At 42.1% G+C, this 144179-nt stretch overlaps 1 protein-coding gene across 1 annotated transcript; it reads right to left on the minus strand.

Moving 5' to 3' along the window:
- Positions 1 to 16971: 16971 nt before the first annotated feature.
- Positions 16972 to 118155, minus strand: LOC126162246 (succinate--CoA ligase [ADP-forming] subunit beta, mitochondrial). The gene is made up of 9 exons (XM_049918623.1): positions 117998 to 118155; positions 117495 to 117757; positions 117238 to 117400; positions 117060 to 117162; positions 97506 to 97667; positions 66744 to 66887; positions 49324 to 49484; positions 33274 to 33393; positions 16972 to 21150 (listed from the first exon to the last, which is right to left on the minus strand). Exons 1-9 carry the CDS (start codon positions 118061 to 118063, stop codon positions 20986 to 20988), a joined length of 1347 nt encoding a protein of 448 aa, XP_049774580.1. The 5' UTR covers positions 118064 to 118155; the 3' UTR covers positions 16972 to 20985.
- Positions 118156 to 144179: the final 26024 nt, after the last annotated feature.

Raw genomic sequence — 144179 nt, forward strand, 5'->3', positions numbered from 1 at the left:
AATGTCGCCGATGGCTGCCACAATACGTTGTTTCGTATCCTCTGGGGTTGTAGGCCTGACATGTCGGGACACACTCTATTCCACTCCGTAATTGAAAACGGAAACCACGTGTGTACTTGTACCTCACCCCTCATGGTAATGTACATGTGCGTTAGTGGAAAAGACCAGTGAAAAGGCATTAGCATGTGGACGTAATGTGCTGTTCCAGTCTCTTCTGTACCTAAGGTCCATCACCGTTCCCTTTGGATCCCTACGTAATTCGGTGCTCTCCGATACACACGATCGAACAGCGGAGGAGTGGTACTCAAGCGTCAACTTTAGGTTACAATATCTCCGGATGTAATTAACATTTTACAATGCAACAAACGGCACTGATTACGTATTCGCTTATATGTTCAGATGTGCTAACAAAACTAACGGGGTTCCATTTAAAAAAACGTAGGTTTGTGTTAAAAAACATACTTCCGTGCATTTTTTATGGTTTGTATTAACCAATTACATTAGCCCCTCTCCTTACGTTCGGTTTGTGGAATCGGTTCGTCAGTATTTGATGTCGTTTACGAAATATGTCCAGCGGTAACGTTAGGTGACTCACCCTGTATATCCAAGTTCACATGCCAAGAGTAAACCATGGGATGAGTTCGGTAATTACACTCCTGGAAATGGAAAAAAGAACACATTGACACCGGTGTGTCAGACCCACCATACTTGCTCCGGACACTGCGAGAGGGCTGTACAAGCAATGATCACACGCACGGCACAGCGGACACACCAGGAACCGCGGTGTTGGCCGTCGAATGGCGCTAGCTGCGCAGCATTTGTGCACCGCCGCCGTCAGTGTCAGCCAGTTTGCCGTGGCATACGGAGCTCCATCGCAGTCTTTAACACTGGTAGCATGCCGCGACAGCGTGGACGTGAACCGTATGTGCAGTTGACGGACTTTGAGCGAGGGCGTATAGTGGGCATGCGGGAGGCCGGGTGGACGTACCGCCGAATTGCTCAACACGTGGGGCGTGAGGTCTCCACAGTACATCGATGTTGTCGCCAGTGGTCGGCGGAAGGTGCACGTGCCCGTCGACCTGGGACCGGACCGCAGCGACGCACGGATGCACGCCAAGACCGTAGGATCCTACGCAGTGCCGTAGGGGACCGCACCGCCACTTCCCAGCAAATTAGGGACACTGTTTCTCCTGGGGTATCGGCGAGGACCATTCGCAACCGTCTCCATGAAGCTGGGCTACGGTCCCGCACACCGTTAGGCCGTCTTCCGCTCACGCCCCAACATCGTGCAGCCCGCCTCCAGTGGTGTCGCGACAGGCGTGAATGGAGGGACGAATGGAGACGTGTCGTCTTCAGCGATGAGAGTCGCTTCTGCCTTGGTGCCAATGATGGTCGTATGCGTGTTTGGCGCCGTGCAGGTGAGCGCCACAATCAGGACTGCATACGACCGAGGCACACAGGGCCAACACCCGGCATCATGGTGTGGGGAGCGATCTCCTACACTGGCCGTACACCACTGGTGATCGTCGAGGGGACACTGAATAGTGCACGGTACATCCAAACCGTCATCGAACCCATCGTTCTACCATTCCTAGACCGGCAAGGGAACTTGCTGTTCCAACAGGACAATGCACGTCCGCATGTATCCCGTGCCACCCAACGTGCTCTAGAAAGTGTGAGTCAACTACCCTGGCCAGCAAGATCTCCGGATCTGTCCCCCATTGAGCATGTTTGTGACTGGATAAAGCGTCGTCTCACGCGGTCTGCACGTCCAGCACGAACGCTGGTCCAACTGAGGCGCCAGGTGGAAATGGCATGGCAAGCCGTTCCACAGGACTACATCCAGCATCTCTACGATCGTCTCCATGGGAGAATAGCAGCCTGCATTGCTGCGAAAGGTGGATATACACTGTACTAGTGCCGACATTGTGCATGCTCTGTTGCCTGTGTCTATGTGCCTGTGGTTCTGTCAGTGTGATCATGTGATGTATCTGACCCCAGGAATGTGTCAATAAAGTTTCCCCTTCCTGGGACAATGAATTCACGGTGTTCTTATTTCAATTTCCAGGAGTGTATTTGCGCAGCCACTTCATGGTATTCCGTAGGCCCCATGGCTGTTCTGAAAGGTCGCACTACAGCCAAGGACTATGTGACTATTTGGGGTGATCACGTATAACGTGTGGTACAACATTTGTTTCTCGCTGGAGATGTTGTCTCCCAAGACGTGTCGCCCCTTGGTCACACAGCTTGCATTGCCCATGGCTGTTTTTTTGAGAATGAGGATGAACTGTCGTATCTATCCTGGTTACCATACTTACGATATCTCACTGTTATTGGGCCTTTGTGGTCCTGTTTGGAGAGAAGGGTGCATGAGAGTTTCCACTCCATAATCGCAACCTGAACTTGTAACTATTTTGCAGGAAGTATTGTATGAGGTAACCCTGAGGACCATACAGTATCTGTACTTATCCATTCTGCGACAACATGAAGCGGGTTTGAATGACAACGGTTTTCCTGAACCGTGTTAAACACAGTAATGCGTTGTCTTTCTAGTTTTTTTGGTGTTTGCACCCCATGCATGTTTCCATGATCCTCAAAAGTAGAAAATGTTGAACAAACGAAGTTAAACTATATGTGATAAATCGGTTGCGATACATATGTCATTCTTTCAAGTTTATTTTTTTCCTAATGTCTCTGCACCTGCGAAGTCCTTCCATAACTCTGTTACAAAATTTTGGTAGTATTAACAAAATTCTTTTCTTCGTGAACACGGACGCTTTGATAACTTATAAGCACTGTGCTTCGTTTAAATTAAAATGGCAGCTAATCTCTTTCCCTGTTAATCATTCAACATCAGACTTCGGTGAACTTCAACTGCAACGCAATACGTCCTTCACAGTAAGATCTGAAAGACTGTATAGAACTAGCAGTTTCCGGTGACGCACACCGTTCACTCTATGCACCGATATACATCGTAATCTAGTGTTCCTTTAAAAGATTAAGTACTTTGCGGCGATAAGCACGACTGCTATATAAAGACAGGCACACATAATTACTCTGCAAAATGGCTCTGAGCACTATGGGACTCAACATCTTAGGTCATAAGTCCCCTAGAACTTAGAACTACTTAAACCTAACTAACCTAAAGACATCACACACACCCATGCCCGAGGCAGGATTCGAACCTGCGACCGTAGCAGTCCCGCGGTTCCGGACTGCAGCGCCAGAACCGCTAGACCACCGCGGCCGGCCTAATTACTCTGCAGCGCCAGCATTTCAGAAGCTACATGAACTGCATCACAGTGCTTTTTGTGAGCATGATAGTGCTTTCTTGTTTTTCACCATGCTTCATAAACGTAAGTTTCTTTGTTACACATAGTATTATCATTTTGGGAACTCATTTAATGCTACTATATAATATGTTGACTGTACTAGTGTAGTACCAACTAAATGATAATTGTCATATTGACGCCTCAATAGCGAATTGTTTGCACATGTGGAACGTGAGGTAAAAATAGAATGTAACAGCGTTTGAAGACGGTAGCCGGACTGAAACAATTCAGAGACAATATGTGGTACCTAAACTGACAAATATTATGCTTAACTTCCTCAGTCGCGGGACTTCCTAAAATTAACATTAAGCAGTCGAATGCTTCATTGTGTTTACGTTTGAAATCACCAATTCCACTTCCGCTTCAGTGATTAGTGTCGTGTTGATGACGACAGTAACCACAGGAGGCCCGTACATCCTACCGAGAACTATAGGGAACTGAATAATTCTTAGAAATATGACCAGAAGTATACCGCTGAAATGACGCCCTTAAACCATTGGTTGGTTCAGGTGTAAGCCTTGGTGTCCTGTTACCAGAGCAACGTAAGCACTATCATTCATTCATCGTGATCCGCGTGTAGTATGTGGATACCCATAAACTTGCTAGGTAACAGTATTTATCATAAGCCATGCAATTCCATCTCATAATATTATTTCATAGGCATTTTACATACTTCATGTGGAAATCTAGCTGTTAAATGTTTTTCGACCATATACAATAGTCCTGCCGTGGCGTTGTTAGTACTTTATTCAGTTAGTTATTGGTTTCGATAAGCTTCTTCTGCTTAATGTCTACTTCAGCACCATGTATACTGCATGGTATGGTTTTTGTTCCGGACCGTAATTAAATATTGGTGAAGCGTCTTGCTTCCTTGCTCAGCACAAAGAATCACGTTCTTGGGCGGTACTTCTGTATTTTTACGAACGCTGATAGGAACGACAGGAGAGTAAAAGGAGAATCTAGCACCCACAAAACAGCCACAAGATGACGGGGGGCATGGCGTCGTCATGCAACTGACGAATCATCATCAACAGTGTCACTCAAAAAAAAAAAAAAAAACAGTTCACTATTTACGTACGCAAACTGGTCATCAGGAATTGTGTGCCCCTATCTGTCTCTCTTCGACAGTACGTTCTCACACCGAAAGTTTCATGTACCACGTTGATTCATACTAGGTTGTTCCCGACCGAAAGAAACAGCTACACTCACTTGTTGGGTTTAATATACGTACAGAAGAAGCGAAGCAAGGGTAGAGCCAGTAAATTAAAACTGGTTGCAAACCAATCGACTGAATATTATCCTCAAATGGAAAACTGACAAAGCCAATGACTGTAGTGACACCATTTACCATTAGCACTGGACCTCGTACTTTAGATTAGATTAGATTAGATTTACTTTCATTCCAATTGATCCGTAGTGAGGAGGTCCTCCAGGATGTAGAACATGTCAGAAAAACAACAATACATGACAAATATTTACAGCTCAAACAAATAAACTAATGTACCATTCCACAGGTCTCAAGTGGAATGATCGTCATTTTTTAATGAACACTATATGAAAGAATCATTTTACAAATACTAGTACACTGAATTTAAAATAAAAAAAGGTTTTTAATTTATTTATAAGGTAATAAACGTGTAATACAACTACTACAATACGTATTTACAATGAACACATTACTGCACTGAAACTGTGCAGAAGTTATATTGTACTTTATATATATATATATATATATATATATATAATCAGTTGCTTCTATTGAGAAATTCGTCAGTGGAGTAGGAGTTGGCCACCAATAAATCCTTAAATCCTTTAGGCTTCTCTTAAACTGAATTTCATTGGTTGTTAAGCTTTTTATGGCTGCTGGCAAGTTATTGAAAATATGTGTTCCTGAATAATGCACACCTTTTTGTACAAGACTAAGTTACTTTAAATTGTGAAGATTATTCTTATTTCTAGTATTGATTCCATGAATTGAGCTGTTGTTTTGAAAAAGTGATATATTTTTAATGCTGTGGTTGAACCACTTGACCCTCATGCCTGAGGAGTTCTGTTCAGATCATTGTCTAAGCATTTCCACTGGCGTTTCACGAGGTCATTTTAAATAATTTCGAGTGTTTTCCGGCATGGAATCTTATCCAGTTTGGCTTGAGGTCTTTTTCCAGAAATCATACAATGTACGAGGCGTTAAATCATATCCTTCGTCTCTGTACAGCCGTTAGATATTCAAACGGGACATATATGAGTTTGAAAAGTCAACGCGAAAGTTGCGGCGTAACTCATTGTGAAATATGTACAGATGATTTAACATCCTAGCAATAGATGATGAACCAAAGAAAATTAGTACATGTAAATTATTATCAGTAGTTTCTTGGCAGTGTCCATAATTTCAGATTACACATCGTACTGTACATCAACAGTCAAACAGTGTCATTTCACTAAACTGCTTATGTTGCATCACGGCACAGGAGCTATTCATTCTGAGAAAAACAGTACCAACTGAAAGGGAAAACGATTTATCTTGAAAACACGTCAACCACTTTTGCTGTACCTGTGTATTGCTTTACTCTTTATACAGGATGCAAATTTAAACAGTAACTGTTTACACCGTACACAGTGGTGTAGGGGAACTCGAGGTGAACAGTTAAATATAAGACACTTGTCGTCTACTAAGCCCGAAAACAACCTCAAACTAGCGTAAAACAGCCACCTAATGTATAGCGCTTGCGCGTCGCGAGACATTTTTAATATTCTCTGGCCCTCTTACGTTATAGCTTAGTCGTGCACCTACAAAATATAAAACTGACGTTCATGTAAATGTTATCTGACAATTTTGTGAACGTTAACAGCGTAATCGTTTTATCTCTCTGGTCTTACTATTACGAGGCTACTGTTGCTGTAGGAGTTAAATATAGTTCGAATTCAAACAAAATTAGTTTTTGCATAAGGTGTTCAAAAATCTTATTCTTTCACTTCCCTCACAGAAAATGTTATCTTACCAATGATAAAGAAAGTCGGTGACGTAAGAGGGGGAGGGGCGTGACATAGGTGACTTACGTAGGCCAATTTCAGTTTGTTCTACAGCTCGTTACACAATAAGTGTGCTATATCAAATTGTTCGTCTCGATTTTCTCTACATTCCTGTGGTACATTGTAAACAACTATCGCTTGCAACATTTATAGATTAGGGTTGAATATAATGTCGAGGATGAAGTTTTAAGAGAAGGTTGACAATCTCGGATGGGGAAGGATGGGAAACGAACTTCGCCGGGATATCTCCTAGTGATCCTTCATTGCATTTCCCCCTAGGCGATTTAGGGAAAAATCTAGACTGACTGACATACGAGTCTCTTGTCTCATCACAAGATGACCTCACTCGGTTAAATAACAGTGCTCAGACTCTTTACACTACAAGACATTCACATTTAATCATCTGCTAAAAAGCACTTCATTTTAAAACATTTAGAACGCTAGTTAAGAGTATAATTTCTTTTGAAAACTTCTAAATGCTAACAAATGAAGTGTCTAACGCAGAAAGTTTTCTTGCAGGCACAGGAATACGTGACAGTGAGTATACAACAAGGAGACGTCAGAGGTCAAGTGGAGAGCACCCGCACAAATAAGACCATGTACAGCTTCAGAGGCATTCCGTACGCAGAACCTCCAGTCGGTGACCTCAGATTCCAGGCAAGTCACTCAGCTGCTATGCATGTTATGCTATCTTCTTGTCTCATATAGTGGTGTTAACTGATGTTTCTCGATACCTGAATCAGAATACAAGACATATAATATGTTTTAGTGGTGCTTTTAGAGACCAACTATTTATTTTCGTTGTATTTGTTACTAATTGTTCGCGACGCGTGTCACTGTGGCTCGGTCTGGATAAATGGAAAAAAAGGAAAAGAGAAAGTACTCGTTTCTAACATGCGTGGGGGATTGGAAACACGTCCTAATCTCCTTGTCTCCCATGTCTGCGTCCATCTCCTCCTTCCCATTTCTTTGTCTATCTCTTCCTCCTTCGCTCTCTCTGTATTCATCACCTCCTCCCCTCTCTCTGTCCAACTTCTGCCCATCTCCTCCTACCCTAACTCTATCCCTCTCTCTCTGTCCATAAACTCCTCTCCCTTTTATATGTTCATTTTCTCCTCCCAACCGTTTCTTTATATATTATATACACATTTATGTATTACACATATATTAAAAATATATAGCATATGTCCATCCGAATGTTCATTGGGTAAAATTTGAAGTAAATCGGTCAAAAACTTTTACATTTTTTTGGTTAAAGCGTTTCCCCTTTACATAGTACTTTTTTATTTATATATTAGATTTATTAAAAATAGGTGTATGGAAACACGCACATGTTTTCACGTGTCAAAATTTGGAAGCAACTGGTGTAGAAACTTTTGGAGATTTAAGGTGCTGAATAAACGAGCATGAGGATTTCGCTAACAACGTACCCCAATGATATATATATGGCGCTTCATCAGATACATCAAAACACGCTCGTTTTAGAATGCGACATTGTGTCAAAATTTCAAAGCAGTCGATGAAGAACTTTCGGAGATATACGATTTTCAACAAATGAGCATTTACATTTTTATGTACATAGACATGAGAACCAGGGAGAAATGGTCATTCCTGTCTACAGGTAAAAGCGTTTGCTGCAGGTGATGCAAGAGTGTCAAGCTGATGGCTGTTAGATATCCCAGTCTGAGTTTACATGAATATTTGCAAATCGTGTAACAGTAGAGAATAAACACGGAAGTAGGACATTTTCACAAACTCTGCCATCCTGAAATTTTATCACGAAGATCTTACGAGACATACAGTATTTGCGTGCCTCCCAGCTATGATAGAATTTAGGTGACACTCCGTCACGAGGCGTAGAAGCTTGTAACTGTTTTCTCTGCCGTTCTTTACACGGGCTCACATTCCCCATTAGTTTTCTCACTAGTTTAAACTGGTTGTAAGGAATATCCACTTATAGGTTCTCCTCTCCATTCACACACACACACACAAAATCTCTTAGCAGACTGAGATGCAGCAACAACTCCCAAATCTCACGATAGCTGTCGCTACTGTACATCCCGTTAACATCAGTTACACAGTTAATCATTCATGTAATACAAGAGATACTCAAGACAGCTTCTGTAAGAGACAATAACACTTTATGCAGATGCGCTTACCAGAACGTAAGCATAGTATGATATAATATAAAATTACAAAGAGGTGGGAGCGTTATTAAACACAAGTGACAATATTACAAATCCAACAGATTTTGGAAAGGTAACATCGCGTTATTTGAAACATTTAGTGAATTAAAACTGGATTCAAGGAATAATTACAGTACTATGTGATATAAACTTCAAAGAATCATTCTTTTCCCGTCAGTTACCATAAATCTGACAAAAGGAAGTGAATCCAGGGTAGTTCTACAAGCATATGTAGAGGGATACGCTCAAAAATATGTATAAAGATATAACTGAAATATTGCAATTATAAGCATATGGCGAGAATAACTTGCATATCACGTCATAATGAAGAGATATGGCAACACAAAACAAAAATGTGATAGGCAGTTGTGGATCAGGGTTTCACATGCGGCGAGCGAAACATGTTGGTCTACAGTTGCTCAAAAAGTTACAGGTAGACAATTTTATTAAATTCACGATGACGCAGGAAGGATGACGGCCGGGTTACATAAGAAAGAGGGTCTGCTAAAAGTGGACGGATTGAGTCAGAGGAGTCAAATTATAAAAGAATGAACATTAAACACACACAGTAAAAGCATGAAAGGTTAGACCAAATCACCAAATCTAAAAACTGGAAAAAGGGGGGGGGGGGGGCATCATGGTGTCAGAGACCATGAAGACTGCAAAAGGAGTCCCAACCACAACCAACCCGTCCCTGCTCCAAGACTAAAGGAGAATCTTATATCTGGAAACAAAAACCACTTTCACGGAGGAAACCAAGGACCAGGTCAACCATCCATGGATCGTCTGCTAACACTAAATTTAAGGAAGCAGGAAGACTATATTTAGCATGAAGGGTCGAAAGAAGAGGACATGCCACCAATATGTGAGATATTGTCAGTCTGGCACCACAACCACATTGTGGGGCCGGGTCATTACATAAGAGGAAACAATGGGTGAGCCGGGTATGGCCAATGCATACACAGCATAAAACAGTGGACTCCTTCCCAGAGGGGCAGAAAGAAGTGCCCCAAACCTGCAGTAGACTCCTTGATCGTGCGGAGTTTATTACTGTGAGCAGTAGTGCTCCAGATGGCATTCCACTGTTGGGCAAAGAGAGATTTGATGTAGATCTGCATATCCACAGTTGGAATCTTGAAAGGAAAAGGGGGTAAGTATTTGCTTCTCTAGCCAAATGGCTGGCCAATTCATTTCCTGGGATTCCCACATGACTTGGGACTCAGAGAAAGACGAGTGAACAGGCAGCACGCTCAAGAGCAGAGTGAATGTCATGGATGGCAGAGACCAAGGGGTGACGAGAGTAGCATTGATCGATAGTCTGCAGGCTGCTCATGAAGTCGGAACAAATTAAAACATGGAGGGAGGCCTGAGAAACAAAAAGGAGGGCCCTGTGAATGGCTAGAAACTCTGCTGTAAGTACACTACATGATCCTGGCAATAAATGGTGGTCAAAGCTGGTAGGAGAAATGAAAGCATATCTCACCTCATCAGTAGTCTTCGAACCATCAGTGTAAAAGATGGTGGCACCCTGGAACTCAGCAAGAAAGACACGTACAAGATGCCGGTAAACAATACAAGCAACAGAGACCTTAGGACCCTGGAAGAGATCAGTCCTAATCCGTGGTCTAGGTGCTGTCCAACAGGGGGTATGGGAGGAAAGACACGGGGTGCAGTCCAGTGAGTGCAGATGGAGATCCTGGCAGAGGGTAGTGAGACGCATGCCAACCAGCAATCCCATCTCTGGTCAGGTGTTAGGAGGGAGACATCCCTCATTGGCGAAGAGCATAGGGTACACAAGATGGTCAGGGAATTAGCGAATGGCGACTGCGTAAGAAACAAGGAGTTTGCTCCATCAGATGTGTAGAGGGTGAATTCCTGCTTCTGTGAGGAGACTATCAACCGGACTAGTGCGAAAGGCACCAATAGCCAGACGTACCTCACAATGATTGACGAGGTCAAGGAGTTTCAAAGAGGAAAGAGCTGCTGAGCCATAAACCTGATTACCAAAACTGAGTCTGGACAAGACCAGAGCACGGTAAAGATGGAGACGAGTGGAACAGTCTGCACCCCAAGATGTGTGGGCCAGGAGGCGGAGAGCATTAAGTTTCTGCATGTATGTAGTCTTTAGGTGACGAATGTGAGGCAACCATGTCAGCTTATTATCAAAAATAATGCCCAAGAAACGGGACTTTGCTACTACATCAAAGAACTAGTTGCCTAAATAATGTTCTGTATCAGGGTGTACTGTGGCTCGATGACAAAAATGCATAACCCACGTTTTGGAGGGGGAAAACTGGAAGCCATGGGCGGTGGTTCATGCAGAGGCCCGTTGCATGACGCCTTGGAGCTGGCGCTCAGCAGACGTCATTGAACGGGAGCTGCACCAGATGCAAAAAACATCAACGTACAATGCCAGGGTAACCAGAGGCTCAACAGAGGTCACAAGCCCATTTATGGCAATGAGGAAGAGTGTGACACTTGGCACAAAACCCTGTGAGATACCATTCTCCTGAATCTGAGGGATGCTGAGTGAAGTGTCAACTCGAACCCGGAAGAGCTGGTAAGATGAAAACTCGCAGATAAAAATCTGAAGGGGACCACGGAAGCCCCAATCATGGAGGATAACTAAAATGTGATGGCCCCAAGCCATGTCATATGCCTTATGTAGGTCAAAGAAAACTGCGACAAGGTGCCGGCGGTATGTAAAAGCCTGTCGGATGGTGGATTCCAACTGGAGTAAATGGTCAGTTGGAGATCGCCCTGTCCGGAAGCCACACTGATCTGGTGACAAAAGGCCCCGAGATTTGAGTACCCAACCTAATCTGGAGTTGACCATCCTTTCGAGCAGTTTACAAAGAACATTCATAAGGCTAATGGGGCAAGAACTGTCTAGTGCCTTTTATTTATTTATTTATTTTTTTCAGGCTTAAGGACAAGGATAACTATACCGTCTCACCACTGTAAAGGAAAAGCACCCATGAGGCAGATGTAATTGAAGACCCTGAGAAGCTGTTGCCTCTGAGAATGTCCAAGTGTTGAATCATCTGATTGTGATTGGAGTCTGGCCCTGTGGCTGTGTCTCGTGAAGAGCTAAGAGCCTGCACCAATGCCCATTCAGCGAAAGGTGCATTATAGGGATCAATGTGGTGTGGGATGAAATGAAGGGGCGGTCTGTTCAACTCTGGCATTTCTAATGGAGAAAGGTAGGAGAGTAGGATGCGGATGACGATGTCATCACCAAGTGTGCCGCAAGGTGTTCCGCAAGGACCAATGGATCAGTGCACAGAGCTCCTTAGAGGTTCAGACCATAGACAGTTGGCTTTGCTGGTGGCCCAGAACGCTACGGAGCTTTGACCAAACCTGTGAGAAAGAGGCATGCATCCCCAGGGAGGAAGCATAGCACTCCCAGCATTCCTTTTTACTCCGCTTAATAAGGTAATGTGCCTTAGCTCAGAGATGCTTAAAAGTGAGGAGGTTGGTCTGGGAGGGGTGTCACTTAAATCGCTGCAGCGCACGTTGGCAGTCCTGGACAGCGACTGCAAAGTCCTTGTCCACCACGGCAACGGCCGATGACGAGGATGCCCTGTGGATAGGGGGACAGCAGTGTCAGCAGCATGCAGAAGAGCGGCAGAGATGTCTTGCACAACTACATCAATGTAATTCGAGAAGGAGGTGTCAAAGCAGACAGCAGACATGGATAAAGGCCAACTGGCTCTGTGGAACACCCAATGTGGGGGCCTGTCTGTCTGGTGGCGGCAGGGGAATGCAAGTGTCATTGGAAAGTGGTCACTGTCACAAAGGTCACCATGGGATGGCCAACGTAGGGAAGCCACGAGGGCAGGGGAAGAGATCATGAGATCGATAGCAGAGAAGGTGCCATGAGCGGCACTGAAGTGAGTAGGGGAACCATCATTGAGGAGAGACAAATCGAAGTCCGTGATAAGTTGATTGATTAAGATACCCCACCCATTGAAATGACACTCCCCCACAGTGGATGGTGGGCACTGAAACCTCGAGGAGAAGCAGGGGCGGGAGTTGCTGTATTAAGGTAGATAGTGCAACGTAAGCAAGTGGCCAACCTGGACGGAGGTAAACATTGCAAAGGGCGATTGCCAGAGTCGTTTGCACTAACTGCTATCACTTCTAAGGTGGTACGTAGGGGGAACCAATCACTAAGGACATCGGAGCAAACCAAAGTGCAGACCTCACCAGATGCTATCCCAGGGCCAGGATGGTTCTGACAGAATGCCCGATAACAACGGAAAGTTGGAGAGTGGTCATCACGGAAAGGAGTTTGTTGGAAAACAAGACATATTGCAGAATAAGAGGAGACAAGACATTGCAGTTCCAGTAGGTGACGATAGTATCCGCTGCAGTTCCACTGGATGATCGTGTGGTGTGAGTCCAAGGTAGGCATGGAGGAGACAAGGAGGATGTCAGGTCACTTTGTCAGTAGCTGTCACTCACAAGGATGGAGTGACATCCATAAATAACATGTCAGACTCAGGTTGCGAGAGGGGAGTTGGCATCTCCGGGGGCGCCTTGTCGTGAGATTTATGTTTCTTCCTCTTCTCTTTCTGAGGTGGGGTAGGGCAGGACACGGGCAGTACAGGCGTCTAAGATCAGGGACCGAAAGAGAGCAGGCGCCCTTGAGGTGCACAGATGGTGCGCCTCATGGTGGTGAGAGTCTTCTGGCCTGAGAGACGCCGGGGAGTCGGTTCCTAGGAGGAAGCCCAATGCCTGGCAGATGCCGAAGAAGGGGGGGGGGAGCAGCTCCCTGACAGGAGTCTATCGGCAAATTACCAAACCATGCTGTGGCAGTATACATGGAGAGAGAGAGAGAGAGAGAGAGAGAGAGAGAGAGAGAGAGAGAGAGGGGGAGGGAGGGGGGGGGGAAGAAAGCCTTTCAGGGTTTCTTTTCAAAATGACAAATATGATGTCTGTACAATGTTTGGTCTTCTTTTGTGTAAAATTATGCCAACACTTATATTTCTATACTTTTGACATAATAAATAAATAAATGTATGTTTGGTTCTTGTGCAATAAATAATTGGAAGTGTTCCCGAACTTTATGTACACCCTGCATCTAAATTATTTTAATAATAAATTATCACAGAGTAAAAGTAGACTGTTGGCTCCACATATACGATAGAGAAACAAATCATTATTCCGTATTTTGATCATAAAGTCGGGGCAGGACCAGCAACTTTGATAAAGAATTTATCATTTCATTAAACAGTTTCGAACTATCAAGTTCATTTTCAAGCCTTGCCTACCGAAGCTACACTAACAGTGCTTGGTTAGGCAGTAGCTCACACACAGGTAATATACACAACAAGCAGTCAAATGGAAGCCAGACCAATTTCACAATATAGGCATATTCATGAAGTGCAATTCAACTAGATTGTGACAGAATTACAATAAATAATTCTTCATTATTATTAAGATTTACAACAAACTTGCAAAACAATCTATGAAGTTGTTATTCAAACCAAATATTAAAACATGTTGCTATTGAGAATATAAGTTGAAAAAATATTATAGCTTAGATTCTGAAGGAAGCTAATACTCTGAGCATGGTCATAGCAAAATAAAAATACATCTTCAGAGAACAAGATGACGTGTTGCTTCTGACAATGTAATACCCCTGGAGTGCAAAAGACAGCTACATTAAGGGGGTCCACCTGAGCTCAGCGACAGAGGGTCCTGAGATATATTTTATGCTGTGTATTTCCTTTGGACGTACTTCAGAGCAGGGTTTGTCCACCCGTGTCAAAGTGAGTAGCTGAAGATTATGACAAACCCCAGCCAGATGCAACACAACTTGATAGCAGCAGCCCTGGTTGTAGCTGTTGTCTGGTCCTGGTTCTATGCCACATTTTCTGACACAGAGTTAATCATAATGGATAAATGTTACCAGGAAGATGAGTACTTAAGTTTTAAGTTTAAAAAACATGCCTAAAACTTTTGTGCAATCCGTAAAAGACAACAATAAAAATTTACAAAAATCCTTAGGAGACAATAATAAAATTTTACATCAAAAAGTGGACAGTGTGTTCACACTGACGCAGTAATAAGAATTTGCAACTGAACAATCCGAATGTGCGGTCCACCAATATGAATTCACCTTTAGAGCTTCATATTTTTTGGAACAGTGACAAAGCCTAAATGAAAAGGGACATACAGACAATTAGAAAGCAGGTAGGAATTCTTAAGATTCATATGAATGATGAAATTCCTAAGAGTAATTACATAATTCAAAAAGAGATATGACCAAAATGAACTAGTAAACCAGGAATTTATGAAATCAATTAAAAAAAAGTACTGTCATATGCAATCTGAACAACAGCAAAATTAATAATCAAAATATTTAATGGTGTACTTTTGGGTGTACAAACAAGTTGTGCATTCCATTATAAGAACATTTTGTCAAGTGACCTAATCACCTTCTTCATGCACAGGAAGCTGAATTTACTTGCTGCCTGCACTTCAACCACATTGTATTAGTGTTGCTCTGTTATTTATAGTACAGAATGACTATCAACACCAACTACACTTTGATGCTCAACTATTTCTCAGAATCCACACTATTATTCTGTGAAATGCACATATTTTCAGTATTTTCCAGCTGTGGAGGATGAGAGGGCAGATGGGATCTTGGTAACTGAATGCTGGATCCAAGCATTGTTTTAAGCTGAATTTCTGTCATGGTTTACTATGTTTTACTGACATCTTTATTTTGACAGATACTTTAATTACACTATTGCAAATACTTTGTATTTGCACCACATTACTGCTCTCATCACATTTTATTTCATGATTATATTCCAAGTCGGACTTAATAATAGCTAATTTGTTTGGTTGTTTCAATAGAGTGTGTTGATGTTTCTTGCGTATCTACTAAACTGTCACAATAGTCTGCCCCATACGACATGCCACATTTTGTGTGTAGTGCAGTACACGTCCAGCTTTCAAAAACCTAGATCAACAGACATTACAAAGGAGACATTTTACCTTTTTTAATGAGAGCAAAATAACCAGGACAGTGTCTTTCTGTATGAATCACCCGGTATTTCAGCTGACACGGCCTACATAAAGCGGATGAGTGATTCGCTACTTCCTTTTATCTGTCTCTGTCTCAAGATTATCTTCATTAGTTGTCGATTCTGACTAAAAGATCCACTCAATTTATTAGCCCAAATGCTCCCATTCCTTCATAACATTCTCCGTAAGTGTAATTCTTCTGTCACATCTCAGTTTGATTGTCCCTTGGCAAGCTTAATCTCTGAATCTCACTCTGGATTTTCCGAAGAGCGTTCCAAGAAATCGGTGAATGAAAACCTATTAGGGACTGAAAAGGAACTAGTTAGGGTCCCAGTTGCCTTTGTTATTGTTAGAAAAACAATGGATATTTGTGGGACGACAAAAAAAAATTTATGCACTGTCAGGTGTTCAGTGAGTCTGGCTAATGTCACCTTCAATGGTTATCATGAGCTTAAGTTGTTGCTACAGGTTGTGTCAAAATTCTAAATACCCATTTCTGATTGTTAATTCCAAATCTCAAGTATCTAGTTTGCTGTCAACTGCGACCCGTGTAATCTTGTCCCTAAGGATTTGGGACTCCCAATACTGAATTCAACCAAACACACGATTTTCAAAACAGGTTTGGTGTGCCTACTTCTTCTCTTTTTTTACACTTCATGCTTCTTCCACAGCTACCTAATTTATTAGATACAATATGCTATGTTAGTATTACAAGTCACACCTGGTATTAATGTAGAGAGAACATTGCTGCATACAAAACGAAATTCAGCTCCTATGATGGATTTCAGTATCATGAGAACAATATGTACCAACTATAGTTAAGTCTGCAAACTGATGAAAGATAAGGCAAGTCTCCACTCCATCTACTGAACTATGTCAGAAGGAGCAACTAAAGTCTTTCTTTAACATTATACCAACTTTTCCCCAGAGTTTCTTATGAATCACAAAGGAATGCAGCACACACTCGCATGGAGAATGTTTCTTTTGCAATAAATATATGTTAATATTATACAAAATACAGAAGTTATTAACTAACACAAAACAAACACACACACACACACACACACACACACACACACACACACACACACACACACACACACACACAAACAAACAAACAAACAAACAAAAAGAATCTAAGGTTACCACAGCATGCTGCACTGTACTGTACCACTAAAAGGAAAATTGTTTTTCAGTCACCCTGAATGGCAGTTTTAACATTCCTTTGGAAAAGACCCTTTTCTCCACCACAAAAGTTGCTTGCCCTTAAATTCAGAGACAGATCGTATACACGTAAATAGGTAATGCAATCTGTACTATTTATATCCAAGTGCGGAGTCATCTACTACATCACAATGTTTTAATACCAAAAAAATAAATCTTTTAAACAGTAACAAAATGGTTGTCTTTTATTTAACATTTACATGGGAAAATTTTCATTTTTTAACATATGATAATGGCATCAAACAATAATATTCATTCACACAACAGTCATAATAATTACACAGATTTAACAAATTATGGTCTTCACAAAGGAAATATTTCAAGGAAGGAAAAAGGATAAAATTGATCACAGTCTCTTTCACAACAATATTGAATGAATGAATTCGTGAATTAAACTGTCTTCTTAACCAATTTTTCATTTGTCACAATACGGTAGCCCATTGCTGGAAGAAGTCAAGAAAATAATGACACAAAACAATTATTAAATTCTTGAAAATAATATTAGTGCTACATAGCTGATACTACTTACTGGGGAATGTCTTACACAATATTATCCGTGTTGTTACTTCCATCAAGTTAACTAAGGGTGGTTCACCACTATATGTTAGCAAACATCAATCATGGTGCAAAATATGAGAAAGGGAAAAATACAAAACAAATAATACAAATGAAATATAATGAAGAAAACTTATAGTTACTAAGCACTGCTCATCATAATCAGATCTATAATGTGGGCACCATGAGAAGAGTTATGCACTGTTATTAGAGCTGTAAGAAATGTTGCTAGACCAGACATTCCCAAAATTTTCCTCTGACTGGACACTTTGAGAATCCTAGTACTTGGATGGAACATCCAGTTCCTCTCCCCCCCCCCCCCCCCCCCCAAATGTAATGTTGGGAAAAATGTCATTATTAATAGTTTTCCCATGGTACACTGTTTGGGAAACCATGTGCTAGACTAAGATGTATTTTTTGCACGGTTATAGTCTAATAATAAAAGATTGCTCTTCTCATGAGAGTCTCAGTAACCAACTACACATTTATGTTATAAAAATGAACAGTCCTTTTGAAGACAAACAACATGGTGATAAGAAAACAATGAACAGCTTACCAAAGTGTAAAACAGAGTTGCACAAACACCACAAAAACCTGTGACCACTTGTTATCAAAATCCTGAACTACATATAATCATCTGTAAGACAACACTGGCAGTACAGAAAAGATGTTTGGGATGCACAGTATATTATAAAAATGTGAAAATTGATGCTCCGTTAAGTTCTTTCACAATACAGATTGACTACCTTTTGCATAGTGAGAGTGAGTCTCCCTCACTCCTGCAGCTTACACAACGGATTTTCAGATATTGCAACTACTGATGTATGGGGTATGAAGACACTGAAAGTAACACTGTATATAAAGCTATTTATACAATCTAATGCAAAAAGTTTGAAAGCTTTTTTCTTTGGTATGAGGATCCATAATAACAAGCAACTTGTCACATGGCAATATTTCTGGGGAGGGGAGGGAGTGAGGAAAAGAGTAATCTGGGAGCACAAACATCAAAAACCAAGTGTTACAACAGACAACAAACTTTTATGGTGATTTATAATCAGGCTGATTTGACGAATGAGGTTCATTTTAGCCAGCCATTAATACTGCAGAATCAGTAAGATACATTGGATTTGGCAGCTAATGACTAAGTCCATATCATGTCACAATCATTGTAGATTAAGAATAAACTTTATCGGACAAGGAAAGTTTTATTGAATCAACTCAGTATTCACCTGAAGCAATTAGTAAACAAACACAACTTAAAACAAAATATCCTGACAGTGAACTGAGCACCTCTTCCTGAAGCTGTAGTGCTATACCCACTGTGTCAGTGCTACCCACTTCCATTATGTCAACCTCACATATCTGGAGACATAAGTAAAATACTTCTATCACCAACATAAAGAGAAGCTTGTACACAAACTTGCTTACAACTTTTACAAATATCAAAGGATATATGAGAAATCATTAACATTTCCAGAATCAACGATATAAACCAATCATGCTTCTGAAATGTAATTAAAAAACATTTCTATTAAGTTTTAAGTTTCCACCCATGAATACTCTCTCCTTTTTATACAAACTCCTCCCTCTTAAACAAGAGAATCAATACATTTCAGAGAAGAAAAAAGGAGAATGAACAAAAATTTTAAACTTACATGATTATGAATAGCCACTTACAGAAACTTAAAGATTATTTAACTTCAGTGATAGCCTGATGGCAACATCATTTTGCCAAATTTCCATTGTTACAATGGTGAACGAAACTAATCAAAATTATATTTTGGAAATTATTTAAAATGTCATTACTCAAATCCATTTCATCAAACATGAACATTTAAGGTGTTACCAGAAAATTGTTACATTTATTAAAACACAAGAATATAAATTCCATACAGTTCATTTTTCAAATTTAATTGGCCTAGTAAAATGTTGCAACTGAAAAAGATATAATATCAAATAACAATCTTTCCGTAAGTTATTTTTGTTAACCGCAGGGAGCTCTCAATTTTGTAGCTGTCATGAAACACATTTAGAAGCATTACTGCTTTCTTAGGAAGTTTAGAATCCTGTCCCTGAAGAGCATGTGATTAACACAGTTTCTAAACTTAAAGCATTCATTCACTGACTTCTCAGTAACTGATCGGATGACTTATAATAAGCATTACCCGAACCATAGGAACTATGTTTGACCATAAAATCTTTCCTGTTATACATCTGTGCCACTAATTCACAAAAACTCCTGGAAAATATGTTCATGTTTCAGGCTCTTCTGAAAGTAAGATTCATCAACTGTTTATGTTAGTAAGTGTATCTGACATCTAGTACACAATACTAAACCACTCACGAAGTCTTTAGATGTAGTCACTGTAATTCCAGCGAGATGCAGGAAAGTGTATTCTGTGAGTGGATGATGGTAATTTCTTTTGAAGTGCAAACTTGGCTTATTCGGGACCTAATACATTTGCCACTTATTGCATATATGCCCATTTTCATATTACGCACCAGCTAAAATTTATCTCTGTTCTGTTTTACCATAAATTATTGTTGTAATTAAACAGCTCAAAGTGTTTGGTAAGTCACAATTTTTGAATTGTCACTATCGCTTCATATAAATATAGCAAACACTAAACACAGTTTTTTTTTTTCAGTCATTTATGCTGCAATGGTCTCTCCACTGAAGAACAAACCAGAGAAAAGCACAGCATCTAGCACATTTCTGCTGAAATTTTCTCTGCTAAAAGATTTCAAGCTCAAAACTTTGATATATAATTGTCATTCAAATACATAAAATTAAGTAAAATTAATGAAACATAAAAACTAAATACCTCTGATACGGCAAAATCAGATATAGCAAACACGTCAATGAGTGTCTGTAATGTTCAATATCTCAACACTATTTACATTAAATAAATAAATATTTACAAACAAATAAATTAAAAGCACAAGATCATCAAAATAAAGATACACTAACTTACAAAGCAAACAAAGTTCCGACCAAAAGCATTTCATATACAATTTATTGTGTTGAACCCTCCATGGCAAAAGTGTACTGTCCACGACATCTACTAAGGGAAAATGTGATTTACTAGTAGTTGAATGTTACAATTATCCTGTTTTCTCATACTTTTCTGAAAATGGAACCTTAATTCTGAATATCAGAGTTGAGATTCCATTTTGGTGTGCCATCAGTCAAAACAATAGACAAATAAAAATCTCTGCACTAAAAACTGCACCAGCTTCCCTAGTTCTTGCCTGCTGTGAATGACATATTATCCTGGGTACATCAGTTTATAAGCAATTCAAATACTATTTCAAGACACACAGCTGCTTACTTCTTAAAAGTCCAGTCATAATCTGAAGCGAAGCAAAGCAAAGCTTAAACCAAGCATGCACAGTATTTACTATGATCTGTAAGCTCAGATAAAATACTTTTAAATAAGTAACAAAGTACAATACATAAAATAACAAATCAATTCTACAAATGTTACTACAGCCTTCTATCAGCTATAAAAGCCACACTGCATATATTAAGAGCTACCTAAATTAAATGTGGTCTACATTTATTCATAAAGTAAAAACAAAATAAAAAAGAAAAACTTAAATAGCTAAACTTATTACAGGGGAATCTCAAAATTGACATCTAGTTTTGCCGATCTCGCAAGGCTGACAATGTTGGACAGTTTCACAGCAAGTCTTGCAGCTTCCTCTAAATTATCACAAGCCAAGATCTTCAATCCCGATGCTGCTATCAGAACTTTTGCATCATCCACATTTGTACCCTGAAAAAATTACGCAGCATAAAATACCGATACTGGAATACCAACAAATGTAAGAACATGTTCTTAAGTTAACTGCTACCATTTATGGACTCAGCCAAAATTATCTTCAATGGTTAGAGTACTTTTACTCTTGCAGTGATACTAACAACTTAATCAGAACATTGCTACACAGCAAACAAATATTAAGAAGGCTGTGATGAAAATATTCATATTATTAACTGGATGCTATGGTAACATGCATGCTAGTTTTTTAAAATTTCTTGACAATGCCAAGACATCACATAGATGTATGCATTACTGTACTCCAAACTGGCTTTTATCTTCTCGAGTTGAAAGTGTTCCAGCTATTTTGTTTATGTTTAATGTGTTACAAAATCCACTGTGTCTTGTAATAGGAAAACAGTTTCTTGTTATGTTCCCGGAGGATTCCACCTGCTGAGTATATCTCTCCAATAGTGATTTAGAGCTGCAAAGAGCAAGTCCATTGTACTTCACATGCAAGTATGTACAAAAATAAGTATGATTTGCAGCACGTTGGCAGAGTTAAAGATAAATGATAGTTTATATGCAGATGATCAAAAACAGAAGAAAATATGACTGATAAGTGAGGTGTGTGCTGTATTCAGTTGTCTGTCAAGCTAGTACACTCATGTTTATAAATTAAGGATAGTGCTGATACATGGCGAAACAAGTGGAACAATGCTCTGGTGGGCAGTTTGCGGGTTTAAATCACCTCGGGGTATGACCACGCAGTGCATTTCATCTGCGGCCATCACACGGTGGCTCTGGCAGCAGTCCACATACACAGAGGTGTGTCGGTGCATGTCAGAGTACGGTGTAGTGAGTAAATGTGCAGACATTTTCAAACATGCTAATGGTGACTGTTTGTTGAAAATGGCCCAGAGAACACACATGGATAACATTATGAGGCGCAGAATACTAGGGCAACTGGAGGCTGGTCAAACATAGCAGGTCATAGCACGGGCACTCTGTGTACCACAATCTCAAGATTATGGCAACGATTCCAGCACAGCGCTACAGAATGGGACGTCCACAGTGTACAACATCACAAGAAGACCGATATCTCACCATCAATGCCCACAGACAGCCACGGAGTACTACAGGTAGCCTTGCTCGGGACCTTACCACAGCCTCTGGAACAGTTGTCTCCAGACACACAATCTACAGATGATTGAACAGACATGGTTTATTCGCCCGGAGACCTGCATGGTGCATTCCTCTGACTCCTGGTCACAGGAGAGCGCATAAGGCATGGTGTCAGGAACACAGTACATCGTCATTGGAATAGTAGTCCCAGGTTATGTTCACGGACATGTCTGACAGAGGAACTGAAACAGGTCAGGTGTACTGGGACATCATTTTGCACCAGTATGTCCACCTTTCCAAGGGTACAGTGAGTCCCACCTTCCTACTGACGGATGATAATGCACACGGCCCCACCAAGCTGCCATCGTGGAGGAGTACCTTAAACAGAAGTTATCAGGCGAATGGAGTGGCCTGCCTGTTCTCCAGACCTAAACCCCATCGAGCACATCTGGGATGCTCTCGGTCGACATATCGCTGCATGTCTTCAAACCCCTAGGACACTTCAGGAGCTCCGACAGGCACTGGTGCAAGAATGGGAGGCTATACCCCAGCAGCTGCTCAACCACCTGATCCAGAGTAAGCCAACTCATTGTGCGGCCTGTGTACATGTGCTTGGTGATCATATGCCATATTGATGTCGGGGCACATGCGCAGAAAACAGTGGCGTTTTGTAGCGTGTGTTTCGGGACGGTTTTCTCAACTTATCACCAATACCGTGGACTTGCAGATCCGTGTCATGAGTGTTCCCTATATGCCTTTGCCATTAGCGCCAGTTTTGGGTAGTGCCACGTTGTGTGGCATCACGTTCTGCAGTTATCCTTAATTTATGAGCATGAGTGTAATTTAGTGCCACATCGTATATTGTGAACAATGTTCACCACAGTGTATCCGTTTTTGTCTTCCAACTAGTGACACAAGCAAACCTTCTCTATGCAGATGATGGTACAGACCTTTAGTCAGTATCTGCAGTACCTAATAATCCTACTACTTCTAACAGAAGTGAGATAATCAAGAGTAAGATCAGTCACACATGCCAATGTTCCAGGAACAAATGGGCATATTCTCAAATTTCCCCAATGGCAGAGAGCAGTTTGTTATTTTACTCATTTCTTTGATGACTGTACAATCCAAGACATTAAAAGTGAAAGTCACTGGTACACTTGTAATACAAATGCATTAACTAAATATTAAGACACACTACAATGAGCTCTGTCAAATAAGTGGTCTGCAGAGAAGTTTCAAAAAATTGACTTCTTTTTCAATTTTTTTTTTTTTCATGTGTATGTCCTCCAACTGTGAAAACTGTGTTTATTTATCAAGAGGTCTGTTTTTACATGCAAGGTTTTTCTGTGAATTTTTGAGTCATGACCGATTTTGTGCCACATTGTCCATGTTACATTTTGATGACACTGTTACATCTGAACGACTGTTACAAATGTTGTCAAAAAGAAAAGCATGACCTGATTCATAAAATGCTGCCATTACCTGATTTTTTTGCCAATACATGTCAAAGCAGTTTTCATTGAGAGATTAACATTACAACATATAAGGAATGTGTCTTTTATGTGGTAGGGTTTGGTTTAGTGTGTGTATGAGAAACAAATTTAATGAATATTACAGCAAGTGTTATCCTATTGGCAATTCAGCAACAACAAGCATGCTAAAATGTGGAGTGTACACAGTTCTGCAGGGGATGTTGAAATATAGTGTTCAGTACCTTGTACAGAAAAATTTTGCAAAGCGTTTTATTTATGTAAGTACTAACTTCAACCCAACTCTTTTGGACATGTTGAGGCATTTAAGCTACATGTGAAGTGGGAACAGTAACGAGGAAACAAGAAAGGTTCGCAGTCTCCATTCAAGAAATGTATCTCTGGTAGATTACACAGTTGAGAAGAAACTGGCTGAAAAGGGAGAAGGTTTTTTTTCTACAACAAGCTTCTTCATCCATACAAATTGACAAGGCATTTCTACATCACTCTCCAGAGAGAGTTCCACCTACTGTAAACAATATCAACACAACCTGCTTTTGCAAAGTTTCTTCAGACGGGGCGGGGGAGGGGGGGGGGGGGGGGATAAATGGTAAGTCCATCAGGAGGGAGAACAGATGATGGTGCAAGGACTGCAATGTTGATCTCTGGTACACAGAGTGTTCTGAGGTTAATTATATCAAAATTAATTAGAATCAAATCATAGAAAACATTCTAAATTTCATGTGCCTTCTTTTTTCATCATTCCCTTACTGTTTCTGTGAATGCGGACGACAAGTAACTATACAACTCAACTGCTAGGGCACTTAAAATTCTTTTCTTTACCATTTTCATGTCCTTTTATGATATTATGGTACATATTTGAACCGTATCTACTTATATGAAGGTATATTCTTTTAATGCATTACTTTTCCCTTATCAATGATGCAATTTCTACATTTTGCAATGCCATTTAACAGCAACCCATAATTAAAGAAGTCCAGAGGCAAGTACTTAGTGTAAATAGGGCAGTGTTAATCAAAAAAGATTACTAAAAACGCAAAGCAGAGCTTTCTCTACTCCATTTATTGAAGCAGTTTTCCTGTTACTGATAGTTAACTTCTCTTGTGGTTTCATTTACAATGATTTTAACAAACAGTTACAGAGCTCTTGGAATAATTAAAAATTCCTGATGTAACAATATCAGAGAATACTAACAACAATTTAATTTTGTATTCCATTTTAAAATTAATCACTGATCAAATAATAATACATTTTCACAATTCACCATGTGGCAATAGCCATCCCAGTACAAAAGGTGATCATCACTGCCTTTCTTCCTGCAAATAAGTGCCACTATGGGAACACTGAGCTACTCAGTGATTTGTCACCCAATATGAAACTTCATGGCAGATCAAAACTGCATGCTGGACCAGAACTCAATCCTGGGACCTTTGTGTTTCGCAGGCAAGTGCTCCTCCAACTGAGCTACCTGAGGATGACTCATGACCTGTCCTCACAGCTTTACTTCCACCAGTATCTCTATCCTATCTTCCAAACTTCACGAGATTTTCACTCTGTAGCAGAGTGTGCACTGACAGGAAACTTCCTGGCAGATTAAAACTGTGTGCCAAATCGAGACTCGGGCAAGTGCTCTACGGCCTGAGCTACCCAAGCACGACTCACGCCCCGTCCTTGCAGGAGAGCTTCTGTGAAGTTTGGAAGCTAGGAGACAAGGTTCTGGCAGAACTAAAGCTGTGAGGACGGGGCGTGAGTTGGGCTTGGGTAGCTCAGGCCGTAGAGCACTTGCCCGCGAAAGGAAAAGGTCCTGAGTTCGAGTCTCGATTCGGCACACAGCCAGGAAGTTTCTCCTGTGCTATTTGTGGGACTAGCACTCCCGGAAGAAAGGATGTTGTTGGGACATGGCTTAGCCATAACCTGGAATATGTTTCCAGAATGACGCACTTGCTTGTGAAAGGCAAAATCCAGGGTTCAAGTTACAGTCTGGGACACAGTTTTAAACAGCCAGGACATTTCATATTGGCACTCACTCCACTGCAGAGTGAAAATTCATTCTGTATTTGACGCATACTTCCAAAACACTGTGCTCAGTACCTTTAACAATAATGGTAACACATGCCTGCATGGATGTTCATTCAAGATTTTAAAACTTAACTCTTCAGAAATCAAGATCACATTCCATTAAACTCTACATCTAACAATATTAGTGTGTGCGTATCTTGTAGATATTAATTTTGAGTTAACAAATGTTCATTAAAATTCACTTTCATATTAAAAAGTGTGTATCATTGCTTTTGCTTCTTAGGTGCTTACTGGCAAATTTATTTTGTCTTAAAAGTGTAATACCCAGTGTCTTAAACGAAATGTTGAAGATCAGCAATTTGTCTCAAGTTAACACTGCTAATGTTGAATTTACTATTACAACTGTTGGAGAGTGATATAAAAGAAACCATAAAGGAATTACCCAAACAGGACAGAAATTGGTACATGTGATGTATATGTAAAAAAATAATTTTTTTTTTACAATTTCTGAAAAACTGGACAACTTATTTAAGAGAAAGAGCTTCACAGACTAAACAAGTCAATAAAGCACTGGTCCACTTAACACCCTTATGTAAGCTGTTATTCGGTTTAACACTGATAAGCTTTGTTGGATGTACTACTGAGGGATATTGTGTTAAATTCTGTCAAACTGACACATTAGATCGTCAAAATCGTGAGTTGGTTGGAGGGCCCTGCTCATAATGCTCCAAACGTTCTCATTTGGGGAGAAATCCGGCAATCTTGTTGGCCAAGGCAGTGTTTGGCAAGCATGAAGACTAGCAGTAGGTACTCTCCTCATGTGGGTGTGGACATTACTTTGCTGAAATGTAAGCCCACCATAGCTTGCCATAAAGGGCTACAAAACAGGTTAGAATATCATCAACATACTGCTGTGCTGTAAGGGTGCTGCAGGTGACAAAGAGGTCAAGTTATGAAAAGCAACCCAAGACCATCCATCACTCCTGGTTGTCGGGCAGTATGGCGGGCAACAATCAGATTGGTATCCTACCACTGTCCGGAGTGCTGCTGTTGCATGTGATCTGCACCCTAGAAGATGTTGCTGTCTGTATTTCACTGCTGCTCTAGCATAGCACTACGGAACATTGTAGGGGGAACAGTGACATGAGCTTTGCTGGAAGAGAGAACTATGATGATTTTGTGTGTATGTGTGTGTGGGGGGGGGGGTTGTTTGAGCAAGCAGCAAATTGCAAATTGCAAATTTCATCATGCCGTCAACCCTGGGAATCTGCCCTGTGTACTTTGGCTTTTTATGAACATCTCACAAATTTCAACTACAGTTTGCCTGCAGCCATTTGTACTCAGAGTCAAACTGACTTGACTCTGACTTTAAAATTGGACAAATACTCAAAATATCCCACATTTCTGCAGGAGATGGTGAAAGTCTGAATTGGAGCTAGTGACATACTTGTGTGTTTTGTGCAGCGATGTCGTCGATGCTTACTGTGAGGTTTGATAGGAAAAATAGGGGTGTGTGTCAGCTGCTGGTTCTACACGGCCAATGACAGAGCGGCAGGCAGACAATAAGTTTGGAAGCAAGATACATAATAACATTCTCATGTCAGTATAGAAACAAAATCCGCTACTTAATCAGAAGGTGTGTGTGTGGGGGGGGGGGGGGGGAGTTGTGTTCCCAGGTCCCACCGTAACCACAACCTCACAAATCACAACATATTCAAATGAATCAGCCACATAATTGTAACAATGAAGATATAAGTTTCACAGCCCCCACGTTAGGATGATGATGATGATGATTATAAATAGTGGTACCACAGTTAACAGGCTAACCTAACAAAGAAAGGGAATGAAGATAAAAATTATTGTAAACAGTTTCTTTTTGTTTATTTCTCCTTGTATTATCAAAATACAATCAATAAAAGGCATAAGTTTAGAATACATGTAAATTTAGTTTTTAGACACATCCCTTATGTCAATAAAAGTGTAATTTTATTACTCAGAATATGTTAAAAAAATAAATTTTACTCGAGGGACTTAAAAAAAATGTTTTCTTATACTTGGGTGAACACTGTATTAAATGTAAACATGAGTGTTCAAACGCATCATTATTTCTCTCCTCATGATAATCAAGGCAATGGAAAGTCCTTGATGGAATATACATAATGAAGCACTAACAGTAAAAACTCACTTGAATAATCAGCAGGCACAACGAGACAGAGAATGTTGCTAGCTTTTGGATGAATACTCCCACAGAGGTATAGTGGGCGCTAGCATGCAGATGACACAGGTTGAGAAGCAGCCACTGGCATTACACATTTTGTGCTGAGGAGAGTGTTCTGGCAACATTGTTCACCATAGTTTGTCAGTGGCCGTACATTTAGATGGACAGAAGGTTTTAGATCATGCACACACAAAATGCTGTGCAAAGTTAAAGCACTGCTGGTATATCATATGTCCACTTTCACTAGGTGGCCATGCCTGTAATAAGGTAACTCTGTGATGGGACTGGAGGATTTGTTGGACAGGTGCATGGGGAAGTTCTTATACCCAGGTCTCCCACAAAGCTAAGATCCACTGGCAAAATTTTGGAAGTAAATGTGGTGTAAGGATGTACTTGGGTGTTTCATAGCTTTGGTTGGGCAATAGAATATCTCTTTGGGAAGGGTGAGAAGATTGTGGGTAAAATGTTGCTCATAATCTGACATGAAAATACACTATGTGATCAAAAGTATCTGGACACCCCCAAAAACGTAAGTTTTTCATATTAGATGCATTGTGCTGCCACCTTCTGCCAGGTACTCCATATCAGCGACCTTAGTGGTCATTAGACATCTTGAGAGAGCAGAATGGGGCTGTCTGTGGAACTTCAAATGTGGTCAGATGATTGGGTGTCACTTATGTCATACATCTGTATGTGATATTTCCACACTTGTAAACATCCCAAGGTCCACTGTTTTTTTATGTGATAGTGAAGCAGAAACATGAAGGGACGCGTACAGCGCAAAAGCGTACAGGCCAACCTCACCTGTTGACTGACAAGGACCGCTGACAGTTGAAGAGGGTATAATGTGTAATAGGCAGACATCTACCCAGACTATCACACAAGAATTCCAAACTGCATCAGGATCCACTGCAAGTACTATGACAGACAGGTGGGAGGTGAGAAAACTTGGACTTCCTGGTCGAGCGGCTGCTTATAAGCCACATATCATGCCGGTAAATGCCAAATGACGCCTCAGTTCGTGTAAGGAGCACAAACATTGGACGACTGAAAAGTGGGAAAACGTTGTGTGGAGTGATGAATCACGGTACACAATGTGGTGGTACAATGGTAGGGTGTGGGTATGGCGAATGCCCAGTGAATTTCATCTGTCAGCACATGTAGTGCTAACAGTAAAATACAGAGGCAGTGATGTTATATTGTGGTCATGTTTTTCATGGAGGGGGCTTGCACCCCTTGCTGTTTTGCGTGGCACTGTCACAGCACAGGTCTACACTGATGTTTTATACACCTTCTTGCTTCCCACTGTTGAAGAGCAATTTGGGGATGATGACTGTATCTTTCAGCACAATCTAGCACCTGTTCATAATGCACGGCCTGTGGCGGAGTGGTTACATGACAATAACATTTCTGTAATGGACTGGCCTGCACAGAATCTTATAGAACATCTTTGGGATGTTTTGGAACGCTGACTTCATGCCAGCCCTCACCGACTTACATTGATACCTCTCCTCAGTGCAGCACTCTGTGAAGAATGGGCTGCCATTCCCCAAGAAACCTTCCTGCACCTGCTTGAACATATGCCTGTGAGAGTGGAAGCTGTTATCAAGGCTAAGGGTAGGCCAACACCATATTGAATTCCAGCATTACCAATGGAGGGCGCCACAGACTTTTAAGTCATTTTCAGCCAGGTGATGAGGACGACCGGTTTGTGGGGCACTCAATTGTGTGGTCTTCAGCACCCGTACAAAGCCCTGCACCCGTACAAAGCCCTGCACCCGCACAAAGCCCTGCACCCGCACAAAGCCCTGCACCCGCACAAAGCCCTGCACCCGCACAAAGCCCTGCACCCGCACAAAGCCCTGCACCCGCACAAAGCCCTGCACCCGCACAAAGCCCTGCACCCGCACAAAGCCCTGCACCCGCACAAAGCCCTGCACCCGCACAAAGCCCTGCACCCGCACAAAGCCCTGCACCCGCACAAAGCCCTGCACCCGCACAAAGCCCTGCACCCGCACAAAGCCCTGCACCCGCACAAAGCCCTGCACCCGCACAAAGCCCTGCACCCGCACAAAGCCCTGCACCCGCACAAAGCCCTGCACCCGCACAAAGCCCTGCACCCGCACAAAGCCCTGCACCCGCACAAAGCCCTGCACCCGCACAAAGCCCTGCACCCGCACAAAGCCCTGCACCCGCACAAAGCCCTGCACCCGCACAAAGCCCTGCACCCGCACAAAGCCCTGCACCCGCACAAAGCCCTGCACCCGTACAAAGCCCTGCACCCGTACAAAGCCCTGCACCCGTACAAAGCCCTGCACCCGTACAAAGCCCTGCACCCGTACAAAGCCCTGCACCCGTACAAAGCCCTGCACCCGTACAAAGCCCTGCACCCGTACAAAGCCCTGCACCCGTACAAAGTCCCAATTTTTACACAGTCCAATTCTTTACACAGTCCAATAGAGCCACTGTCATGAATGATGATGGTGATGATGATGAAATGATAAGGACAATACAAACACCAAGTCCCTGGGCAGAGATAATCCCCAACCCAGCTGAGTTCAGCCAGGTATCTGGCTACTTTTGATCACATAGTGTAGCAGTTAATAACCGGGTGAAGAATATGGTCAAGTTGCTCCATTCTGGGTTGATACTGGTTGATAAGAGGGTGCTCCTCTGTAAGTGGTTCATGGGTGTGATCAGACAATTAGGGATGTGTTCATATGGCATGGGTAATTGTTTGCAGATTATATATACAGTGAAGGAAATTTCTCTTGTTGTTTAATAGAAAAAAATAAACACTGATGATACTGTAACTTCAGTGAAATGTGTCTGGGTAAAAGAAGACAAAATTCTGTACACTCAAGGTGGATCCCATATGGAAACAAATTTATTGTAAGGAAATAGTTTGTCAGGCTTATAAGGAATGAGAACGTGGTTCTGGAGTCAGCAGGACACTGGGAGAGGTAATATTTGTTAGCGGCAAATCCACAAACCCGGAGAATTTGGTATACAGAGAACTGGCATGAACAGTGGTAAGTCAGGATTCAGGTGGTAGCAGGGTGGAGACGAGAGACTGAAAACAAATTACCTGTGTATATAATTTGGGAAAATGGGCTGCAGTGAATGGGTGGCAGGTGACTGTCAAAAAGAGCTGAAATTCTTTGTGGGAGTCAAAATGGGTAGCCATCACAGTGGTGGATGCAAATGGTCAGGAAGGAGGGAACTGGAAGCCCTTGATCTTAACGAGGGGAGTGATTGGGGATAGGATATGTACTGGTGGGCAGTGGTACTCCAAGGCAGGGGCAGGATGTCAGAAAGTTGATGAAATTTTGTGGGGTGTGCATGGAGTGCTCTTCCAAATGATGGAGGGCAAGTGTTTCAATTTGGGAAATAGGGTATAGGCAATATCATGCAGAGGGGTGGTGGTGGTGGTGGTGGAGGAGGAGGAGGAGGAGGAGGAATGGAGATTTGTTTCTCTAGTATTAAGTTACTGAGGGACATGAATGGGTGGAATGCTGACAATTTAAAGTTCATTGTGAAAGGAATGTTGACATCAACAGATGAGGAATTATTATGGTTCAGGTCTTGGGGGTGGATAGTAGGAGAGAAATTCAATGGGTTATACAGTGTTTAAGGAACAAACAGGATGTGGGACTGGGATTCAACCAGGGATAGAAGAATAATATTCTAGACTGATAAGACAGATGGAGCAGGGATCAATTTCGGATGATATATCAATACAGGGAGAGAAAGTGGAATGTAAATTACACTGGGGAGAGATAAGTATTGATATACATTGTAGTGAAATACTGGAGGTAAAACAAGGTGGTGAACGCTAGAGGGAGCAGTAATATTAAGGGAAAGAAAACTTAAGGAAAGATCCAGATGTATAATAAGGGAAATGATGTGCAACATGATGAATGGATATCACCAGGATACAATAGAAAGAAGCCATTTCGGTAAATAAATAAGGCAACAAAAAGTTGGTGGTGCAATATAAATGGAGGAAGACGTAGAAGTAACAATTCATCATACAGTTGAAGTGTTGAGCCATAGATAGCCCATAAACAAGTCTGAAAATGTAGCTCTACATTTTCAACACATCCTTTTTCTGAGCCCCCCCCCCCCCCACACACACACGAGAACTCCCCCCCCCCCCCCAGTTATAACACTACATATCCATCGACTAAATGCTTCCCTATATATAGAAACTTAATGATCCTGGACACCCCACTGAAGCTGATTCTTGTATTCCCACAGAAAGCTCTTGGTTCTTGTTGACCAATACCTTCAAGCCCATGGCCTAGCTTTGCATATCAAAGACTTGAGCACCACTTCTTTCACTGCCTCACAACCATCCTCATCACATTACTGCATAGAAAAACTTACACCTCACATGCTACATCTTTTTGCACAATTATTTTTGCTTTAGAGGTGAAGATACTCAACACAAACCCATGGTTTGGCCATAGACACACTCATATGACCCATCCAGGTCAACTTGCTTTTGGACCATCTACAAGAAACCATTCTAACCATACAAAATGCCCAACTTTTTTCAGTTCAAGTTCACTGATTATATCTTCATGATATGGAAGCAGAGCCAAGATACCATACCCTCATTTCTCCAGAACACAAATACTTGCTCTCTCATCCACTTCAGCTTCTTCTCCTCAGCCTCTTTTATGCAAACCTCTGTCCATGTCATGTTCACCAATGATCCACAGTACTTGCATTTGGATAGCTGCCATCCTCTTTGCCCTCTGAAGTCTCTCCCACAGTCTGGCCATCCCATGGGCAATGCACATGCAGCAATGAACAATCACTTGCCTAGTATGCTGAAGGTTTTACTACGGCCTCCTCAGACAGGAATTACCCCCCCCCCCCCCCCACACACACACACACACACACACACACACACACAGAGTAAGAGAGAGAGGGGGGGAGGGAGGGAGGGAGGGAGGGAGGGAGGGAGGGAGGGGGAGAGAGAGAGAGAGAGAGAGAGAGAGAGAGAGAGAGAGAGAGAGAGAGAGTGTTAGTTGCAATTCTCTCCCCTTCTCTTAGAGGGGGAGGGAGGGAGGGAGAGAGAGAGAGAGAGAGAGAGAGAGAGAGAGAGAGAGAGAGAGAGTGTTAGTTGCAATTCTCTCCCCTTCTCTTAGCATTTCTTTGTTAATTTGTATCTCTATTAGTCTCTCACATTTTGTAACCTCTCTTTTTTCCCTTCTTTGCTCTCTTGTTTCAGTGTAACCTTGACAAATAGTGTGTGTAGATCAACTTGTTCCATACCTGTAGCCTGCAGATGATGGGAAGTCGAAGATTAAGCTCTTTAGCAGCAGCTATAATACCTTCTGCTATGACATCGCACCTCATTATTCCACCGAAGATGTTGACCAAGATGGCATGAACCTAGAATTAAAATTTTAATCAATCACACCTCACATAATTTTGCACTAACAGAATACATAAAAAGTAAAAAGATCTATCATACTTCTCGAGTTAAAGAAAGGGGGGGGGGGGGGGGGGGGGCATCTTCTTACCAATCGCTGAGACAATGATTGGTTCAATGATGACAAGTAGGAATCAAATTACAATTGTTTGATCTTAAGTTTTCATAAATTTAAATCATTGCAATTTCAAGGGAAAGAGAAATATAGGAAACTTCAAGGAACTGCAAATCCACACAATAGACAGGCGATAAACCATGTACAGGAAAGAAACCTCAAGTAGCACTATCTAAAAGTTTTTGAAGCTAGAGATGAAATAAACATTTAAATTTTTGTCACACCTGCAGTTTACTTGAACTTTGTCAATATCAAGACTTTAAAAGTGGAACACATGCTCAGTTGGAAGATACTGGGTTAAATAAAAGAAACCAACTAGAGAGTTACCAGGAGAGACACATGAAACCAAAAGATAACATTAAAACATCTTTGCTAGGTATGGATATGAAACCTATTCTTCCAATAAACAATACTCTTTTACAGTTTGGTTAGAACAGGCATCGCCTGTAGGGGAACAACAATCTTAAGCACATAGCACATAATTTCCATTTCTTGCCAGTTTCAATAGTTGGGTGCAAGAATGATCAGAACTGTGGGAAATAACAATGTTACAGCAACATCAAATGAAATAAAAGCACAGATTCAATTTACAACACAGTAAGTCACACTTTTGATGGCCACTGGACACATGTTACATATGTACAGCACCAACATCCAATATAAAATGGAGCAAGTTGGCTGTGTGACAGTTAGCATAACCTCTATGGTCAAGTGCATTCAAAGATAAACCAGGAAGACATCATTTCTTATTGGATGAGCATAAGAGCCCTAATAAATACACATATTGGTGGGAAGCTACCTCACAGATTGTTGCAATGAAAAACAACCATTTCAGCATAGAAAGGTGGGGAACAAACAGTACTTTTACGAACATTAACACATCTGAAATACCCAACCAGTTATTTAATAAACCAATGAGGAAGAAAGATGTTTATGATACTGTCAGTGCCATTATGACTGTTCTTAGTACTTGCACTCTTGCTTAAATATGAATAATTTGGTGCATTTTTATACCCATAATATGGAAGTCAGCAGACGCATTGCAACTAGATGACCCACAAACACAGTACCATACAATGTTGTCACTTGAAGTCATTCCAGTTTTATCCAATTTCTGTTTTAATACAGCCATGAGTACGCAATAATACTCTTCCATCAAAACAGTCATTGTGTAAGTTATTTAAAATCATTTTACAGTATGTTCAAATTTAAAACCTAAGCACAATCGTTACCAAATATATGTGTAGCTACCTACATTTCTATATATTATACCCTAATGAGCCATAAAATCAAGAGGAATCAAGTCACTACCTATGACTGGCACATTTAACTATGATTAGTGGATTAATTATACATTAAGTCAAATGGTATTAACAATATAAGTCAAATGGGATTAATAATATGTTATTAACACAACATATGTAAATTAATGTCTGTAAAAGTAGCAGGTGAGTAATTTTTCACAACAGGAGCAGGCACGTGGCACACTTCGTAAACATGTAAAGAATAGCTGTCTATATATTACCAAGGTAAACAGGTACATGCAAAATCACAGTTCAATTTAACTTTAACTAAACAACGATAAAATAAACTTTCATTACACCACTCTGTTGCCATAGACAGGTGTTACTCCACAGCAGTGACCCGGTCAAAGCATTGAACAGTGCAGTTGCATCAGATCCAAGCCAACCAATCATTCAATTACTAATTACCTCTTAGGCAACTGCCTCATTATGGGACTGTGGTGCTAGCTCGTAATCTAGGTCATTTTCTTGCACGGATCATAAAATTTTACTCACCTACGTTACTGTTTATTTTATATTACTGCTGCTCACTTGGATGTATGACAACACAATTTATCAATGTTTTAGCTAAAGCAAAGCAATAATGAAGAATAGGTATGGGCTCGCAATTGTGAAACAACAATGGAACAGTACCAAAATTATTTGCACTGCCGCACTTTACACACATAGGTGCACCTGCTCAAGGGTTAAACATATTTTAGTACCTAGTTAAGAATTTCAGCCATACAGTATGTGTATTAACATGCATAAAAGTGGCAGTTGTTTCCCACAGTTTAATTACGCAACTTTTTTGTATTGCATCAATCTCAATTCTGTAGTTTCCAAACAATGTGTGCATCAATAATGCTCTTGCCGTCCTGGTTTATCTTTGAATGTACTTGGCCATTGATTTAACTGTAACTTTTAACACAGCCAGCTTACTCCATTTGATGTGTGACTTTGGAGCTGTACATACACATTTACATTTAATGTGAGGGCAATGGCTATTAAGAGTGAGGGTTAATGTATTGTAAGTTAAATCTTTATTGTATTTTATGCTGTTTTAACACACTGTCATTTGCCACAGTTCTGAATACATTCTTATCTGATGAGGGTCTCTGGTCATAAATGGAAAGTGTATGCGACCTGTGGCTGCTCCACAATTTTATTTGAACAGCACACTATCAGCCAATTAGTCATCTCACTCAGCCAGTTGTTTTTATGACACTAATTTTAAATATAAGTGACTCTTAAGGTATGCTGCACTATTAATTATACCAATGTATTCAGAATGGTATCTATGTGCAATGACCTGAGGATGTCTGTAAGGAGAGCTATTGCCATCTCATATGCAGAAAGCTTGGCAAGGAAACTAGGTTTTTGTTTTGTTTTGCTTCAGGCCACAAAAAACAACTGGGGTCATACACGCCCAAGTCAAAACTAGAGAACACGAAGAGAGAGCGGAGTTAAAAACGACCCTACATTAGTCCCAATCGACATAATAGAAGACAGCTACGAACAGGCATGTGGAAAAAGGGCTAAAAAAAAAAAAAAAAAAAAGACACCAAACAGGAACGGAGGTCCAAAACTAAAAATTAAATGGCCTTTGCCATATTGTTTTGGTGGATAAAAAAGTAAAAAACAGTCGATGGCTTGCGCGTCATTTGCTAAAACGGCGATAAATAAAGACAGCAAACCCAAGTGGGAACGTAAACGGTTAGAAAATGGGAATTCCATCATGAAGTGGCAGACAGTTAAACCTTGAGTGCAATGTGTACAAAGTGGTGGGGGAGCACCACTTATCAAAGGTGACAATGGCTAAAAATGCCCAATATGCAGCCTAATTAAAATGACCTCCTCCTGGCGGCAAGGCCGAGAGGAGGTCATCCAAGCCGCTGGGAGAGGCTTAATAAGCCGGAGCTTATTCCAGTGAAGGGAGGACCATTGACAATGCCAAAGGGACACCATCTCCTGACAGACGGCAACACAGAGATCATCGGAGGGAATATAGGTACTCGTGGTCTCAGGTAAGAGGACAGCAGCCTTGACAGTAGTGTCAGCAGTCTTGTTTTCTGGCAGACAGACATGACCAGGAACTCATAGAAGCATCACACTGGCTCCACCAAGAGTGAGCAAGTGACAGTTTTCCTGGACCTGTTGCACTAAGGGATAGGTGGTGTACAGCACACACAGACTTTGAAGGGTGCTGAGTGAGTCTGAGCAGAGGACGCAATTGAAAAGGCTGTGTCGCCGGATCTGCTCCATGGCCTGTTACAAGGTGAAGAGCTCGGCTGTAAATACCGAGTATTGTACCAGAAGCTGATAGCAAACGACATGGGTGCCAATGATGAAGGCACACCAGATCTCACGGTCTGTCCGAGAGCCATCAGTGTATAAGAAGGCAACACTGCAAAGTTCCATGCGAAGGTCGTGAAACTGAAGGCAATTGAGCTAGGCTGGAGGAGTGTCCTTAGGAAGTGAATGAAGGCCAAGGTTAACATGGGCCGGCTCATGAAGCCAAGGTGGTGAAGGGTTCACACCCATCGGGACAGTTGACGAGTGGGAAAGTTGCAGGTAGTGTGAAGTTAAGCCACTGTATCAAGTGCCGAAGGCAGACTCCAGGAGGTAACAGAGAACAGGGACGTGCCCCATACTGATGATCAAAGGAATCATCAAAGGAGGTGGCATAGGATAGGTGGCCACGCACAGCAGACAAACGGCATGCATACCAGCTGAGGAGAAAGTCACGGCAATAGGACAGTGGTATTTCAGCGGCTTCAGCATACAGGCTCTCAACCAGGCTAGTGTAAAAGGCGTCTGTGGCCAAACAATGCCATGATGGCGGATAGTGTTGACATGGTGTAAGAGGGATGGATGTGCAGACGCATAAACAAAGCACCCATAGTAGAGAAACTTCCTGGCAGATTAAAACTGTGTGCCAGACCGAGACTTGAACTCGGGACCTTTCCCTTTCACGGGCAAGTGCTCTACCGACTGAGCTACCCAAGCAAGACTCACGCCCCGTCCTCACAGCTTTACTTCTGCCAGTACCTCGTCTCCTACTTTACAGAAGCTCTCCTGCAAACCTTGCAGAACTAGCACTCCTGAAAGAAAGGATATTGCGGAGACATGGCTTGGCCACAACCTGAGGGATGATTCCAGAATGAGATTTTCACTCTGCAGCGGAGTGTGCGGTGATATGAAACTTCCTGGAAGATTAAAACTGTGTGCCGGACCGAGACTCGAACTCGGGACCTTTACCTTTCGCGGGCAAGTGCTCTACCGACTGAGCTACCCAAGCACGACTCACGACTCAGCTTTACTTCTGCCAGTACCTCGTCTCCTACTTTACAGAAGCTCTCCTGCGAACCTTGCTGAACTAGCGCTCCTGAAAGAAAGGATTAGCCACAGCCTGAGGGACAATTCCAGAATTCTGGCACCCATAGTAGAGTTTTGAATGGACGAGGGACCAGTACAAACGGAGCAGTGTTGTTCAATTGGAACCCCAGGAAGTACCATTGAGGACATGTAGGATACTGAGGAACTGTGTACAGCTCACTGACAGGTAAGAGACATGGGAGGACAAAGAGTATTTCCCATTGAGCATCAGCCCCAGGAATTTTGTAGTTTCAATGACCGGAAGGACAACAGGCCCAAGATGTCAAGATGGTGGGAGAAACCATTTTCTCCACCAGAAATTCATACAGGCAGTTTTGTCAGTGGAAAAACAAAAGCCATTGTCGATGCTCCACGAGTAAAGACAAACAAGGCATCGCTGAAGACGCTGCTCAGTGAGACAGGTCCGTGGAGAGAACTGCAATAGATGGCAACATTGTCAACAAAACAGGAGCTGGCAATGCCCAGTGGGAGACAGGCCATTGTAGGGTTAATGGTGATAGCAAAGAGGACGACACTCACGACAGAACCCTGAGGCACACTGTTTTCCTAGATAAAGGTGTCCAACAAAGCAAAACCCACATGCACCTTGAAAACTCAATTCCTGAAGGAAACAGGACAGGAGGCCACAGAAGACCCACATGTAAAGAGTACGGAGGATACCAGTTCTCCAGCAGGTGTCTTAGGCCTTCTCCAAATCGAAAAACATGGCCACAGTCTGGGATTTTCACAGAAAACCATTCACGACATGGGTGGACAAAACGACGAGATGGTCAACTGCTGAATGCCAAGCTCCAAATTCACATTGTGCATTCGTCAGTAAATTGTGAAACTCAAGCCACCATACCAACAAGACATGAATGAAAAATTCCATCACCTTGCAAATTTAGCTGGTACGAGATGGGGCGGTAGCTGGAAGGATGGCTTTTTTCCTTACCGGGCTTAGGTATGGGGATGACTGTGGCTTATGCCAGCACTCGGGAAATGTGCCCTCTGCCCAGACGTGGCTGTACGTGTTAAGCACAAAGTGCTTGCCTGCAAGAGAAAGGTGCTGCAACATCTGAATGTGGATGGCGTCTGGCCCTGGGGTGGAGGATCAGGATGAACTGAGAGCATGATCTAGCTCACTCACAGTAATGGCAGCATTGTAGCACTCACGATTTGGAGAAGAGAAGGGTATCACCCGAGCCTCCTCCGCTCGTTTCCAATGGAGGAATGCAGGGTGATAGTGGGAAGAGCTTGAAACTTCCGTAAAATGGTGGCCCAAGGTGTTGGAGATAGCAATAGGGCCCACAATGACACCATCTGCTACTGTCAGGCCAGAGATTGGGAAATGGATCTTGGTGCTAGAGAGCCATCTGAGGTTGACCCACACAACAGAGGAAGGGGTGTAACTGTTAAAAGGACCAGTGAATGAAATCCAGCTAACTCTTTTGCTATCAAGAAGAACGTGATGACACTCTGCACACATCTGTTTATAATGAATGCAGTTCACCACCACTACAGGATGACATTAAAAACGCGGAGAGCACGTTTCTGTGCGCGAATTGCTTTGCGGCATGCCCCAGTCCACCAAGGGACTGGGACATGATGTGGTAAAGAGGCAAGTGCAAAGAATGGAACGCTCTGCAGCAGTAAGGATAATGTTTTTGAGATATTCCACCTGGGCATCACAACTGGGGAAATCTTGTTCTTCGAAGGTCACCAGGGAGGAGTAAAGCTGCCAGTCAGCCTCAGTAAGCTGCCATTTTGGCGTTCATGTGGATGGGGTAGGAGTCAGCAAATGGATAAAACACGGGAAATGGTTGCTTGAGTAGGTGTCAGAAAGAATGGACCACTCAAGACAATGGGAAAGCTGGGCAGTGCAGAAGGATAGGTCCAAATGGGAATAGGTGTGCGAGGAGTCAGAAAGGAAAGTGGGTGCTCCAGTGTTGGTTAAGGTTAGCCAAGAGGGCTCCTCTCTGACAGGGAGAACCCCAAAAGGCAATGATGCGCATTAACATCACCGAGTAGCAAAAATGGGGGAGATAGCAGCCCAATAAGCTGAAGGAAGTCTGCCCTGGTGACACTGAATGACAGAGGGACATAAATGGTACAGAGGAAAAAAGTGAGGTGGGGAAGGAAAAGGCGAACTGCAACAGCTCGAAGATGGGTAGTCAAGGAGATGGGTTGACTATGAATGTCATCTCACATGAGCAGCATCACACCCCCAAGAGATGTAATGCCGACCTCAGGGGAAAGGGGGAGGGGAAGGGGAAGGGGGGAAAATTGATAAGTAATGTGGAAGCTCAAAGCGGTTGTGAGGGTGCAATTTCATTTCCTGAAGGCAGAGTAGAAGGGGATGCTGTGATGCTAAAAGCAGCCATAAATCCTCTTTGTGGGACCGAAGGCCACGAACATTACATTAGAGGACAGTCATGATGAAGAAGAGATGTAGGGATGTTAACTCAGCAGCTGCTGAGTGACAGCTGGTGGAAAGTTGCAACTGCTGGGCACAGAAGCAGGAGGATCCTGCTCCATTGGGTCCACAGAAGCATCAGCTTGCTTGTGCAGTCTGTCCGTGGAGTCCAAAGCTCAAAAACAGTGGGTGGTGCACATCAGCTATACAGAGGCCGGATGGGCTAAAGTACCACGTGGCAACACTGTCGAAGAGGATCTTTGAGTTGGCGAAGGAGACGACCGTTTGCCTTTGGTGGACTACTTTGAGCCTTTCTGGTTAGAGGAAGACTCTGGTGTTGTTTGGCTGGAAGAATGGTGGAAGTCTGCATGGGAGTACTACTCCTGTCCCTTCGGGCCCACCGGTAGTGTAGCTGGTGGCTTTGCCCCTTGAGGCGAGAGTTTGACAGTCTGTTGCATAGCTGGACAGGGGGCGGGGGCGGGGTGGGGTGGGGTGAGGTGAGGTAGGGGTATGGTATGGCGATGCTATCTTGACAGTAGGTGATTTCACAACCTCAGAACTTAATTTGAGGTCGTGTGTCTGCATGGCAGTGTCCTTTAATTGAGCGAAGGGAAACAAGAACAGAACTATAGGTGCCAGATGGGAGAACACAGGGTTTGCGACTAGCCGTTAACTTGAGAGCTACTGGGTAAAGCACATTTTCCTTTATCCAGATCTCTTCGACAGCCCGCTCATCTCGATACATGGGACAATGTCGAAAGGAGCTGGCATGGCCGCCATTGCAGTTGATACAACGGGGAGAAGGAGGTAAACAATCACCTTCATGTGCTTCCCTACCACAGGTTACACATTTGGTTGGTTGGCTGATTGGGGTTGAAGGGACCAAACAGCAAGATCATTAGTCCCTTGTTTTAAAGGTGGTCCATACGGACAGATGTATATCTCACAAGAGTCATAATGATAAAAGGTAAAAGGCTAAAAATCCTAAAAGTGCACTCGTGTTGTCAATGGTAAAAACAAAAGGAGGGACGTCAGTAAGTGGGCAACCCCAAGGTGGGAAATATCCCACCTCCGATGCAGTACAGGCAAGACCACCAGCTATTCAAAAGCGTTCAGCCGCTAGAGTGTAAAAAGGCGTATTGTGAAAGGAGACTAATCAAATCTAAAAAGTGATAAAAACAGAGTACAAGGGAGAACAAGAGGATCTTGGCCAGGGAGGGGAGTCAGGAATCTCCAAACACAGCTTACAGTATGAGACACCCCAAACCTGCCCCTACTCCAGATGGAGATCAAAAACTTTACAACTGAAAATAAAAACCACTTTCATGGAGGAAACTGAGAACCAGTTCCACCATCCGGGAATCATCCGCCAATATTGAAGGTAAAGTGCAGGGAATTCTGCACTTAGAAAGTACAGCCAAAAGAAGGGGGCATTCCACCAAAATTGACTGTGCAAAGTAGGATTTGATAAGAAGCCGTAAATCCGACGCAGGAGGGTTTACAGGGAAGGAGGGTGGGGGTGGGGGGTAAGTGACTGCTCCCCCAACCAAATGATCAGCACACTCATTACCTGGGACACCCACATGGCCAGGGACCCAAAGGAAGTCAACAGAACAAGCAGCACGAAGATCAGCAAGATGGTCATGGATGGCCGAGAACAAGGGATGGCGGGAAAAACACCAGTCAAGAGCCTGAAGGCCGCTCACTGAGTCCGTACATGACAAAACGCGGTTGAGTTGGGACTGTTTAATAAAGGTAAGGGCCTGGGAAATTGCCACCAATTCCACAGTAAACACCCCACACGCAGTTGGCAGGAGACGATTTTCCATGTCAACAGAGGATGTGAAGGCATACCCCACGCGATCAGCAGATTTAGAGCCTTCGGTGTAAAACACAATAGCATCCCAAAACTGCCATAAAATGCGGCGGAAAAAACAACGGAACACCATCGGGGGGACGGAATCTTTCGGACTTCGGTGGAGATCCAGAAAGGAAGCTAAAAATCACTGCGAAGAGACACAAGGCGCGAAGAGACACAAGGCGGAGCCCAGCCGCCCGAGGGCGGGAATCAGGTGGGCGACGTCCTTGGTCTGGGAACAGGATAGAATAGGAAGGATGAGTGGGAGAGGAATGGACAGCGATTGCATAAGAAACCAGAAGCTGGGACCGCCGAACAGAAAGGGGGGTGGGGGGGTTCCCAGCCTCAATCAGGAGACTATCAACAGGGTTAGTAGGGGAGGCACCGGTGGCCAAACAGATACCACGAATGTGGACCGGATCCAGGAGGTGCAGTGTAAAAGGAGCAGCCATAAAGTTGACAACCATAGTCCAAGCGAGACAGCACTAAAGCCCGATAAAGGCGGAGAAGAGTGAAATGATCCACACCCCAGGAGGTGTGGGCAAAGAAGCAAAGGGCATTGAGTTTACGAGAACATCCTATCCTCACAAGTCTGATATGAGGCAGCCAAGTGAGCTTGTTGTCAAAAAGACCTAGGACACGAAACTGTGGGACAACAGGTAAATGTTATGCATTGAGACAGAGCTCCGGATCAGGGTGGACCATAGTACAGCAACAGAAGAGGACCACCCACGATTTGAAAGGAGAGAACTGAAATCCGTGTGAGACGGTCCACACAGAGGAATGTCGTATAGCACCCTGGAGCTACCGCCATTGAAGAGAGAATAACCCAAATGCAGAAATCATCCACATACAGAGCAGGGTTGACCAAAGGACCAATGGAGGCCACAAGTCCATTTATAGCAATGAGGAAAAGAAGCACACTCAAAACAGAACCCTGTGGGATTCCATTCTCCTGGGTCCATGGGGAACTAAAAAGCGTACCAACCTGAACCCTGAACAAACGATGAAACAAGAACTGGCGAATAAAAACTGGGAGTGGGCCCCGAAGACCCCACTCATTAAGTTTAAGTAAGATATGATGGTACCAAGCTGTGTCCTAGGCCTTGCGAAGGTCGAAAAATACTGCAACCAAATGGCAGCGCTGGGAAAAAGCCTGCCAAACTGCAGATTCCAAGCGAAGTAAGCGATCGATCGGAGACAGACCCTCTCGGAAGCCACACTGGGAAGGGGACAATAGATCACGAGATCCGAGGACCCAACTGAGCCAACAGGCTACCATTCGTTCAAGTAATTTGCAAATGTTTGTCAGACTTATTGGCCAATAGCCTTCGACAAACAGGGGGTTCTTACCAGGCTTAAGGACAGGAACCACAACGCTATCCCTCCATTGAGAAGGGAAGTCACCATGGAGCCAAATACAGTTAAACAGCCCGAAAAGATGTTGCTCTTGTGGAGCACTGAGATGTTGAAGCAGTTGGTTATGAATGGAGTCTGGGCCAGGGGCTGTATCATGAGAAGAAGATAGTGCGGAAAGAAGTTCCCATTCAGTAAAAGGTTTTTTATAAGATTCTGACTGACAAGGGGTAAAACATAAGGTGGAAGCTTCGGCCCGCTGTTTTTGGTGAAGGAAAGCAGTCGGATAGGAGGCTGATGCTGTTGCAAAATGGGTTGCAAGATTTTCTGCAAGAATCAATGAGTCTGCAAAGGCCATCCGGGAGGTGAAGGCCCAGAAGGGTAGACTCCTGATAGCAACCTTGGAGAGAACGAAGTGTAGCTCATACCCGTGACATAGGGACAGTATAACCAAGGGTAGAAACAAAGCATTCCCAACACATCTGTTTGCTCCAGTTGATTAAGTAAAGGGCTTTAGCGCGAAGGCGTTTAAAGGTAATAAAGTTGGCAACGGATGGGTGCCTCTTAAGGTGTTGCAAAGCTCAACGGCGATCATGGAGGGCAATGGCAATGGCGGTACTCCACCACGGGACTTGCCAGCAGCAAAATGGTCCAGATGAGCACGGGGTAGCAAGGCTAGCAGCATGAACAATCTCATCAGACACGCCACATAGGACATCATCAATACAACCCGACAAAAAGGGAGAAAAACCGACCTGTGCAGTATACGGAGGCCAATCAATGCATTGGAAAGACCAATGAGGTAACCTGTCCATCAGGAAGCGAGAGAATCAATGGGAAATGGTCAATATCACAAAGATCGTCGTGTGGCGACCAGTGTAATGAAGGGAAGGAGAAGAAAGAAAAAGATCAATGGCAGAAAAGGTACCATGACCAGCAATGACATGAGTGGGGGAGCCATCATTAAGAAGGGACAAGTCATGGTCTGCAAGAAACTAGTCTATGAGAAGACCCGACTAGATCGAATTGCACTGCCCCACAAGGGAAGTTGAGCATTAAAAACCCCGAGGAGGAGGAAGGGAGGGGGAAGTTGCTGAAGAAGGGCAGTTAAGGCAGCAGGTGTAAGAGTCCTGTCAGGAGGGAGATAAATATTGCAAATTGTGACCCCCAGAGTCCAGGTGGACCCTAACATCAACCGCTTCCAATGTAGTTTGAAGAGGAATCCACGTACTAGCAACGTCTGTATGGACCAATGTACAAACTCCACCAGAGGCCCACAGGGGGCCAATCCGATTTCAACAGAAAGCACGGAACCCACGTAGGGTCGGTGAGTGATCATCAGTAAAATGTGATTCCTGCAGAACCACACAAGCTGCAGAGTAAAACAAAATAAGGGATGTCAAATCTGGAAGGTGACAGTAATATCCATTACAATTCCATTGTATAACCACAGAACTGATTCAAATTGGGGGTGAACAAGCTAAAGCCAGTCATGCCACTGGGTCACCATCTGTCACTGACAAGGAGAGGGCGACATCCATGAACAGCAGGTCAGAGTCAGGTTGCAAAGGTGGGGACGCGACCTCTGGTGACACCAGAGGCTCCTTGTCCTGGGACTTATGTTTCTTCTTCTTTTCTGTTTGAGATCGAGGAGGGCTGTGCTGCAAAAAGGAGCCAGCTGCAGATCTGGAATGGAAAGAGAGCGGGCGACCTGGGGGCCCACAGACCGGGGTTCTCATGGTCGCCTTGTGGCAGCAGACCTTTGGCCTGAAAGGTGCTGGGAAGGGGGGGTCCCGGCACCTGGAGGGGAGGGTGTGGGAACCACAGGGGAGGGAAGAGGGGAGGGGTTCCGGACTGGGGTAAGGAAGCGGGAGGAAGGGGTGAAGATGTAACTAAAACATAGCTAGACATCATTGACACAGGATGAAGATGTGCATACTTCTTACAAGCCTCAGTGTAGGTTAGACGATCGAGGGACTTATACTCCTGTATCATCTTTTCCTTCTTATAAGCCGGGCAATCCGGTGAACGTGGAGAATGATTGCCATGAGAATTAACACACACAACACGGGGAACACAGGAACTCCCCTCATGGAGGGGACGTCCAAAGTCACCACAGAGAGGGGTCTGCGAACAACGGGAAGACATATATCCGAAACGCAGGCACTTAAACCATCTCATAGGTGGTGGGCTGTACGGCTTCGCATCACATCGATAAACCATAATCTTGACCTCCTCAGGGAGGGTATCCCCTTCAAAGACCACGATAAAGGCAGCAGTATCAATGCGATTGTCCTCTGGGCCCTTCTGAACACGCTGAACAAAGTGAATACCCCGCCGTCCTAGATTGTTCCTTTGTCCCTTAGTTCCTCATCAGTTTGAAGGATGAGGTCCCTGTGAAAAATTACACCTTGAACCATATTCAAAAACTGGTGGGGGGTAATGGACACAGGAAATGTGCTAAGATGGTCACAGCCATGAAGGGCCGCAGACTGGGCAGCTGAAACACTTTCCATCAACAACAAACCCGACCACATCTTGCTCAGAGAGTCCACTTCGCCAAACTTGTCCTAAATGTGTTCCACAAAAAATAAAGGTTTCGTATTGGTGAAAATATCTCCCATCAGTCCTGGTGCAAACCAGATAGCGGGGGAAAGGTTTCGCTCCTAGCCAACGAGCCTGACCCTCCTCCCAAGGGGGTAGCCATGGAAGGGAACACCGAAGGGGCAGAAGCAGCAGCAGGAAAAGAATCCTTTTCATTCAAAGAGATGGCTGTAGGAGAACAGCCACAGTTCTGGACCGGTGTGAGTCATTTGCATAGCGTCCGCCCTGATACCACCCCCTCCTATCTGGGGCTCTCCTCACGGATGCCACCCAGCCACAGCAAGGGCCATTTGGCACGGCAGCCAGTGCTGAGAGTTCCGATGCTCCAGGATGACAAGTAACCACTCCTAGCCTTACATGAGGTGGTCACAGCTCAGGTATCAGAAGTGTGATCCCTGTGTGTTCAGGGAGCTCAACCAAAAGGGTACATAGCGACCCCACCACATGGGCTGGCTGCCGTGCTGGCTATGGACCCTAGCATCAGACAACGACATGAAGGAAAAGATGGAAGGAAAGAGGAGGGCACACGCCGGAGACACTACGTAAGGTGCTCTTCCCCAAATGGCTCACACTATGGAATAGAAATTTAGTAAAGTATGTCAAACCTCAGAGGGGGACCAGATAATGCTAAAAGGATGAGGTGATTATGCAACAAAACCAAATTGCACAGCCAACATAAACAAGGACACCAAGAGAGGAGAGGGTGGAGGGGAAGGAGCAAGGAAAGGACAGGAAAGGAAAGGACAGGAAAGGAAAGGAAAGGAAAAGAAAGGAAAGGAGGGGAAGGGACAGGAAATGCAGCCTGAGAAAGAAGGAAGGCTGCAATAGCTCAGGGCCCCATCCTGACCACGCACGGACTCACAAAAGGACCGTGAGCCCCCCTGAGGGGGGATACACATTTGGGTGGGTGCCGACAAGATGTTCTAGTGTGATTGAAACAATGACACTGGTAGCAGCGCATCGGGTTCGGAATGTACGGCCGGACGGTGATAATTTCATAGCCTGCTTTGATCTTGGATGGAAGCACCTCTCTATCAAAGGTGAGGAAAAGAGTCAGTGGGCACTAAGAAGAAATCTACCTTTTTCATTACATGATGGATGGAAATGACACCCTGTTCAGAGAGGTAAGACTGGATTTTGGCCTCAGTTAGACCATCTAGCAGCCTGGTGTAAATTACGCCACAGGAAGAATTCAAAGTTCTATGGGCCTTGACACGAATAGGGTAGCCATGGATTAGTGAGACAGCAAGCAGTCTCCAAAAGAAAAGTGCCATTCCATAAACAAGAGCATGATTTCCCAGGGCCGGCAATTGCATCAATACCATTTTGAATAATAAATGGATTGAGTGTGGCAAAGCACTGCCAGTCTTCAGTACATGAGACCATGAGGAACCATGGTGTAGCGGGAAGGGTCTTTGAATCATTAGCCTCATTACATTTACAGGTCACAGACATGGATTGAGAAAATGAGTGACTCATTGCGAGAAAATCCCACACGATTGCAAGCGTCTCTGATGGCACGATCCTTCCAACTGGGGGCTCCCTTCACAAGGAGGCACATCCACCTTAGGTGATTGTTCACACCTCCCGAACACCTGACGGAGGGACCTATCGGCAATTTGGGAAGGTTACAGCTCAAGCAATCACCCCTCCCTAGGCCTGGCCTGTACCAGGGGGTATGTGTGAATCCTACCTGTCGACCTGGAGCTGGGAATTGAGCATTACCAAGTCACCTGTTATGCATCATACGCGTGGGTCAGCCTTCAGGAGTGCATAGGGAGAAAGAAGAAAAAGAGGAACCTCAAACACTGAAGCAGAGGAATGTGAGGAGACGGGACACAAAGAAAGGAAAAAGAGAGCAAAAAACAAAGGTGGGACTGTTCTTACATCAGCAACAGACAATGCGAACATTCCCAATAACATCCTAGGCATGTTCCCCAAGGGAGGGGAAAAAAGAGGATAGACATGCAGCATGGAAGTGAAAAAAATGCTGCAAAGGCTGGGGCCCCGTGGTAGCCAAGCACGAACCCGCCAGAGTTGCGTGCCCCGGGGGAGGGGGAGGTCACAGGAGCTAGAATACTGTAAGTTTGTATTCAAACAGAATAGCTAAAATGAGAAATGAATCCATTGTGCCTTGTAGTGTGGACCTTTGCTAAAATAAGAAGAAGATGTGAGAAGATCAGCTTCTTTCCTACCACATGCTGGGAACCAAATATAGAAAGTATTTTAAAAAGGTAAGATATCATATTTGGAACACATCTAGTTTCACAAGGTGCTTTATGTGAAACCAATATGAAACTGTTTGTTATGAGAGTACTTGAATGCCTTTATAGGATGAGAAACATCAATGGGTGCCTGTGACAGAGAGGTGCCCAATATCTTGGACATCACGAGAAGCTGCTGTGCCCTCTCAGTGAACAGTGGCCACAAGCCATTACTTGCTTATAACCTTAGAAACCTCATGTTTGATATATCTACATCGGCCACAACTTTCAGTTTCCTGTGCTGCTTACCTTCATGCACAACCCAAGAGGCTTGTGTTAACTTATGGAACTATACAGCTATGATGAGCATAGTCCCCCCGAATGCAGACTTTTATTTTACACCATGCTGAATGTTGCTATAAAGTGAGGCTACCTAGAGAATGTAGAATAGCTTATCTCTCAGTAGCAAAATTTGTGTTACACAATAAATCAGTATAAACAAGAAAAGTTAAGAAAAAATTAACTATGTGTCTGAAATTGTCAATGGATGTAGTTTGACCAGTGAACATAAGATTTTTTGAACTGTGTAAAAATTTCCATTAGATATTCTTACGTCTAGAAGAGTTATTGCCATTTGAAGAGGACTTTCATATCCAAACAGAAGATAACTACCAACCTTTGGATCTGCAGTGATGATTTTGAATGCTTCCTTGACTTGCTGTGATGTTGCCCCCCCTCCAACATCTAGAAAATTTGCTGGTTCACCACCATGTAGTTTAATGATATCCATTGTAGCCATAGCTAATCCAGCACCATTCACCAAACAACCAATATCCCCTGTAAAATAAGATTAAAATTATATATGTCTTACATCGTACAATTTATCAAATTGTTTTTGAACTTACAATACTGCTCTTACAAAATCAACACCAAATTTTTCTACCTCTGATTCACTGTGAAATGTTAATTTACATTATTTTAATACACAGCTTCTTGCAGAGGTGTACTTTAGTTATATGATACCGCTTTACTCATTTTGAAACAAGCTAGTATGTAACAAAAAGTGACTAGAAACATAATTTGACAAGTAATTTGCAAAATGAACTACACACTTTATTACTGGTAACTTTTGTGGATTTAATTTTATTTACAAGACAACAAGGTTGTGAATAGTATCTGGTCCCTTCAGAGAGCTAGTTGACTGAATATTATGCTTGATGTTAAATTACAAAATGAAGTGATAAAAATAAAATAGTCTTTAATTCAAAGATCAAAATCTGCTGGTTAAAAGAACCTAGAGTAATTTGAAGATGCAGATATCACAGAAGAAAACATAATAAATTGTCTAGCCTTTACAATACTACAAACTAAACAGAGATGCACGGGGAAGCCTAAATAGAAAACTGACAAGAGATATTCTAAACCACATATGAAAAGGCAGCAATTTCAAAGAGATTTTGTGAGGATAAGAAGAAAGCTATCATAAAACTTACTACCAAGTTTATCCTCACTCCATAAGTGGGTAAGAAAAAGAAGAAGAAGAAGAAGAAAATAAACCTTGTTATATTGTCAGCAAGTGGAAACTGACGCAAAGAAATGCCAAGAATCTACTTTGATAACAAAATCTAAGCAACTCTGACAGAACAGCGGCATTTCATGTCTCCTGTATAATCATGAGCAAAGAGTATCATGATTTGTATCATCCTTAAACAACCTCAGCACCATATTTTTTCAAGCCTTACTTATTGCAATAACATTTCTTCTCGTTAGTTAATTTGGTATATAACTAATTTTTATTGCTCTTTCTTTCTATTGCTCTGAAATTTCTATTTTTACTGACTGAAAACAAAATTACCTTAGTTATGTAATGGAAAACAGCATCTTTGACTTTCTCCCTACTTATTTGGAGCCTGTTTAATTTTACTTTTATTTAGATAGCTTATTTTATCATACTGTGTATGGCAACAACTCTGTCCCAAACTTTGCCCTTTATTTGAAAGGGTCAACAGAAGAAAGTGCTAACCCAGAAGACCATGTTTTGAGCTACTTTTTGTAATATGCGTGGCTAAATTCAAGAAATAACAAACACAATAAGATGTATGCAATATACAGGATGATCATATTGGTCCTTACTAAATTAAGCATTAACATTTTCTTCCACTTCATATGGAATGTTACTCTGTATGTACTGTACTGCATACAGATTAGACTCCAAACTATCTGGCCTCCTTAAGATCATAATACTTCTCTGTGAAAATTCATTTATTGTACGTACCGTACCTTACCAAAGCTTTAGCAACATGGCACTGGCTACAATGCTGTGTGGCATGTTTTTTGCATCTTTTGTCATCCTGGCAGTCACATTTATAAGGTCATACTGAACTGTTAATATTGAAATTCTGAGAAACATTCTTCAACAAATGATACTCAGGTGCCCTCTTCCAGCATTCACAAACAACAATGAACACATGTAGATAGCAGCTCTGTTGGCAGCCCTGTGTTCTTTCTTTCTTCAGTTGCAATGCCAGACATCCAAAGTGGGTACATAGTTCAACTGTTGTCTTGTGTGATCCTTTGTGTTTTAATTAAATAGTCCAAAATGAATAATAAAAGAAAGAAAAAAATACCTATTCTGACTATGGATCCAGAAACTATGTGCATCTGGATACAGTGGTAGCAGTCAAAATACTGTGCTTGATTAATAGGGTAGGAAAAGTACTGTAGGAGACTGGAAGAAAAACCAAGCAGAAATTGAAAAGTGGAGTGCCACCCAAGCTAGTGGAAATGGAATGAAAGGAAGGAAGATGATGCTGAAAGGTTAGCATAAACACGTCGTTGAAGCTTTATATGTATATAATCACGAACATTTTAAGAGAAAAAGGTTTGCCCATTACTAGGCTGATACTGCAGGAAAAGTATTGCAATTTCAGTGGCAAATGGATAGAGAAAATTAATAATTTACTGGAGTGATTTATGGTGGAAAAAACTATTTAATATTTGCCAGATTATCAATAGTGGAGAGGCTTCATTTGTTGACAAACAGTCTGTGCTATTGTTTGAACACTACCTTTCAAAGTTAATTGATGAGAACAGAATTTCTGGTGAACAGTTACACAACTGCATTGAGAGTGGTTTAAATTACAACATGCTCCCTATGAAAATGTTTGCTTAAAAAAAGGGGGGGGGGGGGAGGGGGAGCTGCTGCACACAGGCACAAGAAAAGCAAGGAATGAGTTACCATATTGCCTTGCAACAATGCAACTGGCAATCACAAGTTTAGGCCTCCCATACACTACACTCACCAAAAGAAAACACAGAAATTCAGAAATCTTTAATGTGTGGTTCCAAAATGAATTCGTATCAGCTGTAGAGAAACATTTGAAAGACAATTTACTGAGGAAAGCTCAGCCACTTCTTGACAATGTGTCTTCACATCCTGCCAGTGGCAACCTCACAGATAAAAAATCATTATTTTTACCATCAAACTGACTGTTCTCTCAGCTGATAGACCAGGGCGTCCTTGAAAAGCTAAAGAAGTATTATCACTGCCATCTTCTCAGTGTGTTGATATCGCCAGTTCATAATAATGGAGACTGCCTAACCATTCCGAAGCATCTGAAGAGATTCTGAACATACACTCCTGGAAATGGAAAAAAGAACACATTGACACCGGTGTGTCAGACCCACCATACTTGCTCCGGACACTGCGAGAGGGCTGTACAAGCAATGATCACACGCACGGCACAGCGGACACACCAGGAACCGCGGTGTTGGCCATCGAATGGCGCTAGCTGCGCAGCATTTGTGCACCGCCGCCGTCAGTGTCAGCCAGTTTGCCGTGGCATACGGAGCTCCATCGCAGTCTTTAACACTGGTAGCATGCCGCGACAGCGTGGACGTGAACCGTATGTGCAGTTGACGGACTTTGAGCGAGGGCGTATAGTGGGCATGCGGGAGGCCGGGTGGAAGTACCGCCGAATTGCTCAACACGTGGGGCGTGAGGTCTCCACAGTACATCGATGTTGTCGCCAGTGGTCGGCGGAAGGTGCACGTGCCCGTCGACCTGGGACCGGACCGCAGCGACGCATGGATGCACGCCAAGACCGTAGGATCCTACGCAGTGCCGTAGGGGACCGCACCGCCACTTCCCAGCAAATTAGGGACACTGTTGCTCCTGGGGTATCGGCGAGGACCATTCGCAACCGTCTCCATGAAGCTGGGCTACGGTCCCGCACACCGTTAGGCCGTCTTCCGCTCACACCCCAACATCGTGCAGCACGCCTCCAGTGGTGTCGCGACAGGCGTGAATGGAGGGACGAATGGAGACGTGTCATCTTCAGCAATGAGAGTCGCTTCTGCCTTGGTGCCAATGATGGTCGTATGCGTGTTTGGCGCCGTGCAGGTGAGCGCCACAATCAGGACTGCATACGACCGAGGTACACAGGGCCAACACCCGGCATCATGGTGTGGGGAGCGATCTCCTACACTGGCCGTACACCACTGGTGATCGTCGAGGGGACACTGAATAGTGCACGGTACATCCAAACCGTCATCGAACCCATCGTTCTACCATTCCTAGACCGGCAAGGGAACTTGCTGTTCCAACAGGACAATGCACGTCCGCATGTATCCCGTGCCACCCAACGTGCTCTAGAAGGTGTAAGTCAACTACCCTGGCCAGCAAGATCTCCGGATCTGTCCCCCATTGAGCATGTTTGGGACTGGATGAAGCGTCGTCTCACGCGGTCTGCACGTCCAGCACGAACGCTGGTCCAACTGAGGCGCCAGGTGGAAATGGCATGGCAAGCCGTTCCACAGGACTACATCCAGCATCTCTACGATCGTCTCCATGGGAGAATGCAGCCTGCATTGCTGCGAAAGGTGGATATACACTGTACTAGTGCCGACATTGTGCATGCTCTGTTGCCTGTGTCTATGTGCCTGTGGTTCTGTCAGTGTGATCATGTGATGTATCTGACCCCAGGAATGGGTCAATAAAGTTTCCCCTTCCTGGGACAATGAATTCACGGTGTTCTTATTTCAATTTCCAGGAGCGTATTTGCATAAGTGGGGGAATATTGCAGCATGGTAGGGGGCTAAGGGAGGGAAACAGTTATCTATCAGAGACTTTTTAAAAGCCTCACAGCTGTATGTTTCATCTTCTTTGTTGAGTCTGGCTTTTCACATGTGAAAAGCCAGACTTTACACTTTACACACACTTTACACTGCACATCATTTTATATTTCCTGTAATAATTTTATGAAGAATGTAGTATTTACTTAAACACTTATAACTAGGATATATTGTTTAACAAGTCAGAAAATGTTAACAAAACTGCATTCGGTATAAAAAAAAGGTGTTTCAAATGGTAGAGCTGAGGCCAGAAGAGAATTTATAGAACTCCTGTCAATCTGGCTCTTGCTATCCAATTTCAACTTCCACAACATTAGTCTGGAGTCTACACTTTTACCATACACCTAAATCCTTCAGTGTGCCTTCAAAACTCTAATCATAGCTGAATAACACATTTAAATAAGACCCGTGACGGCTGTAAATATGCAGTACTTTTAAGCTGTAATTGAAGACACTTCATTCTTGATCAATATTGCTAAGGGATATAAAAGCCAGTTTAACATTCCTCTTTTTCCCTTTTACCACTGCATAGTAAGTCTAGAACAAGCAGTTCACCAAACCCGCCTGCATTAGTTATCCAAACATGCACACAATCTTTTCCAGAGTATTAGATCAACTGGATGTTGAACTTTTAACACTACGATCACACTGAAATAAACAATCAATATCACTATTATGCAAAGTGCTGTAAGCGCCGAGTTTCTCGTAAAAAGATGTAGAACAATATCTCCTGAGCCAAGAGCCATAATTCTTCCAATTAGATCAGCACCTATTCAAGTTCCACTACAACAAAAAAGTCCCTGTGGGAGCCCTTGATTAGCGAAGGTTGTCCTTGTCAAAATCCCTTCACGGTGGTTTAGCTGAGAGGTCAATGGAAATATTAGATGGTGCACATATAGCTGGTTCCTCCATGGTGGGTGATATCCTCGACAGTAAAATCACCATCAGCAAAGATTTAACTGCCACTTTCTTTGATTTCAAACAATGTTCAGGTCACACTTTCCTAACTTATGGGAGGAGTTGCTTGCAAAGGTAAAGAGGGCAGCTTTGTGGGCTTCTGATGGTGTGCACTGGTATGTGACTGAGGTTCCAAGACTTTTGCTGATGGCTTCCAAATGATTTTGGGTTCAAGTATAGCTTTACCCCCCACTGGTACATCGACTAGTGTACATACTCGTGCTTTAATCTGCGGCCTGGGGTTGTGGTAAGACATCACAATTAGTGACTGGCTTCTTAAGGGCCAACACAAAGAAGTAGCGAACACTGGAAATTGCCAAAGCTTTTTTAGCTTCATCACAGGGTATGTGTCTTGTGACTTCCAACACCTTATAATTTTCTGTCCCATTACAAACCATAGTGGTACGACCAAACCTGACACCTGAAGCATCACATTCTGTGGGGAACAAACAGTCTAACCTTATGATGGATACAGGCTGCAACAATAGGTTCAGGTAATTCTGGAGTGTTGAACATTATAACTAATGGTGTAATTTTTTCAAATGTGCCACGGATTCTCCTCCCACATTTCTACACTTCCATGACACCCATACTTTTCCATTCTTCAGGCAAATCCTCAGGTTTCACCCCCATTATATCAGGGCAGGTAAACATGCCTCTACAGAAGTTAAGGGTATTCTGCAACTCAGCCACAACAGGGTAGTCGTCTAAGGTCTAGCATTCCAGAAGCTTAGATCCACAATTTGATGAGGGAGGTTCAACTAGAAACGTTGCACTATGAAGTCATTTAAATCTTTTTAAGGACCCAGCAATAAGCTCTAATGCCTTGTGAATATAAAAAGGTAAAACCTTCCCAAAGTTACCATCTGCCCTCTTAATTATGAAGGAAGTACTATAATTCTGAGACTACTTCTCAGGCAGACTGGCCAACTGAGCTCACTCTGTTGGGTGGTTATAGGTACTACCTGACAGTACACTCATCCCATCAGGAGTAGACATGAATTTAAGTAATTCCATAGGGATCCCACAAGCCATTATGGAAACAAATGTCAACCCAGACAAAGCTCTGTGCACCTGAGCAAGCCTTATACAACAGGAGGGCAGCTGGTGCCCCAGAGGTTGCCTGCTAGAGACCGTTTCACTTCTAACAACCATTCCCCTCATCAGCACATAGCACATCTCAAAGGTTGAGGAAGCTGCCCCCCCTCCTTTTTCTTTTTTTTTTTTTTTTTCCTAGGAGTGTACCTTCTTCGCAGTACAGGTTGTGAAATAAAAGGCCCCATCTCCAAAACACAGATAATTCCACTGCCACATCCAACAATGGTACTTGAAGAATGCCCAGAGTTTACTGTAACAGACGTCTTGTGGCACTGGCCAGCCCCAGCAGAGAAACCCAGGTCGCAATATCTGTACGCAACCACTGCTGGCGGAGCTCCCTGCAGATGGGAGGTGGGATTGGGGGTGGGGTGGGGGGGACGACGACCCAACCACAGATCCTCCTTCCCTGGATACTCTTTGTCAGACCCCTCCGCTGAAGCCTGTCAGGCCTGGTTGACCATGCCAGCAGCTATACTATCACGACCATAGCCCTCAGCATCACTGAGGTAATGAAAACCCTCCTGCCCTGCATTAAAGGTGTCAGTCAAGTTGGCTTGTGTAACATGAAGGGCATCAGTCTGGCACGGATCGCAGGGCCCCAATGTACTCTGGCAAGCCTGCTAGGCTCTGCTCCCACCATCCTGGCACAGCTCGCATACTTCAGTGCAGGCTGAACTCGCAAAGCAAGTGGATAAGCTACAGAGCCCCTCAACATGTCATCCCTGGCTAGCAGTGTCACTGACTCTGAAAGCAATGAGAAGGAATACAAATCGTTAATCATTGGAAATCAAGTGTTTTCTGAGGTTTTCTTATAATAAACTGTTGTCATATACTTTTCTGCAGTTCTGTATCAGAAAGAATTTGTTGTGATCCAAAGAGTAAATCATTTTCTCTCTGAAGTCTAGCATTTGCACCTTGCACAATGTGTGATTATCTGGCACATATGGTTGTTAACAATATGTAATTGTTTGAAAAATAAAGTAATAATTGTTGTTAACATTTTTGCTTAGCAAGCGACCAATTTTGGGTGGCACACAAGACAAGGAGAGCACCTTGGGTTTCTGATATGAAACTACTACATGGTCGAGGATGGCAGTAAAGTCCTTCAATGATCAGCCAGGAAGTTGTGAAAATAGTTTGCTTTGAGGTACAGTACATCCGCAGAGGTTTTACCTGTCTCAGATGAAGAATCTAGCTGACAAACAATATGACAACTATCATTACAATTTTATGAAGTGCCACTGAACAAGGGGAACCGATGTCCACTGCACTATTTTAATTTTTACAATTTAAGCACGTGTGGTTTAATGTGGATGTAATCTGGCAAGAGCTACTGCAATCACCAACTGGTAATGAGCAAACTTTGAAAATGCTTCTATCTCAGAATAATAGAAAGCTACTGCATCTATCTTAATAAGTCAACATGTGAACGTCTCTAATCTGGAAAGGGAGAAGGACTCTGAGGAAACACACAAAAGAAAAGATTTTCGAATGAAATGTTTGTCCTTTGTTAAATTTGGGCGTCTGAGAATGAAACACTTGAAAATATTTGCGTGTGTTTTGAAAATAAGATGATACTATCTAACAACAGGACAGAACGACAACAATGACCCAAATAACTTGCCTTACTACTGGAAATTGTGGTATAACTACTTCCAAACTTTTGTATGCTGGCATGTAAAATTTATGCCATTCCTGCTGCACGTTTATTTTGAGAAATTAGTTAAGTAGCCCACACCAAGTGTAAATGATGACGAAAACATACTATACCTCTTAGTGACAAACAATCCTGAGCAAATGGAGAGCATCTTGACGGATATAGGAATCGGTAACCAAAAGATGCTTGTAGCGAGACTGATATATACCATCCAAATTCACAAAAAACAAATGGAAAACATATTTAAAACAGCAGACAAAATTGTCTTGGAGCATCCTAAGACAAAGTCTCCATTCCTCCTGTATTAATTATGCAAGTGTCAACTAGTTAATTCAAAGAAGTACTGGTGGTAACAGTGTTTTATACGAAGTAAATACACATACGCATCAAATCCCCCATGGTACACAAAATACTCACATAAAAAAAAATTTTTTTACATCACCCCGGTTCCCAGAAGTCCTGAAGACAGATGATGACAGTGGATGTTGTATCACACACACAGTCCCTTTGACTGGTCAGAGACGTCACTAAACCCGCCTAAAGATGTGAACAACCATGCATAAGCAGCACCTATTAGACAAACGGGGTCTGACAGCCGATCAGTTCCAGTCATTCCATCACGATGGAGGTACAAAGCTCGTGTTGTCTATATTTCAACCATGCCTAGATGGTCAATACTGCAGTTCGATAGCGTCCGCATTGTTACTTTGTGGCAGGAAGACCTCTCAACAAGAGAAGTGTCCATGCGTCTCCGAGTGAATCAAAGTGATGATGTTCGAATATGCCTCGCTCAGGCTGCCAAAGGGCTACTACTGCAGTGGATGAACGCTACCTAACGCTTATGGCTCAGAAGAACCCTGACAACACCACCACAACGTTGAATAATGCTTTTTGTGTAGCCACAGGATGTCGTGTTACAACTGAAAATGTGCGCAATAAGCTGCATGATGTGCAACTTCACTCCCGATGTCCATCTCTGCAACCACGACACCATGCAGCGCGGTACAGATGGGCCCACCAACATCCCGAATGGACCGCTCAGGATTGGCATCATGTTCTCTTCACTGATGAGTGTCACATATGCCTTCAACCAGGCAATCGTCGGAGACGTGTTTGGAGGCAACCTGGTCAGGCTGAACGCTGTAGACACACTGTCCAGCTAGTGCAGCAAGGTGGAGGTTCCCTGCCGTTATTGGGTGGCATTATGTGGGGCCGACGTACGCTGCTGGTGGTCATGTAAAGTGCCATAACGGCTTTAAGAAACGTGAATGCCATCCTCTGACTGATAGTGCAACAATATTGGCAGCATTTTGGCGAGGCTTTTGTCTTCATGGATGACAGTTCGTGCCCCCATCATGCACATCGTATGAATGACTTCCTTCAGGATAACAACATCGCTCGATTCGAGGGGCTATTATGTTCTCCAGACATGAACCCTATCGAATATGTCTGGGATAGATTGAAAAGAGCTGCTTACGGACAATGTGACCCACCAACCACTCTGAGGGATCTATGCGCCGAATCCCCATTGAGGAGTGGGACAATCTGGACCAACAGTGCCTTGCTGAACTTGTGAATAGTGTGCCATGATGAATACAGGCATGCATCAATGCAAGAGGACATGCTACTGGGAATTAGAGGTACCGGTGTGTACAGCAATCTAGACCACCACCTCTGAAGGTCTCACTGTATGGTGGTACAACATGCAATGTGTGGTTTTCATGAGCAATAAAAAGGGCAGAAATGATGTTTATGTTGACCTCTTTTCCAATTTTCTGTACAGGTTCCGAAACTCTCGGAACCAAGTTGATGCAAAACTCTTTTTGATGTGTGTATATCAGAACACTGTTGCAGAAGCAGCAAAAAAGCATGTTAGATTTGGAAGAATGTAAAATCTGGAAGATAGGCAACAGTTTCTGGATGCTCTAAACTTTGTGCGGACCTCAATGGGAGATGTTTTTAATAGGTTCCACAACAAAACTGTCTTGAAATCTGGCAGAAAATCCACAAAGATTCTGGTTGTACGCTAAGTGTAGCAGTGGCAAGGCACAATCAATGCCTTCACTGTGTGATAGTAGAAGTGCTGTAACTGACAAAAGTGCAAGTAAAGCAGGGTTATTAAACACAGTTTTCCAAAATGCAATCACAAAATATGATGCACAAGTACCTCAAAATTCCAACAACGACAGCTGCCAACATGAGTAATTTAGAAGTAGATACCCTTTATGTAATGAAGCAACTTCAGTCACTCAAACACAAGTCTCTTGCAACAGATTATAAAGCAGTTCGGTTACGTTCAGAGTCTACAGATGAAATACCTGCATTTTTAGCACTTACACACAACCCGCCACTCTATGAAAAAGCCACATTTAAGGACTGGAATGTTACAGGGATGCTACCAATACACAAGAAAGGAAATAGAAGTAATCCATTGAATTACAGACCCCTCTCATTGACGCTGATTTGTAGCAGGATTCTGGAACACATACTCTGTTCCAACTTAATGAAACATCTTTCAGAAAATGTAATGCTGACACACAACCAGCATGTCTCTTCACTCATGCGAAGTAATGATACTATGGATAAGAGATCTCAAGGTGATTCCACATTTCTAGATTTCCAGAAGGCATTTCTTCACAAGTGGCTTCAATCAAACTTCGTGTCTCAATCATCATCTCAGTAATACATTTGGATTTGTGTTTTCCTGTCACAATAGTCACATTACACAGCAACTGATAGGCTGTAGATTCACTGAACACTAATGGATTACAGCCACTAATGCCATAAATTGTAATCATTGCAAAAAAAAATATCGTGGGGAAAGTGAACCAAAGACTTATTGGCAGAACACTGATAAGGTGTAAGAAAATTACTAGAGAGACCACCAACACTATGCTTGACCATCCTCTTCTGGAGTAATACTGTGCAGTATGGGATCCTGTGCAGTATGGGATCCTTACCCAGTTTGATAAGACAGAGGGGATCAAAATGGGGCAGCTCATTTTGTGTGATCATGAAGTAAGGAAGAAACTACCACGGATATGATAAGGTAGGTGGGGTGGCAATCATTAAAACAAAGTCTTTTCTTGTTGTGACTTAATCTTTTCACAAAATTCCAATCCTCCCCTTATTCTTCACAATGGCAAAATGTTTTGTTGACTCCCAACCACACAGGAAGAAATGACCACTGCAGTAAGAGATGTCAGAGGTCTCAGAGAAAGATTTAGGTGTTCTGTTTTCCCATGTGCTGGTAAAGAGTAGAGAAGGTCAAGAAATAGTGTTGTTCTATGAACCTTCTGTAAAACATGTAAGTGGTAACTGCAGAGTAATAGTGTAGGTGCAGATTTAACACCTTGGCAGAATGTAATTTCAGCCACACAGGACTTATCATATCAGGCAAAAGCAGTAAAATAAATTCTCAAAATGTGAAAGGCATTCTATTTTTCTACAATTACTTGTTGAGGCTATCACCAAAATTTTTACTGTAAAATTTATTTTAACATTAATTTTTATTTTCAAGTTTTATGTGTTGCAGAAAGTTTACAAGAAAAAAACGCTGTCTGCTTATTGAGTTGTTGCCTAGATGAAGTTTTTATGGCAGCTAAATTTATAGTGGGAATATTTTTTAATTATATTTTGTTAAATCTCTTGTGTGGAAATATAGAAGTACATGTGACTGCTTATTCTGTGGCGAAACACCTCTAAGCTTTAGCTCATGCTACACACTTTGGTAGATTAACTGAAACTTTATGAGCCTTCAACATATGGATGAGATGCAACTAATAGAGTGAGTGTTGTACCCTTGGCCTGGCCGGGGCTCATTACCTGTGGGGTGGACAGTCCACTCTGTTGTGACAGGCCAGCCCTCCGTGACACGATAGCAGTCTGCAGTCATCACTCTGGTCACTATCCATCTCCTTATGCAGATAACAGCATTGGGATTTTAAGCCTCACAACTGCTGAGCAGTGTGAAAGGTGCCCTCTGACTATCCTTCTGGAGACAATCACACTCCAACTGAATGTTGAAAATCTTACATTGGACAAACACAGTGCTCTGTTTGCCTATGTTTTACAGAACATATTGAGAATGTAAGGCTAAGACAGAAAAATAAATCTGCAGTGGCCGAGCATAGCTTAATGAAAAAGTACGTGCTTGATTTTGAAGAGACAACTGTCATCTCCTCAGCTAATGGTTTCTGGGCCAGCATTATGAAGAAATCAACTGAGATACAAGTGATGATGAATCTCACTCATCGAGACGAAGGCTTTGCCCTCAGTACAGCTCAGCAAACAACCTTTGAACCAAGATGATGGAACGGGCTGCTGTCGGCATTATGTAGGGTAATGCTGGATGGTAGACATCACATGCCAACTACATAATCTATTGGGTCATTATTAAAATGCTGTGAAGTCGTGTTTGCAAATGTTAAATGCTTGTCATTGGTACCTATTCAAGGAGACAGTCTGTGACAGGTCAATACCTCTCCAGAAGATGGAAAGGGAGAGTAGCCTTTCCAGAAAGTTGCACTCATACTATGAACTTATTTGGCAAGAAATCCATGATGATTTTATTGCTTAACAATTTTATTACTATCTAAAGATGTGAGAATTTGTGTATTGATGTACTTTTACTCTCTATCATCCATTTACAAACATCTTAAACAACAACGTGGCAAAGTGAACAGCCCTTAACAGTTTGTCCCACATCACAAAAGCAAATACTAGGATCTGAGCACTATCCACCAAACATTTAAACAAATTAAAGAACTTTTCAATGCAGAGCTTTTGGATACTTAGCAATGAAACTACATCATTTGCAAAATATAGAGTGAGTCCACTTTTCCTGAAAGAAGTTTCCATGGCCAGCCGTAAGAACTTTTACTTTAACTCATATTGCAATGACTGTCCTCTATCATAAATGTCATTTAAGTACAGAGAGCACATTTGGAAATCAAGATAAGCAGTTCATTCAACATTCTGATCATGTGTATGATATGGTTGACTGGCAGGGGTGGTCAACTCTTTCTCTATTAAAATACCAGTTATGGGTCAATCCATACAAAGTGGTCCGAGAAAAAAAATAATTGGTTGCTTAACCATCTCAAAAAAATTTGCTGGGTAAATTCATCAATGTTTAGCAGTCACAAAAATATTTTTTAAAAAATTTATTGTTTATAATTTTGAAATGGCGAGCATATTTGTTCCAGGCCACATGCGTTTTTTCGTATTTGCAAGCATCTACATTTTTTACAATTACTCAGTAGTGGATTGTCCTAATCCTTTCAGACAAAATGTATTTAGTTCAACACACTCTGGGCTACAATTTAACATCATTATCACTTAGCTGAATGTATTCTTTAATATATTTTTAATAGTTCAAAGTTATCAGCCACAAATTAAAAACTCAATTTTTTAACAATAGTTTTCCAAAGAAAGATTAATTTCTCAGCTTTAATATTTTTTCTGTTATTACACTGTATAGTATAGTTACTTTTTATAAAGTATCAATGGTGAGCAGCCTACACATAAAAAATACACTATTTTTAAAAATGGATTTTTTTTAATTTTTCCATTTTGTGGCCAGCAATTATCTTTGTTAGGGGACCAGATAAAACTCTGAAAATTTCACAATTAATAGACCTTTATGATATCAAACTTATGCATAAATTTCAACTTTGTGATTCAATTGGAAGTTATGGGAAAAGAATTACAAACACGAGTCAAAAATACATTTTTTAACATATGTGATATCTAGGCTTATGGAATAAAATATATTAGCAACAGTATATAATTTAATCATATCTATGATTACTTACTATTTTTTATTGAAAATAAGCCTACTAATTACATTATATTGTTCTCTTTTTATTTGTTTATAGTAAATCGCTCATTGGACATTTGACAAATTTGTTCACTCAGTTTGGGTGTTAGATTATAAGTTTGCCCAGTCACAGTTGTAAATTCCATGGGAGACAGCTTCCTTAGTACATTTTTAAGTAACATTCAAACTTGATCCTTCTCTATTTTTTTGAAAGATGTCCTTGGTCCTGGAGGGTGATAAAATACAACATGAACATCTTGGTTTTGACAGTCAATATTATCAACTTCGCCAATCCACCACCGATCATTGTAAACCCAAGCCACTATGTCTTCATTTTGAAGAACCAGTTGTACAAGTATTCCACACTGATGAAGTTCACTATCAGGCGAAGTTGATGTGATCTTACACTTCAGTAAGTTGTGTGAATGCGGTACAAAACAATGAAAAGATCGAGTGCCTTTAATCTTCTGACAAGTGTTGTATATTTCCTTCAAGACACTGTCGTAGACTTCTTGTATTTCCTCACATTGTACAAAAACGTAGGTAATTCCTTTGATTTTTTTTTTACAGGATTCAAACAGTTCTTGAGACGTTATGATATGATTGTCATCAGTCCGCTGCAGACTTGCTTTTGCGACAGCTCATTTTGTTGTACCCCCAAAAGCATTCTTCCCCTGTCACGAAGTGAAAAAGTGCCATTCTACATCAAACCGAAAATCTTCTTTATGAAATATGTTAATAATTGTTTTTGTTTTTATATTGACTTGCTGCCCCATCTAAAAAGTAAATTAGATTTTTTATGGAAGGGTGGTGCTGTTAAATGTACTTTGTTAATTTTAGTTGAAAAATGTGCACTGCTGTAGTGTTGTGTTCAAGGTAGTCACTTACGACAGAAAAGCTGTGGCTCATTAGTTTATCTTCATCTTCGTAATAGAATACAAATGAATGAACTGTGGCCTGTTTGTTTACCCAGTGGTGCCCTTGTGCTTCATCTTTAACAACAAAGGAATAATTTTCCAAAAAGTCAGCAAGAACTAAGCATTCATCAGCTGCCAAGGTTTGCTTTTTGTCTTTCAAAAATTTACTTTGAGCTTTTGCAATAAAATGATGCATTTTAAGATTTTCAAGGTTAGCCACCAACACTTGCATACCATAACTTCCAAAAGGTCTTTATAATCAACTGTAAGACTGGCCCCATCTATCATCAACTTTACATTCTGATGATACAAACAAACAAAAACATTTTGGGTGACAGATGCCCCTGCAACAATACACCATCTTGGTCTCAACTCTCAAAACTTTTGATCTTCCAATTTTAATGTCAGGATTTTCTTTTTGAAATTCAGTGAATAGTTCTTTTAAATTACAATAGTTCTTTTAAATTACACAATATTAACCCTTGTTGTCTTTGAATCTTAGAAACATTTTCTTTCACAGAAACACAGTCTTTTTTGCCAGAGATCAAACGGCTGTTATTGTTATCATGATAATACTTAATAACTTTACTGACTGTGTTTTCATCTACCAAATTAGATGCACTTTTCTTTTGTAATATAGGTAAAATTACCTGTTTTTTTGGTAATTGCCTTGTTAACTTAAAAAGACATTCTGGCACATTAAATTCATCACTAACTTCTGCTCGACTCCAAGAATTTGGCAGTAAACTGATAATTTTATCCTCTTTGTTTGAAGTACTGCATTTAGTTTTTCTATCAAATCATCATATTCGGTTGGTGAAGTTTTAGAACTTCCATTTGTTTTAGCACAAATTGTATTTTGAAATGAAACTTTTAAATTATTTTTGACTGTAGCTGTCACTTTCTCAATTTTTGTATTCAAGGCACTTAGTCTTTTATCTTGACTTAGTTTTCTAATTTTACTAGCAGGCGATATACCCAGGATTTCACGAGCTGTATCTACTTTTTTAATGGTTACTGATAAGTCACAAAATTCTGTATCTGAGGTTTCACTATTCTTTCTGTTTTGAATTAGAAGTATCTTAGACTAACATGTTGGACACAATGATTTTCCTGGTATGAGATTGACAAAACGGCTTTTATTTTTAGAATAATAATCAAATGTTATTTCTCACAGATCTTTTGTTATAGGTTTCTTAAGTTTCGCAAAAGGGTCCACGCAAGACCAACCAAAAAGGTGATGAAATTTTTTTTTTAAGTATTTCATTTCATGGTACTTGCATGTTGATTTTGACCTCTGTGCGGACTCTTAAGTAAAACAACACTTTTCCTTCTTCACTGTAATCGTCGATTAAAGTAATATCTTTAGAATACACTCCATACACAGTTTTATGACATGCTTCATTAATAATAACACCAATGGAACACTGAGACACCATTTTTCAACTGACACTTCAAGAACTTCTAACTAAATAAGTGTGAGTAGACAATTGTTGGTGTAAGGGGGAAGACAACAATCAGACTTTTATATGCTTGCAGATGCAATTGTTAGCCTGCTGAAAGAATTACCACAGCATTGTTTCGACAAATAATCATTAGCTAGTGTAATGTGGTGTGTTACATTATGCAATTGGTATACTTTATTTGATTAGCCTACCAGATATCGCATATGTTAAAAAATGTATTTTTGACTAGTGTTCGTAATTTTTTTCCCATAACTTCCAATTGAATCTCAAAGTTGAAATTTATACTCAAGTTTGATATCTACAGGTCTATTAACTGTGAAATTTTCAGATTTTTATTTGGTCCCACAACAAAGATATTGCAGGCCACAAAATGGAAAAATTAAAACATCCATTTTTTTTAAATAGTGTATTTTTTAAGTGTAAGCTGCCCACCATTGATACTCTATAAAAAGTAACTATACTATACAGTGTAATAGCAGAAAAACTATTAAAGCTGAGAAATTAATCTTTCTTTGGAAAACTACTGTTCAAAAATTGAGTTTTCTTAATTTGTGGCTGATAACCAAACTATTAAAAATATATTAAAGAATACATTCAGCTAAGTGATAATGATGTTAATTTGTAGCCCAGAGTGTGCTGAACTAAATGCATTTTATCTAAATGGCTTAGGACAATCCACTACTGAATAACTGTGAAAAATGAAGATGCTTGCAAATACGAAAAACACAAGTGACCTGGAACAAATATGGCCACCATTTCAAAATAATAAATAATAATTTTTTTTAACACTACTAAACATTGGGGACTTCACCAAGCAAATATAAAATTTTTCTGAGATTGTAAGCAACCAGTGCTGGACCACTTGGTACGGATTGACCCTTATGCGATAACAGGAAACTACAATGAATAAGCAAATTGTAACAATGCAGAATGACTACACTAAACAATAAAACTATCAAATCTGTGAATTCAAACAGAAATCATGTGTTCATGACACTGAATACAAAAATTTTGTAGGGTTGAGTTTTAAGGGAAGTCGGTTTTTACCATCAAGTGCTATGTAGTTTAAGGAATGCTTTGCAGCTTCTACTTCCTTTTCATCCTCTTGTGTCCAGTCTCTAAGAGCGAACAATTCTTTCTGCCTGAAATCGGCATTGTCATCAAACCTCATTTTTGCATCCAGGCAATAAACTGAAACAAACAGGTGTTTCAAGGTGTATCAGTGTCCTGTAGACAATGGTGGAACAAATAACATTAAGCAACATGAATACTTTAATATACCACAGAAACACTTTCTTCCAGGTTGTGTTGCATTACACAATTTCAATTAGTTTTAAGTAAGAAACAACAACGATAAAATAGAAATCAAAGAGCATGAAAGGTCAACAGTGTCTAACCTTCTTTCTGACTTTAACACAGTATTAATAGTGTGTTTAGTTTCTACTAAAGCACATTACTTTCATTAAATAAGTGAGACTTATTTTATTGCAGAGATAAAGCAATTCTTTTTTTTTTAAATAATTTAGTTACTACTGTCATGATGACATCAAATCAATGACACAAATTTCGGCAGTAAAGATATATAAATGGATTGTGACAAAATATGAAGTTCTTACTGATTAATAAAATTTGGCTAAACTAACCACAAAATACTGAGATCAATGGTATAGGGAGTCCAGTGTGTAGCCTAGTGATTAAGTGTGGAAGAGACTTACAACAAATTGTGAAGATTTAATGAATGCTTGTTTACATTTATCATTACTAAGCAAAGTATTTGCACACAGCATAAAATGAGTTAGTCTAATAAGCACAATAGTTATGGAAATAAAAGTTTACTATATGTAACATGAACTAACAATCATTACAAATTGATTTTCATCTTGTCAGAGCAATTTCGTGCAACAGATACAACAAGGAAGGAAATCCAGAGCATGTGAAATGAAACTGCTCCTCAGTTCACGATAAGAGCAAACTCTAAAATCTTAGGCAAAGGACAGATTACTACTCATTCTAAAGATGACATGTTTAGTTGTGGACAGGCACAATTAAAAGACTGTTACATGTACATAACTTTTGGCCAAAGACCTTTTCAGAAAAGGAAATATAGAAACATTCACACACACAACCACCATCTCTGGAGGGGGTGGGGGGTGGGGGGGGGGTACGGAGAGGGGAATGGGAAGTGGAAAAGGAAAGGACAAGGGAAGGTGAAAGACAGGTGGGTGCATTGGCAGAGGGCGGCACATAATGAGGGTGAGGGGATGTGGATATGGAGGAGGTGATACGACAGAGGGGTGGTTACTGTTAAGTCGATGGTAGGCTGCCATAGGCTGAGGCAGAGACAATTTCACGAGTGGAGAATGTGTTATAAGGATAGCTCCCATCTCCGCAGTTCAGATAAGATGGTGGTGGAGGATCCAGATGGCCTGGGCTGGAGAACAGTGACTGAAATCATGCAGGTTGTGTTCTACTGTAATTCATGCCACAGGATGGTCTACATCGTTCTTGGTGACAGTTGTGGTCACCATTAATCATGGTTGACAGCTGGTTGGTAGTCTTATCAATATAAAATGCTATGCAGTGGTTGCAGCAAAGCTGGTATATGACAAGGCTGCTTTCACAGGGAGCCTGGCCTGTGATGACGAATAGGAAGTGCTGGGTGGATGGACTGGGCATGTCTTGCATCTGGGTCTTCCAGAAGGATATGATTCCTGGGGCACAGGGACAGATTAGAATGTTGCTGCGGTTGGGTGGGCGATGGAACACCACTTTAGGAGGTTTTGTTGCATCTGTTTGCAGACTATGCCTGGGGGATAGTGACCATCCATGAAGGCCTTGGTGAGGCCTTCAGCTTACTGGGTAATGGAGTTCTTGTCACTGTAGATACTCGTATGCCATCCCCAGGTAGCCAGGCTGAATGGGAAGAATGTTTTAGTATTGAAGAGATGGCAGCTGACAAAATGCAGGTTCTGTTGGTGATTGGTGGGTTTAATGTGGAGAGAGACTGTAATGATAAAAAGGGGACCTGATTGTAGATTAATGTTGCCCCCTCAGTAGATGCACCACTGATACATTAGCTGGAAATGTTCATGTAGAATTGTACCTCTCAAAAAAAAAAAAAAAATAAAAAATAAAATAAAATTAAAAAAAGGGGGGGAGAGGGGGGAGGGGGGGGGAGAGAGAGAGAGAGAGAGAGAGAGAGAGAGAGAGAGAGAGAGAGGTCTTCAAATGTGCACACAAAATCATGTAACATATATATGTACAAAATCTGATTCACATCACTAAAGACCAGGCCTCATTACAGACCAAAAATGTTTACCCAGGTCACCTTGTACTCACATTTGATGGATAAATTTAAATTACACTTTGTCAAAAGGATGTGAATAATGAATTAACTGGCATGCAAAGAAATTTTCCTATAGCAGATCAACAAACTGTCTACAAGGTATGTGAAATATGATAGTTCATTAAGGTATAGTGGCATAATAATAAATGAAAAGCACCAGTTTGCTTTTGTTCTACACTATTATTTTTATTGCTAACCTGTTTTCGGCTTACAAGGCCATCTTCAGACATTTACTGAGTATTATCACCAAAGAAGTTAAATGTTAGCAGACAACATTGGAAGAGAAGTAACACATCTAGAGTGAAGTAGAAACATACAGTGAATAACATCTTTGCAATGAAATAGTAAAAACTGAACAGTACATAAATAACAATGGAGTTGACAGGAAAACCTTTAGCACAAAATAGGAATAGCATGCCTACATAACAGTTTCTATTAATAAACAAAACTAATGAAATAAGATAAAATTAGTACTAGACAAGGCTGCATCAAGAGGTATGAAACATGGGAAGTGATACACAACCAATTAAAAAAAAGAGACAGTTGTCAATGTAAATACGGAATACACGAGGAACTTAAGCAATATCAATAAGATAAACAGAAATTAGTAAATGCAGGAAAATTGAGGTGCTTGAGGGAACCTACAGTTTGAGAGTGCGGTGGTACTGCATTTTAACATTAACATTATAATCAAAGCAGTGGCTGTATACCAGTTTACATTAAATAAATGAGCAAAGTAAAATATGAACAGTACTTGATGAGACAACTACAAGGGGAGTTAAACATGGACAGTAATAGAAGTTCAAGTTAAAAGCAAACCCTTAACTATTGAAACTACAGCTTATGTGGAATACAAAGACAACTGCAACAAATAAAACAACTTAATGACTACAGGAAAATGGGAATATGTAGGAAGAGAGAGTGTGGGAAGTAATGAACAACAAAGATGATTATATGAAGTTTAGGAGAGGGGAAGTGTTGAGTTGTGTCTGGTCATTTAGGATGAGATCTGGACTGTGATCAAGATGTTTGTTAATTTCCAGGGCTTCCAGCAGGTTGAGTTTATGGCCTTTGTTTGCTAAGTGAAGTACATGGGACACTGGCTGGTAGTTGTGACCCTCACTCAGTACATGCTCAGCAAATGCAGAGTCTAAATTCTGCAACCTCCAGCTGCGCTCATGTTCAGCCAGCCTAGTTGATATGTCTCTGCCTGACTGACCAATGTAAAATTTGTCACAATCAGAACATGTGATTTTGTATACCCCACTGTTGGCTAATAACTGGATCTTGTCTTTGCTATTAAAAACACACTGGGCTGTGGTGTTCCTGACATAGTAGGAAACCCTATACCTGCAGGATTTCAGTGCTTTGGCTACAGTCTGTGATACCTGACCTAGAAATGGTAGAGTACACCATTTCTTGCAGACAGTGGATGGGTAAGCAGGTGGGGCATAGAGGAGGGGTATAATTTTCCGTTTTTGTTTCCTGTGCAAGATGTGTTCAATAAGAACTGGATTGTAGCCATTGGCTGAGGCAATAAATTTTATTGTATCTAATTCTGCTTTAAAATCATCTCTGGACGTGGGGATAGATATGAGACGGTGTACCATTGAGTGGAAAGCTGCATGTTTGTGAGCTATGCGGTGTTGTGAGCAAGAAGGTATTACTGTGTCTGTAGTAGTTGTTTTTCTGTAAATTTTGAAACAATGTGTGTGTGTGTGTGTGTGTGTGTGTGTGTGTGTGTGTGTGTGTACTGATGTCAATGGTGAGATCTAAGAAGTTTATGGATTTGTTGCCAATTTCCATAGTGAACTGGATATTTTTATGTTGACTGTTTAGGTTTTTCAAGAAAGTGTTGAGTTGTCTTATAGTACCAGTCCACATACACAGGACATCATCTACGTATCTGAACCAGTATTTTATGTTTGCACTCAAAGGTTCTGTTTTTAGAAAATTTTGTTCAAAATGGTCCATAAATATTTCAGCCAACAGTGGACTAAGAGGGGAACCCATAGCTAAGCCATCTAATTGTTTATAAAGAGTGCCTTGGAACTGGAAATAGTTCTGTGCAAGGCAGGTCTGTGTGGCCAGTCTCAAGTCATTCAATTCTACAGGATTGACATTAGACTTGTGCATCAGCTGTCAGAATGTCAATACTACTGGTACGTTAGAAAACAAACTGCTGACATCAAAGGATACTGGTTTATCACTGTGTGAGACAGATATACCTGTTAACTTGTTTACTAGGTCCACAAAGTTTGAAATACCATGCTTTGGTTTGAATTTAGTCTTGCTCTTAATTAGGACATCAAGTTTACTGGCTAGTTTGTAAGATGGAGCAGTGAATGATGATACAACTGGACGAATAGGAACATCTTGTTTATGCAGTTTAGGAAGCCCGTACATTCTAGGAGGCACTGGGTTCATATTAGTTAACAGTTTTACTTCAAATTCAGAGAATATGCTTTTGTATGAAATGATTGCATATTTAACATCCTCTTTGAACAATTTAGTAGGATCTTTAGGAAGGACTTGGAAGCCTGTCGTATTCAGAAAATCATTAACTTTATCCACATAATAATTTTTGTTCAAAAGCACAATACTGTTGCCTTTATCAGATTTTGTGGCAACGATACCTTGGTGTTGTAATTTCAGTTTTAAGGACTTAAGGGTGTGAAAGTCAATAGACCGTGGGATGTTACACACGAATTTGGTTTCGTTCTTTAGTGCATTGGCAACTATATATTTTGCAGTGGTGTCTTTCGTTAAGGCATATTCAATATCAACTTTCATAACATCCAGTTGTTTTTCTGATGGAGGGGTGGGGAGGAGCATATTTAAAACCTTTTTCAAGCACTTTTTGTTCCTTTGGGGACAGAACCAAGTTCGGTAAGTTAATTACACGTTGCGAAAAATTTTGTTTACAGTTTGAGGTTAGAGGTTCACTCACCTTCCTAATCATAAATAATTTCTTGTTCTGACACAAAAATACGTTGCTAACATTTAACGTCTTTGGTGATAATACTCAGTAAATGTCTGAAGATGGACTTTTAAGCCGAAAACCGGTTAGCAATAAAAATAATATTTTAGAACAAAAGCAAACTGGTGCTCTTCATTTATTATTATAATGTTGTTCTATCAAGAACCGACGGAAGATTCTGTTAATATGTATAGTGGCATGTTTATGAATGTTACTTGTTAAGTCTCTCACTGACTGTAATGGTCACTGTTCATATTCTCAAATAATCCCGAGGATAGTTCAAACAACGACACGAGTACACACTGTACAGAATACAGAAATTGCAGGGAAAGTTACATATTGACTACAACTTAACTCCAAGAAAAACTGGAAGCTTAATGACAGAATTGAGCAAATTTCATGATTTTGGTTATTTGATTATTATTAGAAATTTCCCTAGGTCAAATTATACATTTTTAAGTAGATGTAGTAATTATAGTCAGACTTTGTTCATCTAATTACCAATTTGAGCAATAGCTATTAAAACATACAGAACCAAGTTATGCTTACACTATGGGAATTCTGGACTTTTAGGTATGGCATCCATATTGATTATCAAAATTTGGTTAAAAAATTACACAACTCTTAATTATGGCAATTACATATTTGTTATTGGTGTCACTGGGTTCAGAAAATTTAGCCCATCAGTAGTATGTTAACGTATTCTGGAAATTCATGCAGTTTTATCACAATATGAGCTGAAAGTTTGGGCTGGTTGAAATCTTTAATTAATTATATCTCCTGAGTTAATTATGTCTGAGCCAAAATAAAAATGTCTTTGAAACGAGAAAAAATTGGCCTACAGTTTAGAGATAATCTACTTTTCTGAATCTATTTATTAGTCACGAGATTTTTATGACTGTCTTCTAGATCAAAAACTTTGAAATACAACTACTTTTGAAATACATCATTTCCAGGAAAAGTAATTAACACAAAACATTCAGAATAGTGAATTGTATAATCTGAATAAATAGATTTCAGAGGGTAAATTAATTTACGTTACTTTGTAAATTCATGTAATGTGTGGTCAGATAACTGATTCTATCATTAAAATTTTTAAGAAAAATAACAGCAAGAAGAGGGAAAAACTAGTATATATCATAGCTATTGTAATCAGCAGTATAAAGGACAAAATAGGATGGTGGAGGCCAAACCTGCTTCATCACAAGGTGTGTATAGATCCATAACAGATGAGGTGACATCCAGGAAGGTGCCATACTGCATTGAGGAGGACCAGTTGAAGCGGATGGGTGAGAAGGTGTTGAAGTTGAGAAGGAATGAGGATAGGGTGTCTTGGCTACGAGTCCAAATTGTGAAGATGTCATCAATGAATCTGAACTAGACCAGGGGTTTGAGAGGCTAGGTAGGTTTCCTCCAGATGGCCCGCATACAGGTTGTTGTAGGAGGGTGCCATGCAGGACTCTGTGACTGTGCCAAGGATTTGTTCGAATGCCTTCCCTTCAAAAGAGAGGAGGGAGGATCATAGTGGGATTGTGGTACGAGCTGGAACAGGCAGGGAATTCAGATTAGGTTGACTTTGGCTGGAGGGATTGGTAGCAAAGAAGTGTTTCCGTTGAAAGGATCAGAAGAAGAAGAACAATAATATAGGTCTTTGACAAGTCTGGCATGGTTAAATGTGGGTGTAGAACTAAAAATGAGACCATTTTGATAGGACTGAAATTTACCTAGGGCTGGGGGTATTGGTGGAAAGGTTAACAACAGTGTTTTGTGTATACCTCAGTTCGGGATTTTGCGGAGTGTTGGTAGGGAGTTTTGGGGGGTGTGGGAAGTTGAAAAGGTTAACTAGGCAGGGTTCAGGTGCTATGAGGGGTTGACAAGCAGGAATCCTGTTGGTAGAATATGGGTTGGATAGTGGTAACCCAAGAGGGCAGTAAGACATCAGCGGATTGGATAACTTACGGAGGTGGTGCCTGGAATGCTCCTTTAGGTACTGAAGAGCAAGGATTCAATCTCAGTGATGTGCTGCATGTAGTAGGGATTGCACAGTAGCAATAGCTTGCTGAGGGAGCAAACGTTGTTCTGGGAAGCCTTTGCCATGAAGTAGTGTTTCTGCAGTATTAGGTTTGTGAGGGCCAGGGACTGGTAAAATATGAAAAATTGAAGGTCATTGTGAAAGGAGGAGTGGGATACAGGGAAAAGAATTTTTATGGATAGGCTGTTGTGGGGGGGGATTACATAGTTTAAAGCAGCATTTAAGAAACAGGATGTGAGATTGGGTTTTAGGCAGGGGCAGGAATACTTTTCTGAATTGGTGCAGAAAGATGTAATATGGATGCATTGTGTCAGGGATGGTGTTGGGGAAACAGAAATGCATGGAAATGGGCAAATGGAGGTGTTAGGTGGCTGTGAGAGGAGCTGGATAACAGAAAATGCATGTAAAAATACATACAGACACATCTCCCAATGTTGCACCTAGCAGTCTCATCGTGTCTCCATCTAAACCCTGCACACTCCACCACACAGCACAACCCCCCCCCCCCCCCCACACACACACACACACACGCTGCTCTCTCTTTCTTGCCCTTCCCCACCCTCCTGCAGATGGGCTGCTTTCATTCAATGCGACAGCAGTACTCCGGTCCAAGATGCTGGAGGAGATTGGGGTCGTGTGTGTGTGTGTGTGTGTGTGTGTGTGTGTGTGTGTGTGTGTGAGGTGTTATTTTTGTGCGAATGTGTGTACATTTTCTTTTTTCATGAAGCTCTAGCCAAAAGCTAAATGTTTAACAGTTATTGTTGTGCCTGTCTGCATCTCAACATGTCATCTTTATAGTGAGAAGCAATCTATCCTTTTCTTAACATGGTTGATACTGATACACATATAATAGGAGTCAGTGAAGTGAAAAGGAAGGAAAAGGATTTCTGATGAGACAAATATAGGATAGTATCAAAAGCATAAAGTGGTATAACAGGTGAAGGATTCATTATGAATATGAAGGAAGGGCAAAGAATGAGCTACTATGAACAGTTCAGTTTTAGGGTTATTCTCATTAGAATCAACAGCAAAACAACAGTAGCCAACTACAATAGTTCAGGTCCACATGTCAATGACATAGAAAGTACAAGAGCCAGAGAAACTATGAGGGGGCACTGAGTAGGTAACTCAGTACATGAAGGCAGATGAAAATCTAATAATCATGGGGGTTGGAACTACTACAGAGATGGAGAAAGGTGATTGCTTGCTATTTTTACAAACATTTGTACAACATACAAGTGATGAACACTTGAGCATTCAGTGTTTCAACAGTCCAATCATATAGACCATCATTTATAATCTACTGGTTGCCACCATCTGGCACAAATTGTGCACATTGTAAAGAACTTAATGCAGTGAGCCCATTTCATCTCAGATGCCGATAACCTGCAAATGGAAATGGAACACCTACAACCTGTGTTCCTAACAACGGATATTTGTCGCAGCAAGTACCAGAGAGCACTAGACATACAAATGACAGAATAAGGAAGAGGATGAAGCCTACAAAACAACTGACTATCTACCTTATATCCAAAATTTTCAGCAAAAATAGGGGGAATATTACAAAGCCATAAAGTTAAAGTAAGCTTTCGTTGCCCTTTAAAAATCTCAGAACTGGAATCAGTTAACGACGACAAAGTTGCACAGGGCAAGTGTTACCAGGATTCCATACAACTGTGGCAAATCTTGTATAAGGCATATGATGAACACTGCAGAACAGCAGCAGCATAATTGTTTTGTCCAAGCCCGTAAGTCCACTATTGCCAAATACTGGACTTCCAGTGACCAATTAATGAAATACAACAAACAAAAATTATGGCAAATCAGACTGTCAAACTCCCATTACTAAGAAGACAGTGTCCAATTAAATTCCGCGTGGCATCCTGTCTTAGAAAAATTTCGTACTTTGTGAAGCCAGTGTCATCCTGCAATTTTGCCATATGACGACAATCACTTTGTTATCTATGAGGTGAGCTTTCACTATGGAAGGCACAGGGCACAGCACTCAGGCTTGCAGCAGAAGCATGTGGTCATGGGTTTTAAAGTCCGTTAGCTTAGTGCATTTTTGTCAGTATTCACTTGTAGATGGCTACAACACTGTGCTGAAATACTGTGGCAGCAAGTTGCAGGCATCCAGGAGTTCGTCCGAAATTTTATGGAACAATACTTAATTTGACTGACAATGAAAGAAATACAAAAACGTTAAGAAAAATAAAGGAATATAACAAAAGAAGTCACTTGGGAATGAAATCAATAAGAAGTGCAAAGAAGCTAAAGCGAAATGGGTGCACAAAAAATGTCGAGAAATTGAAAAGGAAATGCTTGTCTAAAGGACAGATTCAGAATACAGAAAAAAGTCCAAACAACTTCAATTAAATTACAAACATGGGCAGCAATAATAGAAATGAAAAAGGAGTTCCATTGTTAAATGCACAGGAGAGAGTGGATATGTGAAAATAGTATAGAAAGTGCGTAAGGCAGAAGTGCAGTCTTTTTGCCCTACTGTTCAATCTGTACATCAAAGAAACAATGACGGAAACAAAAGGAAGGTTCAAGATCGGAATTAAAATTCAAAGTGAAGTGATATGAATCTACAACACAAATTGCTGCTGACATTGCTATCCTCAGTGAAAGTGAGAAATAATTACACGACCTGTTGAATGGAGTGGACAGCTTAATGAGCACAGAATATGGATCAAGAGCAAGACAAGAGAAAGTAATGAAGACTATTACAAATAAGGGTAGTGATAAAGTCACCATCATAACTGGGGACCATGAAGCAGATGAAGCAAAGGAATTTTGATACCTTGGAAACAAAACAATACATGACAGATGGAGCAAAGAGTATATAAAGAGCACATCTGCAAAGGCAAAGAGAGCATTCCTCATTGAAAGAAATCTACTGCTATGAAAAAAAGGCCTTGATTAGGGGGAAAAAAATTTCCAAGAACATACATTTGGAGCACAGTATGGCTTGAAAATAAATAATGGAGTAAGAGGAAACCAGAAAAGAAGAGAATCAAATTACTGAGATGTGGTGTGACTGAAGGAAAGATGAAAATTAAGTGTACCAATAAGAAATGAGGTAGTGCCACACAGAATCTGGGTAGAAAAGGTCCGCAGCTCATGGTCGTGCGCTAGCGTTCTCGCTTCCCACGCACGGGTTCCCGGCGGGGTCAGGGATTTTCTCTGCCTCGTGATGACTGGGTGTTGTGTGATGTCCTTAGGTTAGTTAGGTTTAAGTAGTTCTAAGTTCTAGGGGACTGATGACCATAGATGTTAAGTCCCATAGTGCTCAGAGCCATTTGAACCATTTTTTTGTGAGGAAAGGAATAAATGGAAAACCCCAACTAGAAGGAAGAATAAGATGACAGGAAGTAATCTGCAAGGTATAAGTTGGCCACAATATCATTGTACCTGGGCGTGAGGGCATTTGTGGTTAGAATAATGTGAGTCAGCGCATAATTGAAGTTGATAGTATATGCAGGAGAAAGAAAACTGGCATTCTATGGATCGGAGTGCGGAATGTCAGATCCCTTAATCGGGCAGATAGGTTAGAAAATTTAAAAAGGGAAATGGATAGGTTAAAGTTAGATATAGTGGGAATTAGTGAAGTTCAGTGGCAGGAGGAACAAGACTTTTGGTCAGGAGAATACAGGGTTGTAAATACAAAATCAAATAGGGGTAATGAAGGAGTAGGTTTAATAATGAATAAAAAAATAGGAGTGCGGGTAAGCTACTACAAACAGTATACTGAACGCATTATTGTGGCCAAGATAGACACGAAGCCCACGCCTGCTACAGTAGTACAAGTTTATATGCCAACTAGCTCTGCAGATGAAGAAATTGATGAAATGTATGCTGAGATAAAAGAAATTATTCAGGTAGTGAAGGGAGACAAAAATTTAACAGTCATGGGTGACAAGAATTCGAGAGTAGGAAAAGGGAGAGAAGGAAACATAGTAGGTGAACATGGATTTGGGGTAAGAAATGAAAGAAGAAGCCACCTGGTAGAATTTTGCACAGAGCGTAACTTAATCATAGCTAACACTTGGTTCAAGAATCATGAAAGAAGGTTGCATACATGGAAGAATCCTGGAGATATTAGAAGGTATCAGATAGGTTATATAATGGTGAGACAGAGATTTAGGAACCAGGTTTTAAATTGTAAGACATTTCCAGGGGCAGATGTGGACTCTGACCACAATCTATTGGTTATTAACTGTAGATTAAAACTGAAGAAACTGCAAAAGGTGGGAATTTAAGGAGATGGAACCTGGATAAACTGACTAAACCAGGGGTTGTACAGAGTTTCAGGGAGACCCTAAGGGAGCAATTGACAGGAATGGGGGAAAGAAATACAATAGCAGAAGAAAGGATAGCTCTGAGGGATGAAGCAGTGAAGGCAGCAGAGTATCAAGTAGGTAAAAAGACGAGGGCTAGTAGAAATCTTGGGTAACAGAATAAATATTGAATTTAATTGATGACAGGAGAAAATATAAAAATGCAGTAAATGAAGTAGGCAAAAAGGAATACAAACGACTAAAAAATGAGATCAACAGAAAGTGCAAAATGGCTAAGCAGGGATGGCTAGAGGACAAATGTAAGGATGTAGAGGCTTATCTCACTAGGGGTAAGATAGATACAGCCTGCAGGAAAATTAGAGAGATCTTCGGAGAAAAGAGAACCACTTGTATGAATATCAATAGCTCAGATGAAAACCCAGTTCTAAGCAAAGAAGGGAAAGCAGAAAGGTGGAGGGAGTATATAGAGGGTCTATACAAGGGCGGTGTACTTAAGGACAATATTATGGAAATGGAAGAGGATGTAAATGAAGATGAAATGGGAGATATGATACTGCATGAAGAGTTTGACAGAGCACTGAAAGGCCTGAGTCGAAACAAGGCCCCGGGAGTAGACAAAATTCCATTAGAACTACTGACAGCCTTGGGAGAGCCAGTCCTGACAAAACTCTACCACCTGGTGAGCAAGATGTATGAGACAGGCGAAATACCCTCAGACTTAAGAAGAATATAATAATTCCGATCCCAAAGAAAGCAGGTGTTGACAGATGTGAAAATTACCGAACTATTAATAAGTCACAGCTGCAAAATACTAACGCGAATTCTTTACAGACGAATGGAAAAACTAGTAGAAGCCGACCTCGGGGAAGATCAGTTTCGATTCCATAGAAATTTTGGAACACGAAAGGCAATACTGATCTTCAACTTATCTTAGAAGTTAGATTAAGGAAAGGCTACGTTTCTAGCATTTGTAGAGTTACAGAAAGCTTTTGACAATGTTGACTGGAATACTCTCTTTCAAATTCTGAAGGTGGCAGGGGTAAAATACAGGGAGCGAAAGGCTATTTACAATTTTTACAGAAACCAGATGGCAGTTATAAGAGTCGAGGGGCATGAAAGGGAAGCAGTGGTTGGGAAGGGGGTGAGACAGGGTTGTAGCCTCTCCCCGATGTTATTCAATCTCTATATTGAGCAAGCAATAAAGGAAACAAAAGAAAAGTTCGAAGTAGGTATTAAAATCCATGGAGAAGAAATAAAAACTTTGAGGTTCGCCAATGACATTGTAATTCTGTCAGAGACAGCAAAGGACTTGGAAGAGCTGTTGAACGGAATGGACAGTGTCTTGAAAGGAGGGTATAAGATGAACATCAACAATAGCAAAACGAGAATAATGGAATGTAGTCGAAGTCGGGTGATGCTGAGGGAATTAGATTAGGAAATGAGACACTTAAAGTAGTAAAGGAGTTTTGCTATTTGGGGAGCAAAATAACTGATGATGGTCAAAGTAGAGAGGATATTAAATGTAGACTGGCAATGGCAAGGAAAGCGTTTCTGAAGAAGAGAAATTTGTTAACATCGAGTATAGATTTAAGTGTCAGGAAGTCATTTCTGAAAGTATTTGTATGGAGTGTAGCCATGTATGGAAGTGAAACATGGACGGTAAATAGTTTGGACAAGAAGAGAATAGAAGCTTTTGAAATGTGGTGCTACAGAAGAATGCTGAAGATTAGATGGGTAGATCACGTAACTAATGAGGAAGTATTGAATAGGATTGGGGAGAAAATAAGTTTGTGGCAGAACTTGACCAGAAGAAGGGATCGGTTGGTAGGACATGTTCTGAGGCACCAAGGGATCACCAATTTAGTATTGGAGGGCAGCGTGGAGGGTAAAAATCGTAGAGGGAGACCAAGAGATGAATACACTAAGCAGATTCAGAAGGATTTAGGTTGCAGTAAGTACTGGGAGATGATGAAGCTTGCACAGGATAGAGTAGCATGGAGAGCTGCATCAAGCCAGTCTCAGGACTGAAGACCACAACAACAACAACAACAACAACAGTATATGCATAACCGATGTGAAAGCACTGACAGTGTGATGCGTTTTCCTTAGTCAGACTTGTTTACTGTTGATGTCTTTTTTTTTTTATATATATATATATATATATATATATATATATATATATATATATATATATATATATAAAACAGCCACGTGCAATAATATCATGACTGATTTTTACTAGGACAGGCTCTTCCACTACTGCACCATCAGGGAAGGGCACCCCTCAGGTTGTTTGGGGCAGATGCAACTAGTATAGGCAATGCACCAGGCGGACTTACTGCATGCATTCTACACGTGTGCAAACCACTTGGCTACCGCTGCCCAGAGACGCTTGGCCTGGGTGGTACGATCGTAAGACTTTAGCCCTGACATTTGAATTCCCAAAACTTAGCTGTTAGAACACCTTTGTCCATTTGTGCCTGTGGGCACAGCTGCATCCCACCCGGCACTCGAGCTGGGATAATGTGTACTAGGAGCCACCGAGTGCAGAAACTGCAGGAAAAGACAGGTATATACTCAACAAAGAATCAAGGAAACTAGGTGCATGTGCTACTCCGAGACTCAGATGAAGATGTTGGCACAGGAGAGGAAGTCATGGCAGACTGTATCAACCCGCTCAGAAGAATGATGGGAAAAGGGGAGGGGGGGGGGGGGAACTGAGGGAGGAAACATGGGAGGGGGCAAAAGGAAAGAAAGGCGAAGATGAAGAGCGAGAAAGGGAAGGGGGAGAGAAGAGCAAGGGGCTGAGGAGGAGGAAGAGGATGAGCGATAGGAGAATGTCTGCATGGGGAGGGGTGGGGGAGGAAGTGTGTTGGGAGAAGACAGTACGATCTAAACTGAGGAATGATATGGACAGAAGAGAGAAGGGAGAAGACAAGGCAAGGCAGTGGGAACAGGTGAGTGGAGGTTATGGCTTGCATAGTGTAGTAGCTATTTCAGTCGATTGTGTTGTGGTGTGGTGTGGTGTGTAGCATGTTTAGCAACTTGATGGTCAAGTTTGCCGTCAGCCACAGTTTGGTGGTGGCCATTTGACAAGTGGACAGTTAGTTACTTGTCATGCCCACACAGAATGCTGCAAAGTAATTGAAGCATAGCTGACATATAACATGGCTGCTTTCACACATGGCCCTGCCTTTTATACAGTAGGACACGCAGTAGGAGGTGGTGGATGGGTGGGTGGGAGGGTGGGTGGGACAGTTTTACAACTGGGCCAACCACAAGGAACGACCCATGGAATGCAGGATTGGGTGTAGGATTGAAATAAGGATGAAGTAGGATCTTCTGTAGGTTGAGTGGGCAGCAGAACACTACTATGTGGGAAGTCAGTAGGTTGTCACTGATCTCAGGACAAGACAAGAGGTAATTGAAGCCCTGTTAGTGGATATGGTTGAGCTTTTCAAGAGCATGGTGATACTGGGTGATCAGAGGAGTGCTGGTTGGTGACTGTTTAACAGATTTACTAGTGTCAGAGGAGCAGATGGCACAGGAGACTTGTCTAAGTGGGAGTAGGATAGGACATATCTATCAGTAAATGCACTGGTAAAATTATCATTTTTCGACAACTCCCACTTTCCACAACAGATACTGCATCCACGAATGGTGAGGCTGTAGGGAAGAGACTTTCTGACATGGGGTGGTTTTTCTTGTGGTTTTAGGGTGCACAACTACAATGGTCATTAGTGCCCAGATTAAATTAGGAATGCACCACGAGGCACAAGGTTAAAACAGCAACTAAAAGGGACAATACTATAAAAGACATAGACAGGCATAGGATTAAAAAAAAAACAGCATAATCAAATGTCCTTAGACAGGTTTGTCAAGTTGATCAAACGAAGAACGCAAGCAGCTGCTCCTGGGTCATCCACTAAAATGGCATCCAGAGTACATGGCAGGCCAAGATCAGTGCGCAGTGTATTAAAATTCGGACAGGACGTTAAAATATGGCGTACCGTCAGCAATTGCCCACATGGGCAGAACGGCACCGGTGCAGCCGTCAGCAGATGGCGATGGCTGAACCGGCAGTGTCCAATCAATTCGTAACCGGGCCAGAATGACCTACTCCGGCCGAGAAGGGCGTGAAGAGGTCGTCTAAGCCGCGGGAAGAGGTTTCAAGGCCCGAAGCTTGTTGTCCGTAAGTGCAGCCCAATCGGCATGCCACAGCGATAAAATGCGCTGACAAATGACCCTGCTACAATCTGATGAAGGGACACAACAAAAAGCTGTCGAGGCTGGAGGACCACAGCCTTGGCCGCAGCATCTGCAGCTTCGTTCCCAGGGATACCGACATGGCCAGGAACCCACATAAAGGTAACTGGAGAACCATCATCCACCAGATGCTGAAGAGAGCGTTGGATCCGGTGCACGAAAGGGTGAACCGGATACGGATCACTGAGGCTCTGGATGGCGCTCAGGGAATCGGAGCGGATGACATATGCAGAATGTCGGTGGCGGCAGATGTAAAGAAGAGCCTGATAGAGGGCAAACAGCTCAGCTGTGAAGACCGAACAATGGCCTTGGAGCCGGTATTTGAAACTGTGTGCCCCGACAATAAAAGAACACCCGACACCGTCATTAGTCTTAGAGCCATCTGTATAAATGAAGATCATATTAATGAACTTCGAACGAAGTTCGAAAAAACGGGAGCGGTATACCGAACCGGGGGTAACCTCCTTTGGGAGCGAGCTGAGGTCAAGGTGAATGCGAACCTGGTCCTGGAGCCAAGGTGGCATTTGGCTCTCGCCCACTCTAAAGGTTGCAGGGAGTGAAAAATCAAGGTGCTGAAGGAGGCAACGAAAGCGAACTCCAGGGGGTAGCAGGGCAGAGACATACAACCCGTATTGACGCTCGAGAGAGTCGTCAAAAAAGGAATGATAAGACAGGTGGTCAGGCATTGACAATAGCAGAAAGGCATACCGACAAAGCAGTATATCGCGCCGGTAGGTTAGTGGCAATTCACCGGCTTCAGCATGAAGAACGCTCCGATCGCAAGACATAAACCCTGATGTTCTATGGAGTTGAGGCGGCGTAAGATGGACGGCCGTGCAGAGGAGTATACCGAAGCTCCCATAATCCAGCTTGGAGCCGACGATCGACCGATATAGGCGAAGTAGGAGGGTTCGATCTGCTCCCCACGACATACCACTGAGAACATGGAGGACATTTAGAGAACGGGTACAACCGGCAGCCAAATGTGACACATGTGGAGACCAGCTAAGTTTCCTGTCAAATGTAAGACCTAAAAATTTTGTTGTTTCAACGAATGGGAGAGCAACGGGACTGAGTCGTAAGGACGGTGAAAGAAACTCTTTGTAGCGCCAGAAGTTAATACAGACCATCTTCTCGGCAGAAAAATGGAGGCCACTGGCGACACTCTAGGAGTAAAGACGGTCAAGACAACGCTGAAGATAGGGCTCCAGGAAACATGTACGCTGCGCACTGCAATAGATGCTAAAATCGTCCATGAAAAGGGAGCCTGATACATCAGCTCGGAGGCAATCCATTCTGGGATTGATCGCTATGACGAAAAGAGCGATGCTCAAAACTGAGCCCTATGGCACCCCATTCTCCTGGCGAAAGGCGTCGGACAGGACAGAACCCACACGTACCCTGAACTGTCGATCCATTAAAAAGGCACGAATAAAAAGAGGGAGGCGACCGCGAAGGCCCCATGTATGCATGGTGCGGAGAATGCCCGCCCTCCAACAGGTGTCGTAAGCCTTCTCCAAATCAAAGAACACAGCCGCAGTCGGGCGCTTCTCCAAGAAGTTATTCATAAAGAATGTCGACAAGGTAACCAGATGGTCAACAGCAGAGCGGCACCTACGAAATCCACATTGTACATTGGTAAGTAGGCGTCGAGATTCGAGCAGCCAAACCAAACTAGAGTTAACCATTCACTCCATCACCTTACAGACACAGCTGGTAAGCGAGATGGGTCGATAACTGGAAGGCAAGTGCTTGTCCTTCCCCGGCTTAGGAATCGGGACAACAATAGACTCGCACCAGCATGTGGGAACGTGACCCTCAATCCAGATGCGATTATAAGTACGAAGAAGAAAACCTTTACTCGCAGGAGAAAGGTTCTTCAGCATCTGAATATGAATAGAATCAGGCCCTGGAGCGGAGGACCGTGACCGAGAAAGTGCATTTTCGAGTTCCCGCATGGTGAATGGAGCATTATAACTTTCACGATTCAAGGAGTGGAAGTTAGGTGGCCTAGCCTCCTCTGCCTGTTTTCGGGGGAGGAAGGCAGGGTGGAGCGGAGCTCGAAACCTCTGCGAAAAAGCGGCCGAAGGCATTGGAGACATCCTCAGGGGCCACAAGGACGTCATTCGTGACCGTCAAGTCAGAAATTGGTGAGTGGACCTTAATGCCAGATAGCCGGCGCAGGCTACCCTAGACAACAGAAGAAGGAGTAAAACTGTTAAGGTGCTTGTGAAAGCAGCCCAGCTGGCTTTCTTGCTTTCATTAATAACACGACGACACTGTGCACGTAACTGTTTATAATTGATACAATTCGCCACCGTAGGGTGGCGTTTAAAGGTGCGTAAAGCATGCCGACGAGCACGTAAAGCGTCTCTACATGCTGCGGTCCACCAGGGGACCGGTACGCGACGTGGAGAAGAAGTAGTGTGAGGGATGGAATATTCAGCAGCAGTGAGAATGACTTCCGTGAGGTGTGCGACCTGACTATCGCAGCTTGCGAAGGTTTGATTCTGGAAGGTCACCCTGGAAGAGAAGAGCCCCCAGTCTACTTTGGTGACATGGGGTGGGTGACAGCTGTCAACATAGCAAAGTACTGTTGGTGGTGGGTGCACTTGACAAGGATAGACATATTTATGGAGCTATCTATGGAGGTGGACAATGACATCCAGGAAAGTAGCTTGATGAGTTGGGGAGGACAAGGTGAAGCTGACTTGGGAACAGTTGTTTAGGTTATGGAGGGAAGAGCAAAGGTTGTCCTTGCTGTGAGTCCATATCATAAACATGTCATCAATTAATCTGAATGTGACTACAGATTTTTTGGTGTGGACCAAATAGGAAGGATTTCTCCAAATTGGCCATAAATAAGTTGACACAGAATGGTGCCACGTAAGTATTCTTGGCAGTACCACAGATCTGTCTGTAGATTTGCCCTTCAAAAGTGAAATAATTGTGGATCAGAATGTGGCTGGCTCAGGGGATTAGGAAACAGGTTTGGTATCAGGATGATGTTGGGATAGGTACTGGTCCTCAGCTAAAAGGGTATGGGCATGGGGAACACTGTTGCAGGTGGATGTCACATCCACAATGGCCTATACGAAGTCTGGTGGTAAAAGGATAGAAACTGTGGAGAGGTGCTGAAATCATTGAGCAGCTTCTTGAAATTAGGATAGGAGGTTACCGACAATAGTCTGGACGTGCTAGTCAATAGTTTGGATGTGTTGGTCAATAAAGGCAGATATTTGTTCTGTGGGAGCATTGTACCCAGCCACAGTAGGACAACTAGTAGGGAGACCTGTGGGGTTGGGTTTGTGGAAGTTGGGGAAGAAGTAAAAGTGTGTGTGGGGGGATTGCTGGTATGAGGAGTGAGATCGAGTCAAAGATCAGGTTTTTGGATGGACCTAAAGCCTTTAAAAGCTGCCAGAGGTCATGCTGGACTGCCGGGATGGGCTCATGGTCGTAAGGTTTGTACATTCAGGTGTTGCAAGGTTGATGGAGACCCTCAGCCACAGATTCACTACAATTCATAACCACTGTGGCAGAGCCCTTGCCTGCAGGAAGAATGATAAAATCTGGATTGTTTTTCAGGTTATCGATAGCAGTAAGTTCCACAGAAGTGATGATGTACTCACCAGAGACGGACATATAAACGGGAGGTGAAGGCATGTTAGAAGTGAGAAATTCCTGAAAGATTACCAGGGCATGACCCTGTGGAAGGGGAGGAGGATCACGGTTAGAGGGAAGCTGGAACTGCTGTGAACGAGGTTCTATATGGGGTTTAGGCTGGCTGTTGCCATTGGAGTGAGTGGCAAAGTAAAGTTTCCATAGCCACGAAAGAGTAAAGGAAACAAGTTCCTTTAAAAGTCCAGAAAGATTGAAATTATGTTTGAGGTTAAAGGTGAGGCCTTCAGAAAGTACTGAGACTTCTGCAGGGGTCTTACTTAGGCAGAAAGATTGATAACAGTGTTATAGGATGGGTCTTCAGGAGAAGTGTGTTTCAAGGATGGTGGAGGAAGTTTTTGGGCATGTGGAAGGCAGAGTAGTCAGCAAGGCATGGTCAGGGATCTATGAGGGGTTGCGGGGGAGGGGGGAGACTGGATCAGAGTGGTAGCCTTTTTCTTGGCTGAAGTTAGCCTAATGTGGGTACAAGACAGGAGTAGCTGGGAATGGTGTTCCAAATGCTGAAGGGCAAGGGTTTCTGTTACAGTGATGGCAATCAGGAAATTGGGGTCACAAAATGGTTTTGTGAAAGGAGTAGAGGCTGTCAAGTATGGTAGTATGATTATGAAGGATGAGATTGGCGAGGGTTAGTGCGAGGGACTGATGGAATTGGAAAAGATGAAGGTTCTTCCATAAGATTGGTGACAGATGCCAACTTTAATGGTAAGGTCATTATGTGGGTACCATGTGCCAGGCAAGCTGTTAGAAAGACAATGGGTGTGACGAGTTTTGCAAGGGCAAAAAACGTCTTTAAAAAAAATAAAAAAATATAAATAAATAAAAAAAAGAGGTGGAAAATAAGATTGTGAAAATTCAGTCAGTGTTCTAACAGAAATAAGCGGTAGGTATTATTTACAGAGCTATGGAGGAAGTTCATAAAGTTCTTAAAAAGTGCAGGAAGTAGTTAGGAAACCGCTAAATAAATAAATTTGACTGCAAATTGATAAACATAACTGTAAAAAATGCCAGATTGTACAATGAGATTATAAATAAACGCTAAATTCACACAATGTTCTACCAATCAAGTTGGGCAACATTTGTTGTTTAAGGAGAATGCATTGAAAACCACACTGAAATTCAATGTTTGAAAATGAGGTGTTCCCTCATGAGCAGGGAGTCGTGGCACAGCTCCATTTAATGTGGAGGGCCATTACAACAGTAGGTGCTCAAATTTCGTGTGGCTGGTGTGTGTTTTGAAGGCAGATACTGTAAAGGAGAAGGGATTAAAGAAATATTAAGGAACAAAGAATGGATGATAAAGTGTAGCTAAGCACAAGGTGTACAACTTTGCTTCCACCGTTTTTCCCCAACATTTGAGGCTTTAATGAAACAAAATTGTTACACATGTATCATTCAAAGTATTTTCCATTGCTGGCCACTACTTTCTCCCTCTTTCGGTCAGTGTACGAATCCCGCGCTGAAAAAGTTGTTCATCTTTTGAAGCGATCCAGAAATCGATCCAATTTGTGACTTCTTCATGAGATCTGAAGTGAATATCAGCCAGGCCATGCGCCAGTGCTCTAAACAGGTGATAGAGGGAGCAATGTCTGGAGAATATGGTGGGCAGAGTAGGACTTCCCATTTTAATGTTTCCAAGTACATTTTTAACTCCTTTGCAACATGGGATCAAGTGTCGTGCTGCAAAATCACTTTATTGTGCCTCTCACTGTATTGCGGCCATTTGTCTTTTAATGCTCTACTGAAATGCATTAATTGCGTTCGATAATGAGCACCTGTGATGTGATTGTTTCACTTGGTTTTAACACCTCATACTACATGATGCCGAGCTGGTCCCACCAACTGCAGAGAGTGATCTTGGAGCCGTGAATATTGGGTTTGGCTGTCGACGTGGAAGCATGGCCAGGATATCCCCATGATCTTTTGTGTTTCGGATTATAATGAACCCATTTTTCATTCCCAGTCACAATGCGATGCAGAAATCCCTTCAATTTTTGCCTCTGAAGCAACTGTTCACATACACACACAAACGCTGTTCAATGACTCTTGGTTTCAGCTCACATGGGACCCCAAGTTCCTTCTTTCTGAATCATGCCCATAGCCTTGAGACATTTTGAAATGGCTTGCTGTGTCACACCCACTAATCATGCCAATTCCTCTTGAGTTCGATGTGAGTCTTTACTCAGCAATGTCTCCAATTCTGCAATGAGAAACATTCTCTATACCACCACAATGCTGGTCTACGACATTAAAATCACCGTTCTTGAAGCGTTGAAACAACTCGCAACACACTCTTTCACTAATAGTGTCCTTAACATGCCTACTTGAGAGCATTCGATGAGACTCAGCCACTGGTTTCTTCATACTGAAACAAAACAATAACACCTCCCACAAATGACGAGAATTAGGCTCGTAAACTGACATTTTCAATCGAGAACAACTTTATGATGCAGACAAAAATCGACTAATGCTTGAGTGAGGTTATATTGACCGAGGTCCAAGCTAACTGCCTGACGTCTGTAATCTGTTTCTTTCAACCGCTACTTACCGTTGTTCCCATCTATCGGTAAACGGCGGAAGCAAAGTTTTACACCTTTTACCAAGACTTTAACAAAGGTAAAGGATACAAAATATAAAAATCACAGAGCTACTGTTTATAGGTCTGTCATTTCTCAGAATTATTCGGATGTAAAGAGGCACACAAAAAATGCAAGGGTAGAGATTTCAATCTCCCTTCAGTCCTAGGAGATATTTGCTATGCTATCATTTATTTTTCCTCCCATAATGATTTCTATGAGTGGAACATGTCTAGTTGCAACATGGTTCCAAGTACACATAAAACTATAGATCCCTTTATAAATGACTGGATAGAATAATTCATCAAAGACCTGTGCATTGGCAAGAACATACCACCTCCAACGGAACCAAGCTCAATAAAGTGTTGAGCTGTTAAAAACAACCTTTCGTTTTGAGCATGTCTTTACCTAAGGGAGTCAAGTAGCAAATTCTGAAACAAAAGTTACATAATTATTGGACATGGTCTCTACATGTGTGGTGTTGTGTCTCTCTCACCCTGCTGCCTTTTTATGTTCTCAAAGCACTGAGCCTTCTCCATGACATTGAATTTCACACACCCAACTCTTCACTAACAGAATGTTTTTGATAAATCTCAACACAGTACAGTGTTATGATTTAATGCATACAAACATTACAAATCATCTAAGTTCAGACACACTGTTTGCTAAATTCGAAAGAGTTATTGGTGACTGTCAAGTTTAGAGTTCCATTTCTCCAGAGGTCATCAAAATCCCACAAAGATTTTAGGGTGGTTGCTTTAACTGTTTTTGAAAACTCAGTTGCTCAATATATAACAAGCTTGATGCTTTCAGCATTTACATGTTCTTGCAAAGGTCAGGTGTCACTGTGTTTCAGGAACATTTACTGAAGGAATATATGCAGACAGCTTCGTATCAAGTGTTCAAAACATCTTTTGTTAATGGACTTAATTAAGCTAATGATAGGTGGGAGAATTATCTCAACTTTTCTTCCTTTTTAACCAAACTTCCATGGGGTGAGATGCAGTGTTGTCCAACAAAAGAGCTTAATTGAATCAGTATATATGTGAGGTATTTTCTTTGACTTTTAGTACAAATTAATCTTGAAACCAATCGAGAGATATTTTCAATGATTTTTGTAAAAGCCAGTTAGGATTCCCAGGGCAATTTTTTCCATGGCATTTGTTTGAAATATTTACCAATGACAATAAGTGCCCATTTACAAGTTCTTTAAAGCACTCAACATAGTCTAACTAAAACCAAAGGGTGAAGTCTGTAATACTAAGACTATACACATAGATATTTTATTGTTGCTTTATTGGCAGTGCATATATACAAGTTGAGAACTCTGTGGTGTCAACTGTTGGCCATATACATAAACATTTGAAATACATAAGTTTAAGTTACAAATTCAGATTTGGTTAATGTTTATACACGCAGAGTCATTTGTGTCAGAAATACACTGAAGCACCAAAGAAACTGGTATAGGCATGTGTATTCAAATACAGAGATATGTAAACAGGCAGAATACAGCACTGTGGTCAGAAACGTCTATATAAGACAACAAGTGTCTGGTTGTTAGATTGGTTACTGCTGCTGTAATGGCAGGTTATCAAGATTGATGGGAGTTTGAATGTGGAGTTAAAGTCAATGCACAAGCAATGGTACACAGCATCTCCAAGCTAAGGATGAAGTGGGGATTTTCTCGTACGACCATTTCACGAGTGTACTGTGAATGTCAGAAACACAGTAAAACATCGAATCTCAGACATCGCTGTGGCTAGAAAAAATCCTGCAAGAAAAGGACTGACAATGACTGAAGAAAATCGTTCAACATGACAAAAGTCCAACCCTTCTGCAAATTGCTGCAGATTTGAATGCTGGGGCATCAACAAGTGACAGCATGTGAACCATTCAATGAACTATCAGCAGTATTGCCTTTCAGAGCCGAAGGCCCACTCGTGTACCCTTGATGACTGCATGACACAAAACTGTATGTCTTGCCTAACCTTGTCAACACAGACATTGGACTGTTGATGATTGGAAACATGTTGCCTGGTTGGAGGAATCTCACTTCAAATTTTATCAAATGGATGGACATGTACAGGTATGGAGCCAACTTCATGAATCCATGGACCCATGTCAGCAAGGGACTGTTCAAACTGCTGGAGGCTCTGTAATGGTGTGGGGAATGTGCAGTTGGAGTGATATGGGACTCTGGATAAGTCTAGCTATGATTGCCAGGTGACATGTACGTAAGTATCCTGTCTGATCACCTGCATCCATTCATGTCCATTGTGCATTCCGACTGACCTGGGCAATTCCAGCAGGACAATGTGACATCCCACACATCCAGAACTGCTATAGAGTGGCTCCAGGAATATTATTCTGAGTTTAAACTCTTCTACTGGCCACCAAACTCCCCAGACATGAACATGTTGAGCATATCTGCAATGTGCTGTTCAGAAGAGATCTCCACCACTCCATATTCTTAGAGATTTATGGACAGCACTGCAGGATTCATGGTGTCAGTTCCCTCCAGCCCTACTTCAAACATTAGTCTAGTCCATACCACTTCGTGTTGTGACACTTCTACATGCTCAAGGGGACCCTACACAGTATTAGACAGGTGTACCAGTTTCTTTGTTCTTCAGTGTATAACAATGAAAGCTTTTATATTGGAAATTTTTGTAAAATATTTATTTTGTGAATGGCCAATAGGGCATTATAGCACTTGGAAATAACTTTGTTGCATTATGGTCACAAGGCAGTAGGAATGTGGTTAGCAAGGAAGGCAAGCGGACAGACTGAGTGCTGAACATTTGTAAATGGACAAAATCAAGAAGATTACACTTGTGGAGAATAGCCCTATACCATTACTTAAGGGAATTCATCATGATTAAGGAAGTATGAAATTGCTCAATGACTAAGCTGGAGGTGGTGGGAACACCTTTCTGCAAGTCAACAGCTATGGTAACATGCTGGAAAACTGCTACACTTCCATTAAGCACTGCTCAGTTTTTGTAGACTGACCACTCAGTAACTTCATACATATTATAATTGAGAACATAGTGTTTCAAATTAATTTTAGAGGTGTTTACGTTCATGTGAAATATTTTATCCCAAACTTAAGTCTTTCTCTGTCTTGAATTACAAGCTAGAGTCCTGAGCCATCGGTTTGGCGATCAACAATCTGAAAAATTCATTTACATAATTATTGGCTCAAAATTTCGTAAAGAACAATTACACATTGTACTGCATGTGGGAACTTTTACAGCAGAATTATCTTTTTTTCCGTTACAGTTATGTAGATGGCCTTGTTCCAATTATTTATGACCAATGAAGTATGACTGCAATGTGATTGAGTCACCTTGAATGTAAAAGTCAATAAGATTATGTTCATTTTGTCTTACAGCTACCTTTCATTTGCTGTGATAGTGCTGCATTGTGAGTAAATCGGCATTATGGATCAGACCTGCAAAAGAACTCTTACTCATTTAAAGTGTTTTACAAGATTTGTTCACTTTGCTGTTTGATGTCTTTAGGTACAATATTTTGAAAAGGATAATTTTATACGATTTTTAGGGTTTGTGTGATTATGTAATGGTGAGTCAGGAGCACAACCAGACCAGATATTAGCTTGTTTGTATTCCATACTATGTTTTGGGGTGAGAAATTATATGTATGTCACTGCGTCACAATAATCATAATTTTCAACATGCAAGTAGTGACAATAGCTCACTATATTTTATTTTTGGGAAAGGTTAGCATTACTTTAGTCTTTATTTTTAGGAAACTGTACACTGCAACAGAAGTCTCAAAATTAAGCTGTATAATGTTTTATATATCATCTGAGAGACCAGGTGTGGTTAGATATCAGAAAGCACACATCACACTGCACACATAGGCAGCAAACTATGATGATGTAAAGTGCTAAAAAGAAATACGTAATGTCCATTGCGCGCAGGCGTGCGCGTGCGCCTTTGTGTGCATGAATGCACACACACGTGCACAACAAGATTATCGTTGTGGGTGGGGAAAAGACGAATGAGCTGATGTGAGGAGAGAATTAGCTTGATATTCCTTTGAATATAATGCCTCAGAGGTGAATACTAGTTTACAAATTAAATTAGGGTGAACAATCATCATTATTGATTATTAATGTGTGTGAGGCCTTGTGCAGTAGAAATTAATTAAGCAAAACACCGAAGAGAAAAGCAGTTACTTTTTTCAAAAAGTTACCAACTACTCTTAAGATTTCTCACCATGCGCACACACACACACACACACACACACACACACACACACACACAGACAGAGAGAGAGAGAGAGAGAGAGAGAGAGAGAGAGAGAGAGAGAGAGAGAGAGATATTGCCAGCATCAGTTCTTTTCAAGGTCTCAGTGACATGTTACTCAACAGTACAGCAAATGCTATTTTTAGATTTCCTCCACTGTTGTATGCAGCCTAAACTCTCACCACACAGCATATTTAGCTTCCCACTTATCACATTTATTCTGTTGTGGTCATCCTTATTTCTGGTGTAAAAACACACACAGCTTCAGTTCATATTGCCAATTAAAATGTACGTTCTTTGCATAAAACTGCTACATTTTACCTTCTTTCTTAGTGAAATCACTTTGTCTGTGCACTGCATGAGCTGTGAAGTGACAAGCTGTACATGTTTTGAAGAACATAAGGCATGTGTGTGAATGAACGCTTCGCGTTTTATCGGCAGCATTGATGTAACATCAGATGTACTTTTCATGCATGGATACAGACTTACCTTTAGTTCCATGCAACAAAGTAGCAGGGTGGGGAGGGGAAGGGTTAATGTGTTTAGACACTATGCGTAATTCCATGTACTAGATGTGTGCTAAAAGGAACGTGTAAATTGACTAAGGAGCAAGGAATGGGTTCCTTGCCACTAGCCCAAGTCATTATAGTCAATCCCTCATTTATATTTCTAGTGGCTGTGATACTGTCATGTCACAGCGCTAATATTTTTGTGGTTAACGCTATAAACCTAAGTTCATCTCATCAGCACTATGCTACTGATTAAATATTGTAGCATTTTTCTTTACTATTTCTTTAAATTCTTCTCAAAGCAGAACAGGTGAATTTGTCAATAACTAAAGTACACACAGTCTTCTAGGAAGTGAGCAATAAAAAACAGCATAAATTTTATTTAATTTTGTTTTCTTTTGAGAATTTGTAATACTTAATGAAGCTTGTGCAAACAAAAGTATGTCAAATTAATTCATGTGCAATTAATTTTATGTTAAATTTCAAAATGCTTTTGTTCTTAACAAATGTAGTAGCAACAGTGTTGCAAACGAGTTCAATCAGAAAGAAATTGACATTACAATTCACTTGTTAAGAACTAATGATGGTGGTTTCTTGGTAAAATTCCTCCAATTATTTTTTTGCAGGATATCAGCTTTGTAAGATAGACACTTTACACTGATGTTTCAGGGACCTAAACAACATTGATATTCAGATGGTCCAGTTACTGGGCCTGCAGCCACTGTAGTCCCATGAGGTGGGCCAATGCATGCATTAGGAGGGTGGTGCTCCAGGTGATATGGGATGGAGATGTTTGAGGGTATGTAGTTACATATCAACCACATTGAATGTACGATGGAGGTTCGAAAAGTTCTCAGTGCAGAACAGAAAAAAGTACTTACAACAGCGAAACTTTATTTTTTAATGTAGTCTCCTTGCAGATTAATGCTCTTGGTCCAACGATATTCCAGTGCCTTGATCCAATCTCGAAAATGAGTTTCCTCCAGGCCTGCAAAATAGTTGTAAACTACGGCTATAAATTCTTCGTTTGAAGTGACTCTTCGTCCACAAAGAAAAATTTTCAATTTTGAAGGGATGGAAGTCTGACAGAGCCATATCGAATGAGTAAGGCAGGTGTGGCAACGCTTCATACCTTAGTTAGTGTAATTTTGCCATGGCAACGACACGTGTGCGGGTGTGCACTGTCTTGATGAAAGATGACTCTCTTCCTTGTTAAACCTTGCCTTTTTCCGCATATCTTTTGTTGCAATCTGTCCAGGAGGTTAGCATAGTATTCTCCAGCATTGCTTGCCCAGTGGGGAGATAATCTACAAACAGAATCCACTTCGCATCCCAGAACGCTAATCACTGGTGCCACGACCTTTCCCACCAAAGGAATTGGTCTTTGCTTTCCTTGGTGACAGAATCAGCATGTTTCCACTGCTTTGACTGTTTTGTCTCTGGGGTATAGAAGTGCATCCAAGTTTGATCTGTGGGCACCAACCGACACAAAAAAAAAAATTTTTGTTCATTTCTCCTAAAATGGGCCAAACAGTGTTCCAATATGTCCTTTCTCATGCAGTTTTGATCCAGTGTCAAGAGCTGCGGCACCCATCTTGCAAATTATTTTTTCATTTCTAATGCTTCAGTTAAAATGTGGTATACCCTTCCATATGACATCTGGCAGGTGCGAACAATTTCACGCACTTTCAATCGGCAATCCTCCATGACCATTTTGTGCACTTTTGCAATGATTTCTGGAGTAGCAATACATCTTGGCCGACCACAGTACGGCTCATTAAGCTCTTCCGACCAAATTTAAATTTATTTGTCCACTTGGCAACAGTTGAATATGAAGCAGCAGAGTCCCACAGTGTATTCTGGAAATCTGCATGTATGTCCTTTGCTTTCATACCTTTCTTTACGAAATCTCTATTTTTTCCATCTTCACAAATCACTACACGGAAACAACAGAGCCACATCACTGCCACAGCTCTCTTCCAAGAGCACTGGCATGGCACATGTCTACATGCACCAGTACAATGAATATCACGTGAACAACTCTTTGTGCTAGCACTGACCTCTCGACGTGATTCTGAGAACTTTTCACACCACTCTCGTACATCATTGTGAATTTGAACAAAATAGCATAGACCCAACAGAACTCTGCATAACAACGTATGGAGTACTCAATGCAAGTGTGTGTGTGTGTGTGTGTGTGTGTGTGTGTGTGTGTGTGTGTGTGTGTGTGCGCGCGCAATATATCAACAAGTCGAGGTGGCAGATCACAGTATCAATGGCCATACATCTGCCTTTCAAGACAAGGAGATATCACACCAAAGGATTCTGGGACTATCATCAAGGACACTACGGAAATAAGATTGCACACAGGATTATTAAATCAGGATGGTGGCTTCTGACTAAGACCCATCTCGAATCACAGAATGTCACAGGCAGGTCAGAATGCTCCTTGACTGATCAAAGAAAGGAAGGAAGGAAGGAAGATTAGGATTCAACATTGCATCAATGATGAAATCATTAAAGATTGAACACAAGCTCTAGTTTGGGAAGGACATCATCTGTGCTTTTTCAATGCAACCATCCTGGCATCTGCTATAGGCAGTCACAATAATGCAAAAAATCTAAATCTGAATAGCAGACAAGGAACTGAACAGCTACCCTGTAACTTACAAGTCCAGTGACTTACCACTACAGCACACCAGTTGGTCTATGCTTCTTGAGTCACCCAAAGATGTATTATTTTTCACTGTTATGGATGTGAAGTTTCTTGCTCTGGTGACAGGTGTACTTAATCCTCAGTTACTAAACCCTCATAAAATTTATATTTGCAGCTGGTAACAATTTGTGGTTCCTGCCATCTCATATTACCAGTATATGGTGTGAAACGTGGCATTTTGTACTTGTTTTGTATTTGACATACCATCGTAGACCTTTTAATCTTGATTAACGAGTGCATAAACTATAAATTATGACTTTCTTTGAATAAAATGAGGTTTCAGTAACATTCTCCTCATTTAGTGTGTTAGGGTTAATAGTATTTATTGCTTCATTTAATTCAGTTATTTTTTTCCCAAATTTCAACTCCTCACTTTTACTGATGAAAAGATGGCAGTGTCTTATTTGTATTGCTAATTTTAATTAACACAAATATAATATAGAGGTGGCATACCAGAACTGCTCAATATTTGGAAAACAATAAAAGCGATATAAAACTATTCTTCACAGAGTTGATTTTCTTGCACACAAAGCTTGTGATAAAAGCAAGTAACCTATAGAACAATGCAGCTGGGTAATTTCACTAAGATGTTTAGCGATTCTCTGAACATGCCTCATTTTGCAGTGGGATGAAACTGACAATAGAGATCTGTGAAGGTATTTAATCAGTTGTTAATAATAGTTAATTCAATAGTCTAATGACTTCATTCCAACTGTCCATTTATTGTAATTTCCACATTAACTCGTTAATGCCTGAATAACTTTCTAGATGAAAGATAAAAATAAAAAATTGTGGTGCTTCAGAGGTACTCAGAAAAATGCAGCACCTGTCTGAAATGTTTGCAGTTTCATGAAGAATCAGCATCTATCAGCACTGGCATTAACAAACAGTTAACCTTCTCATTATTAGCACAGCATTGGTATGATGCAAATTTGCTACTTTCACAATTAAAGGATTAATAGTGAAAGAAACGTAATAACATAAAATACTCTGAAGCAACTGCAGCATCTGAGTATAGTAAAGTAAGAACTGGAAGAACACCTATCCAAACTTACAAGATCAATGAACGATTTCAGTTGGTGGAATACGCTGGAGACACTTGCCATTGAGTGTAACAACTAAAATACTTACAATTACCACTGGCATCCTCAGCATAAGGATTTACTTCAATCAGTACGGCATCTTTGCTTATAAATAGCTTGTAGAGGCGCAGCAAAATCTCAGCTGTTTCTTCTCTCTTATCCCCCAAACCAACACTCTCTGCTATTCTTTCAGCTTGTTCCTTCGATAATCCTGAAAAAGAATGAAACCATGAAGAATCACAATCATTTATTCTTAAGCCCAGTACACACTGAACTTGCAATGCACCTCCAATACAGTTTCAGCACCTACTTATTGGTCACTGTCTCGCAAAATGTTGTAGATGTGTATCTAAAAATTTCAGTTGTGCTATCTGTGGCACAGGCAGTACAGATCAGGGGAAAAAAATTAAATGTTCCTGGCTAGATACTGCACATCACTGCTGCATGGCACTGTTTTATGTTTATACTTCGAGTTGTGATACTGTCTGCAAATATTATGCTTGTTTCATAAACAGTCTGATAATGGAGTGGACAATGTGGGAGATTGTAAAGTTGACTGTGTTATATAAGGCAGAGAATTGCCAATGGAAAGTATGAAGAAAGGACTGTAAGAATAACAAAAAGCATGACACTTTGTAGAAAACTGTTGTCATGTCCAGCACCAACAGCAAAAGAATAAAGAAGATTCAGTCACTTTTAGTGCAATACTAACGGAGAAGAGCAAGTTGCGGAGGAGCAAGAGCACAGGCAGTGGCATGGTCGCTATACAAGCTTACACGGTTTGGTTTTCAGTGCTCCTGGTTTCTGGGTAACCTAATGAAGCAAAAGACACTGGACAAAGTAGTACACAAACTCATATTTGTTTGCCTTTATTTTTATTTTATACTTCACAGAAATATTCATCCACAATTATTTTGCAGTAGTGCACTTCCTTGCAAGCTCAAAAAATAATTTGCAAACTATTCTGGAATTTGTCTTCCATGCATCTTCTGGGGCACAGTAAAAAACAGATGCCTTGTCATCTTGTCTCCATGTGCCTCAGTTCATCTCACATTTAAGCAGCTCATAAATCAAAGCTTCCTTCTGGTGTACATTGGCTGCTTGCTTCTGCACTTCTAAGAAATTAGGAAGAGACCTTTGTACAGGCAATTGTTCTTGCCAAATAACATTTAAATAACGGCTTTTTGGAAGACACAGAAAACCAAAGCCATAACACTAAATGTATTTCCTGCACCCATTCGAGCCCTAGACAGTTATGGTTTTGTTGTGGTCTTCATCCAAAAACTACTTTGATGCAGCTCTCCATGCTACACACACACACACACACACACACACACACACACACACACACACACACACACACACACACACACAGAGAGAGAGAGAGAGAGAGAGAGAGAGAGAGAGAGAGAGAGAGAGAGAGAGACTGACTTTCCTCAATTACCAAATTGATTTCCTCATGTTTCAGGATGTGCTCTATCTACCAATTCCTTCTTTTAGTCAAGCTGAGCCAAAAATGGCTTGTACCAAATTAGTTTCAATAGCTCCTCACTACTTATTCGATCTATCAATCAGCAAATCTCTGTGCAACATCCCCTCTCAAAAGCTTTTATTCTTTTCTTGTCTGATTTGTTTACCATTCGTATTTCAATTTCATGTAACACTGCACTCCTGACATCTTCACAAAAAACTTCCTAACACTTAAACTGATACACAATATTAACAAATTCCTCTTTTCCAGAAACACTTTTCTTGCTATTGTTAGTCTGCATTCCATATTCTCCAATTCAGCCATCACAATTATTTTGCTGCCCAAATAGCAAAACTAGTCTACTACCTCTAATGTCATTTCCTATCCTAATTCACTCTGCATTACTTGCTACAATTCTATTATATTCCATTATACTTGTTTTAATTTTGTTGCTGTTCCTCTTCTTATCTCTTTCCAAGACAACATCCATTCCAATCATTCGCTCTTCCAAATTGTTTGATGGAATTACAATGTTACTGGCAAACCTTGAAGTTTTTATTTCTTCTTCTGAACTTCAGTTCCCTTTCAACATTTCTCCTTGGTTCCATCACAGCTTGCTTAATGTACTGACTGAGTAACTTCTGGGATACGCTACAAGCCCACGTCACTCCCTCCTCAACTACAGCTTTCACTTTGATATCATTCGCTCTTAACTGCTGTATGGTTTCTACACAGTTTGAAACAACCTTTCACTCCCTGCTACCTTCAAGATATTGAAGACTGAAGTCCTGGGAACACCATCAAAATCTCTCTGTAAATTTACAAAAGCTTTGTTTTGCTGTCTTCAACTAATGTTGTCCGAGAGTTTGTATTGGCTCAAATGTTCCTAAACTCACCTGGAACCCAAACTGATTTCCCCTGAGGTCACCTATCAGTTTTTCCATTCTTCAGCACAAAAAACCTTGTCAATATTCTGCAACCATTACTTTTTAAACTGAGATTCGGCAGTATTCACATCTCACATTAAATAAATTTTTTGACATTCAGTTACTCTTACATAATCCTTCAGGACTCCCATAGCTAATCCACAAACTTCAGGTACTATACAAGACACTGCTTTCTTCGAAATGCGAAAAATATCTAAGGCTGTGTAATGAATTTCCCATTGCCCAAAACAAAGCAGACAGAAAGCAAGTCTCGGAACGACGAACTGCTTTCCTAAAATTTGTTTATTTTCTTTTAAACACATTATGCTCCATTTTGTCAGAATTTCACAATTTTAGGATGACTTTTTGCAAAGTTACAAAAATCAATGCCGTCTTTCATATTTACTTCTTGTAACAGGTTATTCCGCTACTTCTACAGTATGTTTCCATCCACCACAGCTGTCACTGTTCTCTTCAGCTGCTTGAACCATTGAGCATTATAGTTCTGTACCACATATGAAAACACTGTCATTGCCACTAGACATAATGTGGCAGACAATGTGAATACACTATGAGAAAGCTTATTGCCAGTAAGCATAAACACCTAAACAAGAAACAAAACTGGAAACATGTTCACAACAAAAACATCTTTAAGTGGCAGTGTGTATACAGCTTTACATTAGCTAACAACTTACAGAATTTGTGCCACCAATTTACAGTAACACAACAGAAGGACGATAAAGGAAAATTAGGATGTAATGTTCTTTCAACAGAGCATAAGCTTGGATTGAGAAATACTTGCATCCTTTTTAAAGGAATTTTCCAGTATTTTCTTTATGTAATTTAGATAAACTACGGAATCCCCAAATAGGGAATTTGAACTCAGATCCTCCTAAACGTTGGTGTTCAGCGAACAGTGATCTGCCTACAAACACTCAAAAGAACAGAACCACAACTCACTGTCAGCTAAGGTCCGTTCTTGGTACAATTATGCAAGGTTGGTTGAGTGCCATCAAACACTACCATATAAAACAGTGTTTCAAGAAGGTAATATGTACCATTTTCATCAGATGTTGGGAGGTAACACTGTAGCTTGCATACTATCCAGCCATCTGTTCATATATTTTATGTAGAGAGAGTGTAGCAGAAGGGCCAGTAACCTCACCTGCTCTCTTGGCACAATACAGCAATGGGATTATATTAAAATAAATCCTGTTCCTTTAATGTTAGTACATGTTGCATAATAATTTGCACAGTACGATCCATGTCAGACTAATGCAATACAACTCAAAATCCAAGATATAAAAAGTTTTGAATTCATTTACTAAGAATAGGATTCACCACTTGATACATTGAATGGAATGAGTTTTCAAATTCTTCATGGCATAGAGAAATTATCTTTTTGAATTATCTTGCATTTCTTGATCACAGCCTTCTGGATATTCTCAACCAAGATAAATATCAAATCCTATAGGCACATTCTCAGTTTCTATAACAAGCGAATTTATCTGGTGAACAAGTTTCATGCTGCAACACAAGAGATTTTAAGCAACTTGCCTCTGCCTCTGCCTCTGCCTCTGTGTGTGTGTGTGTGTGTGTGTGTGTGTGTGTGTGTGTGTGTGTGGGGGGGGGGGGGGGGTCAGTACTTTCCAACAGATTCACATAATTTACTGTTTTACCAGAAGACACGAATTTTTTGTGAAGGACACCACTGTTAATGGTACTGTGTACTGTTGTGCATAGGCTGATTATATTCCAAAGAGTCACATACAAAAATGCGATTTTTCAGGGGGTTGTATCTTGGGTACTATTCATCACAGAGGTAAGAGGATCATGTGTTTTAGATAGCCTTTCATCTAATTACCATTTGTATACCTATCTGAAGAACAGGCATATTGTTATCTCACAGGCCAAGATCAAAATTTAAACATTACACAAGTTGGTTCTTTCACATTAGGTGTGGTCTAGGGTGCACCTTAAGCAGCTTATAAAAGCTGCATTTATCCAACAAGGTTCCTGAGAAAACCGAAAAACCACGATATTTGGGTACAAAAAGTACCCAGTGTGGAGATTGCCAGTTTCTAATCATAGCAGATCATTGAAATTTTTACTGTATGTTCTTAAGATGATAATTTCAGGGAACTTCAGACTTTTTTCAGTATCATTACACGTTACTGAGATCCAGTGGTCAGGGTTCCCAGACTTATGCACGTAATACCCAATCCGAGAAGTAAACATAGTTCTAATTGATATAGTGAACCCATGGCAAGGGTTCTAGGGCAATCTTAGTGTTTCTGAGGTTACCAAACTATGTTTACCGTTAGCATTTTTTTCACCAACAGAACTTTATGATGCACTATCTTTGCATAATGGGCAGATCATACGTACACAAATACGTCTAAAGTGGTACTACAGTGACAAAAAAATGAGCTAGAAAGGGTATTAACATGCCTGAAAAGAACTTAAAAGGACTGTCAAAAATTATGTAAAACTGGAAATACTGCAAACTCCGTAAATTTTTTCTAAAAACATTTTTTACTCTTAAGATACAAATTGTAAGCCAGGTGTTTTCGAAGAATTGCAACTAATGAGCAAAGTACGCAGAAAAATGTAAAGCACACAATTTTATGTTAATCTTACATTATGCATACTAATTTGTTGTTTAGGCTAGCCTGTGTGTGTCAAAAGTACATAATAGTGTCGTACTATATCCATAAACTGCCAAAACTCTACTGACCTATATAATTTGTTTCATATGAGCAGCGCACCTACCTGTAGCAGGGAAAAGAAGGGATTAGGGGCATTTCTGCCATTAGACAAGACAGGCAGCTGCCCAGGGCAGCAAAATTTTAGGGGCTGCAAAAATTAATTTCAACAAACAGCAAAAATCTGAGCAAATGAGGAGAAAAAATGAAATATAGGAACAATTAAAACAGCAAATTGTTTTCAAAAGTATACAGAACACTTATTAAGTAAGTCTTTACTTAATCTGCAGAAAGTAAATATATTGCCTCTACCTACCTCAAAACTATAACAGCCATTATTGAGTAAGAAACAGAAACAAACATGACCTTGATTCATCTCTGTCGAGTGCTGGAGCAGAGCACGTGCACTGGCTTGTGATGATGTTGCGACTTTATACAATACCTCCCTCAGTACCTCTTTACGTTTTTGTCTCTGTAGATCATACGTGAAGCGTTAGTTTTACTGAGTCATTCTGTTTATGTTTTTTGTTCTACTATTATTGCCTGTGAATAATCAATCACGTATTCACAAATTAGGTTTTGTACTTCTCTTTCAACATATCTAAAAGGAGTAAAAAGTGAGTGCAGTTCATCATATCCACATATAAAAATGACTTGGTGTCTTTCCGTAAGTGTATCTGAATGTCAAACTCTCAGGACGAGAAAAGAACTGCACTGGCTTTTCTCGAACAAATTAACTGCTGTTTTCTTAAAATCTGACTTACACATAAATAATAGCTGGGAAGAGAGTAATAACTTGTTTATTGATGAGCCTATGGTAGAAATCTTGTGTCTTGTGCTTGCAAACTGCACTTCACTGACGGTTGCATTTACACAAGTAACAAACTAAATTATTTTTTCTGGTTTAGAGCTTTCGCTTTGTATCCAGTCAGACCTTGACTGTTTCCACTAATGTTACTGGCTTCTTACATTGTTCTGTAATAATGTTAATAATGTGCTTAACAAAAGTTTTTTCTTCTTTCGTTTTACTTAGTGTTCAAAAACAGTCCTGAACAACTGAATAGCGCATAAGCAGTCACCCATTGTGGGATTCCACCCAACAAGGGGTAAAACATACGCCTGCTGTTTCTGGAGGGTGAAGGCAGCCCAATAGGAGGCTGATACTAATTCAGACACAAAAAGGGTCGCGTAGTATTTCGCGAGAACTGACTGTTCTGTACAAAGGCCACCTGAAAGGGCACTACTCGAAAGGGAAGACTGCTGCTGACAACCTTGTAGAGTGTGGAGTGTAGCTCTCGCCCGTCATAAAGGGACAGAACAACCTAGAGCGGAGAAAGAGTTCACATCACACCCATTTGCTCCATTTGATTAATTAACAGGCTTTTGCATAAATATGTTTAAAGGTAATAAGACTGTCAGAGGATGTGTGCCGCTTCAGATGCTGCAAGGTGCTCCACCACAGATCTGACCGGCTGTGAATGGGGCCAGTCAAGGTAACAGAAATGCCAACAGTGCAGATTATCTTATAGGACTGACCACACGTGATTTCACCATTACAACCTGACAAAGAAGGTGGAAAAATAATGTGGGAGGTATATAGTGGCCAATCAGCATGATGGAAAGCCCTGCGGGGAAACCTGGCCATTGGGAGGTGGGAAGGGAAAGAAAATAAAAGGAAGTGGTCACTATCACAGAGGTCATCATGTGGCAACCAGTGTAAGGAAGGAAAAAGGGGAGGGGAAGAGAGTGAAAGATCAATGGCAGAGAAACTGTCCACACTTAAATGTGTGGGGGCACCTATTTAAGAGAGAGGTCAAGTTTGGACAGTAAATTTTTGACATATCTGCCTCAGCCTCTGCCTCACGATGCCACCCCAGAAGGGGTTATGAGCGTTAAAATCTCCCACAAGTAGGAAAGGTTTTGGGAGTTGACCAATCAGTGCATCCAATGCGATCAGGGCATACTGCACCATCTGGAGGAAGATTCATGTTGCAGACAGTTATTTTCTGTGTTGTCCTTATCCTGAAGCCACAGCTTTAAGAGCGGTTTGAAGGGGCACTGGTTCACTGCATATTGAGTTCAAGACAGACGCAAACTCCATCTGACACATTATTACAGTCACTGCGGTTCTTGTAATATTCCCTATAGCCACGGAGTGCAGGGGTCCATATTTCCGGGAACCATGTTTCCTGAAGGGCACTGCAGAGAGCAGGTGTAAAGCTTAAGAGTTGCCGTAGCTCACTCAGGTGGTGGAAAAAACTGCCACAATTCCACTGGAGGATGTCATAACCATGAGGCTGGGAGGGCCTGAAGCACACAAGGAGGCAGGTTATGCCTCGGGGTCACCTGGCGCCACCGATTGTGTATTTGTAGCCATTTCTACGGTGAATGAGGCATCAGAGAGATCCAGGTCCGCATGGGACACCAAGATCTCCACCACATCCCCAGATGCAGAATTGATAGGGAATGATGGTGTTAGGGCCACCAGAGGGTCCTGTTTCTTTGCAGACTACTTCTTAGTTTGCTTGCTCTCTTGCTTCTCTTTAGGGGCTTGCTGGGAAGATTTCTCTAAAGCAGTTTCAAGCACGGCGGGTGGGGGGAGGGGGGGGGGGGGACTGAAGCTCTTCATCCAGCAGCATTAGTGGAGACCTTGGGAGAGAGGGCCCCGAGGGACCCCTTCTGCACGAGAGGAGCTGGAGGAAGCTGTTGCTTCTCCGGCAGGGGGGAGGGGACCTATGTCCCCTGCATTTGGGGGGGGGGGGGGGGGGGGCTTGCTACCAAAGTAGGTGCTTTGGGAGCAATGGAGGAAGATTTGCCCCCCTACCACCAAGGGGGCAGATTTATTCTGGTGGCCCTGAGTGCCCACTTTTCGTGGCACAGAGTGAGGAACCACTGGTACTTGGGACGGCGATGGTGAAGAAGCTGCAGCATATGTCAATGTCAACCGAATGGGGTGTAATCTTTCTCACTTACGTGTAGCCCCTGTGTAAGTCAACTGGTCTAGGGTCTTGTACTTCATGATTTTCTGCCTGTTTTGGAGTACTGGACAGTCTGAAGAGAAGGGGAGTGGTGCTCTCCACAGTTGATTCAAGTGGAAGGAGGTGTACATGGAGTATCTGGACGTCTGCCATCTGGACATGTGATGCTGGAAGTGCAGCGGGAAGACATGTGCCAGAACTTCCAGCACTTAAAGCATCGCACAGGGGGAGGGACGTATGGTTTAACGTCACAGTAGTAAACCATCACCTTGAACTTTTCAGGCAATGAAAGATGCAGGCACCGGTAGCAACACTGTTGTCTTTGGGTCTCCTGTAAATGCGCCATATGAAATGAACACCCCGCCATTCTAAATTGGTGCACAGCTGGTCGTCAGACTGCAAGAGGAGATCACAATGCAAAATGATCCCCTGGACCATGTTGAGACTTTTTATGGGGAGTGACGGAAACAGGAATATCACCCAGCTTGTCACAGGCGAGTAATGCTCAGGATTGAGCTGGGGATGTTGTCTCAATTAAGACTGTGCCGTTTCATATCTTGGACAGCACTGTCACTTCCCCAAACTTATTCTCAAGGTGTTCAACAAAAAACATAGGCTTCGTAGGTAGAAAGGAGTCATCATCAGTTCTGCTACGGACTAAAAACCAAGGTGAATATGGCTCTCTCCATTCTGTAGTCCTACATCCCTCCCATGGTGCAGCGAGGGAGGGAAATGATTTAGGGTCATACCTGTCGGCATTGTATTCAATCTTGCCCTTCTTAGAGACTGCTGGTGCCATATGGTCACCAGCAAGAGATGACAGTCTGCTTCAATGCGGGTCATCCACCCTGATGCCACCCACTCTGATCAGGGGCTCTCTCCACAGGTGCCAGCCAGCCACAGCAAAGGCCACCTGGCATGATGGCTGTTGCCAGGAGTCCTGATACCCCAGGAAGACAGGCATCTACTCCTTGGCATACCTGGAGAGTTTATAGCTCAGGCATCAGCAGTGTGATCCCTGTGTTGTCTGGGGGCTACCACCACAATGGACTGGCTACCATGATGGATATTGGGTGCAGAATATTGTCATGGGGGCAAAAAGAGGACAGGAGACAACGGAAGAAGGTAACATACCACGGAAAGTCTCTTCACCCAAATAATTGAATCGTAGGTGGAGATGCAAAGCCATGACAAGAGATTTAGGAGATCGAATGTAAGGGCATTACAGATAACTCACGCAACACGTAAGGCATCCTTCCCCGTGTGGCCTGCACTTCTGTAGAATTTTGAAAGTGGCAGGTCAAACCATAGTATCGGACCTGAACTCATAGGGCAAAAAAGTTTAAGACTCCTTTCAGTCACCTGTTACAACAGGCAGGAATACCTCGGGCCTATTATAACCCCCGGACCTGCAGGGGGGCCACCCTTAGGACAGACCAGGTAGCTGGGAAAGTTTCACTTCCAGCCAGCAAGCCTGGCAATGGCCAGATCTTTGGAGCTTGACATGCTTCATGCCCGGAGCATCCACCCTGATACCACCCACTCTGATCAGGGACTTTCCTCATGGGTTCCACCCAGTTACAGCAAGGGCCGCATGGCATTGCAGCTGTTGCTGGGAGTTCCAATGCTCCAGAATGAGAAGCAACCACTCCTAGGCATACACAGTGAGGCAACAGTTCAGGTATCAGAAGTTTTTTTTTTTTTTTTTTTTTTTTTTTTGTGGTTTTAGGGCGCACAACTTCAAAGGTCATTAGCGCCCTGACTACTCTAAAAATGCACCGCGAGCCACAAGTTGACAACAACAACTAAAAGGAAAAACACAATAAAAGACAGACTGACAGGCATAGGATTAAAAAACTTCATCAAATGTCCTTAGCAAGGTGTGTCAAATTGATAAAACAAAGAACACGAGCAGCTGCTCGTGGGTCATCCGCTAAAACGGCATCGAAAGTAATAGGCAGGTTAAGATCGAGGCGCAGTTGGTTAAGATCGGGACAGGACATTAAAATGTGTCTAACCGTCAGCAAGTGCCCACATGGGCAGAACGGCGCCGGCGCAGCCGTCAGCAGATGGCGATGGCTGAACCGGCAGTGTCCAATCCTTAACCTTGCTAAAACGACCTCCTCCCGCCGAGAAGGGCGTGAGGAGGACGTCCAAGCCACGGGAAGAGGTTTTAAGGCCCGAAGCTTGTTGTCGGTAAGTGCAGCCCAATCGGCATGCCACAGCGACACAACGCGCCGACAAATGACCCTGCTAAGATCGGACGAAGGGACACAACAAGAAGCTGTCCGAGGCTGGAGGACCGCAGCCTTGGCCGCGGCATCTGCAGCTTCGTTCCCAGGGATACCGACATGGCCGGGAACCCACATAAAGCTAACCGGCGGACCGACGTCCACCAGCCGCTGAAGAGAGCGTTGGATCCGGTGTACGAAAGGGTGAACCGGGTACGGATCACTGAGGCTCTGGATGGCACTCAGGGAATCTGAGCAGATGACATAAGCAGAATGTCGATGGCGGCAGATGTAAAGAACAGCCTGGTAGAGGGCAAAGAGCTCAGCTGTGAAGACCGAACAATGGTCATGGAGCCGGTATTGGAAACTTTGTGCCCCGACTATAAAGGAACACCCAACCCCGTCATTGGTCTTAGAGCCATCTGTATAAATGAAAGTCATGGTGATGAACTTCGAACGAAGTTCCAAAAAACGGGAGTGGTAGACCGAACTGGGGGTGACCTCTTTTGGGAGCGAGCTGAGGTCAAGGTGAACGCGGACCTGAGCCTGGAGCCAAGGTGGCGTGTGGCTCTCGCCCACTCGAAAGGTTGCAGGGAGTGAAAAATGAAGGTGTTGAAGGAGGCGACGAAAGCGAACTCCAGGGGGTAGCAGGGCAGAGACATACAACCCGTATTGACGGTCGAGAGAGTCGTCAAAAAAGGAACGATAAGACGGATGGTCGGGCATTGACAGTAGCCGACAGGCATACCGACAAAGCAGTATATCGCGCCGGTAAGTGAGCGGCAATTCGCCAGCGTCAGCATGAAGACTCTCTACGGGACTGGTATAAAATGCTCCGATCGCAAGTCGTAAACCCCGATGTTGTATGGAGTTGAGGCGGCGTAAGATGGATGGCCGTGCAGAGGAGTATACAAAGCTCCCATAATCCAGCTTGGAGCGGACGATCGACCGATATAGACGAAGTAGGACGGTTCGATCCGCTCCCCACGACATACCACTGAGAACACGGAGGACATTTAAAGAACGGGTACAACGGGCGGCCAAATATGACACATGTGGAGACCAGCTAAGTTTCCTGTCAAAGGTAAGGCCTAAAAATTTGGTTGTCTCCACGATTGGGAGAGCAACGGGACCAAGTCGTAAGGACGGTGGGAGAAACTCTTTGTAGCGCCAGAAGTTAATACAGACCGTCTTCTCGGCAGAAAAACTGAAGCCATTGGCGACACTCCAGGAGTAAAGACGGTCAAGAGAACGCTGAAGACAGCGCTCCAGGACACGTGTACGCTGCGCGCTGCAATAGATGGTAAAATCGTCCACAAAAAGGGAGCCTGATACATCAGCTGGGAGGCAATCCATTATTGGATTGATCGCGATGGCGAACAGAGCGACGCTCAAAACTGAGCCCTGTGGCACCCCATTCTCCTGGCGAAAGGTGTCGGACAGGACAGAACCCACACGTACCCTGAACTGGCGATCCATTAAAAAGGAACGAATAAAAAGAGGGAGGCGACCGCGAAGGCCCCATGTATGCATGGTGCGGAGAATGCCCGCCCTCCAACAGGTGTCGTAAGCCTTCTCCAAATCAAAGAACACAGCCGCGGTCGGGCGCTTCCGCAAGAAGTTATTCATAATGAAGGTCGACAAGGTAACCAGATGGTCAACAGCAGAGCGGCGCCTACGAAATCCACATTGTAAATTTGTAAGTAGGCGTCGAGACTCAAGCAGCCAAACCAATCGAGAGTTAACCATTCGCTCCATCACTTTACAGACACAGCTGGTAAGTGAGATAGGTCGATAACTGGAAGGCAAGTGCTTGTCCTTCCCCGGCTTAGGAATCGGGACAACAATAGACTCGCGCCAGCATGCGGGAACATGTCCCTCAATCCAGATGCGATTGTATGTACGAAGAAGAAAACCTTTACCCGCAGGAGAAAGGTTCTTCAGCATCTGAATATGAATAGAATCAGGCCCTGGAGTGGAGGACCGTGATCGGCCAAGTGCGGTTTCGAGTTCCCGCATGGTGAATGGGGCATTATAACTTTCACAATTCGAGGAGCAAAAGTCAGGTGGCCTAGCCTCCTCTGCCTGTTTGCGGGGGAGGAAGGCAGGGTGGTAATGAGCGGAGCTCGAAACCTCGGCGAAAAAGCGGTCGAAGGCATTGGAGACAGCCTCAGGGGCCACAAGGACTTCATTCGCGACCTTCAAGCCAGAAACTGGGGAGTGGACCTTAGTGCCAGATAGCCGGCGCAGGCTACCCCAGACAACAGAAGAAGGAGTAAAACTGTTGAAGGTGCTTGTGAAAGCAGCCCAGCTGGCTTTCTTGCTTTCGTTAATAATACGACGACACTGAGCACGTAATCGTTTATAATTAATACAATTCGCCACTGTAGGGTGGCGTTTAAAGGTGCGTAAAGCACGTCGACGAGCACGTAAAGCGTCTCTACATGCTGCAGTCCACCAGGGGACCGGTACACGACGTGGAGAAGAAGTAGGGTGAGGGATGGAATATTCAGCAGTAGCGAGAATGACTTCCGTGAGGTGTGCGACCTGACGATCGCAGCTTGTGAAGGTTTGATCCTGAAAGGTCGCCCTGGAAGAAAAGAGCCCCCAGTCTGCCTTGGAGATGGTCCAACTAGAGGAGCACGGAGAGGGAGTATGCTGCAGGAGATGGATAACACACGGGAAGTGGTCGCTCGAATATGTATCAGCAAGTGCATACCACTCAAACCGGCGTGCAAGTTGGGGAGTACATATAGAGAGGTCTAAATGGGAATAGGTATGAGATGTGTCCGAAAGAAAAGTAGGGGCGCCAGTATTAAGGCAGACAAGATTGAGCTGGTTGAAAAGGTCTGCTAACAAGGAGCCCCTCGGGCAGGAGGCTGGAGAACCCCAAAGGGGATGGTGGGCATTGAAGTCTCCAGTTAACAAAAACGGTGCAGGTAGCTGAGCAATAAGTTGCATCATGTCTGCCCTGGTAACGGCAGATGACGATGGAGTGTAAACGGTACAAAAGGAAAACGTAAAAGTGGGGAGAGTAATGCGGATGGCAACTGCCTGCAGGCCGGTGTGCAACGTGATGGGATCGTAGTAAATATCATCCCGGACCAGCAACATAACCCCTCCATGAGCTGGGATACCTACCATAGGGGGTAGGTCAAAACGCACAGAGGTGTAGTGTGCCAAGGCAATGTGATCGCATGGGCGTAGCTTCGTTTCCTGGAGGGCTACGACGAGCGGACGATGCAAGCGGAGCAGCAACGTCAAGTCCTCTCGGTTGGAGCGAATGCTGCGAATATTCCAGTGAATAAGTGCCATCGTAAGAAAAGGAAGATGAGAGAAGGGGTCACCTCGAAGGCCGCTTAGGGCCTGGCTTCGAGCGAGCACTGCCGCCGCTATCAGTAGGCGGACAGTCATCGTCCATGGGGTCTATAGGGTCATCGGCCATCTCGGGAGGATGGCCGGGAGGGGGAGCTTCCTCCGCCGGTGAACGGCCAGATGTACGGCTACCGGCGGTGCGGCCAGGCGAAACGGATGACGGCCTGGGGCGGCAACCGCTGGGTGGCGCAGGAGAAGAGATGCGCCGTGGCGGGGAAGGAGAACTGTGCTTCCTATGCGCCTTTTTGGAAGGACGTTTGGTGGAAGTATCGGTCGAAGGCTGGGAGGTCGAGGGACGGAGGAAGTCTGCACGGGATGGTTCCTTCTTGAAGGACCGTGCATCTGACTTCGGTGTCTTCGACTTAGCAGAAGCTGAGGAAGTGGCTGGTGTCTGTGGTGTGATGGGAGGAAGAGGAGACGTCGACCGCGCGATCTTAGCACTGGCCAAACGGACGACCGTGGTGCTGAAGGTCAGATCGCATGTCTGGGTTGCGACCTCCCGGGTAGTCCGAGGAGAGGCGAGGACAGTACTATATTTCCCCGCTGGGAGCAGCGTGGGCTTCCTACTAGCCAATAGCTTGCGAGCAGCCGAGGTTGACACTTTCTCTTTGACACGAATTTCTTGGATGCAACGTTCGTCCTTATAGACAGGACAGTCGCGGGAGGATGCGGCATGGTCACCCTGACAGTTCACACAATGAGGAGACGGAGGTGGACAGTCACCCTCATGGGCATCCCTGCCACAAGTGACACATTTAGCCGCATTGGAACAAGACTGTCGAGTGTGATTGAAACGCTGACACTGGTAGCAGCGCGTAGGTGTCGGGACATAGGGGCGAACAGAAATAACCTCGTAGCCCGCCTTGATGCGCGATGGCAGCTTAACACTATCGAAGGTCAAGAAGAGTGTCCGGGTCGGTACAAGGTCGTTGTTGACCTTTTTCATGACCCGATGGACAGCCGTCACGCCCTGCTCAGCGAGGAAAGATTGAAGCTCCTCGTCAGTCAATCCGTCTAGGGAGCTAGTATACACTACACCACGAGACGAATTCAAAGTTCGGTGGGCCTCCACCCGGACAGGGAACGTGTACAGGAGGGTGGCCCGAAGCAGTTTTTGTGCCTGAAAGGCATTCTCAGTTTCTAGTAATAAGGTGCCGTTACGCAACCTGGTACAAGATTTGACAGATCCGGCTATGGCATCAACGCCCTTCTGAATAACAAAAGGGTTGACAGAGGAAAAATCCTTTCCGTCCTCAGTGCGAGAAACTACGAGGAACTGTGGGGCAGGCGGTAGTACTTTTGTCACTGTTGGCTGGTCACGTTTCCGTTTTTGGGTCGAAGTCGAAAGCGATGGAGTAGAATCCATTGCGGAGGAATCCCCCATGATTGCCAGCGTCTCCGATGGCGCGCTCCTTCCTTGTGGGGACCCTCTCAGAGGGCACTCCCGCCTTAGGTGAATGTTTACACCTCAGGTCACACCTCCCGAGAAACAGACGGAGGGACCAATCGGCATGGTCAGAAGGTATCAGCTCAGGCAATCACCCCTCCCCGGGCCTGGCCTTTACCAGGGGGTACGCGCGTGCCTTACATGTCTACCCAGGGCGGGGACTTACGCGTTACCCCGTCACCGGCTACGCGTGCGAACGCGTGGGTCGGCCTTCAGACACGCACAGGGAGGTAGGAAGAAGAGGAAAAAGAAGAGAGAGAGGGAGAAAGAGGACAGACTGTCTCAAACGCCGAGGCGGAGACCAGAGAAGGCAAGGAGAAGAAGGCAATGAGAAGGCAAGGAGAAGGCAAGGAGAAAAAGGCAATGAGAAGGCAAGGAGAAAAAGGCAATGAGAAGGCAAGGAGAAAAAGGCAATGAGAAGGCAAGGAGAAAAAGGCAATGAGAAGGCAAGGAGAAAAAGGCAATGAGAAGGCAAGGAGAAAAAGGCAATGAGAAGGCAAGGAGAAGTCAAGGGAAAGAGTAAGGAAGACAGTGAGGTGGAGAAGAGCAAAGAAAGGGACCAACAAAAGGAAGGAAGAAACGAGAAGTTTAAAACCAAAAAGACCACGATTATAGGTCGTGAAGATCGTCCGTCTCCGGACGCAGGCGCTAACTACCCCCGTGAGGGGGATGGACTCCTTTTAGTCGCCTCTTACGACAGGCAGGAATACCTCGGGCCTATTCTAATCCCCGGACCCGCAGGGGGGGGGTATCAGAAGTGTGATCCCTGTGTTGTCAAGGGGCTCAGCCACATATGTGCATAACAGTCTTCCTACACAGACTGGCTACATGCAGTGATGGGGAGCTCGTGAATGAGTCGTTTAAATGAACGCTTCACTCCAGTGAAGTGTGAACTAACTACTCAATTTCAATGAACTGGTACTTCAAACTCTTCACAGATAACACACTCCACACTTTCTTCTAGTTCACTCACTCTCTTCCCCTCTTCCTCATCCCATTACATCGGCGCTACATCACTTATTCTCCCTTCACTTCAGTTCCCCCTCTACTGCCTGTCGACGAATCGCGCGGCGTTTGTGGGAAACGATAGGTTTGCTTGGTGTTTTGGTGGTGAGGGGCGAGGGGAAGGCAGCTGCAGCTGCTTCCTGCAGTGCTGACATCATTACCCGTGACTATTTGTGCAGTTCAGTTATACTTCGCGTCTACCGGTAGCCTACCGTTGGCAGCGCTTGCGGACAAATGAATATTACAGATACAAACGATGAGGCTGGCTGTGTGAGCACGAACAGCCAACATGTTAATAACACTGAAATTGTACCAATGACTACAGGTGACAGTTTACGTTTTGAATCTGGAGGGTTATTAATCTCAACAAAAATAAATCCACAGGAAAACTTCTGAATTATTACTTAAAGTAGTTATATAGACTGTGACAGTGGTAAACATACATATTCTATTTTGGATTAAATTTTAAAAGGAACATAAAATTGGACTGCATTTCGTTGGTAGCCCTAGTTTTCAGTCCATGAATACAACAAATAATGTTTCACTTGGCAGATAAAGACTTTTTTGGGCGCTTCAGGAGAAAATGTCGAGCAAGATTAAATGTAATACCTTCTTTATATGTGACAGGCTTCTCTGTTTATCTTTCCTTTGTCCCCTTCGACCATACTCTATTTAAGTTAGCTCAGACGTTGTAAGAGCTTAAAACGTTGTGTGCACGTTACTGCATAGTTCGGCCATCTGTTGGTAAAATTATGAAGTATTACGAAGCTTTATTGTACGAGCGAGGCGAAGCGAGCGTAGCCGCGGCTGAGCGGCGAACTGGGCAACTTCGCCGGGCTTCCATACTTCATGAATGAACTACTTCATTTGAACACTTCACGGCAAAGAGTGAAACGAATGAAGCAGTTCACGGGAATGAACGAGTTCGACCCATCTCTAGCTACACGTGCTGGTAACCTTGTGGGGCAGAGGGGGTCTAGCGGCAGGGAAGGAAGAGCAGAAGGAAGGGAGGAGATGAATCCACGCCGTAGACACTAGGGAGGGAGATCACACCCAAATGGTTCACATGATAGAAAATTTAGAAGTGGGGAACCAAAAGTGCCAAAAATGATACAAGAGAAAACTAACAGCTCTGGTTCCCCCTGCTTTCAGCTGTCCACAGTACCAGCACAGTTAGGCCATGTTTGTTATGTTACAGAGCCAGATCAATCATCTAGACTACTGCCACTGCAACTACTAAAAAAGCTGCAGCCCTTATTCAAGAACCACATTTGTCTGGCCTCTCAACAGAAACCCACTTCTGTGGTTGCACCTACGATTTGGCTGTCTTTATCATTGAGGCACGAAAGCCTTCCTACCATGGCACAGGGGCAGGGATAGTGTTGTCATATAAAACAGAATATTCCATATTCCGTACTCTTAGGTTCCTGCATAATCACAACCTTTGAAATCTGAACATTTCAAAAATATACCACAAAGTTTTCAAAACTGTAACTGAGCTACACTACACAAACATCTGCCACCAGAGCCAGTTTTCCTCCAATACATCTGTTGGCTTTGCCAACTCAAAACCAAATTATAACATTGGAACACGGAAAAAATGTCTGAAGAAATCCTGTTATACTCTGAGAAACACACAATACAACAAATACATACTAAACCAGTAACTAACTTTATAATACATAATATCCAGGTCTGTGATCAATATCACACTTCCCATGTCTAACACAAAAGCAACTGATTCACGTGTTCAGCTGTACAGCAAGTTATTAGATTTAGCAATTCTCATTGGATGCTGAATATCACTCGACTGGCTATTACCAACAGAAATGAATTGCCAAAGTCAGCACACAGCAAACAACATGCTAACTCCATAAGTGCACTGTAATCCAATGAAAGTGCATCACAAATGAATGTGAAGGATCAGTTCTAGTCCAAGTAACTGGAAAACCTGTAATAAGATATCTACTCAATGTGATAAGTACACTGGAAGCATCAAGTTCATGAAGTAGCACACTTGACATGTCTGACTTGCAGCAAATGATTATAGTTTGTGTGCATACTTCATTCAACTGAATAAACAGGAGTAACCTGCAGCCTCTTTTTTTCCTTCTTCTTCAATTTGTTGCTAATTGAAACTCAATGTTCATAGAAGTTTATAAGGAATACCAGTTAACAAGTGAGTTCTGATTAAATGTTGCTGTACTAATGACAAAAATTTTATATGTGAAGAATGTCCCAAGAATATAATCACAACTTTAGCTATTGAGAATGCATTCAATGTAGTATTAAACGAGTCCCAAATGGAAGTGTGGAAAGCAGCTGGAGACAAGTGCAGCAGCGAAAACAACAAATTAAATGCGAAAATGCTGGGTAAACAGCGTGTGCTATGTATGCTGAATAATGATCAAAAGCAAAAACTACAGTTTTATTTTCAGTGCAGCTGATTGTGTGTCGTGGCTTGTAACAATGGACAAGGCTGTCCCTCTCCATACTGGAGAGAAAAAAGTTTCTGTGCATAGATCTCCAGCTGACAAATGTTTAATGATTTTTCTGTCTAACCCCCCCCCCCCCCCCCCCCCGGTTATGTTAATGTTTACTTTAGTGTGTCCTAACTCATTTAAGAGTCTCCTTCATGATATTCATGTACATGACAAATGAATGGCTAGCTGGCTGGATGGATAGCACCTATAATCACTGTGCAGCAGGAGCCTTGGGTATCACACCATAGAGAGGAGTACATGTGTGAAGTTTACTGAAAGAAAAGACAGACAATCTAACCCAATCTTGAAGCAATTAAATGAAGCAGAAGTTTAGATCTGACAAGGACAGGCAAAGAAATTGTGTACTGTATCATAACTAACTCAAACTTTATTCGAATGAGAAGGTTCATCAGAATGCGCACGGTCAGTATACTCTGACTACTTTGTGATTGTTGACAGACTGCAGTGGTGGTTGTTGTTGGAGAGGGGGGGGAGTGTTTCTGGCGTACAGCCAGCCACACAAACAAGGCTCTGCATGCATTGCCAACACAGACAGCACTGCAAGCACGTGGTGCTTGAGTAACAACAAATATCAAGGTTATTTACTAGCATCAGTTTTACTGAAGCAAACTTAACTACTAAACACACTCAACTCTTGCCTCTTAAAATAAAGGACAATGAACTGTGCTTTTCAAACAGAAACCAACCTACCATTAGCAAGGAAACATTCCCACATATCAATATTATCATTTATAAAGTGGACTGAAGAAAGAATTACGGTAATTTATGTATAATTTTTGATAAAAATTTTCTGGTAGTGTTGACACATACAAGTACTTTACAAAGTATAGAACATCAAATTTCAATGTACTGTCATTCACACTGCATTACAAAGATACAAATGTAGATTACTTTTCAGAATGATATTACTTTCCACAGGCATTAGGCCTAAGCAACAAAGTCTTTGAATAAAGCATCTTACCTTTCACAATGCTTATTGGCTCATACAAAATAGCTTCAGGATTTTCTGCTGCTACCTCTTCAATGTTGACTCCACCCTGGGATGAAGCTATTAAAACTGGGCCCTGCAATAATTTAAAAGTACCCATATCACCTCTAGAAATGTATCACAATTCACTTCAGGTAAAAGTTACACTCACAGAAAATGCTCGCTCCATCATAATGGCAAAATAATATTCTTTTCTTGGAAATTTACGTTCGGTAACCATTACTGAATTACATATTCGACCCTTTTCTCCAGTCTGTTTCGTTACCAGGTAATCGCCTATCATCTTCCCAGCAATATCTTCTGCTTCCTCTGGTCTGTAACAATTTTGGGCACACGTTAACAACCTATGATAGTTGTAAGGCGAATTTAGATGCAAAAGAATGTGAAACTTAAAATTTCAGTCCTCACGTGTACACCATTCTGACGCCTCCTTTAAGGCCGCCTTTGAATGACCCTTTACCTCTGCCACCTGCCAGAACTTGGGCTTTCAAAACGATGTCCTTCACGTTTAGCTGTTTCGCTATCTCAGCCGCTTCTTTCTTATTCTTTGCCAACCCGAAATTTGGGACAGGTATCCCTGCATCTTTGAGAAGGGTGTAGCTGATATGCTCATGTACATTCAAATTCCTTTTTTGCTGCTTCTGAAGAACTGGTGTAGCGCCACCCAAGAACTGTAAAATTTAAATATATAATCATAATACAACTATGAAGTTGCTCGTAGAGGCATATTAAACATTCATAACGAATGACATATTAATAATCAACGAAAATTAAGCAATCACTTTCTGGGACAGTCACAGGAAAAAATAACACTAATTAATTAAAACCATCGACTTCCTGTTCGTTTTCATACTAGGTGAGAGCGAAATACTCTGTACCCCGTACTGTAGTGTTTACGATGCATAACGAACCTTAGGGGCAGTTTTACGAGAAATTGCTTCTAAGACAGCACAACCCTGTCGCAACATAGTCGCCATCTCCCACTATAATAAAGCCCGTAGCCCGATAGTCACCTTTCAGCCAAAGGTCGAGCAAGAAAATATAATCGGCCAATGGTCAGAGAGATAACGCATTAGATGTGAGACCGATCCATAGACCTTAGATCACAAAGGTCTCTGAACCGATTCCTGACGAGTGAACAATGAAACGAAGTTCTAAAGGTCAATAACATAGTTTCGTTCTGCAGAAACAGCGTCGAAAGTATCCTTGTCCTGTGGAAGTAGCTTAAGCAAGCTTATTAGTTACCATATTGTTTCCATCTTCTGTGGATCATAAATGCGACATAGCGTTATGATACGGAAGGAGTCAATTTCGCAATTAACCAATCTTCTCAGTGAAAAATAAGGCAACATGATGACCATTTACATGCTTCCGTAAGTTTATTTTTTCGTGCACAGACATTCAGTCTTTTGTACTTAACTATTTCTCTCTCTCTCTCTCTCTCTCTCTCTCTCTCTCTCACACACACACACACACACACACACAGACAGAAATTCTATGGAGTACGAGTTGTCAAGCAGACATAATTTCAGACTGTGTTTAAATTTGTTATCCATTAAATTCTTTACAGCGTCTGGTAGGCGATCAAAGACTTTTGTAGCTGAATACTTCATTCCTCTCTGTGCCACACTAAGCCTGAGTGGTAAGTAGTGTAGCTAAATTATTTTTTTTCTTATAGGTTTATATTTATGAACTTTATTGTTCTTTTCAAATTGTTAGTGATTGTTGACCAGGAACTTCATGTAAATATTCTGTGAGGCTGTTGTCAGTTAAGTCCATCCGTTTTAGGATTAAGGTGTAACGACAGCACCTATTATCTTAATTACGCGCTTCTGTGCAAGAAACACTTTTTCTCCTTATTCTATTTCAGTTTGAACTTGTAAATTATAAATTGGACCATATGAGCAACAGAGTGTCTACACCTGCGTCTTATAGCACATTATATTTTTTATTATATCTGTAGTACCAACACCAGCTGGAAGCCTGTAGGTGGCGCTGATAGTACTCGGTTTTTAACCGAGACGTATTTCCTTACTGGTGCATCAAAATTCAAAGTTACTACCTTGTGAGAGAATGAAGAAAACATTTTTTTATATAATCAGCGAAACAAGTTGGTCATTACTATATTTATAATACTGATATTTTCATTCTTCAAGTTAGTGTTCAATTACGGATTATACGCGACGTGAATCGGCATAAAATATCGACTGAAGTAATAAAAAAGATCGGTAAATGTTGACAATATAAAGTCTATTCATACCTGACGGAACGAAACGTCCAAATATTCCATAAAACTGTACTAAATGGCAGCATTCACAAAGGCCGTTAACGGTAACGGGACGTTAACGTTTCTTGGGAACAGAGTTTTGACGCTGGTGGCGGGACTGTGGTACAGTATACTAACGTGGGAAGTTAACATCTATCATCGTGATTGTACGTCTTCTTAGTCCTTACTTTATCGTTTGAGATGTTTTCTGCAAATATTTCATGACTACCGGCACTTGAATAGTTTTTCCACGAGCGATCTTCCGTGGGGCACGTGATGTTGATGACACCGGAGCCTAAAGCGTAGTTTACATCGTCCTGCACACAACTGCACTACCAGCCACTGGGCATGTACGGCGCGCGTTTATGCGACTCGTTGGTAAAACTGAACATTCTAAGCTTGTTCCAACTTCGGTGACACTTGTTTCACGAGTCTAGAGATTAGGTTTGTCGACAGTTGTAAACAAACTGAAGTATGAAGTGGGAAATGGAGAAAATTGTTTGCTTATTGTATATCTGTGCTAGGTATAGGTATTTGCGGGATTTAAATGCTGTTGACTATAATAACAAGCAGCTGCGTTGCTGTCCATGAGACCGTCATACGTGATTTGAGCATGATGGGTTGAAATTGTCTGAGCTGTAGCGCAAAATTCTTTCAATTAGGAGTACGTATAAAAACGAATTAACAAAAATACCGGCATGCAAAATACTAGGCTATGGAATAGTTTGCTTCTACAAAACTAAAACCCCTTGGTTTGAGTTGACCAATTCTCTTTTAACGAAAATTTTTAACAGAAGGAAAATCTGTCGAATCTGGAAATTTGAATTCTTTATTCAATATTTATTTATTTAAAAGTCACAATAGTGCTTCCTCATTCAGAAACTGATGTGACTGAACTTCGACATGTTACTACAGCATAGATTCATCTTCAAGAAAGTAGTTTGCAAACCATTCTTTCGTTGATGTGGCCTGCTTTGAATAATATTGCAGCTTTGTATTTATGCTCCTTCTCGTTCCTGTCTGGTAAACCCCATTATAGACATTCTCCTGGTGTTTAGCTGTGTTTGTAAATACTGTTGGGGAGCTATTTTTCTCTAACGAACTCGCCCAGGTAGCACTGACAATATTGTCAACTATTTCTAGTCCTAGTGGTATTGGCTTATCCTGCAAGCGAAATTAGGAAACCATAATTCCAAATGCATTTTTCACAACACAGCGAGCTATATCCTTTCTTTGAAACTCAGTGGACCTTATGTTAAAATGGAAAAATACTTTGTTCATGTATCTCGAACACTCCCACGTGAACATATGTTTTTCAGATACTGAACACATAACAGGTTAGACCATAAAGTTTCGCCACCTTTTGAAACTTGTTCTTGTTGAGAGGCTCAGATTTCACACTGGTGACATTTTTGGTGACAAGTTTAATAGCTCTGGTATTATCATAAACTATCACAGTTATTTTTATTTTTGTAAAAGATTGTATTTCGCCCATCAGTGTCCTGATCCACCGAGCTTCTTGGATAATGGAGGATAAGGTCATATATTTAGCTTCCATGGTGCTCAAAGCAACTGTCCTCTGTCGCTTACCTGACCATGATATCATTCTGCTCATTAGTTTAAAGCGACTTCCAATGATGGAATGTCTGCTTTCCAGTTCCCTTTCCCAGTCTGCATCACTGTACTTTTCTAAATTTACATTTCACGTTTTTTAATTTCCTTTAAATATCTGAAAATTCTCTTGGATGTCATCCAATATTTTTCTCTTAGATCACTTCAAAACTCGCTTCAGCTTTTGAACAAGTGTAATGTCTGGTCTGGAAGTCTGTGCTAAGTATAGCAGACTTCCTGCAGCTTCCAAGCTTACAGTTCTTGTCCCCATTCATTATTAACAGTTTTGAGTTATTTTCCATTGGGGTAGAAATAGGCCTACAATTTTCCATACTGAACTTTTCTAAGATTTTTCTTATGTACAGAGGTTGATCAATCCATAATTCTTCTCTGTTGGTACTTCTTTGAATCTTCATGCCTAAGTATTGATTAACTCCCTCTAAGTGATGCATATTAAAGTCTGACCATAATTTTTTTAAAAAGGTCTATTTTATTTTCAGTATTGGTCAAAATAAAAAAAATTCATCTACTCATATGGCCATGATCGTAATTTCTTCCTTAATTCTTCACATGTAGGCGGTGGGCGCGACGACTTCTGACACCAAATCTGTAGGTGCCCTGGTGGTCCTGGCCACCTACAGTGGACTGGAGGCCGAGCGGTGACCTCTCCAGTTGTCAGGATGCTAGGAAATGACTGTGGACGCGTCAGAAACCCCAAAAAAAACATTATTAATTCATGACACCTTTATTCCTGCTGAGTACAATGTGACCTGTGTAACACAGGCTGGCTGAGCTTGGTGATATCAACGACCTTTCCTGACTCGGACCGATGACACCAGCTCCGGGCCGCACCAGTCTTGCTAGCGCAGCACCGTATGCTGTGACGTAGTGGAGGAATGCCCTTACTTCGGCTGCGCCTGGCTGGCGACGCCTGGCTGGTCGGCCGGCTCGGCGGCGGACAGCAAGCCGCTGCGTGTAGGAGGCTCCGGGTTGGAGTCCTGGCGCTGTCGACACGAGAAACGTTCTCGTAGTGCGGAGTGTACTTTATCCACCCTGTCTTCTTCCCTGCACCTCCTGGTGGCTTGTCCGCGGTGGACGGGTGGGATGGGCTGCAATCCCCCCGCGTCGTTGACTCACCCAGTTGTGACGGCGGATGCACAGGGCCTAGGCCAACCCAACAACCACTTCAATGCTGTGTGATCTGTAATCACCTTGAACTTACGCCCATATAAATAACAGCGAAAATACGAGTTACCGTAAATCACTGCTAACATTTCTTTCTCTGTAGTTGAATAATTCTTCTCTGCCTTACTCAGTTGCCTTGAAGCATAAGCCACTGGATGTTCCTGTCCATTAACTCTCTGAGAAAGTATACAACCTACAGAAATATTACTAGCATCACAAGATAGTATGAACTCTTGTTCGAAATCAGGCAGTATCAACACTGGGTCTGATGTTAGTATCTGTTTGAGCTTCTCGAATGCGTCCTGACACTGTGTTCTCCATTCAAACTTTACACCTTTCTTTACCAATCTCGTTAATGGATGTGCAATTTCCGCGAACCCCTTTACATATCGTCTGTAGTAATTACATAAACCGACATATTGCTGAACTTGTTTAGTGGTCTGTTGTACTGGAAAACCACGCACAGCCGACGTTTACGAGGATCCGTTCTTACCCCATCCTGACTGATAATATGCCCAAGATAAGTCACTTGCGTCTGAGCAAACTGACATTTCTCGACATTAAGTGTAAGATTTGCCGCTCTTAGCCTACTAAATACTTCGTTCCGTCGTTCCACATGCTCTTCTATATTAAGCGAAAAAGTAACAACATCATCGAGGTATACCATAGCAATCTTCGGTTTCAGTCCCCAAAGCACACCATCTAACAGACGCTGGAAAGTAGCAGGAGCGTTTTTCAACCCAAATTGCATTCTGCGACACTGAAAGTGACCAAGGCTTGTTGTAAAGGCCGTCTTCGGTCTATCCTCAGGACTTACTTCTATCTGATGGTACCCACTCTTTAGATCTAGTGTCGAAAAATATTTACACCGACCTAGGTTGTCCAATGTTTCCGTGATGTTCGGTATTGGATACGCATCTGTTACAGTTCGTGCGTTCAAAAAACGATAGTCACAACAAAACCTATACTTTTTAGTACCATCCAGTGACTTCTTAGGAACTACCACTACGTTGGCAGACCACGGGCTTTCGCTGTTCTCTATAATACCGTCCCTTAGCTGTTGCTTAATAAATTCTTCCACTAGTGGTTGAAGGTGTTTCGCTCTCCTGTATGGTTTTCTATAGACAGCAGACTATCGCCAGTCGGTATATGGTGCTGTGTAATAGGAGTTGCTGGTAATGGACCTTCTGAATTAAACAAATCTAAATACTGTAATAACAAAGCTTCCATAGCTTTCCAATCACCATTATCCAAATGACAAATCTTATCACATAGTACAGATGCCTTGACGGTTTGCTTGATGTTATAATCACCTTGGGATTCACCTATATCCTCATCTCCGAGTATTTCCAAACTTGCTACCACTAAACCCTTTGGGAGATCCACTTCATCTGCCCCAAAGTTATCTACATTGACCGGAGTCATCAGTTCCCCATTTATATCCGTTACGCGCGCAACGCTCCTCCTAATAAAACAATGCATTTCATCCAATGCTTCATTGCTGTGCAGTGGCTCCACCACACATAGTCTCTGCTGTGGTACATCGGTACCTACTGACAACCAAACTAACTTTCCTGTACCCAAAGGCACTTTGACATGCGTAATCATCTTTAATGCTCTTGTACGCGGTTCAATTGGTGACATCTTAGCAACGGATGCACCTCGCAACGTAGAAACATTTAATGCTGTTGTACGCATTGAAAACAAGTTTACACTAAGTTCAACTGTACACTGCCAAAGACTAATTTTGGCATGGTGTTTATCGAGGAAGTTCAGTCCGAGAATCACTGAATACCGTTGTCCCACAGTTGGCAACACTTCCATTTGCTCTCCGAACTCTACAGTTCCAATCTTAAAAACGAGCTGTGTTGTACTCAATGATTGCAACTCATTATTTCCTACTTCACGTAATCTATACCTAGGAGTATCTAATCTTCTCCTATCTACGAGGTCTAGACTAGCAACAGATACATGTGCCCCTGCATCAATCAGAAACTTACATCTGTTATTCCTTACAACACCCATCAAGCAACAATCCGTCTCTTTACTAGTTTTCACCATACTTCTGCTTACCGGGAATGTCTTCCGATCGACGAAACACTCCCGTTCCCGTTTAACGCTTTTTCCTGTTTATTCCTGTTACGATTCTGCTTACTACGACACTCATTTGCCTTGTGACCGTAGCGTTTACAAGCATAGCACTGCGGCTGTTTGCACTGAGCCTTCACATGACCTTTCCTCCCACAACTGTAACAATTCCTCTCCGACGCAAAGATGCGTTTATTATTGCGCACCCTTGTTGCAATGTCTATCTCCTGCAGATACGTTGCAATACGCAGTGCTACAGCTAAATCCCCAAGATTCTCCATCCTAACCCTACGAGAAAATTCTGCAGGAATTCCCCTGAGGAATACATCGAGGGCTCTGTTTTCTGCCTCTCGTAGTAATACACGATTCGCATCAGGATTACCCGATAATTCATAGGTCTGCGAATTAATTTTCTGTATCCTATCTGAAAAAGACTCCACTGTCTCATTGACCTTCTGTGTCAAATTATCTCACTTCTCCCTAAAAAGTCTTGCATTATTCTGCTTACGATATCTTTGTCGTAACCCATCTGCCAATTCGTCAAACGTGTTCGCCTTACTAAGCGTCTCAAGGTACATCACGAACGTCTTGGCTTCCCCTGCAAGTCGCAAATTTGCCATACGTAACGTAGTTATGTCGGACCAATTGCTCATTGCAGCTGTTGCCAAAACATCGTTAATGAACTCTGTGACATCCTCTGTTGTTTTACCCGAGAAAGGCATGATCAGGTTAGATACTGAAGGATATATTGCAAGGTTGGACATTGCTAGTGACTTGCACTCATTTGAACCCGTTTGCGACTCTTGCATCGAATGCAAGGTCTCCGTTTCCGTCATTAATTCTACATGACGTAACTTATGCTGCACATTCTCTTCTAACAATTTTGAGACTTGCTCCGTCAGAGCAGCTATACTCACTTCAGTACTAATGGATCTTGTTTCCGGTATGATTTGTGCAAATTACTAACAACTTACTCTATACTGAATTTACTCCTCAGAACAATAACTACACTAGCTACTCAACTCCTTTGTCACAGTTGAGCACTACACACAAGAAGACAAACCAGACTCACAATGCACAACTAAACAAAATTAATCCTTCCGCCTTGTTATTGCACAGCGACACTCTCTACAATTGTGCACTGCGTGACCACACCGTCTACAAATTGAACATTCTACTGGTACAAACTTCGTGCATGGCTCCCCATGCCCCGTTAAATTACACACAGTACATCTGACTGGTACCAAGTACGTTTCTCAACTGTTTCCCTTAAACTCAGATAAATCTGCTGTTTCCGCAGGTCTCACAAAGTGCACTCCCAACAAAGAACGTGCATCCATAGTTATTAACAAAAATCGCCTCGTGCACTTACCACAAGGCTGCGTAGAGTCGGCAGTTCTGATCGCAACTCTGTGGTGTCAGTACTGCAGTGGCGGAGTCGACGACTCCAGATACCAGATCTGTAGGCCACTGCTATAGTGGGCGCCTCGAACACTTCTGATATCAATTCTGTAGGTGCCCCAGTGGTCCTGGTCGCCTACGGTGGACTGGAGGCCGAGTGGTGACCTCTCCAGTTGTCAGGATGCTAGGAAATGACTGCTGACGCGTCAGAAACGCCAAAGAAACATTATTAATTCATGGCACCTTTATTCCTGCCGAGTACAATGTGGCCCGCGTAACACAGGCTGGCTGAGCTTGGTGATATCAATGACCTTCCCCGACTCCTCGCAGACTCAGAGTGATGACACCAGCTCCGGGACCCACCAGTCTTGCTAGTGCAGCACCGCGTGCTGTGACATAGCGGAGGAATGCCCTTACTTCGGCCGTGCCTGGCTGGCGGCGCCTGGCTGGTCGGCCGGCTCGGCGGCAGACAGCAAGCCACTACGCGTAGGAGGCTCCAGGTTGGAGTCTTGGCGCAGTCGACATGAGAAACGTTCTCGTAGTGCAGAGTGTACTCTATCCCACCCCGTCTTCTTCCCTGCTCCTCCTGATGGCTCGTCTGCGGTGGACGGGTGGAATGGGCTGCAATCCCCCAGCGTCGTCGGCTCTCCTGGTTGTGACGGCGGATGCACAGGGCCTAGGCCCCACACGATCTCGACAACGGCTCACTGATGTGGTCAGCATTGGCGGCGAGCGAGTCTGCTGCGATGTCTGCTAATCCTGGGTTGATTATTGACAGAGGCAGCAGAGGACCAGAGCTGGTACTGTCCCCTCACGTCTGCTGTTGGATGGGCCGCCCTTACTGCAACATCTCCTTAATAAAGATTAACATGTCGATCACCGAGCCTAGCACTACACAGCGACCCAGTACACATCTAACTGCAAGTCTAACTCCGAGTGCCTTGTTGCTATCAAAGCTGGCGTATTTAAAGGAAGCACGAGTGATGTCCTGACGTCATGCTCGTTTGTAATGAACGCATTTGTTCCACTTATACTGCTGACTTATCTGTCGTACTCGCCCCTTAGGTGTTCTTGTGACAGAGTTACGTCTTGTTACGACAGACGTACGCAAAGTTGTGAAATGCAGTACAGCTGACGCTATACCTCTGTCTTACACTCTACGAAAGTCTCCGTCTAACACAAACCCGCGTGCTACGCAATTCTCTCTCGCCTGTTGTGTGTAACCAGGCCATTGCCCCAGCGTGACGACACATTCTGATACATGTGCAATCCTCTTACGTCTTGGCTAACCTACTGTAATGAAACTTTGACAATATTCCACGTTTCCAACTTTTTACTATTCTGCGACACTACAATACTTCGATCTGATTTTGACTGTGATATATCAAGTTTTATATAAACATTTAGTCCAGCAATGGCTAGTCTGGTTTAATCTGTACATCTGCTTCTTAAAACGCCAAATTTTCCTTTCCATTTGATAAGGTCTTTTAACTTCTTCAGGTGGGATGACGGGTTTCCTCTCCCACATTTTCCACTCAGGGGCTGAGCATTCGTTTGGTGGGTGTGGGCCTGGTGATACTTGGGTTCCTGAGCTGTGGACTGGTATGCACCATGAGTCCTCTGTCATTGCAACAAGTGTGCTGCATGGAAGGTGGGACATTGTGTGTCACAGGGAACAAGTATCTTGCCTTCACCGCCCGGATCGCGAGTTTGGAAAATGTCTCTATAAAAACCCTTCAATCTCAAGGTGTGCTAGACGCTGATGAGATGCATTGTTGTTGAGGTGGAACAGTCGCTAGTGGGCAACCTTTGGGGAACCTGCTGCACCTTAGTTGTATAAAGTTTACTCAGGCACACAGGTCTCTGTCTGAATGGACCCTTATTTCCCTAGTTGCTCGTGGGACTGAGATGGAACCCTCGAAACTATCTCCTTTTCCTCCTTCCAGGAGGTTAGTAACAGAACACAAACTGACAGTCAGAATGTATTTTACAGAGCAAAGGGGAAAGAGGGCAGTTTTGAGAAAGTTTCATCTTTATGTATGCAAAAAGGGTTAGAAAGCATTGCTGGCTAAGAAATTGCGTAGTGGGACCCTGTTGGAGGAAACATCTAGTTACCAACAAGTTAAGACCCATTCCAATGCATTGTTTCAAATGCCAGCGCTTTGGGCATACTACTCTTGTGTGTCATGGAGAAGTTATTCTGGCAAATGTGGCAAGGCCGCCCACAAAGAAGTCCTTTGTTCATCTCCACTGAAGTGTGTGAACTTTTCTGGAGCTCACCTTGTCCAGCGTGTATCTGGAAAAACGGAAGATACAAGAGCTTAAGGCTATGAAGTGTGTCCCATATAATGAAAACAAAAAGATGTACAAAGCCGTGCTGCCCCCAAAGTTCACTACCTCCTTTGCTTTGTTTGTTAAACACTAGTACCTGCCTTTCTCCATGCACTTGCGCTGCTTCAGTCATTTCGAAGCCTGTCCCTCCCCTCAGAACTTCAGAAGAAGTAGTGGCTGCCAACACTGTCAAGGTCCCTGCCCCTCTGAAGTTCTAGACCGGTATGACATTCAGTGCTACACAACCACAGCTGCAGTTGTGGCTCCAAAGCCTACCCAGGGCAAAACATAAAAGGCAAAACGTCCACCACAGATGAAATAGGGAAGTGAAGCATCTCATGATGTCGATGTCATCCTTTCTGGTGTCTCCCTCGATTCTTCTTTAGAGGCAATGGACTTTGATGTCAGACTGGTGCAATCATCTCGCCCCTATACTGAGCTTCCATCCATTACGGGCTCCCATCGATGGCAGAAAGTATGGATGAAAGTGCTACCCCTGTGACAGATGGCTCTCATTATACAATTGAACAATAATGGGTTCACGACACATTTGGAGGAACTGAAACCGCTAGCACAGGAACGACCTCTGTGCTTGTGTTTGCAGGAAACGCATTTTAAATCGTCAAATGCTCCTGTCCAAAGTAGCTATTCACTCTATTGCAAGGATGACCTACCTGGGGAAAGAGCCAAGGGAGAGGTCACTGTGTTTGTAAGCAATGCACACCACTCTTCTGTCCTCCCCCTAGCTACCGACCTGCAAGTGGTTGCAGTTGCAGTTCATGCCTGTCAGAGGATCACATTTGTTCACTATATCTATCTCCACACGAAGTGACTGCCTCTGAGGCGACAACAGGTCTTACCAAACAACTCCCCCAACCATTTCTCCTACTGGGAAACTTCAATGCTCGTTATATATTGTGGTGTTCGACCTCTAATTGCCCTCAGGGTTGGGTTTAGGAGAGCCTCGTGTGTATCATGAGCTGTGCATTCTCAACATAGGCACTCCCACTCATTTCTGTACTGCTACAGCGTCATTCTCAGCCATCAACCTCACTCTCTGCTCTCCATCTCTCGCAGACTCTCTTCAGTGGGAAGTCATGGACGACCTTCATTCCAGTGATCACTTCCCAACCCACATTCATGTCCTGGTAGGAGCATTATCTATACAGAAGCAACCAAAATATATGGTCAGCAGGCTAACAGGATGCTGCTGAGCCAGCTAGCTTTGTCTGAACATCGTGACAGCATCCATGAATGGGTGGACCACACCAAAAGAGTGATCCATCATGCCGCTGACTTATCGAACCCAAAGTCGTCAGGTCATCTTAGGAGGCAACCTATTCCTTGGAGGACCAGTGAGTGCCGCTCAGCAATCCAAGACAGTCATGCAGCTCTTTGACGACCTAAGTACCGCTCAAAAGCGGATAACTTCACTGCCTTTCGAGTCGCGAGAGCAAAGGCTCGACGCGTAATTAAGGAGAGTAAGAAAGGATTGTGGCAAGCGTTTCTGTACTCTACCGCTCGTTCCATTTGTTCCACAAAAGTATGGGAAGCCATCACGAGTATTTATGGCAAACACAGTCGTTTACCCACGATAGCAGCGCTTGTCTCCAAACAACACCCAGAGACATCGCTCCGACGATGGCAGAGCATTTTTCAAAGACTACTTCCAATTCTGGCCAAGATCCAGCGTTTCGCCGCTACTGTGCGACTGTGCGAGAGGGTTAAGATGGACTTTAGATTCACAAATTCTGAGTTTTAAAACTGCCCCTTCTCCATATGGGAGCTGGAATTGTCACTGTGTGACGCTTGTGATACTGCACCTGGTCAAGACTAAATCAGTTGCTGCATGCTCAATATTTACCAGCAGAGTCAAAGGAAATCCTCGTCAAATGTTTTTGTCTTATATGGCAGACAGGCAACTTCCCCGACTCATGGAGAGAGGCAGTTCTGATACCAGGAAAGGACCGCACATGTCCCAGTAGCTACTGGAGCGTCGCCTTAACGGGCTGTGTAGGAAAGACGATGGAGCACATGGTTAACTGTCACCTGGTCTTGATGTTAGAGACCAAACAACTCCTCAGCCAATCCCAGTGTGGATTGTAGAGATCATGGTCCATGTTTGACAATGTGATGATACTAGAAGCAGCTATTCAGCAGGCTTTCCTATGTTAACATCACTGTCTTGGTATATCCTTCGATACGAGTAAGGTGTACGACACTACTTGGAGACACAAGATTCTTCTGCAAATCCATCAATGGGGATTTCGTGGCCAGATCCCCATTTTCATATGGTCCTTCTTGTTTAAGCTCTTTGTTTGGTCTCAAGTTGGAGATGTGCTGTAGCATCATTTTGAGCAGTAGAATGGTGTAGTCCTCCTTGCCACAGCCATAAACAGTATCACATCTGCAGTGCAGAGTCATGTACAGTGCTCTTTACTCGAGGACGATTTTTTTGTTTTCTGTTCCTCCTCCAGCGATGCAGCAGCGACTTGTCAATTGCAACTTACAGTGTGGAGGTTAGAGAAGTGGGTTACAAAAACAGGTGTTCAGTTTTCTGCAGATAAGCATGTGTATGTTTACTTTAATCGTTCTTGTTGTGTTTTTAAGTTACCTGACTTGAATCTGAGGGACCCCATTCTACATTTTCAGTACTCAGTGATGTTTCTGGTTCTCATTTTTTACTCCAAATCTTTGTGGTTGATTCCAGGTGGCAAAAGGTAAGGCTAAAACTGATGCGGAACAATGATGACAGGTTGAAAAAATTTATGATTTACCAAGGTGTATTGTTTCACCCATGGAAGAAGCCTGGAGATACTGTCAGGTTTCAGATAGATTATATAATGGTAAGACAGAGATTTAGGAACCAGGTTTTAAATTGTAAGACATTTCCAGGGGAAGATGTGGACTCTGAACACAATCTATTGGTTATGAACCGTAGCTTAAAACTGAATAAACTGCGAAAAGGTGGAAATATAAGGAGGTGGGACCTGGATAAGCTGACTAAACCAGAGGTTGTACAGAGTTTCAGGGAGAGCATAAGGGAACAATTGACAGAAATGGGGGAAAGAAATACAGTAGCAGAAGAATGGATAGCTCTGAGGGATGAAGTAGTGAAGGCAGCAGAGGATCAAGTAGGTAAAAAGACGAGGGCTAGTAGAAATCCTTGTACTTGAGGACAATATTATGGAAATGGAAGAGGATGTAAATGAAGATGAAATGGGAGATATGATACTGCATGAAGAGTTTGACAGAGCACTGAAAGGCCTGAGTCGAAACAAGGCCCCGGGAGTAGACTACATTCCATTAGAACTACTGACGGCCTTGGGAGAGCCAGTCCTGACAAAATTCTACCATCTGGTGAGCAAAATGTATGAGACAGGCGAAATACCCTCAGATTTCAAGAAGAATACAATAATTTCAATCCAAAAGAAAGCAGGCGTTGACAGATGTGAAAATTACCAAACTATCAGTTTAATAAGTCACAGCTGCAAACTACTAACGCGAATTCTTTACAGACGAATGGAAAAACTGGTAGAAGCCGACCTCGGGGAAGATCAGTTTCGATTCCGTAGAAATGTTGGAACACGAGAGGTAATACTGACCTTACGACTTATCTTAGAAGAAAGATTAGGGAAAGGCAAACCTACGTTTCTAAAATTTGTAGACTTAGAGAAAGCTATTGACAATGGTTACTGGAATACTTTCTTTCAAATTCTGAAGGTGGCAGGGGTAAAATACAGGGAGCGAAAGGCTATTTACAATTTGTACAGAAACCAGATGGCAGTTATGAGAGTCGAGGGACATGAAAGGGAAGCAGTGGGAGGGACATGAAAGGGAAGCAGTGGTTAGGAAGGGAGTGAGACAGGGTTGTAGCCTCTCCCGATGTTATTCAATCTGTATATTGAGCAAGCAGTAAAGGAAACAAAACAAAAATTCGGAGTAGGTATTAAAATCCATGGCGAAGAAATAAAACCTTTGAAGCTCGCCGATGACATTGTAATTCTGTCAGAGACAGCAAATGACTTGGAAGAGCAGTTGAACAGAATGGACAGTGTCTTGAAAGGAGGATATAAGATGAACATCAACAAAAACTAAACGAGGATAATGGAATGTAGACGAGTTAACTCGGGTGACGCTGAGGAAATTAGATTAGGAAATGAGACACTTAAAGTAGTAAAGGAGTTTTGCTATTTGGGGAGCAAAATAACTGATGATGGTCGAAGTAGGGAGGATATAAAATGTAGACTGGCAATGGCAAGGAAAGCGTTTCTGAAGAAGAGAAATTTGTTAACATCGAGTATAGATTTAAGTGTCAGGAAGTCGTTTTTGAAGGTATTTGTATGGAGTGTAGCCATGTATGGAAGTGAAACATGGACGATAAATAGTTTGGACATGTTCTGAGGCATCAAGGGATCACCAATTTAGTATTGGAGGGCAGTGTGGAGGGTAAAATTCGTGAATAGCATGGAGAGCTGCATCAAACCAGTCTCTGGACTAAAGACCACAACAACAACAACATTGTTTCACCGACGCCACCCAGAGCAGAGTCAGTGTGTGTTTGTTTACCAGAGGATCACTTTAACGACTTTCTATTTACACTCGCAGTGTTTGGGGACATTATGGTGTCTCCAAATGCCTTAGTAAGATAAACATTTCTCATTATTATCCAAATTTAAGACGGAAAGTTCTGCAGGTAGTACAGAAATGGGATGTGTGTCAGAAGGCTAAGCATACAAACAAGTCAAAACTAATCGAACTACACCCGTTATTGACTAAAAGACCCTTGGATATACTTTCCTTGGACACAGCTGTATCATATGGGCAAGGGAAAGGAAATGTGCGGTTGGGCTTTATGACGTTCTCTCCAAGTACGTCAAACTGCGTGCTGTGTGGTCAGTGACTGCCAGATTCATCATCAGAAGAATTACAGTGGGTTATCTACTGTAACACCTACAACGCCCATTGGTGTTAATAAATCAAAATAGCTCCCAAATTAGCTCCCATGCCCTCGAAATATAAATTCAAAAAATGTCCCAAGCCCCTCCACAAGTAGTAATTTACGAAATAGAAATAAGAGACAAATAGAGGGAAATCTATATCATCATCATCATCATCATCATCATTTAAGACTGATTATGCCTTTCAGCGTTCAGTCTGGAGCATAGCCCCCCTTATACAGTTCCTCCATGATCCCCTATTCAGTGCTAACATTGGTGCCTCTTCTGATGTTAAACCTATTACTTCAAAATCATTCTTAATCGAATCCAGGTACCTTCTCCTCGGTCTGCCCCGACTCCTCCTACCCTCTACTGCTGAATCCATGAGTCTCTTGGGTAACCTTGCTTCTCCCATGCGTGTAACATGACCCCACCATCTAAGCCTGTTCGCCCTGACTGCTACATCTATATAGTTCATTCCCAGTTTTTCTTTGATTTCCTCATTGTGGACACCCTCCTGCCATTGTTCCCATCTACTAGTACCTGCAATCATCCTAGCTACTTTCATATCCGTAACCTCAACCTTGTTGATAAGGTAACCTGAATCCACCCAGCTTTCGCTCCCATACAACAAAGTTGGTCGAAAGATTGAACGGTGCACAGATAACTTAGTCTTGGTACTCACTTCCTTCTTGCAGAAGAGAGTAGACCGTAGCTGAGCGCTCACTGCATTAGCTTTGCTACACCTCGCTTCCAGTTCTTTCACTATGTTGCCATCCTGTGAGAATATGCATCCTAAGTACTTGAAACCGTCCACCTGTTCTAACTTTGTTCCGCCTATTTGGCACTCAATCCGTTTATATTTCTTTCCCACTGACATTACTTTCGTTTTGAAGATGCTAATCTTCATACCATAGTCCTTACATTTCTGATCTAGCTCTGAAATATTACTTTGCAAACTTTCAATCGAATCTGCCATCACAACTAAGTCATCCGCATATGCAAGACTGCTTATTTTGTGTTCACATATCTTAATCTCACTCAGCCAGTCTATTGTTTTCAACATATGATCCATAAATAATATTAACAACAGTGGAGACAGGTTGCAGCCTTGTCTTACCCCTGAAACTACTCTGAAGCATGAACTCAATTTACTGTCAACTCTAACTGCTGCCTGACTATTCATGTAAAGACCTTTAATTGCTTGCAAAAGTTTGCCTCCTATTCCATAATCTTGTAGAACAGACAATAACTTCCTCCTAGGAACCCGGTCATATGCCTTTTCTAGATCTATAAAGCATAGATACAATTCCCTGTTCCACTCATAACACTTCTCCATTATTTGCCGTAAGCTAAAGATCTGGTCCTGACAACCTCTAAGAGGTTGTGAGGTAAACCCACACTGATTTTCATCCAATTGGTCCTCAACTAATACTCGCGCTTTCCTTTCAACAATACCTGAGAAGATTTTACCCACAATGCTGATTAAAGAGATACCTCTGTAGTTGTTACAATCTTTTCTGTTTCCATGTTTAAAGATTGGTGTGATTACTGCTTTTGTCCAGTCTGATGGAACCTGTCCCGACTCCCAGGCCATTTCAATTATCCTGTGTAGCCATTTAATCCCTGACATTCCACTGTATTTGATGAGTTCCGACTTAATTTCATCCACCCCAGCCGCTTTATTGCACTGCAACTATTGACCATTTTTTCCACTTCCTCAAATGTGATCCTATTTCCATCATCATTCCTATCCCATTCTACCTCGAAATCTGAAACATTACTGATCGCATTTTCACCTACATTGAGCAACTCTTCAAAATATTCCCTCCATCTGCCCAAGGCATCCACAGGATTCACCAGCAGTTTTCCTGACCTGTCCAAAATACTTGTCATTTCCTTCTTACCTCCCTTTCGAAGACTGCTAATTACACTCCAGAATGGTTTTCCAGCAGCTTGACCCATAATCTCCAACCTGTTTCCAAAGTCTTCCCATGATTTCTTCTTTGATGCTGCAATTATCTGTTTGGCTTTGTTTCTTTCTTCAACATAACTTTCTCTGTCTACCTGGGTTCTGGTATGTAGCCATTTTTGATACGCCTTCTTTTTCCTTTTACAGGCTGCCTTGACTGTATCATTCCACCAAGCTGTTTGCTTTATCCTACTTTTACACACTACTGTTCCAAGACATTCTTTAGCCACTTCTAGTACTGTGTCCCTGTACCTTGTCCATTTCTTTTCCAATGACTGTAATTGACTACATTCAACTAACTGGTACCTTTCTGAGATCGCTGTTATGTACTTGTGCCTGATTTCCTTATCCTGAAGTTTCTTCACTCTTATCCTCCTACATATGGACCTGATCTCCTGCACTTTCGGCCTCACAATCCCAATTTCACTGCAGATTAAATAATGATCAGTGTCATCAAAGAATCCCCTGAATACACGTGTGTCCCTCACAGCCTTCCTGAATTCCTGATCTGTTATTATATAGTCAATGACAGATCTGGTTCCCCTGCCTTCCCAAGTATACCGGTGAATGTTCTAATGTTTAAAAAAGGAGTTTGTGATTACTAAGCCCATACTGGCACAGAAATCCAAGAGTTGTTTCCTGTTCCTGTTGGCCTCCATATCCTCTCCAAATTTACCCATAACCTTTTCATACCCTTCTGTTCGATTTTCAATCCTGGCGTTAAAATCACCCATGAGCAGAACACTGTCCTTGTCCTTTACTCTAACAACTACATCACTGAGTGCCTCATAAAAACTATCCATCTTATCTTGATCTGTCCCTTCACAATGCGAATATACTGACACAATCCTAATTTTCTTGCTAGACACTGTCAAATCTATTCACATCAGTCGTTCGTTTACATACCTTATTGCAACTACGCTGGGTTCCATTTCTTTCCTGATGTAAAGCCCTACACCCCATTGTGCTATTCCTGCTTTGACTCCTGACAGGTAGACCTTGTATTCTCCCACTTCCTCTTCTTTCTCACCCCTTACCCGAATGTCACTAACAGCTAAAACGTCCAGCCCCATCTTACTTACAGCCTCTGCCAGCTCTAACTTCTTCCCAGAGTAGCCCCCATTGATATTAATAGCTCCCCATCTCATTACCATTTGTTTTCCAAGTCGTATCTTAGGAGACCCTGGTTTGTCAGTTAGAGGTGGGACCGTCACCTCCAAAGGTCCAAGGCATTTTGCTCTGATTATTGCCAGCATCATATTTAAAGTACCAGGGAAGCAGGTTGCTAGCCTTACTTGCCCCTAGTCCCATTGGGTTTTACCCCTAACGGCTGAGGGACTAACCGGTGGATTTGGTAGTCTTTGCCGTATGAGCACAAAGGTGACCACGACTCAGAATATGTCCGAGATGCCCAGCCTTATTCCAAAGTAACTGGTATCCCGACTGTCGGGACCACTTACTTGGCCACTCATACGATGCCCGTGGTTCATGAACTAGGACATGACTACAGGAACCCACACCATGAATCTATAGTAGAAAAATAATAGAAAAACAAAAGAATTTTAATCATAAATTTTGGAAGCATGGGAGGCGGGAAAGCGATAGAAATGGTTAAATTATTAGTTATTCATATACATGAGATAATCAATATTATAGTCACAGAATGTAGGTCTTGAACACCAAAGATAGCGTTTACTAAAGTATAAATAGACATGCAATGCAATTATGATACTCCAGTCTCTATCCTCTAGTCTGTTCGAAGTCAATTAGGACGTACAGCTTTAGGAAGCAAAAATAGGAGCTTTATTAAACCAGGGCGCAAGAATAAATCGACGAGATTGTTTTTTTGGGAAGCATTAATTTCAGATCAGAGTTAGAACTTTTGTCATATTAGAGGAACGGGGAGGTGATCAATAATCTCTCTGACTATACCGTCACTTTGTGTGAAGATTTAAATATTTTACGGAATTAACGATTTTTGGGCGGATTCGGACATTGTATTGTGATAGTGGAAAAGCTTTACTTCACACAACTAGTAACCATTGTTCGTGACAGTTTATGGATATTAAACGGGAACAATCTTTTTATCGAAAGTGACAGAACACTGTTTAGCATCTCTGATACTGACAGGATTCCAGATTAGATACATATTCAAAGAACCCCTTTGAATGCGATTGTGTGAATGAACTGATTTATTAATAATTATTGTTAAATAAAATAACGTGTTAATTTGAAACTGACTATTCGTCTTGAACTTTACTTCGATTTAGGTTCATAAATAATTAGGTTTCGTGATTTTCACCAAGAATAAACTGCAGACTAGTAACTGAAACAAGTGATCGAGAATCTGTTGAAAACACTAGTATTAATTTACTTACGGCATTTTCCTTCAGAACTGGGAAGACAATACGTGTAGTGACTCACTGGGGTTAATGTTAGAACTAGCCGGGATAAAACAAAACCCCTCAATACCAGTCAATGTATAGATAAATTAACATTCCTACTTTCATGCAAGATACGGAAGTCGGGATAGAAAAAAGGGTCGCTACAAACGTATATGACGCCCTATAACGTGGGGCTCGATCAGAAGTCGAATTAATCAAGATTTAAAGCTGTTACAGGATTTGAGGCCCGAACAGAATCTTAGGAAGAAGAACGTCGTGCGCTATTTGTTTAACAGGTCGCGAGAAACGCAAGTGTTTCCAGTTGCTGGGGGAGACGACCGGCAACGCAGAGGACGATTCAGCGCAACCAATAGGCGACGACGCTGGACTTCGAGTCTACGAGTGGGCAGCCAATCACGTCGCCGCTGATCTACGGAACCGCGAGAGTACAGCTGATCGCTGTACTTCACTGCTCGTCTTTACGAGACCTCACTAGAGATTACTACGCAAAAGAATCGACCTCAGGTATTTAATTAATTTTTTCTAAAGTAATCTTGATAGGGGTTGTTTCTTTGTGTCACCTTGATAATAGTGTCGTAGTGTAGGAAGTGTGTATATTTATTGAAAAAGCATGTGACGATTTATATTAACTTTATAAATGGCTAGACGTAGGAGAAATAGAATGGATGATATGCAAGATTTACCATTCGGTGAACAGAATGTTCAGAGAAATGTGGTAGAGGGACTAGATCTGGGATTAGATCCTGTTGATTTGCAAGAAAGTATTCGTGATACCGCTCATAATATAGAAACAACTGCCGATGTGAATGTAAGCTTAGTAGAAGCGCAGAATACAGGTACTGTGTTTGTACACGGTTATTACAAATGATTGAAGCGATTTCACAGCTCTACAATAACTTTATTATTTGAGATATTTTCACAATGCTTTGCACACACATACAAAAACTCAAAAAGTTTTTTTAGGCATTCACAATTGTTCGATACGTGCCCCTTTAGTGATTCGGCAGACATCAAGCCGATAATCAAGTTCCTCCCACACTCGGCGCAGCATGTCCCCATCAATGAGGTCGAAAGCATCATTGATGCGAGCTCACAGTTCTGGCACGTTTCTTGGTAGAGGAGGTTTAAACACTGAATCTTTCACATAACCCCACAGAAAGAAATCGCATGGGGTTAAGTGGGGAGAGCGTGGAGGCCATGACATGAATTGCTGATCATGATCTCCACCACGACCGAACCATCGGTTTTCCAATCTCCTGTTGAAGAAATGCCGAACATCATGATGGAAGTGCGGTGGAGCACCATCCTGTTGAAAGATGAAGTCGGCGCTGTCGGTCTCCAGTTGTGGCATGAGCCAATTTTCCAGCATGTCCAGATACACGCATGAAACTTGCCCGCACGTGTTCAACTGTTTCCTCGCTCACTGCAGGCCGACCCGTTGATTTCCCCTTACAGAGGCACCCAGAAGCTTTAAACTGCGCATACCATCGCCGAATGGAGTTAGCAGTTGGTGGATCTTTGTTGAACTTCGTCCTGAAGTGTCGTTGCACTGTTATGACTGCCTGATGTGAGTGCATTTCAGGCACGACATACCCTTTCTCGGCTCCTGTCGCCATTTTGTCTCACTGCGCTCTCGAGCGCTCTGGCGGCAGAAACCTGAAGTGCGGCTTCAGCCGAACAAAACTTTATGAGTTTTTCTACGTATCTGTAGTGTGTCGTGACCATATGTCAATGAATGGAGCTACAGTGAATTTATGAAATCGCTTCAAGCATTTGTAATATCCCTGTAGATAGTATGTCGCAATCTAGTAATACCAATACTTTGGATGCTAGCTTATTAATTAATATTCTTACTCAATTTAAAGATGAATTCTTTAAAGAAGTAGATTAATAGAAGCGGAGCGTTCAGCGAGAGAAGCTGAGCGAGAAGTGGAACATTCAGCGAGGGAAGCTGAATGTTCTGCTAGAGACGCAGAGCGTTTCGCTAAATTGGAGAAACGTATTGCATCCAAAGAAGCGGAATGTTCAGCGAGAGAAGCTGAGCGTTGTGCTAGAGACGCAGAGCGTTTCGCCAAATTGGAAGAAAGTATTTCTCCTAGAGAAGCAGAGCGTTTTGCCCAATTAGAAGAGAATATTTTAAAAGAAAATAAAAAAATAGCCGATAAATTGGATAACTTAGACTCAGATTTTAAGAAAAGATTTGAAAAAGTCCAAGATGACATACAAGAGATTACTGAAAGCTACGATACCTTGAGCATTAAAGTTACGCATTTAGAATCGAATCAGGATCAGATCTTCATAGATGTTAATAACTTCATAAAAGATGTTAATAATTTGACCGATAGGACGGATAAATTAGAATTTAATACTAAAGAAGCGATACATAATTATTTAGAGGAACAATCAAAGGGCTCTGAAGAAAGATTATCTAAATGGTTTGAAGAAAAATCTTCCAGGGTTACTAAACAAGCCTCTGATATTGTAAATGATATTCAGCGGTCACATCAGGAAATTATTAATGATTATAAGCAAGAATTTAAATTAATAAGGGAAAGAGCGTTAGAGGAAGTGTCGAAACAACATTTAAATTCAAATTACAAAGTTTCTAGTAATGAAATTCGTGACGAGGGAATGGACAGATTAAATACCGAACTGATGCAAACCGATATCTTTTCTGACCATGATTTTAATTTCAGACCAAAGAAACGGGTGAAATTTGGTGGAGAAGTGAATGAAATGATGTAATGTCTGGCCGAGATTCGGAACCCTGAATGCAGCAAGGTTATTTATCTAATTTAAAAATTGAAACCAGTATCTTTAAAAGTAGACAATTTCCCACGTTTTCAATCGAGAAAAATAGCGTTCAAATACATCCTAAAGTATTCATTAATAGCTTTAAGAGAGTATTTCCCCAAGGTTGGACAGAAAAGGACAAAATACAGTTTATTGTCTCTAAAATGGTTGATGAAGCAGCTATATGGGCTACAGACCCAAGCAAACGATGTTCTTCATGTCAGGAATTTGGAAGGCTATTTCTGGCAAAATTCTGGTCATTTAGCAAACAAGGAAGATTACGAAATGAGGTTTATAATCCTGAGATATTCAATCCTAAAAAGGGTACTCTTAGAAATTATTTTGAAAAGTACATAAATAAGACGAAATTCTGGTATTATCCTATTTCGTTTAGGGAAGTAATAAGAATTTTAAGATCTAGATTGCCAATTTATATTCGAGGACGTCCAGTAACGGTGCCTGACGACGATATTGAGTATTTTTTGTCCATGGTAGATGAAGTAGACATTCTGTTAGAAGATGCTAGACATCAGAATATTAACAATAATTATTGTCAGTTTAACATAGGTAGTGGTAATGGCAACAACCTTAACTACAACAATAACAACTTCACTTGGGGAAACGGCAATCCAAATGGGAATAATAATAATATTAATCAAAGGTGAAATTTTAATTCTGGGCCAAGGTATAGACCTTCTTTTGTGAACAATAATCCGAATTTTGGTAACAACCATTATTACAGTTCTAAGAATAATAATTTTGGAGTCAGGAACGGTAGTAATACATCGAACGATGTCCAGAAGAGGAAGCGTAGATCTACAGAAAACCAATCACAAAATTTTAACGGAATGCATAATATTTCTGCAGCGAGTACATCTTGGGCACGTAATCAAAATGTACAATGGGAGAAACCATGTGTGAGTAATGGTAATAGTAATTTCAGAACCAGTATGAATAGTGCTGACAATTCAATACCGTTATCTGATAGAAAAGGTTTTACTAATTCCGGTGCTTTAGGTAATGGTCAACATACTCTGAGAATAGTAGAAGTACACGACGAACCCAAACTTATGTCTGAAACTAGGGAGGTAAACTGAATCCAGTCAACTTTGGCCTTCCTCGGTTGGCTGGAGGGAATCAGGAAGGCAAATCGTGTGATACATACATACTCTGATATAATAATGAGAAAGATATTCGAGAAGAACTGTTAGAGGAAACAAACTGTATGAAGACCAATAAAGAGACTTTATTAGCCACAGTGGAGGTAAAGATTGGAGAAATTCCTGTGCAGATATTGATAGTTACTGGGTCCTCACTGAATGTCATGAATTACAGTTGCAGATTTGTCGATGTAAAACGACACGGACTTTACCGGTATCTGGGTGCATGATCTCTGGGGCATTTAGTGCTAAAGCACAATGTGTTAGGATGCAGGTTCAGGTTGAGATTGAAATACAAGATGATCGACTAATAAGCGACTTCTTGAGTGTTGAGAAACTTTCTGTAATGTGTATTTGGGGTTGGAATTTCCTAAGAGATCACAGTGCTGTCTTAGATATTAAAGAAGGTATGTGTAAGTTAGAAATAAGCGATAAATTTGTTGAGTTAAAGTTCATGAAAATATTTGATGTTCATGAAACATACTGTAATAGCTTAAATATAAGATATTTGGATAATGACATTTTACTGCAAGGTTGTGATGATCATTGTGAGGATCATACAAATGAAATCAGTGAAAGTATTATTAATGATAAAGTATTGGAATCAGAATATCTCACGGATTTTCAAAGGAAAGATTTATCTTCAGTGTTAAGGAAGTTCAAATCCGTTTTTAATAAAAAAAACCAGGAGTAATAAAAGGGTTTGAATATAACATAGAGGTTTATCCACATAAGAATTTTTGTTGAGTAAATTACTCAATACCTTGGTCAAAAAGAGAAGGTGTTCAAAAAGAGATTAAAAAGATGCTAGAATGGGGTATTATTGAACCATCCAGTTCTGAATATTGCAGTCCGTTGTTGGCAGTGGAAAAGGCAAATAGTGGTCTAAGATTGGTTCTAGATGCTCGAGACATCAATAAAATTTTAATACCCATGAGAACACGACCTGAAAACCTTGAGGAATAGCTATAGAAATTCTATGGAGTCTCTTTTTTAACTTCTTTGGACCTCCGACTTCTTATTGGCAAACAAAAATAACGGAGGAATCACGTAAATATTCGGCATTTGTTTTCGGTGACCGGTGCTATCAATTTAAAGTCATGCCGTTCAGATTAAATATTAGTGGAGGAGTTTTCATAGCCGCACTGGATACAGTCTTGGAAACTGAATTACTCGAAGCAGTGACCGTATATGTAGACGACTTATTGATAGCTACTCAAACTTGGGAAGAGTATTTATATTTGTTAAATAAAGTTTTAGCAAGATTTAAAGAGTATGGAGTTACTGCTAATTTAACAAAATTTAAATTTGGGAGAAATAAGATCAAGTTTTTGGGGCATATTATTTCACCTAGTGGTATTATACCCGATCCCAAGAAATTAGACAGTCTGAAGAATATTCCTTCTCTGAAATCTAAAGAGGAATTAAAGTCATTTCTGGGTTGGTGTCATTTTTTCGAAAGTTCTTACCTAATCAAATTCTTAATAATGAAGTTTTATTAAATTTATTAGGGAAAAATGTGTCATGGAATTGGACTACTGACTGTAAGGAAGCGTTTGATAGTATTCGTGATTCCTTATTACAAGCTGAGATTTTGAGGCATCTGGACTTGGAAAAGGATTTTTGCACTGCAGCTGATGTGTCAAACGTCGGACTGGGTAGTGTTCTATTCCAAATGGAGAACGAGAATGATCCTTATACTATTAGAATTATCAGTTTTGCAAGTAGAATTCTATCAGCGTATGAACGGTCGCATAGTACTACCGAGAAGAAATTTAGGTTTTTTTATGGTGAAAAGATTACGGTTTACTGTGACCATCTAGCAGTGTCATTCTTGTTATCCAGTAAAATGTTACATGCCAGGTTAACTCGCTGGGTACTACTGTTGCAAGAATATAAGATCGATGTAAAACATGTGAAGGGTCGAGACAATGTAGTAGCAGATACATTGTCCTGATTACCTAAAGGTTTAAAAGAAAATAATTATGACGACAGTGAATACAATTTTAAATTATTTTTAATTAGATCAACATCTTATAAAAAGGAGTTTGATGAAATGTGTAACAAAATCACTGAATTGCAATGTGCCAATAAGAAGTGGGACAATATAATACAATCTTTGAAACAAGTGAGTAATGTGAATGGCAATAAATATCAGCTGATCGGTGGGACATTGTACTATCATAAAAATGCAGATTCCACCTATTTACTATGCATACGTACTGAATGTTTGACTACGTTTATTTGGTATACTCATTTAGTTTGGGGACATATGGGTGTAAAGAAATATGTAAGCAAATTATTAAGATATTGTTTTTACCCAAACCTGAGAAAATATGCAGTGCAAATTTTGTCTAGATGTGTTTTGTGTCAGAAGACTAAGCCAAGTAATATCAGTAATAAAGTAGAATTACATCCTATCATTCCATCTAGACCACTGGAATCGGTTTCGTGTGATGTAATCGGGCCGTGGCCGATTGTGAAGGGAAATTTTCGATACGTGATAGGTTTCTATGCTATGTTTTCGAAATTTATTAAGTTATATCCTCTAAGAACTACGAATGTAAGACCAATGTAGGGATATTTGTGAATAAATATATTTATGGTGTAGGGAAACCAGAAAGAGTAGTTACAGATAACGCATCATATTTTATTAGTAAATGTTGGAAGCAAGTGATGTCCGAACAGAAAATCCAGCATACCTTCATCTCCAAGCACAGACCTCAAAGTAGCCTGATAGAGCGGGTATTTAGAGAGTTGAATAGATTTATGAGGGCTCACATTTCGAAGGACAATGTATGATGGACTGAAATGTTGCCAATTTTCGAAAATATACATAATAACCTACCACATCTCTCTACAAATTGTACGCCTAATGAGGTATTTTTAGGTAAACATGATTCCATAGAATGGTTATCTAATCTTCTGATAATGACTTGAT

This window comes from Schistocerca cancellata, chromosome 2, assembly GCF_023864275.1.
Source record: "Schistocerca cancellata isolate TAMUIC-IGC-003103 chromosome 2, iqSchCanc2.1, whole genome shotgun sequence".
In the NCBI taxonomy this organism is placed as follows: domain Eukaryota; kingdom Metazoa; phylum Arthropoda; class Insecta; order Orthoptera; family Acrididae; genus Schistocerca; species Schistocerca cancellata.

Bases quoted from the DNA above. Each gene is read 5' to 3' on its own strand.
- LOC126162246 (XM_049918623.1), bottom strand. From the start codon at position 118,063: ATGGCGACTATGTTGCGACAGGGTTGTGCTGTCTTAGAAGCAATTTCT. The intron at 33,394-49,323 runs GTTGGTAGTTAT...TTTTAATTCTAG, and splicing joins TCATCACTGCAGATCCAAAG to GTTCATGCCATCTTGGTCAA. The intron at 21,151-33,273 runs GTATGGAACAAG...TAATTTTTTCAG, and splicing joins CCATCATCTGCAGGCTACAG to GGTACAAATGTGGATGATGC.